Source organism: Alnus glutinosa, chromosome 3, assembly GCF_958979055.1.
Source record: "Alnus glutinosa chromosome 3, dhAlnGlut1.1, whole genome shotgun sequence".
In the NCBI taxonomy this organism is placed as follows: Eukaryota; Viridiplantae; Streptophyta; class Magnoliopsida; order Fagales; family Betulaceae; genus Alnus; species Alnus glutinosa.
Window position 1 is genome coordinate 36,231,232 of NC_084888.1, and position 139,434 is coordinate 36,370,665.

At 35.9% G+C, this 139,434-nt stretch overlaps 17 protein-coding genes and 1 non-coding gene across 37 annotated transcripts in view; 10 read left to right on the plus strand and 8 right to left on the minus strand.

Annotated features, from left to right (window-relative positions):
- Positions 1-12,324: 12,324 nt before the first annotated feature.
- Positions 12,325-15,766, minus strand: LOC133863422 (O-fucosyltransferase 28-like). The gene is made up of 8 exons (XM_062299358.1): positions 15,434-15,766; positions 14,623-14,719; positions 14,237-14,307; positions 14,074-14,162; positions 13,835-13,967; positions 13,525-13,757; positions 12,839-13,315; positions 12,325-12,574 (listed from the first exon to the last, which is right to left on the minus strand). Exons 1-8 carry the CDS (start codon positions 15,764-15,766, stop codon positions 12,325-12,327), a joined length of 1,683 nt encoding a protein of 560 aa, XP_062155342.1.
- A 2,534-nt stretch (positions 15,767-18,300) lies between these two features.
- LOC133862746 (large ribosomal subunit protein eL33w) lies at positions 18,301-20,741 on the plus strand. Its single transcript, XM_062298604.1, has 5 exons — positions 18,301-18,452; positions 18,584-18,619; positions 19,085-19,313; positions 19,402-19,444; positions 20,474-20,741. Exons 1-4 carry the CDS (start codon positions 18,421-18,423, stop codon positions 19,441-19,443), a joined length of 339 nt encoding a protein of 112 aa, XP_062154588.1. The 5' UTR covers positions 18,301-18,420; the 3' UTR covers position 19,444; positions 20,474-20,741.
- Positions 20,742-22,748: 2,007 nt separating this feature from the next.
- LOC133862743 (probable sugar phosphate/phosphate translocator At3g11320) lies at positions 22,749-29,849 on the plus strand. 2 transcript variants are annotated; one of them, XM_062298595.1, is made up of 6 exons: positions 22,758-23,069; positions 23,163-23,353; positions 26,147-26,614; positions 27,416-27,519; positions 27,642-27,870; positions 29,317-29,849. In XM_062298595.1, exons 1-6 carry the CDS (start codon positions 23,018-23,020, stop codon positions 29,461-29,463), a joined length of 1,191 nt encoding a protein of 396 aa, XP_062154579.1. In that variant the 5' UTR covers positions 22,758-23,017; the 3' UTR covers positions 29,464-29,849. The 2 variants fall into 2 exon arrangements, with proteins under 2 accessions (XP_062154578.1, XP_062154579.1); XM_062298594.1 differs by having other exon boundaries at positions 22,749-23,353.
- A 336-nt stretch (positions 29,850-30,185) lies between these two features.
- On the minus strand, positions 30,186-33,990 carry LOC133862744 (proliferating cell nuclear antigen-like). The gene is made up of 4 exons (XM_062298597.1): positions 33,479-33,990; positions 31,414-31,566; positions 31,203-31,300; positions 30,186-30,985 (listed from the first exon to the last, which is right to left on the minus strand). Exons 1-4 carry the CDS (start codon positions 33,795-33,797, stop codon positions 30,599-30,601), a joined length of 957 nt encoding a protein of 318 aa, XP_062154581.1. The 5' UTR covers positions 33,798-33,990; the 3' UTR covers positions 30,186-30,598.
- A 1,105-nt stretch (positions 33,991-35,095) lies between these two features.
- Positions 35,096-38,688, minus strand: LOC133862745 (LIM domain-containing protein WLIM2b). 6 transcript variants are annotated; one of them, XM_062298603.1, is made up of 7 exons: positions 38,535-38,688; positions 38,339-38,411; positions 37,596-37,770; positions 37,064-37,163; positions 36,932-36,966; positions 36,718-36,807; positions 35,096-35,583 (listed from the first exon to the last, which is right to left on the minus strand). In XM_062298603.1, the coding sequence occupies exons 3-7, from the start codon at positions 37,728-37,730 to the stop codon at positions 35,374-35,376; spliced, it is 570 nt and encodes a 189-aa protein (XP_062154587.1). In that variant the 5' UTR covers positions 37,731-37,770; positions 38,339-38,411; positions 38,535-38,688; the 3' UTR covers positions 35,096-35,373. The 6 variants fall into 6 exon arrangements, with proteins under 6 accessions (XP_062154587.1, XP_062154583.1, XP_062154585.1 ...); XM_062298599.1 differs by having other exon boundaries at positions 37,596-37,861; XM_062298601.1 differs by having other exon boundaries at positions 37,596-37,897.
- A 3,593-nt stretch (positions 38,689-42,281) lies between these two features.
- On the plus strand, positions 42,282-46,899 carry LOC133862352 (uncharacterized protein At2g39910). Of its 3 annotated transcripts, none has more exons than XR_009899211.1 (8): positions 42,282-42,411; positions 42,493-43,027; positions 43,140-43,226; positions 43,889-44,079; positions 44,770-44,965; positions 45,691-45,767; positions 46,088-46,189; positions 46,458-46,492. XR_009899211.1 is itself a non-coding variant. In XM_062298136.1 (8 exons), the coding sequence occupies exons 1-8, from the start codon at positions 42,371-42,373 to the stop codon at positions 46,591-46,593; spliced, it is 1,353 nt and encodes a 450-aa protein (XP_062154120.1). In that variant the 5' UTR covers positions 42,282-42,370; the 3' UTR covers positions 46,594-46,899. The 3 variants fall into 3 exon arrangements, 2 of the variants coding, with proteins under 2 accessions (XP_062154120.1, XP_062154121.1); XM_062298136.1 differs by having other exon boundaries at positions 45,691-45,755; positions 46,458-46,899; XM_062298137.1 differs by having other exon boundaries at positions 45,691-45,755; positions 46,088-46,224; positions 46,458-46,596.
- A 916-nt stretch (positions 46,900-47,815) lies between these two features.
- Positions 47,816-49,012, plus strand: LOC133863423 (glucan endo-1,3-beta-glucosidase 11). Its single transcript, XM_062299359.1, has one exon. The coding sequence runs from the start codon at positions 47,834-47,836 to the stop codon at positions 49,010-49,012; it is 1,179 nt and encodes a 392-aa protein (XP_062155343.1). The 5' UTR covers positions 47,816-47,833.
- Positions 49,013-50,692: 1,680 nt separating this feature from the next.
- LOC133862752 (L10-interacting MYB domain-containing protein) lies at positions 50,693-53,536 on the plus strand. 6 transcript variants are annotated; one of them, XM_062298610.1, is made up of 5 exons: positions 50,693-50,845; positions 51,310-51,369; positions 51,844-52,183; positions 52,286-52,882; positions 52,970-53,536. In XM_062298610.1, exons 1-5 carry the CDS (start codon positions 50,706-50,708, stop codon positions 53,438-53,440), a joined length of 1,608 nt encoding a protein of 535 aa, XP_062154594.1. In that variant the 5' UTR covers positions 50,693-50,705; the 3' UTR covers positions 53,441-53,536. The 6 variants fall into 6 exon arrangements, with proteins under 6 accessions (XP_062154594.1, XP_062154595.1, XP_062154596.1 ...); XM_062298613.1 differs by having other exon boundaries at positions 50,741-50,841; XM_062298615.1 differs by having other exon boundaries at positions 50,786-50,845; positions 51,836-52,183.
- A 1,466-nt stretch (positions 53,537-55,002) lies between these two features.
- LOC133862754 (uncharacterized protein At2g39920) lies at positions 55,003-58,967 on the minus strand. Of its 6 annotated transcripts, XM_062298621.1 has the most exons (6): positions 58,640-58,962; positions 57,885-58,020; positions 57,270-57,419; positions 56,966-57,191; positions 56,046-56,246; positions 55,003-55,401 (listed from the first exon to the last, which is right to left on the minus strand). In XM_062298621.1, the coding sequence occupies exons 2-6, from the start codon at positions 57,952-57,954 to the stop codon at positions 55,194-55,196; spliced, it is 855 nt and encodes a 284-aa protein (XP_062154605.1). In that variant the 5' UTR covers positions 57,955-58,020; positions 58,640-58,962; the 3' UTR covers positions 55,003-55,193. The 6 variants fall into 6 exon arrangements, with proteins under 6 accessions (XP_062154605.1, XP_062154603.1, XP_062154602.1 ...); XM_062298619.1 differs by having other exon boundaries at positions 56,966-57,419; positions 58,732-58,961; XM_062298618.1 differs by having other exon boundaries at positions 56,966-57,419; positions 58,651-58,961.
- A 3,832-nt stretch (positions 58,968-62,799) lies between these two features.
- On the plus strand, positions 62,800-63,986 carry LOC133862756 (uncharacterized). The gene is made up of 3 exons (XM_062298625.1): positions 62,800-62,961; positions 63,070-63,149; positions 63,333-63,986. Exons 1-3 carry the CDS (start codon positions 62,842-62,844, stop codon positions 63,919-63,921), a joined length of 789 nt encoding a protein of 262 aa, XP_062154609.1. The 5' UTR covers positions 62,800-62,841; the 3' UTR covers positions 63,922-63,986.
- A 543-nt stretch (positions 63,987-64,529) lies between these two features.
- On the minus strand, positions 64,530-69,887 carry LOC133862751 (uncharacterized). Its single transcript, XM_062298608.1, has 10 exons — positions 69,490-69,887; positions 69,191-69,334; positions 67,816-68,031; positions 67,504-67,686; positions 66,944-67,165; positions 66,413-66,529; positions 66,179-66,322; positions 65,769-65,870; positions 65,475-65,543; positions 64,530-65,058 (listed from the first exon to the last, which is right to left on the minus strand). The coding sequence occupies exons 1-10, from the start codon at positions 69,706-69,708 to the stop codon at positions 64,816-64,818; spliced, it is 1,659 nt and encodes a 552-aa protein (XP_062154592.1). The 5' UTR covers positions 69,709-69,887; the 3' UTR covers positions 64,530-64,815.
- A 3,042-nt stretch (positions 69,888-72,929) lies between these two features.
- LOC133862753 (sedoheptulose-1,7-bisphosphatase, chloroplastic) lies at positions 72,930-75,762 on the plus strand. The gene is made up of 8 exons (XM_062298616.1): positions 72,930-73,156; positions 73,290-73,409; positions 73,498-73,683; positions 74,335-74,416; positions 74,552-74,773; positions 74,973-75,073; positions 75,167-75,238; positions 75,393-75,762. Exons 1-8 carry the CDS (start codon positions 73,043-73,045, stop codon positions 75,672-75,674), a joined length of 1,179 nt encoding a protein of 392 aa, XP_062154600.1. The 5' UTR covers positions 72,930-73,042; the 3' UTR covers positions 75,675-75,762.
- A 762-nt stretch (positions 75,763-76,524) lies between these two features.
- Positions 76,525-78,253, plus strand: LOC133863424 (uncharacterized). The gene is made up of 2 exons (XM_062299360.1): positions 76,525-76,593; positions 77,765-78,253. Exons 1-2 carry the CDS (start codon positions 76,525-76,527, stop codon positions 78,251-78,253), a joined length of 558 nt encoding a protein of 185 aa, XP_062155344.1.
- Positions 78,254-81,900: 3,647 nt separating this feature from the next.
- Positions 81,901-88,172, plus strand: LOC133862750 (laccase-22-like). The gene is made up of 6 exons (XM_062298607.1): positions 81,901-82,035; positions 84,495-84,646; positions 84,797-85,041; positions 85,147-85,275; positions 85,785-86,705; positions 87,682-88,172. Exons 1-6 carry the CDS (start codon positions 81,949-81,951, stop codon positions 87,810-87,812), a joined length of 1,665 nt encoding a protein of 554 aa, XP_062154591.1. The 5' UTR covers positions 81,901-81,948; the 3' UTR covers positions 87,813-88,172.
- A 934-nt stretch (positions 88,173-89,106) lies between these two features.
- On the minus strand, positions 89,107-89,179 carry TRNAR-CCU (transfer RNA arginine (anticodon CCU)). Its single transcript has one exon. It is a non-coding gene; the product is annotated as a tRNA-Arg (tRNA).
- Positions 89,180-90,713: 1,534 nt separating this feature from the next.
- Positions 90,714-92,957, plus strand: LOC133863915 (transcription factor DIVARICATA-like). The gene is made up of 2 exons (XM_062300060.1): positions 90,714-91,920; positions 92,222-92,957. Exons 1-2 carry the CDS (start codon positions 91,529-91,531, stop codon positions 92,700-92,702), a joined length of 873 nt encoding a protein of 290 aa, XP_062156044.1. The 5' UTR covers positions 90,714-91,528; the 3' UTR covers positions 92,703-92,957.
- Positions 92,958-100,541: 7,584 nt separating this feature from the next.
- LOC133862758 (coronatine-insensitive protein 1) lies at positions 100,542-108,611 on the minus strand. Its single transcript, XM_062298626.1, has 3 exons — positions 107,712-108,611; positions 102,246-102,717; positions 100,542-101,718 (listed from the first exon to the last, which is right to left on the minus strand). Exons 1-3 carry the CDS (start codon positions 108,191-108,193, stop codon positions 100,903-100,905), a joined length of 1,770 nt encoding a protein of 589 aa, XP_062154610.1. The 5' UTR covers positions 108,194-108,611; the 3' UTR covers positions 100,542-100,902.
- Positions 108,612-135,061: 26,450 nt separating this feature from the next.
- LOC133862760 (uncharacterized) overlaps positions 135,062-139,434 on the minus strand; it is a 6,961-nt gene continuing 2,588 nt past the window's right edge. For both annotated transcript variants that reach the window (XM_062298628.1, XM_062298629.1), the window contains exons 3-4: positions 137,036-137,279; positions 135,062-136,572 (exon numbers count right to left, since the gene is read on the minus strand). In XM_062298628.1, the coding sequence (XP_062154612.1) occupies positions 135,241-136,572; positions 137,036-137,279 (1,576 nt within the window). In that variant the 3' untranslated portion in view covers positions 135,062-135,240. The remainder of the gene's footprint in view (positions 136,573-137,035; positions 137,280-139,434) is intronic.

The window sequence follows — 139,434 nt, forward strand, 5'->3', positions numbered from 1 at the left end:
AAGTAATCATGGGTATTCACATTTGTTTATAAGATATTAACACGGTACAAGAGTAATGAAAATATTTGAGAAACCTTAGAGAGGGAGAGAAAAATACGTTCCTTAGCTCAATCGTGGCTTGAGGTATTGCTGTGTATAAATATAACTCTTGTATACACATTACAAGTAATAAGTAATTAAAAAAAACAAGATTACAATATTCCAAATAAGGTAGATTTCCATTATGAGCTGCGCAATATATATTCTGATCAATAGTTGGCTGCATATTTTTCTGCATGAATATATAATCTTGCCATCTTGCCTTCCAGAAAAGGGAGTTGACCATTGCCGTGATTTTTTCTCATTAGTCATCACCATATATAACCAAATGACATATTCTTAACAAAATGAAAAATTGAAATCTGCATCCGGACATTCAATGAAAACTCAAAAACCAACGAGGAAGAGAAAAAACATTTATGGTAAATCGTAAATGCATGTATTCCTGTAGGATTAAACTTCTCTACCCATCATGTACAATAATCTGCCCAAGAATGGCATATGTACAGTTACGCACGTATGGCAGTGCTTGTATTTATAATCTTTACAAACTTATCAAAGTAAATTTGAGTTTTGAATTCAAATATCTACAACAGATTATGAGGATAAGTTTGTTCAATATACAGATGTTGGTGTATCTGATTGTTAACTGAAACACCCATGGAGGTGAGATGTCTTTGAAGTGGGAGAAATTCTCCACCAGTGTCACTTTGGACGAATGCAATTTTACATGAGAAGTAATTTTCAACCAGTTTTTGAAATTTTAGGAATACAGTGGTGACATCAGATTTTGCATTTAAAAGAAATACCCATGAGTACTTACTGAAGTCATCGACAATGCAAAAATAGTAGCGATTGTTATTTATAGAAAGCATTGGGGCCGGACCCCATACATCAAGCAATAACAATTGCAATGGATGAAAAATAAACAGACGACGAACTTGAAAAGTGTAGACGATGATTTTTGCCCATTTGACATGGAGGGCACACTGTAGTCGCTTTGGACATGAAAACTGGAAGCTTATTGGAAGCAAGAACTTTACGAACAATTGAAAAAGCTGGATGACCTAGCGGTTGTGCCATTGATCCACCGAGGCTTTCTCTCCAACAAAGGTAGTAAGATTTGACCCAGAAGAGTGGTTGGAAGGCTAAAGGATGAAATAATATGTGAAGAATGGTTTGGCAAACTTACCAATACCGCGTACTGTATTCACTTTATATAGAGTTTACAGTTGAGAGAATAAAGGAATGAGTTACAAGAATTCAAATATTCAAATATAAATCTAAGTAATCTGATCTAAGAGATATCTAAGGGATACAGTGAAATCTTTGAAGACTATATTCAAATGCTATTATCTTGAGTAAACGTAGCAGTAGGAGAGGTAGATTTCTGCATAGAGTCTTGGTTAACAAAGAATACAAGCCCCTTTTACTCGGGCCTTGGAGCAACAAACGATGTGTGAGACGGTACGTCCTTAACGTAGAAGAAACGAGGATGAAACTCAATGTAAACATTATTGTATTTTGTGAATTGATTAACAGAGAGTAGATGTTTCGTGATTTCAGGAACATGCAGTAAAGATGGTAAATAAAAGGTGCGATGAGTAGATGGAAGAGAGGCAAGACTAGTGTGGAGAATACGCAAGCCTTGTCCATTACCAACTCGGATATGCTCATTACCAGTATGCTCATTAGCCCTGATGTTGAGATTGACCAAGTCATTAGTCAAGTGACTTGCAGAGCCAGTGTCCGGATACCACTGATAATCTGAAGATTGTTGTGGAGTAGTGATGTATGTAGCCAGTTGTGAAGTATCACACTGGTATTCATGATCAAACCGATGCTAACAGGTTGAGCCGTTGGGGCTGAATGACCAGGCCACTGACAGACCTAGCATATGGTGCGCTGAGTTCCTAGAGGCACTAATGCAGAAGAGTTTGAAGAGGGACCACCTCTGCCACGATTAGAGTTCCATGAGTTATAGCTCCCAGATGAGTAATTGAATCCACGACCTTGTCGCTATGGAGCAGAACTGTTGCACTGAGCAACATTTGCAGATGCAATAGACAAATCAACAGCAGAGTGGTGATGTTCTATAGGAAGTTCATGTAAGAGCAAATGACCATAGAGATCTCCCAGAGAGATGGGTTTAGGTTTGGTAGCAATGGAGGTAACAAGTGGATCATATTCCACACTTAAACCTACTAGAATATATAAGATCAATTCTGAATCTGGAATTGGCTGTCCAATGGTAGCCAGTGTTTGGGCAAAGCTTTGTGCCTTTTGAAAATAATCAATCGTTGAAGTGGCACCTTTCTTCATGGTTGCCAACTGTAATTTTGTCTGCATAAGCCGTGCTTGCGATTGAGATGTAAAATACTGCTCCAGTGTTTGCCAGGCTTCACGAGCAATTTCGAGTCCAACAACAGGAGCTAGGGTCCCTTTAGTGAGGGAGGAGATGATGGCTGCAAGAATCAATTTGTCTTTGTGATATCAAATAGAATAAGCAGGGTTTTATTGTATTGGTACCTGTGGTTTCATCTTTAAGTATTTTTGGGGGAGAAGAAATTGACCCATCAACACGGCCAGATAACTCATGACCTTGAAGATTAGGAACAATCTAGGCTTTCCAGAAGGGATAATTCTCTCTGTTAAGCTTGATGTGAGTCTTGGAGATGATCATGGGGGAGTTGGTGTGACGACCCCTTTTTTTCTTTTTTCTTTTTTTTTTTTTTTTAAAAAAAAATGCAAACAGATCTTCACAGTGGCACGACTACATGTCGCTCAGCCAACATATGGCACATGCCCCATAACATGCACCTGATAATCAGAGTTACATCTAACAGCGGAATATAATAATCAATGTGCAGCGAAACACATATCATAAGCGGAAATACATCTAATACATAACAATTAATTACAACAAGAGCCATTTACAAGTCTATCTATTTAAGGCCTATAAAACATATTACACTGACTATATACTAAAATACAGGCTCAACAAATACCTACGTCATGTATGACACGAGCCATAAATAAAATACCCAAATGCAGACTACCCATAAGTCCGTGACGTATGACTGTCGCGATGTGCTCCAATCATAGCATCTCATACGCTAGGTGGACGAGTCAATATCTATATCCGCAAAACCTGCAACCAAAGTATCAATGTCTGCACGGTTGCGGGGGTTGCCGCATCCGTACAGGTGGAATTATGAGCACACCGCCTTAGCATAAATCAATACACTAAGACCTCAGAGGTATACTATTCACTGAGTTTTCGCAAAGAACCAACTTTTTCCTTTTTAGTCGTGAGTACACTATAACAGCCACCAATTTATAAACTTTTGTTTGAAAACCCCCATAGCTGATATAGCAAACACTGACTAATGGAAACCATTTAAAGCATACTACGCAGCTGAGCACATACGTAGAGGTTTCATTGTTGGAAACAACTACATGCATCCTCACCTACTATATTACTTTTGATTTAGTAAGACTTAGAAAACAATGACATTTAAATCATGCAACCATCCGATAGAAATATATATAAGTTCTTTTCCATTGAGACTCTTATGCATACCAATACGTCTAGCATAAAACTACTATATATCATAACATGAAAACAATTCAATTATCATGAAACAAATGCTATGCATGCTTGTCGTTCGTTTGCCTAAGAGAATTGAACCCCGGTCTTATTCGTATGCCTAAGGGAATTGAACCCCGGTCTTGTCGTATGCCTAAGGGAATTGAACCCCGGTCTTGTTCATATGCCTAAGGGAATTGAACCCCGGTCTTGTTCGTGTCGTGCTCAATGCTTATGCTCAAATACTATACATTTAATTTCATAATCGTGTCTTTAACACATACTTTCTTTATAAAACATAAACAGTCCAACATATCATATTCATACTTCAAAACATCATCATAATTTCAATATACTCAAATCATCCAAAACAGATCATAATCAACATACAGTTGGTTCAGGTTTGTAAAACATATATATTTTGCAATTCATCATATATGAAAATAATATTTCTCAGTGAGTAGAATACTCACCTTGGCTGCGCGGATATTAAGCACTAGGTCTCTTAGACACCCCCATACAATGCATTACAAAATTTCACCAAATCAAAACCCATGGTTTGGATAGCCTCAAGTAAGTTCCAAGTAATCCATTACTTCAAAATGATCGGTGAAAACGTAGATCGGGTCTCGTAGATCACGTTTCTGGAATCATATTTGAGTTTAGACGGTTGGATCTTCGTAGATCAACGTTTCTAGGTGGATAACCCAAAGAAAATCCTCCCCCCCCTTTTCCGAAATAACTGGAGGAAAGGCTCTCGGGAGCCTTTCTGCATGAAAAAAGGCACTGGCCTTCTTATTTTTTGTTTTATTTGTGAAGGGCCACTTGGCCCTTCATTTTCAGCATGTGGGGCCCACCCTTCTATATATATATATATTTTTTCTTTTTCTTTTTCTTTTTCTTTTATATTATTTTCCATTTCCTATTTTTTTTTCTATTTATTATATTTTCTAATTATTTTCTTTTTCTGTTATTCCAAATTTTCTTTTCAATTCTCTTTTATTTATTTTCATTCCTAATTTCTTTTATATTTTATTTTATTTTTATTAAAAAATATTTTTTAGCAATCTATTTTCTTGGCTACCATTTACAAGTCAATAGGATAAAAAATAAAATACTTTATTTTATTTTATCACACTAAATAAACTTATTTTTATTTAATCCTAATTAACCATTTTATAAAATTTGGTCTTTAAAAATATTCTCTTGCATTTTAAATACATCAAATTAAGTTTAATTAATTATTTACTCAAATTTCATATTTTAATTGCTACAAAATGTCTTGGACATTACATCCCTCCCTCCTTATAAAAATTTCGTCCTCGAAATTTGGATACTAATCGTTTTGTGCACATACGAGAATGCATTCTATATTTAGAAATACTCATGCAAGTATACGTTTTACACGGGATATTTACGTGAAAGTAGTATGATACAACAATCATACCCGAATTTATTCGCTAAAATGGGGAATCGCTCCCACATATAACGATCAAGCACTCGTGTGGCTTCCTCAACATCATGGTTTCACCACAAAGTTCGAACTAACGAAACAAGTTTTGTGTTTTCTTACAAACCATAGCTCGTTTTACACTTCTTTATAGGTCAATTTCTATTGAATACCAAGAAGCACATCACAAGCACAAGGTCACAAACACGTTCACAACGGAGAAATACAGGAAAATGTCATGAATGGCTGCTAAGATTAGGAGACATCACGACCGATTATGTGATGGACATACGTTTTGCACAAGGGATGACTCAACATACCTAAAATTGAGCACATCCATATTGTCCAAAGCGTTACATGTTTCGCATTGGCGACACCTTGCATTTCACAAGATCGCCAATTTGAAACACAAATTTGCGACGATGTTTATCCACATAGCTTACCATCACTATGTAGTGAATATCTACTTTGAACGAGTGCAATCTTCCCTAGAATCATGCACCACTTCAAAGGTCACTAATCGTCTCACACCAACTTCATGCCAAATGAATTGGCGTTCATCTTTGCGTCCTTACGACGTTACGTGCGATGCAACGTTAATAGTTGTAAACTACCATAACTAGTAGTCACAACCAATGGCGAGTATTGTATCCGACTTTATAAATTCCCACACGCACAACTTAGGCGTACCCTTAAGTGTCTAAATAGCCCTCTCGGATTTACTGTCCGCCCGCGGAAGGTACGTTGAACTAACACTCTTATTACACTTTGAATCAATCTTGCCATCAACGTTACCTCATGTCTCCATCTCTTAACATTGGAGTGCATCAAGACTTGGGTGATAAGTGTGAATTCCACACCTTACACCATCAAGGCATTGCCCACAAAATAGTATGGCATAGACAAGGATTACCAACTCCGAACCATGAGGAGAACGGCGCTACTCATGATCCGCGGTTGACAAGTAGCATAAGCTATATCCTTGTTATTACACAAGGATGCATCCCTGCCCAATTGCGATGTATCTGTGCAAGCCACATACCCAACAATTTTCCATGGGTAGTTCAAGCACATGTGCAATTGTGTGTTCTTCTTCTAGCGTGTTGACTACGAATCCATTTTTGTTCAATCTAAGAACCAAGGCTATTTCTTCAAATCGAAACTCACATCACATAAGCTTGGTGAAGAATTTATTTTACAAAGCATTTCCAACAATGATATCAAGTGTTTTCCATGCTCGACATGACTAGTCAAATAAACTAACGTATCAGCAGTACACTCAGCTACTCAGATAACTAAGTACCCATGAAACGCTTGATTCATCAAGTCCATAACTCGTAATGGTCATACCATATATGGATCACTGACTTTGGCACATTTCTTTTTTTTTTTTTTTTGCACCGTGTGTGTATGGAATCTCGAAAGAAAGTCAATCTCCGAGAATACTAAAGCTCCCAAGAGTTGACTGAACAAGTTGTCGGTTCTCAATAAGGAATACTCCCAATTGATGTCACTCGGTTTAGTACACGATAATTTATGCATCCTCGCATAGACTTGCGACTAAAGTGGAAACATGTGCACTATCCTAATGTTCTCAACTTGGACTCGACATAAGCTTGGCTTAGGCATAAGCTAAACACACAAGTGTATACTCTCGGGCATTCATCATTGTCGAAGAGAGATAGCAGAGTAACTCACAAAAGAGACCCACAAAGTTCGGACTCTCTATACAATGGGGTAGGAATACAACCTCCCATTCGTGATTATCTACGTTCACTTCTACTTCTTAATCGTCAATCTGTACCAAATTAACACCAAAGCCCCCAACGAGTTAACATCGTAGTTCAACATGATAAGCTTTATTGTTTAGCATGTCGAACATCGAAATCCTATATGCATGGCATTAAAACTCAACACATTACATGTTAAAGCTAAGTATGCTAACATTAGAACTCTACACACATAACACTGCTAGCTTTGCTGGCAGAGTCTTTTCTCTAATACCGATGGCACACTTGTACACACGCTCCCTATAAGCGAAGGCGTCATCAACATGAGTGGCAACGCATAAGTTCTAATCTAAGGTTCAATGCTCAATTTGCATAGCTTACAAATGCATACGAGATAAGAGTGGACAACTTAATATATCAAACTAAATGAGTTAAAGACTATAGTTCATCATGTCAAACACTAGAGCTAACAACGCCTTTACCTATACATTGCTAAGGCAACGGCTACATGTTCACTGTGGCCATATGCGTCACTAATGGAAATGGTCACGCACGTGTTTTGGTTTTAAAGACTTGGTACTCATTATGCATGGTTACATGCATAATGAGACATGAATGGATAAAACTCTAATAAGCCAAATGCACACAATGCTACAACATAAGGGTATAATACATGTGGCAGCATTTGCGGTGGTCGGACGAACTTCAACATTGCTCGGTGTGAGTGGGCATACCATACTTGAGCAAACTGTCTCGGCTTGTAGTTGCCCGCTAAAGATACTTGACTTTGGCGGCAACAAGTTGGTGACCTCTCGTGGCATGGTCTCCTAAACTATATTTACAACGTGCCCTAGATCTTCTACGACATACACCCGGGTGTAGCTCCCCGCACACTACACTGGGCAATGCTAGAGCTGCTTTGAGTCAAAGCGGCTAACGAGGGACATACATTTACAAGGTGGCCAAGTTTATCACATCGAATGCATACCCGTGATTCAACACGACACATACACCAAAGTGTGGCTTTCCACAATTGGTGCACTGCGTGACACCGAAGCGGCTCGCAAAGACATCCTCGTCTCCAAGAAACTTTGAGCCATAACCAATAAGTTGCTTTTTCGACAGTGAGGAAACATGAGCTCCCAATGGCATTGACCATTTTCTACTCAAATGATTCGTGGTCGAAGGTCCATCAATGAGGAATGCCTAAAACCACTACTAACGAATAATTTTCTCGACAGAGGGAGAGGAGGAGGTAGAGGCGCCTAAAATCACTCACTGAGGAATCCACTTCCTCATTGCGTATCGACATTGCTTGTCTATACGGCATGACTTGTTTGTACAACGAAATGCCACATAGACAATGCTGCGTAAGGAAGATTACATGCATCACAATACCCATGTAATGCGCCTAAGAAGCTTATTCTAAACCGTTCCCCGTTTAAGTGATATACTCTACACAATAACATTGAAGTTAATCTACAATGTGAAAGTGAGAGGTAAACAAACTATATGTAAATCAAATGATATGCATCACAAAATTCATGTAATCCATATGGAGTATTATATTTTAATTTCCTATCTTTGTTAAAGCTTTTAAAATTTCCTATGGCTCTTTTGTTATTATTAGACTCTGATACAACCTTAAGTTTCCGCTTTCCGCTTTTCTAACAAACCCTAGGACTAACTGCTCTGATACCATTAGCTGTGACGACCCTTTTTTTTTTTAAAAAAAAAAAAATAAAAAAATAAAAAAAACAAAAAAAAAACATGCAAACGGATCTTCACAGTGGCACGACTACATGTCGCTCAGTCAACACATGGCACATGCCCCATAACATGCACCTGATAATCAGAGTTACATCTAACAGCGGAATATAATAATCAATGTGCAGCGAAACACATATCATAAGCGAAAATATATCTAATACATAACAGTTAATTACAACAAGAGCCATTTACAAGTCTATCTATTTAAGGCTTATAAAACATATTACACTGACTATATACTAAAATACAGGCTCAACAAATACCTACGTCATGTATGACACGAGCCATAAATAAAATACCCAAATGTGGACTACCCATGAGTCCGTGACGTATGACTGTCGCGATGTGCTCCAATCATAGCATCTCATACGCTAGGTGGACGAGTCAATATCTATATCCGCAAAACCTGCAACCAAAGTATCAATGTCTGCACGGTTGCGGGGGTTGCCGCATCCGTACAGGTGGAATTATGAGCCCACCGCCTTAGCATAAATCAATACACTAAGACCTCAGAGGTATACTATTCACTGAATTTTCGCAAAGAACCAACTTTTCCCTTTTTAGTCGTGAGTACACTATAACAGTCACCAATTTATAAACTTTTGTTTGAAAACCCCCATAGCTGATATAGCAAACACCAACTAATGGAAACCATTTAAAGCATACTACGCAGCTGAGCACATACGTAGAGGTTTCATTGTTGGAAACAACTACATGCATCCTCACCTACTATATTACTTTTGATTTAGTAAGACTTAGAAAACAATGGCATTTAAATCATGCAACCATCCGATGGAAATATACATAAGTTCTTTTCCATTGAGACTCTTATGCATACCAATACGTCTAGCATAAAACTACTATATATCATAACATGAAAACAATTCAATTATCATGAAACAAATGCTATGCATGCTTGTCGTTTGTTTGCCTAAGGGAATTGAACCCCGGTCTTATTCGTCTGCCTAAGGGAATTGAACCCCGGTCTTGTTCGTATGCCTAAGGGAATTGAACCCCGGTCTTGTTCGTGTCGTGCTCAATGCTTATGCTCAAATACTATACATTTAATTTCATAATCGTGTCTTTAACACATACTTTCTTTATAAAACATAAACAGTCCAACATATCATATTCATACTTCAAAACATCATCATAATTTCAATATACTCAAATCATCCAAAACAGATCATAATCAACATACAGTTGGTTCAGGTTTGTAAAACATATATATTTTGCAATTCATCATATATGAAAATAATATTTCTCAGTGAGTAGAATACTCACCTTGGCTGCGCGGATATTAAGCACTAGGTCTCTTAGACACCCCTATACAATGCATTACAAAATTTCACCAAACCAAAACCCATGGTTTGGGTAGCCTCAAGCAAGTTCCAAGTAATCCATTACCTCAAAATGATCAGTGAAAACGTAGATCGGGTCTCGTAGATCACGTTTCCGGAATCATATTTGAGTTTAGACGGTTGGATCTTCGTAGATCAACGTTTCTAGGTGGATCCCCCCCCCCCCCCCCACCTTTCCGAAATAACTGGAGGAAAGGCTCTCAGGAGCCTTTCTGCGTGAAAAAAGGCACTGGCCTTCTTATTTTTTGTTTTATTTGTGAAGGGCCACTTGGCCCTTCATTTTTCAGCAAGTGGGGCGCACACCTGCGCCCCACCCTTCTATATATATATTTTCTTTTTCTTTTTCTTTTCTTTTTAGGATTCTTCTTTTTCTTTTTCTTTTATTTTCTATTTCTTTTATATCATTTTCCATTTTCTATTTTTTTTTTCTATTTATTATATTTTCTAATTCTTTTCTTTTTTTGTTATTCCAAATTTTCTTTTATTTATTTTCATTCCTAATTTCTTTTATATTTTATTTTATTTTTATTAAAAAATATTTTTTAGCAATCTATTTTCTTGGCTACCATTTACAAGTCAATAGGATAAAAAATAAAATACTTTATTTTATTTTATCACACTAAATAAACTTATTTTTATTTAATCACTACAAAAAAAATTATTTTTTGCCACTTACAGTTCGCCATGTGTACGGTCACTGTACACGTGGCGAACTGTTGGCCACGTGCAAGTGGCCACGTAAATACACGTGGCGAATCCGGGTGACACTAACTGCACAGTTGGCCGCGTGTATTAAAATACACGTGGCTAACAATTGGCCGCATGTATTTTAATGCACGCGGCTAAATGTATTTTTTTTTTAAAAAAAAAAAAATTATATTTTTTGGGTTTGCCGCGTGTATTTTAATACACGCGGCTAAATGTATTTTTTTTTTTTTTTTTAAAAAAATTATATTTTTTTGGGCCACGTATACTTAATATTCTGGAGTCTTCTTTTTTCTTTTTTCTTTTTTTTCTTTTTTTTTTTCTCCTTCGACGTCGAGAGTGAGAGAGATACAAAGAGTGAGAGAGAGATACAGAGAGTGAGACAGACAGAGAGTGAGAGAGACAGAGAGAGAGAGGTATTAGAGACACAGAGAGAGACGTCGACGTTGGGAAGGCCGTCGGGAAGGCCGGCCACACGGTGGTCGGGGAGCTGGCCGGTGGTGCGCGTCTGACGGAGAGAGAGAGAGAGAGAGAGAGAGAGAGAGAGAGCGAGTGAGAGGGAGAGAGAGAGAGAGAGAGAGAGAGAGAGAGAGAGAGAGAGAGAGAGAGAGAGAGAGAGAGCGAGCGAGAGGGAGAGAGAGAGAACAGAGAGAACGGAAAGAGAGAGAGAATTGAGAGCTTGAGAGAATATATATATATATATATATATATATATATATATATATATATATATATATATATATGATATATTTCAAAACTGGTGCAGGTAGGCGCGCGGGACAACTCCCGCGCACCTACCTGCACCAATTTTGGCCACGTGGCCAAATTCTTTTTTATTTACATTTTAAATATATTTTTATTTTATATATATATATATATATATATTTATTTATTTTATATTTATATTTTAAATATATTTTCAAAAACAGTTGGCCACGTGTATTTAATACACGTGGCCAATTGCAAATATAAATATAAAAAATTAAAAAAAAAATATAAATATTTTAGCCACGAGTATTTATTACACGTGGCCAAGTAGCCACGTGTATTTAATACACGTGGCTACTTGGCCACGCATATTAATACACATGGCCAATTACAAATATAAATATAAAAAATTATAAAAAAAATATAAATATTTTAGCCACGCGTATTAATTACACGTGGCTAATTGGCCACGTGGCTACAGTAACGGCTACTGTAGCCACGTGGCTAATTGCATGTTTTTTTGTAGTGAATCCTAATTAACCATTTTATAAAATTTGGTCTTTAAAAATATTTTCTTGCATTTTAAATACATCAAATTAAGTTTAATCAATTATTTACTCAAATTTCATATTTTAATTGCTACAAAATGTCTTGGACATTACAGTTGGCTTGAGTAGACATGGTGAGGATATGACGTTAGTTGATTTGAAGCTCTGATGCCATAAACAACTTGATAGTTTAATATAATGTGCTGCCTACTGAATACGTATGACAGTGCTTGTATTTATAATCTTTACAACCTTATCAAAGTACATTTGAGTTTTGAATTCAAATATCAAAAACAGAATATCTACAACAGATTGTGAGGATAAGTTTGTTCAAGAAACAGCTGCTGGTGTATCTGATTGTTGACTGAGATGTTGCCTATCTTCATGGGATTTAGTTGTTTGTGAACTGAGATGTTGCTGATCATTAGTTGATCCAATACTGTGTTAGGTCTACTTTACGGTACTTATTGTTCTCTTCTGCTTCGGACTTGTCACAAATGCAATCAGGAAAAGGATTTGCATAGAAAGTCTCCTCTTGCTTATGGGAAGCTCGGGCAAGCCTAGGATATGGTGCTCCAATCCTATTTTTATGTAAGTTCTTAACCTTGGCTGAAAAATCTTCCCAAGATATCAACCCCTTGTCCAATTTATCGATCAACTTCACAAAATGTTGTCTGCAGTAACAATATAAGAGGCATAACGTCCATTAATAAAGTCAATGTTAAATAGCTAGTTATCTTGAAAGTTTAAGTTGATCGATAGGCAACTGTGAATTTAATCATTTGATTGATATTTTAACTCTCAAGTCTCCTCGCGTGTGGACGAGTTTAAACTCAAGACCTTTATCATGTCAAATCACCAGTTATATATCTTAAAGGCTTAATCCGATAAAAAATGATAAATGTAAGTTGAGAATATGGGCCAATAGTTATACATACTTGTCAGGGCTGATGGTTTTCCGAAAACCTTCAAATCTCCTATGACCCTGGACTGCCTTAGCCATATTGCCATCGTAGGTGTAGACAAAAACATCACTTTCTAGCGCTACAATATAGTCCAAGGCAGCAAGTTGGTTCTGGCAGTGTTTAAAAGGTTTTAACTCTTCCTCTGTAGCTAAATTGAAGTGGGAGAAGATGATGGGATACTTTGCTTGCAGTGGCTTAATCCCATTTTGACCATAAATTTCCCCGGCAACTATGTAAATTTTTGTGTCAGAAGGATAACCAATTGTCTCAAGGAACACGGCAACCTCTCTCGGGGTCATAGGGCATGCTCCTTGTAATCGCCGCTCTCTGCCATCAATCTTTTTGTCCTTCCAATGCGACACGCTCCTCCTCAATTTCCAGAGGTTCTCAGACTCAGCTTTGGTAAGATTGTGATCGCAGCCTGTGAAGGCGAGCATGTCCTTTTCATATCTGCAACAATTCATGCATATTTGCTAGTTTTAGTGAAATTGGACATTGAAAGACAATATTCCTAGCTTGATGTCAATATGGGTGCGTTTCAAAACAAACCACACAATTTTAAAGGTCAAACTCCAATATTACCAAAAGCTTATAATTACGTTTCTAAATCGCACATTTTGAAATTACAAACCTAAACGGATCTATAATTCGATAAGTACCTTAAATGAAGTGCAATATATGGGTTAGTATTATTCCTAAGCCTGTTGACCAACTTTTTCCCAAGATCTTCGATTTTGGGGGTGAACCTGAGAGCCTCATACATTGCCCGGCAGCGGAGCATTTGGATGGAACCAGCAAGACCATTATTAGCAAGGCGAGAATCAGTACGGGTAAATTTGAGAACCTTATGTCGCTTTAATAATGAAACCATCTCGCCTCTATAGTAACTGGGCTGCATAAAAATATATGGTTGAATTCAAAACCTCACTACTTTGTTAGAAAATATTAATTTGAACCATATTTTCATACCTTCGACCAAGAAACCGGGGGCTTGGTGGGGGGATCAACTGCTGCAAACTGTTTTGGGAGAGACTCTACAATATCAATATCATCTTTCAAAACTTCAATGAAATTCTTCCAGTTGAAAATGTCTTGAAAGTCACTGAGAATTAACCACAAGGAGATCGATGATCAGGATCTTATTTTTTTCACCAGTCTATGTATTAATTAAACCTATTGGAACCAGTAGTCTGATCAAGAATCCACACCTTGGATCAGTCCAAAAAGAACTGTGATCTAAAGAAGGAAGAACCAGAGTGGCATTCATAATCTTTGCCACGGCAACCATGTCACTTATCTGCAATAAAGAAGACGTACACTTATATAGAAGATACTTTTAAGACTACGGAAAGTTCTACTGCAGACGCCTACCCCAGTTTTCATTTGATTCAATCCCCCGTTTGCATGTACTAGAATGTAACCGTTTGTTTCACTTCCACTCCCTGAAAGAAATATAATACTTGTAAGTTACAAAGATTGCAACAAATAAAAGTTCATTTAGCCTTGAAATTTTGTTGGACAAAAGTAAAATTTGGAACAAAATTGTGAAATATGTCGTTTAAAAGTGCGTTTTGAAAAAACTTGTGGCTTAAAAATGCAAAAAGAATCAACATTTTCAAATTGTAAGCAATGAATGCATTTTTCACAATGTACGATTTAAAATGCAAAACTGCAATTTTAAAAGTCAAAATCGTGATACTACCAAACACTAACTTAGCTTAGTTTTTATAAATGGATATGAAATTTGTTGGACATACTTCTTTCTTCGGCCGAAGGGTTGATACATTTATAGTAGTTGCCACCATCTGGCTGCATCCAAATTTCCGGAGTCGGGGCCACAAAATTAGACCTCAACTGTACGTATTATATATGAACATCACATTATATTAACAAACTAGTCAACATAATATTATCACAACAATCAAAACAATTAAGCAAAATTCCCACATGTATCAAGTTCAAAGTAATTCACTAAACTAGTATTTGTGTAAATCTGTGTAAGGTTATGTCATTTCGTGAGGTACAAAATTAAGCTAGTTGAGAAGATAACTTTTTGACATATATATCATTGAGAAACCCAACAGGATTACGAATAATATTGATTGGAATATATCTAATTATGCAGAAATATGAATACAGCAAAGGATCGATGAAGTTACTCAGCAGACATGAAATCTTCAGGTGAGATATCTTAGAAAACTAAGACAAAACTTTTAATTCTCTTATAGTTGTTAGGTTTGTCGCATTATTATATATGTTCGGTTCTCATGCCATAATAGCAAACAAGAAATCGGTATTTGGTGAAAAGCCAAAATCTCTTCGACGGGCATTCCCCCATAAAATGAAACTGAATTACTGTCATTTTTGAACGAGTAAATCTTTTCCTTTGCCTAAAATATCTAAAAGTAGATTATCTTCAACTGGTGCAGGAACACCGCATGCAGGTGATGATAACTAGCATATCAAAACCCCAAAGAGAAAGAAATTAAAAAATATATTAAGTTTTTAATTTTGACATGCAGCATTGAAGATAACTATAACGAAATCAACTTATAACAGCGAGCTGACCGGGAACTTCTCCGGCGACAATATCCTTGTACTCGTAGTACCCACTTCGACGTCTTCCTCAAACACAACATTGTTTGTAACTGCTGACACATCTTTAAGCCTGGTTCGAAAACGGTTCTCCCCCATACTCAATTCGTGAAAGGTACTTATCAAGGCAAACTTTGCAAGCAGGGAAAGAAAACCTAGAAGCATCAAACCCCCATAAAGCCGACGGCCCGGCCTGAAGAGCTCCGGAAAAGGCCGCACTTTCCTTCGAAAAAACGCATTGTTTTTCATATCAGATTGCCAAGGATGCTGTCCTTCTGTGCTTTCAAACACCCGCCTTCTTGTCATGAAGTGAAACAATCCTGGGGATGAACCGTTACGTGTGTTATGATCTGTAGCCCTTGACATAGAGAAAGAAAGAACGAGAGAAAAGAGAACATCATCAGAGAAGAAATGAAGAAAGAGACATGGTGGAAGGAAATGGCTGGCAAAGGCTTTTTTCTCTGTCGTTTGGTCAAGATTTTCACTATTATGGGAAATTATGGGAGCGAAATATAAGGAGAAGGAGACTCTAAGTCTCTAAGTATGCGAGTTTGTGATTATTTGTCTCTCTTATTCTCGTTCGTTGGTCAAAATGCATGGAAGAGTAGTTCCACGTTCAAGAAATGTATGTTTCACCGAGAAATGTTAGAACCATATTTTTCTTCTGAATTTTTATCCGTCAGCATTACGAGGAGGTAATTGTAAAATAAAAATATAATATTTAGCTCATACACGTTTTATGTAATTGGAACAAAAGGTGAAAAAAGATTAATGGTTTCGGCTTCGTTGAAATTGAGGTACGGTGTTTCCGTAGTATCCGAACACATGTTTCAGTTTTAACGGGTCCGGTTCTAATTAAAATTGGCTTGCAAAACTAACCTTAGATTAATCCATTTGTTGCTCCATCTTGATCGATCTCATTCATCTTGATTCCTTTTATTTAACCGTCCCTCCTCAAATGAAAAGATAAAAGGCTTCTATTGCCTAACATACAAAGTAATGACCCGATCCTCATTGCTCGCCATGCAATGCGACTATGGGCCTTATTTTTTCTTTTCTAGGCATGATGGAGACCAAAATGGGGTGGGTCTCCTCCAATATAGGGAAAGAAAGAAAGAGCTCATGTGTTTTTATAGTGAGTGGTGAACCAAGTTTATAGGGGTAAAATTAAAAGATTAAAAATATATATTGATTAAAAATATTACTAAAGAAAATAAATAAACATGCAATTTAGAATTATTATATTTTATAATTTTTTAACTTTTGATTTTTCTTACTATTTTATCATATATTTAATTTTTTTATGTTTTTATGTTTATTTGCACATTGAACAATGCATGGCCAATTTAATTTGCTTGCATGTTTAAAATTAATACAATTTGACTCATCTTAGAAAATTAATATGGGAATTTTCTTATTCTCGAAAGAAATTTGAAAAGTAAAATACATATAAGAAAAGTACCATTTTTTTTTTTTTTTTTTTTTGCATAGAAAGATCAGTTTGAAAAGAATAAATTAAGAGAGAGATATTTTTTTTTTTTTTTTTTTTTCCATCTATCGTGTTATTAAAAATGGAACCAACAATAACCTTAATATATATATCACATAAAATTTGAAATTTTCATTGTTTAACTTCTTAAAAGGGGAGAGCATTTCCCCAATAATGGGAAGGCTTTTATCTTAAGATATTAAAAGATAGAAGTAGAAAGATTACCCTTCTTTGCTTTACAATAGAATAGAAACTACATATTACCTACAATCAATTTTGTAAAACATTTTTATAATTAATAGACATTCAATAGGAAAATGAATATATATATATATATATATATATATATAGCATGCCATCTTTTCTTTTCTTTTTTTAAGTGAAATGATTCATTAATTTCTTTCCCGGATTATTTTACCATCTTCTTAGTTTTCAAAATCGCCATTGGATTTGTGGGCTTAGTGTATGGGATCTACATAACACCACAGATTTAATAATAATTTTAATTAAAAGTGAGATGATGGGAGAAGAATTAAGAGATGATATATAACACGCCTCTTTTCTTAATGGGCCATTGGGAACAAACCTTTCAACTTATTTATTTTCCTTCTGCATTATGTTTGGAATCCATATCTTTCTCTTGAAATGTCATTTATTTATAGAATCTCATTTATTTTTTCAATGTTTTTAGGGGCCCAAGGGGCATTTTCCATTTTGTCCCCTCTCGCCCATCCTTAGCTCCGCCTATACTTATAGTTATACATTTGAAAAGTGTTTTGTATTTTGAATTGTTTGTTAATGGTTTTAAGAAAAGTGTGTTTTTCGTTTCAACAACAGAAAATATTTTTCAAAATTGTTATCAAACGGAATTTTCTAAAATAATTTTACTTTGGAATTTTTAGAATTTTTTTAACTATTATTTTAACAAAATGTGTTAGATTTAACCACATTAAATACAAAATTAAGATCCTCAAGAAGACTAATTTCAAAGCTTAATTATGCTGTAGCAAAGTTGGTTGCTGCTCTTAGTTTTTTTGGGTCTTATATCTTGTAATTGTCCTGTTTTTGCTGTTTTGAAGCTTTGTGCTTCCCCTTCACTCTTCCTATGTATTGGTAAGGGGAAAAAAAAATTGGAAATATTTAATAAAAAATAATAATTGAGATTTAAGCCAAAGTAATTTAAAGAATCGTAATCCATCTTTTATAATAGCAAATTGGGCCTGGTAATCCAAAAATATGTTTCTCGGGAGGTAATTGGGCCTTGTGAGTTGGCCCACAAACAATGCGAGGCCCTCATCACTTAAGCTCATAGACGTAAAAGGTTTCTAGTAGACTATTTCGGTCTATAAACTCACACCTCTCTTATAAATACCTGACTCTAAAAGTGTCGTCAATTAGGGTTTTAGGTTCTTACACTACTTGGCCTCTCTCGGTTCTGCTTCCTGAAGCGAGCGCCTCCAAAGCGAAGAAAATGGTGAAAGGACGGCAGGGAGAGCGAATCAGGTCTGCGACCCTTGTTTTCCGTATATATTTTCCTCTCTCAGAACCCTAGCTTTCCAAATACTTATTTTTCACGCTATGGCTATGGATTTTTGGAGCTTAATTTTTTGCTTTAATCTTGTACTTGTTCCCAGGCTCTACATCAGAGGAACAATACTCGGCTACAAGAGGTAATAGGATCACTTTTTTGTTCTTTTTTTTGTGAATTTTTTTTGGTTCGTGTGGGTTCTGTTTAGATGCTGAGAGAAACCGAGAGAAAGTGAGTATTATTAAGATTTTAGCTGGGTTTTGGTTTTCTGGGTTCCCAAACGATTTAAACTAGAGGGTGTCGTTGTATTGATGTATTAGGTAGATCGTAGTTACTTTCTTTGTAATGTACTAGTTTGTTTTATTCAGTGTCTATTACCTGTTTGGATGCTAAGCAAATCTAGAGAATGAAAATGAGTTTTTTTTTTTTTTTTTTCTGGGTTGAGGTGTTTGTTTTGTTTCCGGAGGCTCAAATAGTGATACTATTGGATTTAGGGTTTGTATAGTTTGTTATTTATGCACACACTTTCTCAGCTGATAAATTTAGGGGGCAGAGTTTTCTAGTGATATTTGTAGTGTTTAAATGTTTGATGGCGATGATGGTTCAGGTCCAAGTCGAACCAGTACCCAAGCACCTCGCTGATCCAGATTGAGGGAGTGAACACAAAGGAGGAGGTTGCGTGGTATGCTGGCAAGCGCATGGCTTATATCTACAAGGCCAAGGTGAAGAAGAATGGTACCCACTATCGCTGCATTTGGGGGAAGGTGATTAGGCCTCATGGTAACAGTGGTATTGTTCGTGCTAAGTTCAAGTCGAATCTTCCACCAAAATCCATGGTATTGTAAAGAAGCCGTTGCTTTAATATTTATCAAATGGGTCTTAATAAAGAGGTTTCTTAGTTCATTGTGTGTGGTTTTTTTGCAGGGAGCTAGAGTTAGGGTTTTCATGTACCCCAGCAACATATGAGGTGCTTATAGCCCTTTTTTTTTTACCTCTTATCATTTGCACTTTAAATTTTAAGTTTTATTGCAAGTATGCTTGAGATTGTGGCTTAATATATGTTTAGATATCTAATGATAATTATTTCGTTTTCTTGTGTTTATTTTTCAATTCTGTATCCAAAATTAGTGTAGGGCAGCTGCTACGACATGGTTTCAGTTGTCACACAAATGTAGATTTATATTTATGTGCAAACATTTCATTGATTGTATCCTCTCAGCTATTCAATGGATTCTAGGCTTTTCAAGCTCTGTCTTTAGATGATGCTACGACATGGGCTCCATGGGGACACAAATGTAGATTTATATTTATGTGCAAACATTTCACCGATTGTATCCTATAAGCTGTTCAATCGATTCTAGGCTTTTCAACCTTTCTTTCTTTAGATGATGTTTCTATAATCTCTGTGGTTTCTTAGGATCTTTACCAGTGATCTTACTTTTCTACGGCTTTTTTCTCTTTGGTGTCCTAATTTTTTCTGCAATGGTTTATACAGTCATAATGTGTAGTTGAGCCACCTTCTCTCGCATGATGTATACTTTGGAGTTTGTTGCTGTACTCTATATCCTTTTATATGGTTTGCATCTAAAGGCATGTATAATATCAATTTTTGTCTCTCTAGTCCCTTGAATTTTGACCGTTTGGTAACAATTGTTTGAGAGAATCAGAGATCTTGGTATTATTTGTTATTTGCTGATCTGTTTGACTTAAGAATTCCTTACGGGAACTAAACTGAAGAATAACCATATGAATAACACTCATTTTCTCTTTCTACCCAGTGATTCACAACTGTTTGAAAGAATGAGGGATATTTAGTTATTCTTGATTGTTCACCAATCTGACATACAAAAACCACATTTGGACTAATTCTTAACGTTCTTGTGATCATCTGTAGTACCTACTGACTGCATGCATAATTGGCAGTTGGTTTGTTTTATAGTTGGAATCTTTTTTTTCTGGTACTTAATTGCATCTCATTTTTCCTGGCTGCTCTCAGGTTGTGTAGATGCTGGATTGAGCCGGGGGAACATGTGATAGTTCTTTTTAGGCCAAATCGAGTTATGCTGTTACTTCTTTTTAAGAGCAGTCGTGTTTTTGAGAAGAATCATTTTTCTTTATTTAGGTTGGTGGATTGAACATTGTTCGACTCTTTACTAATTTCATTTATAAGTTTCCACCTGTTTGTTTCTTGACTTGAGTATTTGGATTATCAGCATTGATAGAAATGGATATTGAGCAATATTAGTTCTAGGTATTTATGATTATGTTAGGTTTGGCAAAATCTTTATTCCCCCCTCAATCACGTGATAGTTCGTTTCATATTATGGTAGTTAATAAAAATATGGTTTTTGAAATTATATACAGCTTCGTTGGGAGAGAAATCAATAAATTATATTGTATAGTTATTTTCTGGTTTCAATGAAAAAGACCTACGCTCTCAAATTTTACCATCTAATTGATAATTGGGACAATGTTCTTTTTAAATTACCAAAAGATTGTCAGCGTGAGGCCAGCAAAAGATTAAAAAAAAAGGTTCTAAAGTTGTTTCAATAAGGCAAACTTTTACAAATTTGTTTTTAAAAATGATAAAGTCAGGGTGTGGGTAAGACCCTTTGGCCAAATAGGGGCTACCCTCTTTTGGCCGAATGGGTGGCTACCCCAAAAGAGAATAAAAGAAAATTCTTTCATGGCTCTGAGGATAGTTGGGTCACCTCTAAATGCGAGTGTTCTACCCTGCTAATTTTATAGGAATGTTTATTGAATTCCCAAATGAGAAAATAAGAAATGGGTGCCCTGCTAATTTTATAGGGAATGTTCATTGAATTCCCAAATGAGAAAAATAGAAATGGGTGATGTGTCTGGGACTATGTTGGTTCTTCTGTTAGGGCGGGTCTGAATTATGAATTACTGGATGATGAAATCTTTTTCTAAATTTTGTGAGAAAGAGTTAGTTGAGACAGTCAATTTAAGGAGAATTGATAAGGAGGGGATATTCAACCGTCCCTTCTCCTCCTTTTAATATTTAAAAAATTAATTTCAAAAGCAAAAATATACTTTTTGTTATTGTTTTTTTCTTTCTTTTTTGATTGAAATTAATTTTTTTAATATTAAAAGGAGGATTGGGGATGTTAACGTCCCCTCCCTATCAATTCTCCAATTTAAGACCTTGCGTTGTAGATTTTGCCGAAATGCTATTCTATTGTTCACTTGGAGTCTTTATGAATCCTTGCCATGCAGTTTTTGCTGAATGTTATTCTATTGCTCACTTTGAGTCTTTACGAATTGGGACCTAAGACAACTTCAAGATAATGCGGAGAATCAAAGAGAGTTCACTACGAAATCTGGGCAGAAGAAGCAAGTTGAGGTGAAGGAACTGAACACGAAATATGGAGGGGGATTTTCGATGAAGCAATAACCAAATAACAAATCACATAATCCATATTTTAAGACTAGGTTCGTATCCTTGATGCTTGTACTAGTCTTCCTGCTTCCATGGCTACCTTCATAAAAAGCCATCGACCTTAGATCCGAGAAGTTTGTGAATATATTATTCTTGAAGATTTTTGAAAAAGAAATCAAAGCTAACAGGCTGGAGTTGACGTTATGTCCGCGGCAGGGCGAAGAAGAAGAAGAAACGTGTGAGTGCCGAGTGGCGACCCTCGTGGCTGGCGCTAGTGCCTTTCGCGTGCATAATCCACGTACATAATGCTTCTTCGTGTTTAGCCGTTCTTTTAACTCCTTAGGACCCGTTAGCTTTAGAAAGAATCTATGCATGTAAAAGAAGCCAAGGTTCCTTTAAGATCAATGTGAGATGTGGAAGAAGGCATCTATGATCTATCTCACACTATGACACTATCTATGCTAATTGCTAAACTTGCGTTTCTTATCAAATGTTCTTTGATGATAATCTGATTTTGAAATAATAAAAATCCGACGCATAATAAACATTGGAATCGGTGGTACCTACCACTCCCAAAAGCCATTTTTACAATTGACCGGGCCTTGAGCCTTAGGCTTATTTTGTCGCGGGCCGGCATCACTCTAATAATTCTCTTCCTGCTGATTGTTTAAAAAAAAACCCTTATATCATCAAAGCTTCACATGTTTTCATAGAAGTAGGCCAGTTGATAATTGGGGCATGCTATGTGAGCAGCATAACTTCATGGACAACCAAACCTCCAACTTTCTATTGTTTCGGAAAATTGAAATCACCAACTATACTGTTGAGTGTTGGCATGAACTTCTTTTCTGGTTCCCAGGCGCGTTGACAGTTCTCCTTTGACTACGATCCACGTCATAGGATAGTGAAAATCCGATCCTCTACGAAAAGCATATGCCTCTGGGGAGCTAAGAAATGGGAACCACCAGCGGTGCCACGTAGGCACTAGACTCCCAAAAACACTCGATCATGCTTTTGCACTTGCCGGACCCTCGCTGAACCTAGACACGTTTCTTCGCCTTAGTTAACTTTCCCTCCTCTCTCGCTCGCTCGCGCGCGCGCGCCTACGGACTCGAGCTCGACGGGTTTCCCCCATCTTCAATGGCGCAGATCGCACTGACGGCGGCCTCGGCAACACTTGTCTCCTTCAAAGGTATGCACTCAGTACTTTCTCTCTTACAACAACATCTCATATATTCTCCGAGGTTGATTTTTATTGTACCTTTGATCGATCGGGGAATTTCAGGTGGTTCAAAACAGCGGGCTACGCTATTCTCCGATTCTCCGAGAGTATCGGCTGCCAATTTATCGTTATCTCCAAGTAGAGGGTTCGGATTTCTTGCCTCGGACGGAATAATAAGGGGAAACGAAGGCGTTGCCAAGGTATCAGACGGTCAAACTGCCCCGTTATCTTACACATGGCCGGATAATAATAAGGTTCGACTTTTATGCCAATTTCAATCTTTTTTTGCTCTTAAAGCTATCTTCTCTTCCCCAACGACTTCTTTACTTTTTATAATATCTGTTAAATTTACGCCACAACTCACATCTGTCATTAAAATGTGAATTATTGACCGTCAACATTTTTGTAAATATAGTGAATCAAAGCAAAGGAACTAGCGATACAGGAGTAATTTTAGAAATTTTTTGTGTGTTATTTTTATGTTCTTTTAAAAATGAAATGGCTATTAAAATTGGTATTTGATCAAAATTTAATTGTAATTAATTACAAATTTAATGATAATTTTAAAAATTAGAAAGAAAAAAATGACAGGAGGTGAATATTAAAATCTTAAATTGTTTGATAAACGAGGTGGGTTCTTTGGGTTTTGGGTTTTGGGCCCAAGCCCACTGCGTTCCACAAAATTTGGACTTTTTATTGTGAAACCAACGAATTCCACCTGGTGCCGCATTAACAAAACACGAGTTTTGCCTAAAATGCCAACAGACGGAACCTTTTACGCCGTCTTCTCTTGGGTTTGAGACCGTTAATTTAAAATAAAAGATTAAGATTAAATTATCTTCAAAATTAAAAAATTTAAAAAAGAAATTAACGTGTGGCCGACCACCACCTTAAGGGGAGGTACGGCAATACAATAGCCTCTTTGTTTTTTTCTCTTTTTTTTTTTTTTTCCTTTTATTATTGACGTGGCTTAATCTAAATTGTTCATTTTGAATGATTTGCCTAAAAAGAAATGATTCTTTACCTTAATCCTCTTCTCTTCTTGCTAATAAAAATACAATAAAATATGAAAACAACTCAATCCATTATTTGCTCGTGCGAATAGAGATCATGATTAATTCAAACAATAAATATCATTAATTAAAGCTCATTATAAAGACTTTCTTACATTTAGTAACGGAATTGGTAGGACTTATCAAAAAAAAAAAAAAAAAGTGACGGAATTGGTAGGAAATCAAGCTTTCTCGCATTTAGTGATTGAATTGGTAGGAGATCACAGATCGAAATTTAAGTAGTCATTTATGACTGTAGTAAACGTAACACTTAAAGGCGCAGCTTTCTAATTAAAGTTGCAAGCACTTTGGTTTAGAACGGCTAATTTCGGATTAATTATGTCAAAACTACCACCTGCCTACTTTGTGTTAACGAGTCTAGACGTCATCTAAAATTCTCAACTGAAATCTCCTGTTAAAAAACAAACGGACAAGATTGCTTCTAGGAAAAAAGAGAAGCAAGACTTTTTCTCCAATCTTTCAATCTTATCCATTCAATTTGTTTAACACGAGATGAGAATTGAAAAATTTATAGGACCTAGTCCATGAAGGACTGCTAGTTGATCCGGCCTAGGGCTGCTCCTTGGACTAATTTTTCAATATTTGTTTGAATAATACAAGTATCACATGGACCAGATCCACACAATCGCGTTGAAAAATTAGTGGCCCTACGCCTAACTCTTCTCTGAGTTTTAAGTTTCTGAGCACTTTTGACCATTCTCCGTCGATTACGCTCCAAGACATACAATACGTGTTTGCTTCCTTTTTTTCTTTTTATACCTCAAGTCAACCACAACGTGTCACGTAATGGGTGCAATTTCACAATTAAGGCTAATTAATTAATTTAAGAGTACATTTTTCACAATTTATTAAATTTTGACGTTTAGGTCAGGTAATTTACATAAACCCCCCCCCAACGAGAGAAAAGAAAAGAAAATAAATCCTCATGTATGGCATGCCCCAAATGGGGAAAAAAACTGGAATAGAAATTGAGACTGACGTGTTGATTGATGACGGTGTTTATATATATATATATATAAAATGTATTTTTGAATGGAAAATATGCCATTTATCGTAAAAGTTTGTTGTCCAGTCAAAATAGAGAAATTCTGACCATATTGGGAAGTTTTTCGTCGAGTCATTGAGTTTGGTTAATTTTGGGACTCTTGCCTTGATAAGTCTGACCGACTCTTAATCCATTCCAACCAACTTCTTCTTATGAAACTAGAAACGTGAATTACTCAAATCCTTACTTTTCTTATTTCTAATATTTTCCTTTGTATTGGGACATGTTGCACAACCGTATACCCTTACAAAAATTCTTCTTCAAATTGAGTGGGAATAATATATATATATATTTTTTTAAAATTTAGTCTATTAAAAAATTTTATATGCATTTTTAAAAATGAGATGTATTAGACTAATAGAACATGTATTTTCTAGATATATGTTAATTTAATAGACGAATTTTTTTTTTTTTTTTAAAAAAAAGAATAAAAATATGGACTAAAAAACAATTAAAAAAAAAAAAAAAGACTAGTGGCACTATAAAAGAAATAGTCGTAGAACAAAGTAGTAGCAATTAAGTACAATAAACAAAGGAAGTGCGAAAGAGAGACGAAACAAACCCCCCAGTACGCGTTTACCTCCTCCTCTGCTTTAACTCTCTCTCTCTCTCTCTCTCTCTCTCTCTCTCTCTCTGTTTCTCTTTCCTCTATTTGCAGCGGCACATTCGTCGTCGGTGGTCCTCAAAACTCGACCCCAAATCCTTAAATTTAAGACAGACCCATCTCTCTCTCTCTCTGTCTCTCTCTGCGAGAAAGAAATGAAATGAAACTCAAATTTTCATCAGATCCATGGAAGCGTTCTATATTAATCTGTCTATGCATCTGAATTCACCAATGCCCAGATCTCTTTAACGCGCCTGATTATTTTGAGATTTATCGATTTGGGTCTTTGTTTGGTTGTTGAGAAAATCTAATCTCGGAATCTCAGCCGTCGGATCGAGACCCACCTCCGGGAATGAAGGGCTCGAGCCGGTTTTTCACGATCGGCCTTGTGGCCTCCTGGTACTCCTCCAACATTGGGGTGCTCTTGCTCAACAAGTACCTGCTCAGCAACTACGGCTTCAAGTACCCGATCTTCCTCACCATGTGCCACATGACCGCTTGCTCACTGCTCAGCTACGTGGCCATCGCGTGGTTGAAGGTGGTTCCCATGCAGACCATTCGCTCTCGAGTCCAGTTCTTCAAGATCTCGGCGCTCAGTCTCGTTTTCTGTGTGTCGGTCGTGTTCGGCAACGTCTCGCTCCGCTTCTTGCCCGTCTCGTTCAACCAGGCTATTGGGGCTACGACGCCGTTTTTCACTGCGGTCTTTGCCTACCTTATGACCTTGAAAAGGGAGGCTTGGCTTACATATGTGACGCTCATTCCTGTTGTCACTGGGGTCATCATCGCAAGCGGGGTAAGATTTTTTCTTCTTCTTCTGTTTTGTGCCAATTGATCGATTTTATTTGGAATTTCTTTGAATTGTGGATATGATTTTTGGTTTTGCAATCGAATGGGAGCTAGTTTTATGTGCAATTGGGTCAGATTTATTGGGAGTTGCTGCAAATTGTGGAGATGGGTTATGAGCTATTTTTTCTATTTTGTGCCCAAGTGATCGATTTTATTGGGAATTACTTTGAATTTTGGATGTGGGTTTTGGTTTTGCAATTGAATGTGAGCTACTTTTCAATTGCAATTAGGTCACTTTTATTGGGAGTTGCTGCAAATTGTGGAGATGGGTGGGAGGGAAATGGCATAATATAGTTAAGTCCTGTTTGTTTGGCTGGAAGATTTTGGGGAAACTATATTTCAAGTCTTAAATTTTTCGCTCTACCCAGTTAATCCTAGTTTAACTATTAGGCTTGATGGGGTCAATATGTAAGATTGAAACTTTCTGGGGCTGCATGAAATTGGATAGCTTTCTTTAATTCCAGTTACTGGTCATCTAGTTTACATGTAGTCTTTGAGATTTGTGTGGTACAATCAATTTGACTTAACCTTACAAATATTTCCTATTTTTTTTGGTGGATTTATATTTGGTTCTTTGAATCATTATTGGATTTGGGTTAGAGACAGAGGCTTATTGCTTCTACCATTAATTTAATCTTTGATTTTGTCATTTGTAGACCCTTTTAACTGTTCCATTTATTCAAGTGATACCATTCGAATGAAATCTATGTTTTCTCATTTCATTGTATTTCTTTTCTTGTGGCCACAGGGTGAACCAAGTTTCCATCTGTTTGGGTTCATAATGTGCATTGCAGCTACGGCTGCAAGGGCGCTCAAATCAGTGGTACAAGGGCTTTTGCTCTCCTCTGAAGGGTAAGGAACTCTTATTTATTCATCTTATTGAAACTGAAGTTGATTCGCATAAGTTCTTTGTTCTGTATTTTAATGCTTTACAACTAGAAACTGGTACTGAGAGGCCTGTGATATTATTCAAGGGAGAAGCTGAATTCTATGAACCTCCTTCTATACATGGCTCCAATAGCTGTGGTCTTTCTGCTACCCGCAACGCTTATTATGGAGGAAAATGTGGTTGGCATCACCTTGGCTCTTGCTAGAGATGATGTCAAGATCATCTGGTATTTGTTATTCAATTCGTCGCTGGCATACTTTGTAAATCTGACCAATTTTTTGGTCACAAAACACACCAGTGCTCTCACTCTCCAGGTATGGCTCCTTGATCTAGACTATGTTCCATAACATGTTTAATGGTTGCTGTAAATTACTTGCTTGTGCGCTTGTCGTTGAGCTTTAAGATATCAATATTCTCTTTCCCTATATAACGCAGGACACTTCAGGAGGAATGATCTTGATAAAAAATGAAGTGTGGAATTATAGAAATCTAGATATTAATTAGAAAGGAGCAAAAAAAAAAGACTTTGTCTGCAATTTTTTATTGGGCCGTATAACCAGATAATACAGGTTTTTGTCAGTCAAAAATTGCAATAATTTCTCTCTATCAATTATTGGGCTCAGTCATGTTTCTCCGATTATGACATAGATGGAGCTTTAACAGTTCTTATCTAGAATTCTGTAAAAGAAACAATAAAAGGAAGTTGAGTGCCTGCCTTGCTTGCATATGTTTTCATGTTATGTCGGATGGGCTATAACTCTAATTGCACTTCTTCTGCCTACAAGTACAAGTAGATGGTGAGGATGTGGGTTCAAGACCCATTGAGCACACATCTGACTTACCAACCAAAAACATAATTTGCATGTTATCTTCAGAAAAATAATGTTAATGATACTTAACAGAGGAAGAATTAGGACAGTAAGATGTAAATGTAAACAGCCTTGAAATCTAGAATTGAGAATCCTGTTGCAGCCATAGAAAAGAGTACTTGGCTGAGCTCCTTAATCATAGATTCGTCTAGAGGTTCTTGGTGGGGGAAGTATTATAAGGTTCTGGAGGATTTTTATCTGTAGAACACAAAAAAATGTGCCAAAAATTGTTACTGGTTGGTTATAAAGGTAGTATGATTATTATGAGGGCTAATTCTATTCAATTTGGTCATTTCTCTATGTCTCAAGAAATCACTTGGGGCTTGTTATGTATATGTATATATATGAAATGCTTGCAAGTGGTTTGTAAATTTCGTCTGAGAAATAATTCCTTTCCCAATGACCAACTTTAGCTGCTCCATTTCCAATAATTACTTTGGCAAACCAAATGCATTATATGCTTGGAAATTGGAGGAAAATTTCCCAATATATGTTATATTCTCTACTTCTAGATCATCTCCTGTTGCTGCTTATGGTGGCAATGGAAGGAGTGAGCATTAGAAGATAAGCAGTTCTGTTTTATGTGGGTGCCCCTTCGTATCTTGTTGTATAGCTCTCTGTTGCATCTATCTTCTGATTTGGATATTTTTTACTAATAAATCTTACTTATGGTGAGCGGAGGGCTTGCTGATAAGAATTAAAGGTTGAGTAGTGTGTTTTTCCTTAAAAGAAAGAAAGCTATGTGTTAGCTGCTTTGTTCAGTTATAGTCAATCTTTCCTCCCTGTCTATTTGTGTTTCAAACTTTCTAAGGGTCAATGCTGCATGTATATTCATCTAAATATTTTTGGAAGTTAGAGCTTTGTAAAATAGAGTGCTTGTTGTTCCTTCAGGTACTAGGAAATGCAAAAGGAGCTGTGGCCGTGGTGGTTTCAATTTTAATTTTTAGAAATCCTGTCTCGGTTACTGGAATGCTTGGTTACTCGCTCACAGTCCTTGGAGTTATATTCTACAGTGAAGCCAAGAAACGAAGCAAATGAGATCATTCTGGAGAGCATTAAATATTTTGTTTTTCTAAAGGGTGGCAGCATCAACCCATGTGGAGGCAAGTTTGGAGCGCATGCCAGCAGTTGTGGCGTGGGTTTTGCCCTCTAAATTCTATTTTTTGCCCGGAAGCCTCACAGATTGGCTTCCACTTGTATCAGCAACTCAGGATTTTAGCCAACAAGTAGAAAAGTTCAATAAGTGACCGGATATGCCTCTATTATTCCCAGCTTGGGGTTTTGGAGGAATGTCTTTTTTTTATTATTATTATTTTTTATTCTTTCAGGAAAGGATTCTAGAATTGGTTCTCTACACAATCAGTCTGTTATTAACATTTCTTATATTGATTAATTAATGAAAAACACCCATAATCTTACCAATATGTGCTCTATACGTCTCGGCTTCTAAGGAATTAATTAAGGTCTTTTTCATGTAATCTCTCACAAAGGTATCATGTTTGCTGCAAAAGTATAATCATATATGAACAAACGACATGTTCTCAAGAAATGAGTATTTGCTTCTTCGTTTCTTAACTTTTTTCTTGCGAATGAGGGCCAATGGGAATGAAGATTTCTGTCATTAGGCAATCTAAATATTTGTGAAATTTAAACAGTCTAAGTTGTAATAATGAACCTGCTATAATTGTCTTTATTTGTAATAACATATAAAATCAACAATTCCAGAATCATTCCAAAAACATAGTAAACTCCCAAAAAGATGAAGAAAATAAGCTACCAATCAATCTTTAGCCGGATCCCTTAGCAATGCCATGATATTTTTCTGTGATACAAAGAACGCTGCTATACTTGACCACATAAGAAGCTTTTTCACAGTACCTAATCCACTTTACCCATTAGACTAACATTAGTGTAGCAAAATCTAGCAATTGAATTAGGTTCAGGCATTCAGCTTAAATTGAGGTGTCAACAGCCTTCAGCAGTAATCAACAATGGGCAACATCTAGAATTGGTTGAAATATAAGAATACTATCTAGGGATTATCTGTACAAAACCTAATTATCCCTAACATCTCAAGTCTTTAGGATCTTTCAACCCAAACAGAGGATAGCTGAATTAGAAACAAGCTAATTGATATTTGTTAGATGATAAGAGGCAATTACCACCAAATGAACTACTCATCATCCATAAGATCATCTTCAACCTTGGGTTCCTCCAGAGTCCTGCTTTCCACTTGAGGATCACTCTCCTCTTCAGGCTTGATCTCCAATTTAGGCTTGGTCTCTGCTTTAGGTTTGGCCTCCGCTTCAGGCTTGATGTCCGCCTGAGGCCTGGCTTCAACTTGAGTTTGATTCTCCTCTTCTTCTAACTTGGGAGCTAAGTAAAACCTTATGTGACCCATTTCCGCCACTTTGTACTCAACTACAACAGGCATATCCGAAGACAGGCTGATTGTCACTTGGTTTGCCAAAGGGGTTGCCTTTGTAAATGAGTTCATATACCTCAGAGCAAAGGTCAATGCGACTGGCTCCTCCATTTCTATAATGGTAGCTTCTTCTGGCTGCATATACCAACAACATGACCGTGTTAAGGACCCGTAAGTAACTCCTCTGACAGTTTCATCATCCTGGAGAAAACAGAAGCACATACATCTAGAGCACTATATTGCTATAGGTAAATGACCATTGTCTGAATTTCCACTCCCCAATGGTTCAGAGAGAGAAAATTTGAGTGCGTGTTCAATACAAAACATTCAAGACTTGAGGAAAATAACTAGCCTTGTCCACACTAGTATTCTGCCTGCAAACAATATGGGCAGTCCCAATATCACCTCTGGTGGAGAACTTCACCCCTTCCTTTGTCACAGATATCACAACTGCAAAAACCACCATTAACCCCAGAACGAGCTGTATGAATTTCTGATGCATCTATACTCTGTAAGAGAAACTATTTCTTAAAAACAATGAACATAGTGAGAAAGCAGAATACCAGTATCACCAATGGAACTAAGGTCCTTGCAAATCCTTGCAAACTCAGCCGACGACATCCTAACAATGGCTTGGAACTCTGCTTCTGGGATGCCAAGATGCTCACTGTCTATGTCCATCAGCTTCATCTCAAAGTCCGCAATCTTATCTTGAGCTTTAAGCCAAGGATAAGGAGCAAACAATCAACAAAACCCTATCAGGATCTTAAGAAATAGAAAGCATACCACATTTAGTGAAGAAATTGCCACTTGCAAGTAACAAAGTCACCCAACCTTCTATCTCTTCCATCGGATGAATATTAACTTTTATATTAAGCAAAAGGACAAACTACCCCCACGTTCACTCTTTGAAGCAACAAGAGCTAACCAAAGTAAATACTTAGGATGCGAGGTCAATTTACACCATTTTAAGTGTTTTCTCCTTTCATTCGTCCCAAGAACCAACAGATCCCAAGATAAAGTTGAAAATCTATAAAGAGCAATAAAATTCAATGAAAATTTAACAATTTGTAAAATTATATTTTAAAAAGAGTAACAAATTCACATTGGCTTTCCAAGAAATTTTGGAAAATAAAAGGAAACCGAAATCTTGAACCTAAGATATCTATTGACAAAGACCCATTAAGAGAAAAGCCTCCACTAAGTTCATCCAAATCCAACTATTTGGTTCATGCTAAGATTTCATATATATTCACCATGATGCAGGAAAAGGTCATTTACAATTCCTTTTCTCCACTCTCTCGGAAACCAACCAGGAGCCATTAAAAGAAACTTCATTTTCTTCTGTTCCCGTATGTTTTACCAACCAAAGGGTCTAATTAGCCTAACACAACCATTTGCCTCGGTTCATTAAGAACTTTGTTAGGGATAAAATCAACTCCGAAGACACGTAGATTCTATGACAGTCAGAGGTTCAAACCACAGATCCGACCCGCGGGTCAACTCGGTTTTGTCACCTTGGACATTTACCATAACCTTGTATAAAAAGATTATCTCGGTAAGATAACACCTCGGACCTACCAAACTCTGCACAGTGCGGAATAGTCCGAGATCTCCTAGTTTGGGCAGAGTGAACATGTCTAAGATATTCTCATAGCCGAGAGTTGGTCAGTGTACGGAATAATTGCCTCGGGGTTATTTTCTCAGGTGTAACAAGTGTTTGAGAGTCCTTAGAATTCTACATCCAAGATTCACGGACACTATTCCTATCAGCGATTGAATCAGAATAGTGATAAGACTCCAATCCCAGGATCTCCAAGATTGACCCTTATCCCAACACCAATGGGATAAGATCGCTAATAAGGTGGAATTAAGATCGAGAAGGGGAGAGTGTTTTCCAATCTGGACTCTACTGCCTTATTCAAATTCCCTGAAGATAAGGCTCAGACTCAAGCAAACTAGGACTTAGACTCCTAGTCCAATTGTCCTTCAAGAACTTCAGTAGGTCTGTGACTGCAAGCCTATAAATAAGACTACGACACCATGTATTAACACATCTTTTTTAAGGTCTGAGATTACAAAAATTTTCCAGAAAATTTAAACTGACTTAGGCGTCGGAGTGGGCGTAGTCGGCACCCCCGACTAGTTGTTTGTTATTTTGTAGATTACAAGGTGAACGAATTCCAAGGAAGGCGACACGTCACTATACCGGAAACATTACCAACAAACTTTCACATCATAAAAGACTAATGCATATAAGACATTCGAGATTTCACCTTCGGAACAAAACTAATTTCCATTTTCCTTCCCTACATTTTCTCAACAAGCAAATATACGCCCAATAGAACCACTTTCAACATTAAAATACCAGACAGAGAGGAAATATTTTCACTTACATTCACCAAAGACAAGATCATGACATGACAAATGGCGGTAGTTAAGTAGAATGTTCATATAAAGAAAATCCAAAACCATAAAAACGCATTTAACATTCAAGATTTCACCTTCTTCTGGCAAGAACAGAACTAATTCGCACATTTTCCTTCCCTTTCTCACATTTTCTCGGCAACCAAACAGAATGCCAAACAAAACAAAATCTAAAAAGAAGGAAAGAGAGTGGAGTTGTACTAGGGCTTTCGAACATGAAGGTAATGCTGTCGCCGCCGTCATCGGCCTTGATAGTGACGACGTCTTTGTCGCCGGCGCATTTGAGCATCTTGGCCATGTTGTTGAGGTTCATGCCCATGGAGAGGTTGCGGTCGCAGCGGTAGTGCTCGAAGCCCTCAGATCGGAGGAGGAGGGCCACCAGGGCCACGTGGCTCGAATCCATGGCCTGGAGCGAGAACCCCGCCGCCGAGCAGTCGAAGTTGGCGTCGTTGACCAGGTCCTTGGTCGCTTCCAGAACCTTCTTCAAGAGGCTGCCTTGGACCAACCTTAGCTCTAGCATTTTTCTCTTGAGATTCTGAGAATCTGAATCTTTCAGAGAAATTAGGCTTTTTGGTTTTCTGAGAGAGAGAGAGAGAGAGGGAGAGACCGTTGTTCTCGTTTTTGCTCTCTTTGGCGGGAAACGGAACCGTTCCCGCCAGAATCTAGATGAAACGACGACGCTTTGGGCTCTTTCTCTCTCTCTCAACTGCTCCTTCGAAAGAGCTTAAATTTAAAAGAGAAGAGTAATCATTCATTACACTTTTTTATATAATTTTTTACCAACTTGCATATGTGGTAAGGTGGTCATTTACCTTATTTTATTTTTAAAATTCAAAAAGTAGTAGGGGATCACCTTGCCACATAGGCAAGGTGGTGAAAAGTTGTATAAAAATTTAGTTATAAATTATTACTCTAAAGAGTAATGCTAAGGGTACTTAAAACTTTACCACGAGAACCTTACAAACTGACATGAAATCTAATGGGGCATTTGATTCTTCATGGTAAATGCTTATTTTTTAAAGTGAGGCTATCATAGATATTGATACAATATAAAAGATAAAATCAGATTAATCACACACATAAGTCATGATTATGAATTAATATCCTCTCAAATTATTTATCCAAATTTAATAGAATCTTGATCCAAATAATTATGCCAATTATAAGATTGTTATTAGCCCAGCAACTCCACTACAGCTTTACATCATTGATTTGATTAACCTTCTATTTTGCTTTTATATTTTTCATCAGGCCATATTGGTTTCATATTTGATTGGGTAAGGAAAATATTGATTTTCCAAATTTTGTTATGGAATATATTTTCTTACAAACAAACAAAATTTAATGATAAATTTTCTTTTTGTTTAAGACTCCATTTCTAAACTTTTCAGGGAAAATTTTCAAGAAATCTTAAAGACTATGCTTTTTACACTGACTAAGATAACGTATTTTAAGTAGTTTCTTATGTCAGTCACTTAATACGGACAAAAATCATCTTCATTTCATTTGAAATGAATACTATCCATTTCATAAATAGGATTTAAAGTTTGTGTATTTAACAGTATACACGATGCTATATTATCTATTTTTATTTTTATTTTTTAAAATGTCAACATTGACACCATGTACATTATTTGATGCACCAGCTTTAAATCCTGACCATAAAATAAAAATGATCTTCCTTCACTTAAAACACGTTATATTAATCAATATGAAAATGGGCATGAATTGTAACATTACTCAATCCCAAACAAAGCAAGATTAGAGAAAATCATATTTAACTGACAAATTTCAGGGTACAGAGATAAGCAGCAAGAATGGACAGCGTAAATGAACTTTTCTCACTCCATATCTTTGTTACAAGCCAAAATAAAAAGCACATGATGTTCTGCAAATGACATCCTGCAAGTCGTTTTACCATATATCAAGCAAACACAACAGTAAGCCCAAAACTGATGAGCTAAAGAGAGCAGAGAAGAACCAAGTTTTGCCAGTTCTCCACTATTGGGATTAGGGATCAGAAGAAACACACTTGGAAACCAAAAAAAAAAAAATCACCCATGTAATCAAACCATAATTAAGGATAGGAAAGGAGTTTAAGCCTCAGGAACAGAGGCTGCTGCGCGTTTCATTGATGCAGACTTGATAAGATGGTTGTAGCTCCCTTTCTCCTTGAAAAGCTGGGCGAAATGGTGTTTGCAATACAAAATGCCCTCGAGGGCTGCATAATTGGATGGGGTTATAGGACAACCACCATGAGAGCACTTGAAACATGACTTATGATAGGCCTGGCTCTCCACTGTCACCTACAAATTTTTGTCCAAAACAAACCCATGTTGTATTATCAGACGTGTCAAATATGATCTGATCTAATCCAGATCAAGAATATTTTTAATAAGAAGCATCAGATTACCCCAATCGTGATTTAAACCAATTGCATTACATTATATGAATCTACCTGCATAACTTTATGCATGTACAGCCAAAATGTATTTGCTCGGCACACGCTATGCAGAACTGACAGAAAATGTTGGGATACTTCAAGGTTTATTGATAAAAACATTCCAAGAATATTTCCTCCTTTTAAATTTTATTTTGCTATTATTGCCTCCTTTATTTATTGGAAAGTTATGCACGCACTCGATTGGACTTGAGCCCATGACCTCACCCTCCATCTTGATACAAAGGAAATACCTCATTGGTACTATTATTGGCTTTTAAAATTAGCAACTTAGGGACAGGCTTCAATCATTGCCAAAGGAAAACTTGACTGAGCCAAGCTTGTCTCCAAATTAACCATTCGCCTATCTTAGTCTCAGACTTAGCCCAGCTTTGGTCCTATATGGCTTTAATCTGTTCTGTTTGTTCTCCGCTCGATAACTGACAATCAAAATCCCCAAGCACCAACACAATTGTCTTTTCTCAGTTCACTTAGCTTAACAACTTTGATATAAAAGCTTACAGAAACTACCCAATCAACATTAGAACCAACAAATTCACATTCATACATTTGCGCATTGGAGATTCACTACAAACATTAATCCTACTATAGCACATATAACATGGCAACAAAGAAACAAGCATGCTATACCCATCTGCTATATCCGTGATACATATGCAATCACTCATCTTCAAAATTAATCTCTATGCATAACTATTGCGGATGAACTCATTATCACCAACATCGTGTGAGATCCACATACTCCCATACATAAGATTATGATTAAAAATAGATGTGCATAGTTCATGCACTTATCTATTAGAAATAACACTAAAACGTGCATCTCAAACCCATAACTACCAGGGTTGGAAGAGGAAAAGAGGAAAAAATATAAGGTGGAAAAAGGACAGCAGAGAGTCTGCAACTGGATAAAATTTCAATGCATACTTCGATGCAGAATATCGCAACAAATTGATTTCTGGGGATCTTAGAATTTTACCTTTTCCAGTGGATAAGCAGTTTTACCACAAGTAGCACATTTTTCTTGCGTCCCAGAAAACATGCTGGCAGCTTTGCTAGGTGACCTAGTCTGAAACCAACTCAAGCTTTTGAGAATCAGTGACAACACCAAGTAACACATTAGACTCCTTACGATAAATTTCTCAACTCATAATCAAATTTTGAATACATGCAATGCAGTAGAGAAAATTTACCAGCTCGGGGGTTAACTTCTCAGCCGACTTTGCAGCTGTTGAAAATGAAATTCATGGCAAATTAAATAGGTAGAAAAGAAACTGCAAACAGAAATCAAATATAGAACTTATCCAGCGAATGAAAAGACATACGTGACTGAAAATTTTTGTTGAAACTACCCGTCTCCTTGAAGAGCTGCTCAAAGTGAGGTTTACAGTACAGAACACCTTCCATTGAGGAATAGTTGCTAAGCTGAAAACATAAAAGATACACACATCAATAACCTGCATAGAATTTCAATCCACAAACAGAGAAGCTGTTGATATTTACTAAACCTAATCTGGGTTGATGCAAATAATTCTTGCTATGTCACATTATGAACCCATATAATAGCTATATGAATAGGATAAATAATTCTCTCAAAGTTGATTCATACTTGGCAGTTGATTTAACATCGATTCATACTGGCAGTTGATTTAACATTCTATTATTCTAAATACTAATATTTGCACATTGTACATGCAGTAAACCCAAATAATTTCAGCGAAAAGATAACAAAAAAGCGACGAATATAGTGGATTCGTCTTACTTCCTACCTAGTTCTGAAAACGAAGCTAATTACGACACTATTATATTAACCAAAAAAAGAACAAAAAAATGTGCCGGCAAAGATGATAGATGTACCTTTAGCGTCCCTTTGCAATGCGAGCACTTGAAGCAATACTTGTGGTAAACAACCCCATCAGCAGAGAGCTGCTCTACCGGATATACTGTCTTCTCACAAACCTTGCATTTTTGTTGGGTGCCAGTGAAAGACATAGCTATTGCTTCGGATCTGACTCTTCTCTAAGTACTAATACTACACCAAATCCAATGCGATAGATCGGTTTTCTAAAATAACTTCCTGCTCAGATTTGCCTTTTCAACAACAACCTTTTCTCCTCCAAGAACTTAAACAAAGAAAAAGGATCGAGAATGCACGCAGACTGTGTCAAATCAAGGAAAATAACTCTCATTCATTCTGTTTGGTTTTTGAGAAAACGAAGGAAACGAAAACAAACAAACAAACAAACAAAAAACAACCCAAATTTTTGAAACTTTAATTGATTTATTCACATGGGTTTTTTTTTTTCCTTCAGAAAACTGAAATCCCAACTAAGCCGTATACGTATATTGGAGTCGGATCAAGTAAATTGTTTACACCCATTATGTGAAAAAACAGACTCAAAATAAAGTTTCTTTCCATTTTCCTCGGGTTTCTCATAGACCCATCAGACAACTCATAGAAACACATAATCTAAAAGGCAACCCCGAGAAAATTGATCAAATGTGAACATATACTCAAGCACAAAGAGATTGAACGAGATCTGGTTCCTTAGCTGATTAAACGCACCTAAAAATTCGAATGGTCAATCAAAGATGTTTACCTCGAGAAAGAGAGAAATGGTGGATCTGAAAGCTTCGCTGGGTTCCACTCGATCTCTCAGAACCTACTTGTGGCTGAAATGGATTGAATGCGAAGGGTCAGAGACTCAGAGTGGTTTTACGCAGCGAAATGAAAAGTATAGATAAAGTAGTACAACCCGCAGAGAGAGAGAGAGAGAGAGAGAGAGAGATTGTTACAATTAAAAAGACGCAAAATAATCTTTGCTGGAAACACTTTGGCACCACTTTGTCTCGTTCAACGACTCAAATACGCGGCTTTCTATCTGGGGGACTTTGTTGAGGGCGAAGACACGCTGACCTCTTTCTGCCTCTGTGGGGGCAGCGTCGCAGCGACAACTTTTCTTTTGTTTGAACTTTTACCTCGTAGAACATCGTTAATGCGGTTCGAATACTAACCCACTTCCCCTCCCCTCCCCTCTCCTTCAATCATTCTTTTCTGTTTGTGTCATTACGGCTGATAGACTACTGATTGGTTGGATTCTCAACATTTTACTTTATTCCCATTTTACCCCCAATATTTCAGTTTATTCCCTTGTTTTCGTTCTTCACATTATTAAAATGTTGAGGGTAAAATAGGAATAAGATAAAATGTTGACTTCTTGAAAAAGCAACATTTATTTCTATTCCTATTTTACCCCAACCTTTCAGTTTTTTTCTTCTTTTTTTTTCCCTTTTTTATATTCAAAGACAGGGGTAAAATGGGAATATAAAATAAATGTTAAATTTTTTTGCAGACTTCTCACTTTTCGGAACTGACACAAACAGAAAAGAATGATTAAAGGAGAGGGGAGGGGAGGGGAAGTGGGTTAGTAAACAGGGCCAAAGTTTTTACTCCTTTTTTTTTTTTTTTTTTTTTAATATTTCAATTCATGCTATGATTGATTGAATGTTACATTGAAACGGTTATTTTTTTAATAATATGAACGACTATTATTAGAAATGGAAGAATGCTAAAATATATATAATGATAATTCATATTCTTTTCTTTTGCGACCACTCCCGGCGATACCTCCTGCTGGCCACCCATGGGACAGGGATGAAGTTTTATTTTAATATTTCTCTAATTTTTTAGAGGAATGATTATTCTCAGAGTAACAATGCACAATCAAATAACGAAATAGTTATTCTATTCTTGAGTCCGTTCTTGTCTATCAACATATGTTAGTGTAATAGATATGCCGGTGGTAATTTTGTGTCATTCTATACATTGAATTAATTAAGCATATTATGTGCTTTTTTACCTTTAAAATTTATCCATGTTTCATACAACATGTTCATTTGGCCTAATGAATTGGTGAGGATCAATAATTGTTGCCCTTAGTGGCATTTTCCTTTGAGCAACAATAATGGAATGGAAATAAGTAGTATTCTCTTGTTTGGGAGAATCTTTAAAGGAAATGAGATAATGAAAATATGGTATTTTCCCCAATTAAGTAAAATTTAAGTTTCATTATGTCGAAAATCGATCTTATGGTATATACACTTATGACCTCGTACCTCCTTTATCCGGTAATAATTTTTCTGGAATAACGACCTTTACTACAATAATGCTGGACGTAAAGGTGAAAATAGTATGTGCTTTTATGAGTATTTTCTGTTTTGAGTTATTTGTTAATGTTTTTTATTTAATAACATAAAACAAAGGACAACAAAGCAAAAGTATTAACAAACAACTCACAATGTCTTCAAGGGGTACCTCAATTGGCTGGGGACCACGCCTCATGAAGCGAAGGTCACTAGTTCAAATCTCCCCTCTCCTCCCCTCCCTTCCCCTCTCCTCGTATTGTGTGGACATGCCAAATAAACTCTCCTTAACAAACATAAGAGAGCACTCTCCTTATCAAAATAGTGAAATACCTTTTTAACCCTCAAACTAATAAAAGACAAAAATAAATATATAATAACCAAAACACAAATTATATATATTGTTTTTTTATGTAATCATTCAAATAAAATTGAAAAGGAAAGACTATATTTACCTCTCTTAGTCTATCACTCATGACTCAACCAGTAATGTCTTCTCAATCTTTCGATTTAATTAATGTATTGTACTGATCTACCATTGAGATTAATACCCCTTCCATGATCTAAATAATAAAAATACATAGCATATCAGCAAAACAATTTGCATTGAACTCGTTTGCTATGCTGCTGGTTGAATCGGGTCAATGGAGGAATATTATTCATTTTCTTTTTCTCTCTCTCTCACACTCTTATTAACATTTTTTTACACGACATGTAAATTTAATATAAAATTATTGAATTAGAATAAAATATTCTCATCCGATTAATTAAATTGATTAAATTATAATTAACCTATATAATTTTATATCAATTAATTAACAGGCTCCAAACATAACATCCTGCTAGGCATGTTGGAAGGAGTGTTGATTGTTGAATGTTGTTGGGACTTGGGACATTTTGGGTGCGTCAGGGCACGCGCTTGTAATTCTATGATTGACCTAGACGATGATGACCTTTTATTACCCGAAAGCACGTAAAGTAAGCCTGGTTGGTGTGTCAATACTCAGTGCATGGGATTCCCTTGTATATGTCCACACAGAATTGTGACCCATTATCTATAATCCTCAAAACATTCCAATTGCCAAGGATTCTCAAGGAAAGTAGGAAACCACGTTTGTTCGGGCGTGTCAACGATTTCCTCTAAATTGAATTGAATTAAATTATTAAATTAATATGTGTTTGAAATACATATAATATTTGAACATTATAGGTAATTGTTAAGTGTTCTATTGCATAATCTAATATATATGATTACTAGAGTGGATAATTCACATTTATTTATCCTCCTTTTGTTTCGGCGTAAAATATTTTTCGTCGAAAAATATTTTCAAAAAACTTAATTTTCAAAAAAATGTTTTCAGCATAAAATATTTTACAGCGTTTGGCGCGTATGAAAAATCATACATATTTTTTATATTTTTCATTCAATCATATTAACTTAAAAATCAATCATATTTTCTAAATGCATAATCTATAAAAATCAATTTGTATTCGCTGCATAAAAATATTAATATAAAATAATTGCTTGATGGTGGTCCGACAGTAGTTCGGTGGTGGTTTAGAGGTAGTTCGATGATGGTTCGGGGGTGGCTCAGTTATGGTCTAGGGTGGCTCGGTAGTGGTTTGGGGGTAGCTCGATGATGGTTCAGTGATGGTCTAAGGGTGACTTGGTGTTGGTCCGGGAGTGGCTCGGTGGTGGTTCAAGGGTGGGTTGGCGATGGTCTTACTTATTTGTATGGAATCCTCTCTACCTGTTAGTAGGAGTGGCATTTTATGTTTGCATGTTGGGTTCGGGTCGTATAAATGCATGAGTTGTGGTCAGCCCCAATACGACTTTTTTAATTAAACGAGTCAGACCCTTCAATCATAACCTATTAATTTTGTGTTGGGTTTGCAATTCATGTAAAAAGATTGCCAACTCTAAGGGTGGGGCGGTGATGGTCTTACTTATTTGTATGGAATCCTCTCTACATATTAGTAGGAGTGCATTTTATGTTTGCATGTTCAGTTCGGGTTGTACAAAGGCATAAGTTGTGGTCAGCCATAATACGACTTCTTTAATTAAACGAGTCAGATCATTCAATCATAACCTGTTAATTTCGTGTTGGATTCGCAAATCATATAAAAAGATTGTAAACTCTAAATGTCATGTATCATATTCGAGCCGTGTCAAAGCGTTGACATAATACTATATAGGTCAACAATAATCTGATCTATTTAATTAAACGAGTCAAACCCTCAACTCGACTCAAAATTTTTTTATGTTAAATTCATATCAAATTTATGGGTTGTGTGAAAAATTATAAGCCCTCCCTATTAGGTCTAGAAAGTAGAAAATAATGGAGTATTCCTTATTATTTTCATAACATCTACGACGGCTTTAAGGACTGTCGTTTTGTAGTACCTTCAGAAGCAAAAGGATCTTTTTCCGCCAAACCAAAGTTCCCGAGTCTTAACCGAAGTGAGTGAGGACCTGAACTGAGTCAAAAATGTCGAACTCGTTCTCCCACCTCCACGACCTTCTCATTCAGTAAGCTCTCTCTCTCTCTCTCTCTCTCTCTGTGTGTCACAAAATTCTCTCGCTAACAATTTATCTGTAATTGTTTTCAAGGTTATCGGAGCCAATAACGGAGTTTCTCTCCAAAACCCACTACACGCCACCAGAGGGCTCCAACATTTCCGTCAAAGCCCTAATCGAACCCCTTTTCCCACAAAAAACCTCGCCAGCAAACCCTAGCATTTCCGAAGCCCAAATCCGCGCTTCAATCAGAGACTTCACCCTAGCTTGCGCCTGGATATCCTCCTCCCAGTCCTCGACCCACGAGCTCCTCTTATGGATCCCCCAACACCTCTCTATCTCAGCAGACTTGGCCTTTGGCGAGCTCTCAAAAGCTTATTGCGGCGTTTTCAGGGAGGAAAATGCGAAGAGGATTGGAGAATTGGGTGTGGATTGTGTTTCGGTGCCTGAGGAGAAGAGGCTAGTGGTAGAGTTGATGCCCGAGGTGCTACCATTGTTGAAGGAGAGGATTAAGGAGAGCTCGATCGATAATTCGGACGAAGGCCACGAGGTCTCGGCAGCGTCGGCTAGGGTCCCGGTAGGGTTCGCCGTCGTGGCAGCTTATCAGTTCAGATGGGTTGTCACTCAGGTTTGTGCATTGGGTGTTCTTTTTGAATTTCAAAGATTTGAGGTGTAATATTACATGTTGGTGTTTCGTGGTCATGTGGGCTTAGTTACAATTCATGGTTTTTTTTTGGTAGGTTGGTTATCCTTATTTGGGAAAGTTGTGCGCTATGGTGATTCCTTGTGCATTGACTGCGATTGATCACTGGTCGCCGGAGGTGAAAGTATGTGCAATTTCATTGGTTACAAACTCTTCTGTTTGGATTATAGACTTCATTATTTTCTCCTCCTACCTAGGTGTTTATCCTGTATACTCCCTTTGTACTTATGTAGCGCCTTTTGCTTTTAATGAAATTTTGATTACTTGTAAAAAAAAATATTTATAGACTTCATTATTTGAAGCTTCAAGTTTGTTTCAATTGTGTTTTAAATGGGAAGCAAGAGCTGTTGTTAGAGTGAAAAATGTCCTCATGTTGGTTTTCTTATGAAGTAGGGAAGAGGGTTACCCAATCAAAAGCGTGGTGTGATTTCTTTGTTTTATTTTATTTTTCCCTGTCAATGAGCTCTGGCTTAAATGACACTTCCTCTGCCTCTTAAGAATGGAGCAGAGGGCGAGATTGGGGTTTTAAAACCTACTGGAGGTGTGTATATAACCTCTGCCCCAATTTTTGTTTTTTGTTTTTATTTTTGAGCCATTTAAAATTCTATAGTTATTTGTATTATATTTGTGTCCTTGTGGACAACAGTATTAAGCAATTGAAATTCTTGCTTCGTCTTAGTTAGGAGACTGATAAGCCGTAAGTGGAAGAACTTGTTGGAAGGAATGCAAAATAAGTAAATTGATGTGTCATAGTGGGTGGATAATCCCTTCTTCTCCTGTTTTCAGGGGCAGGGCATGGTTAGCCTTACACATCTTGCAAAAAATGTTGATGCTGCTGAGCTTAGTTGTTATGGGGATGTGCTTCTTGATGCATGCTGCCAGAATATTGCTTCTAGTGATGAGATATGGCCCCATGTAATTGAGATGTCAACACTTCTTGTGACATGTACTCAGAAGGGAAATCCTCGTAGCCCATGGTATACTTAATTATCTATATTCTTTTACTTTGCAGGTGTTGTTTTGAAACTGAAGGAACATAGACAAGGTTGATAGTTATTATAATAATGGATGGTGATGTCTTCACGGGGAACATTATTTATGAAACTGAAATCATGGCTATGGTTCTGACAAAGAATTTGGATAAGATTTGCAAAAGAAGACTCTCTTTGGTATAATTCTAGCTAATAATCAATTAGAATGGCAATAATGTCTTATTCACCCCCCCCCCCCCCCCCACACACACACACTCTTTCTAAATTGACCAGCCATAGTGGATCGTTTACATTTTTTGCTTATGAAATCTCCTGGACCTCCATAGTCAAACAGTAACTGTGTAGACTTTCTAGCACCCTTTCTGGATACACTGCATTAGAGATAGAAATTCTTAGTTTGCGTCTTGTTGATTTGTTTTTACTTTTAATCTTAGATCAATTATTGTAAGTTGAGTTTGTAGAGTTAAATAGGGGTTACAAATAGATTACACTATGCTGCTGTATGATGCAGGTTTAGAGATCTTGTCAACCAGCCCTCCATATATGTAAAACATATTTATGTTGAGATTGCTCATGATATTAATATAAATACAATTTTATGTATAGACATGTATATTATTGTCCAATTTTTTATAGAACCTAGTGTTTGCTTATTATCATATACTTGTTCTTTAGGTTTGAAAGGATGTTAAATGAGATGTTAAGTCACTTGGAGCGGCAACCAAGGAACAAGGAGCGCCGTATTGTATGGCTCAAATATGTCGAGCCACTTTTGACTGGTGTTGGTCTTGTGTTAGTAGCGCATTTTAGTCGTATTTTTCCCCTTTTCCTTAAGTGGATGCACGCTGATGATGACGAGACTATCAAACTGGTGAGAAATCGTTTAATCTTCTTTTGACATTTAGCACAATATTTCAGAAGTTTACTGATGAATTTTTCTTTTCGTGGGATTTTTTTTATTTATTTATTTTGTTGGGGGGGGGGGGGGGGGGTGTTGGTCACTGTCATTTTGTATTATTGTTAGCGTGAAGACGGGTTTGGGATCCCCGTCTTCCGGTAACACAATAATGAAGTTTTACCACCTTGGCTAGGTGGCATTTTCAATGTCTACATTTCAATTATAAATTATGATGACAGATCTTCTTGGGTCCTTGTTTCATGCTCAGTCTAACTGTAGGCAGGAATAGCATCGTATTCAAGAACAAAATACTGGACTTTGCTATGGAAGAGTGGTGAACTACCTTGCAAAAGCTATTTGTCTGTTTTCTCAATGTGCAGTCGTCATCTGGCCTTTTGCATCTTGTATTGTCTATGCATGGCATCAGTACTTGTCTTTGATAAGATAAATATTTTTCAAGAAACAATTCTTCAAGAGATCCTTGTTAGTCCAAAGTTCCTTCTTAGGTTCTTATTGACTCAACCAGTAAAAGTCCAGGCATTTCATTCCTAACATAATGAACATGTAATTGTCCATTACCCTCTTTTGTGCTTTTCTCATTGACAAATTAGTCTAGGGCAAACCTAGCTTAATTTTCTGGAGCTGATGTTGGATATAGTAAGAGATGCACTATTTCTCGATTCTTTAATTGTTTGCAGGTTTTGGAACGGATCCAGACTATTTTAAGGTTAACGTGGATAAGGAACACACCATATATTGGAAGGTAAACTACTAGGTAATTATGCTTCATCATCCAAAGAATGTGTCTTGCTTGCAGTCTGAATATTAGTGCACAACATCACAGTATGAGGAAAGAATATGGGGTTTAATCACTGATTTTTTTCATAAGGATGTTTAGAAAGTACTCCAGTTCATCAATCGCTTCTAGATAGGCAGCTAGTGATTGTTTAAGTGACAATTAGAAGTCAGTTCTCAGTGAACGTTCTTCCAAACACGGGCTTGATTGCTTTAACCTTGAATAGGAAGTATTTTTTTTAGTCTCATACATCATGCTTCAAAACCTATCTAATGTAGAACAGAAACTTTTGGTTTCAGGTTGGTCGATGAACTCGCTATATTGTATAAAGAGGCAGCATTGAAAAAGGCTCGCGAAGAAATCAGAACACGCATTCTTCAGATATTGCTCTTACTCCAGCAGTAAGGATTCTGTTATGATTTTCATGACAATAGAGGTTGAACTGAATTTCTTCCTAGATCGTTTTTTTTTTTTTTTTTATGAATAAAAATTTATAGTTAATTAGTTATATATAGTAAATACTAGACTTACTACTTGCTCACATTATACATATACTATGGTTTCTACTCTCTAGTTATATATAATAACATATTGTTAATTTGTTACCTATATTTTCTTCCTTCCTTGATCTTTGACTTGTTCTGTTGATACTTTTCCTGTAATCCGAAGATGCAAAGGAGTGCAATTCGAAGCAGCCTGGGGCAAGCACAAAGATGATCCAAACTTGACAAATCTCGTGTCATCTTTAAGTGGAAGAGAGACAACAACGGTAAACATAATGCCCTTTGTTGCTGCACATGAATGACAATCGCAGTGCAATTGTCACAGCAGGGTTTAAACTTCAAAGCCATTGAGAGGTTATGTGGGAAGAAACAGTTTGCCGAAGATATCAATAAGCTGCATTTCCTTCAATCTTTCTGATACTCTTTTTTAGACTGCCCTTTAGTTCGTATTTTGGGAGCCATGTACATGTAGTTATGAGGGCTAATTTAATTTGCGACATTTTATGGTGCTAACATATTTCAAGCACAAGCCCATGTACATTTTGCTGACGTGCATTAGGATATCATATAATACTCCGGCCTACTGAACTTATATTTCTTTGAGCAAAGATTAAAATACCATTGACATATTTCAGGCATGGCATTTCGTCTCGTGATGGCTCACATGTTCCGATCCACCTCTATTGCCATGTGACCCCAATTAACATCCATCCAACAATCCCAAACATTTGATTAATGATATATATATATATCGTATTTTTATTTTACAATGCTAATATGGCAGTTCTAACTAACAATTGAATTATTTTTTGTTATAAAAAAATAATAATTAATGATTGGATTGCACGACAACATTGTAAGATGAAAATATACATTTTGCAGGAGCGGTTTTTGGAAGGAAAGGATAAGAATAAGGGGAGTCCCTATTTGGGTGACGTTCGAGCTGTCATGATTATTTTTAGAAACGGAGTGGTAGAGGGCCTAAACAACATTATTTTTTAAGGAAATTTGCTTATTGTCTCCAATTTTTGCAATCTGGATCTCCAATAAGATAAACAATTGGTGCTTTTCATTTTTTAGGCTCGTTGACGATTTCAGTCTTTTTAAAAAGTTTATTGCGTGTCAATTAACTTACGCACAATTTAGCCAAATGGACCGTTTCTGCGAAATCATTTATACGGTGACTCTTCACTATGATGGTTGTCCTTATTAGCAATTTTAATATCTTTTTTTTGAAAAAAAAAAAATTATGGTTTTTGTGTTTCTTTTTTGGTCCTCGTTGAAGTTCATTTGCTCAGGACGAAAAAAAAATAAAACACACAGAAAAAGAAAAGGAAGGAGGGAAACAATTTCCTCGTTGGAAGATTAACGAGGAGGGACAGCAGAATATTTGGAGGGAGTGACGGAGCCTAACGGAACTCATAACCGCCTTCACAAAAAGAAAAAAACGACCTCGATGGCTTTAACCTCCTCCTTTTTGAAAACCCCATCAAATCCCTCCAAAACTCTCTCGAGTCTCAACAGCCAACTAACCACATCCACATGGCTCCTTCTCTCTCCTCCTCCTTCTTCTTCTTCTTCAGTCTCGCACTCTCCTTCCACTTCCTCTCCCTCCTCCCAACCACCACCTCGCTCACCACCCTGGGCGTCACCTACTTCACCCCCGTCACCAAGCCCAAGCCTCCGCCACCTGACCACATCCCCACCGCTGTCTCCTACCTCGGCCTCACCGCCATCCGCATCCTCAGCCCCAACCCAGCCATCACCCGCGCCTTCACCTACACCAACACCACCCTCATCCTCACCATCCCCAACCCCCTCGTCCCACCCATCGCCGCCAACCGCTCTAACGCCCTCCGCTGGCTCTACGTCCACGTCGTCCCCTTCTACCCGCGCGCCAAGATCGCCGCCATCTCCGTTGGCAATGACTTCCTGTCCGCCTCCCCACCTGGCGCCCTCTCCTCCGCATCCGTCCTCCTCTCCGCCATTCGAAACATCCACCTGGCGCTCCGCGACCTCGGCATCCGTAGGATCTCCGTCTCCACCTCCTTCTCCTTCATCAGCCTCCTCACGACTTCGTTTCCCCCCTCCGCCGCCGAGTTCCGCCCCCCGGTCTCCGAGACACTCATCAAGCCGTTGCTTCAGTTCCTCAGGGACACCAACTCCTCCTTCTTGATCAACATCTTCCCGTACAACGTCTACCGTTTGAACTCCGAGATTCCCATTGGCTTCGCTCTGTTCCAGGAGCACTCGTTCAATTTCCGCGACGATTTGGTCACCGGCGTTCGCTATCGGAATCTTTTTGATATGATGGTCGATGCGGCTATTAGCGCCATGGCTGTGGCGGGATATGAGAACATCCCGTTGGTTGTGGCGGAGACCGGGTGGCCGAGCTCCGGCGGGGAAGCCAGTGAGGTCGATGCCAACCCGGCCTACGCGGAGATGTACCTTAAGGGCCTGGTGGCGCATTTGAGATCGGGAGTTGGAACGCCGTTGAGGAAGGAAGGGGTGGCGGAGGCTTACATATACGAGCTGTTCGACGATGAGGAGGTGAGGCAGGGGACGACTCTGCCTAAGCGCAACTGGGGGATTCTCTACCCCAATATGACTAAGAAATACAAGATTGACTTCTCTGGGTCACTCAGCACCGGTGAGGGGTGTGCTTTGGTGAGAGTTGGGATTCTCTTGGTCTTTGCTCTCTTGCATTTGCTCAGCTTTTGATACTCTGTTTCTTCGACGACCTGCATTTCAGAGCTCCTTTGAATAATAGGATTTTGGTGTGGGTTGTTGATGTTGATCTCTTTGTTGTAAAGACGACACATTCTTTGTCTCTGTAGTTAAGTATGCGATTCAAGGCTCAAGTTTTCAGTTTCTTTCTGGAAGCTGGTGGAGTTAGGCTCAGATTTTAGTGAAATGCAGGTTCTTTCTCATGCAGAGATGGCTTTTTACTGTCTTAAAACTCTTATCTCTCTTCAAGTTGGTGATGTACATCAAAGTGTTTGATAAAAAGAATTGAATTGAAATGTGGTTTAAGCATGAGTTACTAGTGTTAAAGCATACTGTAAATCATAGAGTTTTGGCACTATGTGAGTTAGACCCTCCTTCAACTCTGCAATGGCTGCAGTATTTACACATGGTCAGCTGGTTGAGTTTGGGCACCCAAAGATATGATTCTGTTCAATGGGTTCCTGGGATATTTGTTCAAAACCCCTTATATATCTAGGGTTCAATCATTTCTTGTCTAGTCGGGGAGTCCTAAATCCTAAAGATCAGATTGAAATGAAAGCTTTGACATGCCACTATACCATATTCCAAAAGATATAACAGGTAGAAAAATGACATAAAATAAATACGATCTTTATAAAAGAAATAAAATTAAGTGAAATAGAGAAATAATAGATAATTAGATGTAGGGTGCGTTTAAAGTCACTCACTAAAAAGAAAAAAAAAAGAAAAAAAAAAAGAAGCTTTTGGTTAAATATTTTAGATAGAAATGTACATAAACCATTGTGAAATGTTGATGTTCTAAGGGATCCTTCCCATTTGCTATTTTCTTCACATCTTGCAAATCTTAGGTCCTTCTCACACGAGGCCAAATCTTAGACCCTCACAACTTGAGGCTTATTTTAAATGTGAGTAATGCTATACACTTCATCATTATCTCATTACTATCTAACTATGCCAACATGGTACTGCTAATTTACTCATAGATCAACTTTTGTTGAATATATATATATATATTCAATGGTGGATTTGATAGTGTTATGTTAGGCTATCAGCATGGTGGGGTAATAGTAGGGTATTAATGTAGTATATATCATTACTCTTTAAATATAGTTAGGGTAGATTTTTCAGATTTTTAATTTTAACACGCTATCACCTTTTCCTTATTATTGTTACACGATGTTGACGTGACATTTTAGATGTGGCCTTTTGAATGACATGTTATTGACGTGGCGATCCATCGAAATACGCATCTAACGTGGTGAAATTGATTGTGCAATATATACATATGTCGCAAAATTATTGGATATGAAGTGACATTTTATTAGAAAAGTTAATGAAAGTGAGATAGAATGATTGATTTGATAATGAATTAAACCTTAATGACCACTTGATTGGTTTTGAATTCCAAAGATTGATCTTCTTTTTTTTTCTTTTTTCTTTTTTATATAAAAAAAAAATAAAGATTGATTTGATATATTGATATAAGGTCATACCAATATACCATGAACTGATACCTTATTTTTTTTTCCCCCCCAAAAAAAAAAAAAAATGATTCCACGTCACAGGCCTTTTACGGTTTTACCTCCAAAATCACTTTAGGCCGTGTCCTTGTCTTTGGGCCTTTCCTTTTTTCATTTATGCCCTCTAAAGCCCAAAAAGTAAGAAAGGAAATGGCTTAAAGTAGTTCATGTCCCCGGAAAATCTTCCGTCTCAGGCGTTTTTCTTTGTTTCACTCCCTGCTTTCGCGTTTGAGGAACGCTCAGGAACTGTCATCACCTTTCTTCTCAAAGCTCGGCCCGTGCAAAGACGCGGTTCTTTTGAATGCAGGTGTTTTCTTCTCTCTGCAAAAATCTGCGAAAGGGTTTCTTTCTGATTGCTTATCTAATTCATATAGCTTACTTTGAGGACTGGCGCAAAGGCTCTTTTTTTTTTTTTTTTTTTTTCCACACTATTGATTCATACAATGATACAATTTGTCAATTTATAAGATCACTCCATTCGAGATTCTTGGAGATTGTTTCACACATATAAACACACATAGAGACATTTATGTATATATGTGAAAACAAATGGGAAATTGTGAAAAATTGTGTGTAGGAGTCCCATAATCTCTCTCTTTAGGCTTTGCTTTGGGTTAAGCATATTCCTCCACCTGGGTATTGAAGTCTTCAATCTTTTATTGCATGGGTCCAAAAATGTTGTTGAACTGAACCCAAATTCTTACATTACTTCTAGTCCTTTTTTTATGTTTCAATTCATTGTAACTATAATGAAAAATAAAATTTTATCAGGAGTTCCAGTTGTATCTATGAACCCCACATCGGAGAACATAAATACAGTCGTTTGCTAAGGTAGCCGTTATTTATCCAAGTCTAAATTATTCTAATTGTTTCAATTTTTTTTTTTTTTTGAAATCTTTTCCTCCTAGTCCTCAATATATATTGGAAATTTGGCTGGTTTTGTGGTAGACTATTAACTGGACATGGTAAGAAATTCCCAGGTTTCCAACTTTTAGTTACTCTTTCTATTTGTCAATACTTCAGCAATGGTAGTCTTTTGGGTTCTTAGCTGTTGAAATCTGATAGTTCTTGCAAAGAATGGTACAATTCTTGTTTATAAGTTCTTATTAGTTTCAAAATTATTTTCACATTCTTTTAATTTTCGCTAATGATTAAATACGTTGTGGATGTGGTTTGAATTCGCCCGGGGGGGGGGGGGGGGGACATAATGATATCTCAGATTGTGGATCACAGTGATAGTGAATTGGTTAGGGTTTTTGAGTATAACTGATATTTTAGTTCTATCATGCATGTGGAGTCTACCAGAAGAATTGCAATTGAAGAAAGTATGTCTCACTTACCAACTGGAAAAGCCACATGGACGCCTGCCTTCCACAAAATATTTCTTGATCTATGTATTGAACAAACGTTAAAAGGGAATAAGCCTGGGACGCATTTTACTAAGGAGGGTTGGAGGAATATCGTCGAATCATTTTATGAAAAGACTGGTTCTAGTTATGATAAGAAACAAATGAAGAATCACTGGTCATTAACCAAGGAACAATGGAAAGTGTGGGTTAAGCTAATTGGTGATAGTAGTATGAAATGGGATCCAGAAACCAAGCTATTGGGTGCTAGCAGGGAAGACTGGGCTAACTATATAAAGGTAGGATAACTCACTTCACAGTATGTAATGGTATATTAGTACATACTTCTGAATGTTCTTGACGTATTCCAGATTTGTGATAACATGATGATTTTGTCATAGGCAAACCCAGAAGCTGCACAATTTCGATTCAAGGAACTCCAGTTTACTGACAAATTGGAAATTGTTTTTGATGGAACAATAAATGCTGGAGACATGAAAGCTTCGACTAGGCGTAAGAGGAAGAATGGTAGTTTGACCTCCTCCCTTTTGCGCAGTAAAGAGCAAAGAATAATGTCACCGGATACGAAGACTGAGCATCTATGTGATGATGAAACGAGAAGTGCTCTTATGGTTCAGTCTACTCAGGGCGCAACAATTGCAAGTGAACAAAGTATGTCTAGCTCATCCCCTCGAAAGGCAAAAGCCATTTGGATGCCTGACTCCCACAAAATATTCATTGATCTATGTCTAGAACAGACATTAAAGGGGAATAAACCTGGAACACATTTTACTAAGCAGGGTTGGAGGAGCATTGTTGAATCATTTCAGAAAAAGACTGGTCTGGATTATGAGAGATTACAACTAAAGAATCATTGGGATATTACTAAGGAACACTGGAAAGTCTGGTCTAAGCTAATTGGCACTACTAGTATGAAGTGGGATCCAAACACCAATAATTTTGGTGCAAGTGAAGAAGATTGGGCAAATTATTTACAGGTTTGCTTAATGAATGAACAATTGCTGTTTCTATTTAATTTAAAAACTTAGGGAGGATCTGCATGAATTTTGGATTGATTGTTACAGGCAAACCCAGAAGCTGCGCAATTCCGCTTTAGGGAACTTGAGCTTGCTGACAAACTGGAGACCATCTTTGATGCAATGACAATTACTGGAGAGTCCGAACCTGCTAGTCAGCGTAGGAAGTATAACGATGCTTTGACAACATATTGGTTACATAACAAAGAATCAGTTGTACTGAAGCCAGATGAGAAACCTGAGCCTCTCTGTGATGCTGTTGAATCAAGAGATGCTGTAATGATTCAGAGAAGTGCTCAAAGAGTTCCATCTACACAAGGCAAACTCAGTTACAGTATTGGGGAGTGCATCGACTGTCTTGATGGGATGGAGGAAGTAGAACAAGGAAGTGACCTCTACTTGTTTGCCTTGGACATATTCCTGAAGAAGGAATACAGGGAAGTTTTTCTTCAACTTAAGAAACCTAGTGTAAGGATTGCATGGTTGCAGCGCTTACAATCACTTGGTCCACCTTTGTAAGACGGTGCTTGTCATGTATCTATTTCTCTTTTACTTTGGTACGGATAATAGGTAGTTTTTGGATATGACCAACAATTATAAAGTGGTTGTTCTGTACAGTCTAGTGGTTGGAAATTTGTATTTTATGTGCTTATACATTGAATTATTTAGTAGTCTTTCTATACCAGTATTTAATTTTTTATCTACATAGTCTGAAAGCTAGCACTATCTGTACTTTTCACTTCGAGATATGATTTTCTGTCAACTTTTCACATAACTAAAAAAAACAACTATCCTATGTAGCAGGGAATCGTAGGCTATGATTCTCTACCATATAAGACAGTTGTGTTTTTAATTGTGTGAGAAGTTGGCAGAGAATCATATATATTTCAATTCATAATAGCTGCATGGTATACAAATTCCTAAGACTTCTTGGACAAAAGAGTACGATAATTTCTCTGTTCAAGCCGAAAATGGAAGATCGAATGCCTAGTCAATGAGGGATTACTAGTGGGATTGATGTCCATTTGTCTCGATGAGTACTAGTCTTTAATTGTACGTTGTTTTATATTTGAAGTCTTTTGAGTCTTCAAGAGTAGGAGTCTTTGAGTTTAAGGTGTCTTTTGAGTTGTTTTGCAACACGAGTCGAGACATGTTACATACAAATTTTTTGTACATTTTTTTTTTTTTAAAATTAACCATTGGATATGTAAGACTTACATGTGAGTTTTTGTAAGTCATACAAATTCAATGATTGATTTAGAAAAAATATGTACAATAGATGTTCAAATGATGTACATATATCATTTATCTTGTAGTTATTTCAGTGATGTTTTAGTTTGGTTTGGGTCTACTGTTGGAGAGCTTACCCATTTTTCATTTATAGGATCATCCACTTATTCCTTTTGGATCAGAAGCGGGAATGATCCTCCCTTGTAATCATTTTCCTTATTTAATTAAAAAAATAAATAAAGTTTATGAAAAAGAATTATTTTTAAATCCAATTCAAGTTTCCTTTAAAAACCTACCCTAAATAACCTTATTACAGACTTGATATTTAGGATTACAATAAAAGCTATATGAGATTTAGGGTCCATTTGGATTTGCGATTTTAAAAAGTACGATTTAAAATAACGATTTTAAAATGTACGATTTTAAAAAGTGATTTTTAGAAATGCAGTTAAGCACTTGGTAAAATCGCTGTTTATTCTTTAAAATTGCAAATTAACCTTTAAAATTTTACGTTCTTAAAAAAACACCATCTTGCCAGCGATTTAAAAAATTAGATTTTCTGCGTTTTTAAATCGCAATTTTTAAAAACGTAGTTCCCAAACGAATTATGTTTTGTGATTTGGCTTAAAAATGCATAAGCAAATCACGTGTCTTAAAAATAAATATTAATTTAATAGACTGAGTTGAAAAAATTTCTTTCAAACACACTTTGAACGAATCTTTATCCCTTCGGAATGCCAATGCCCTCTTCCTCTTCCCCTCCGTTCTTTCATGCACAAACCCCTCCCCAACTAGATAGCCCTGCCATTAATTCTCATTCTCACATACTGATAATTGTTGCAAGCAGCAGCAGCAGCAATATTTTGGTTCAATTCTTCATTAATTTTTAAGCGAATTCACATAAGACATAAGCTTAATGAACAGCAATAATCATCAATCTAAGCCAAGGCCTCTGATGTGGCTGAACTGAGTTTACAATCTAAGGCTCTCAAAGAATTAATACAAAGAACAAAAATCCAACAGTTCCACGTTTGAACATGATCTACTCTGGAACAGATTTCCCAATTTGACGGTCCAAATTGTAATATACAGCATTCGGAAGCTTAAAAATACGCTTTCCTAAATATGGGCCTGTCAAAGCATCCATGCGGCTGCTTATCACACCTGCTATAATGAAGCCATCTTTCTGCATTCCAGCCCTTCGTCTGGAAAAGTATTCACAGCTATCCACATGCACTTCATCATCCGATCTGCATCAGCGCTGACTAGTTAAACCGACAAGCATTGGTGGCATCAAAGATGAGACACAGTTTCAAGCTACCATACACTCAACTAAGCAAAAATAAAAAGATAGTCATCTAAGCAGACTTCAAAGATATTTTATTGGCATGCTTCATTTGGAGATTTACTTTTAGCTACTACTAAGTCATGGGCTCAGATTTTCTCTTGTATCATAGATAATTTGATATCATTGAAAAATTCAACCAATAGTTTCTAGAAATGTTTCATATGAGAGAAAAATATGCAAAAATGCTCGCTGGAAGTGGGTAATCTCAAAAGCTTTCTCCATTACAACAGTCCTGATGAAATGGATTTCCCACCTGGAAAATTTCTATTACCTACATATTGAAACGTTCAAAGCCCTTCCCCCTTCCCCCTCTCTTTTGCAACATCAACTCCTCAAAATTATTCATAATGTACCAGAGCACTGTGTGGAAATAAATAGCCTTGCATGTAGTCTATGGCATCAATTTGCATATGGAAGACAACAACTGCAATTACCAGATTATAATAAAAACTAAAGACAGAGAAGCCTTGAACGTTTTCTGCTAAAAAGACGACAATTAGCAATTTCACCTACAGGTTTTAAAAGAAAGGAACATAATAGCAATACCTCATAATCAATGAAGTCCAACCACTATATCCTGCAGAAATAAGGTGCCCTACAGTGGCATTCTGTTGTCTCCAAGACTTTCTTGATAACAAAATTAAAGGCCACCCACTAGCTTGAAGTTTCATGTATAATCTAAAGATAAGCAGGTGCTTCAAATGCTTAGCCTCTTCAATACAACCACTACAATCGAACTGACCAAATCTGTACCAAACAGAATCATTTTTGTCTCAAGTTAGATCGAGATTGGAAAGACATTATATATGAATTTGCTAAAATAGGGGTTAATCAAGATCGGACATAACAAAATTTCTGAATTTACACAATGGAGTAACATTTCTATGTTAAGAGACCCATAGATGCACAATAACCATATCTTCCTGCCTTATGCCGGAGGGCTGATTTGCAGATTTTAATTTTAAGATATAAACAGGGGTTGCAAAAGGAGCTAGTAGCACATGTAAATTTAAAACAAGGTAAGTTGCTTTACTATTTCCATTTTCCAGAGTATATGTTCCCCCTTAAAAACATTAGCAATAGCACAAAGAACCATTGCAATCAAGGGGAAAAGACAAAGAGGGGCACTTATAAGAAATATATATATATATAAAAGAAAAGAAAAAAGAGGGTATTAAATGAGAATAAGTGAGGGAAAATAAGCAAAGAAAGGGCAGAACTTCGGTTTCAAATGTTCAGTAATTGCAATAGACAAAAGATGTGCATTTTCTTTAGGAGACTTACGACTGACTTGAATGGGCACTTTAAGACAACCAACTTGACCGTACATGAGGACAATAACATGTTAAAGAATTCTGAGTGGAGTCAAAGATCTAACATGTGAACACCAATCAAAACCTGACATGAAATGGAGAAAATACACAAAACAGAAGATGTGATTTTTTTTTTTTAAAAAAAAAAATTACCTGTGCATTAATAGATTGGTATGGTGAGGATTTGAGGAAAGAATGTCATCTATGTCAATTAATACAACATCCAGACCATTCTTTAGCGGCATAATGCTACTGAAATAGTTCTCAACTACCTGCATAGTAGCATTTAAATCTCTCGCATATTGACCTACTCTAATATACTGAATAGCAAAAGCCCTGCAAATTGAAGGGAATTCATCTGCTTCCAAGCCGTTGAGCTCTGCATACAGAGCAAACATCTTGCAATCATTGTAATCATCACTTGCTTTCTGAATTTCAACAACTCCTGAACTCTTACTTTGGCAAGATTGCAACATTACTGTTAATGCAATCAGCAAAGTGATTAATAAAACCCCAACAGTTACAAGTCCAGCAATGAAGATCGTTGCAGCAAAAGATGTCATGTAGAACCCTGACTCCATCACATAACGGCTTCCCATCTCTGTGCCTAAGGAAAATGAATGGGATTAGAAGTTTATCAAAAGTAAGCCCAAAATATTATTAAAAACATAATCTAGCCTCAATTATAACATGTCAAATAGTCTAACAATTGCAGGACACTTTTGAATCAGCACAAGAAGTTCGTTATCCAACTTTACATTGATGGTTCACCAGTTTCATACAAATTTCAACTTTGCAAACAAATTTAAAGAGAGCTTAAGGTCTTAGGTCTATGGTGAGAACACTCTGAAAACAGAACATTTGACAATAACAATAACAATAACCCAACTCCAATAGAATAGACAAAGATATCTATGGATGGGAAATTGAGAAAGTTTATAGGTGCTCCAAATGAGTCGATAGCTATTCATATACTTTCCTTTCCTAATGACCACCAAATGGCGTAAACTAATTCTTCTACCAAGAAAGAAAAGTAGGAAATGACAAGCAAGTGAAGGTATCTATCACATACCAGAATTTTCTCTATTGGAGAGACTCCGCGCGGAGTACTCCCGCTCCATTTGATGGGCATATGCTGACATGGTCTCTAACTTAATCCACAATCCTTTGCACAATTAGTATGCACACAAAATTCTCTAGATCCCTTCCTGTAATCACAAAAATAAAACTCAGTCAAGCACCAGCCTCATTTGAGCCATACAACCATAATAACGGAGGAATAAGTACTCCTATAACTAAAACATTTACATCTGAATGAAGAGATAGAGATAACTTACGAGCAGCTTCATTTGCCATGCTAAGAGCTATTATTACCACATCTCAATTTCTTTGGCTATCACACTTATACCAGAAATAAAAAGAATTTTTTTCCATCTCAAAATAGATGACATGGTTTCAAATGACACAATTATTAAAATAAATTAAAAAATATAATGATCATCCTAAAAACAAAAACAAAAAAAAATCTAAAAAAATTATACTTTCTCAGATCTCTACCTTATTCAATATATGCCCAGCAGTCTAAATTCCCCAACCAAAGAAAATACGTCGAAATTTTCAATTTTTAACCATCTAATGAGCCATCACAATGCAAATAACATAAAATCATGAACTGGGTCCCTAAGACGCTGAGCTGATCATGTCGTCGCATTGATCAAAAGGAAACAAAACACTGTTCTTTTCTTTTCCAGCAAAGTTTGTCACTAAGTAAAACAAACACTAATAGTAGAAGCTAACCAATCAATCAAATCTAAAGCGACAGAGTACCAGAGAGAGACATTGATGAAGAGGTGATTTCGGGAAGGAGGCAGAGGATAAGAAGAAGTAAGCACTAGAAAAACCCAGGACAGATATTTCACCATTATTGTCTCTCCCTCTGTCGGTCTCTCTCAGGAACGAAGCTTCCTTTTCGTTTTCACTATTAATTGAGAGGCGCCTGAAGTGCAAATTCTTTTCAATCTGGTCGATGATGCGGACATGAACGGTCCAGATTAAAACTATTGCATAATTTGCATCCTATGAAATATACAGGATCACGATCCCGATCCTATCACGAATCTTCACGATGACTCTAGTGGGGACTCCTAAACGAAAATAACGTATATGGTTATCCGAGATTCCGGGATCCGGCTTGGGTGCTGTTGTTTAAACTACAGCACCGTGCTGTAAAATAAATGGGTGGCTGAGATTTAATCAAGCCCTTCTTTAAAAGCAAACGTTGAAGTCTAACTCTCTCTTAGCTTTTAACAAAAAAAAAAAAAAAAAAAAAAAAAACTCTTCAGCTTTCACTCTCTTGGGCTATAAAGCACAATGGGCGCATTGCGCACCACTCCCCTCTGAACAAAAAGATCACACCCCTGTTTGGTTGCCAGGAAAATGAAGGAAAGTGAAAGTAATTAAGTAAGATATATTCATTGGATATTTTTTTTACCAACCCTCTCTCTCTCTCGTCTCCCTCTAAAAAAAAAAAGAAACAGATACAACTCCATTTCTTGGTTCAGTTCCTTGTGTGGTTGCCAGGAAAACGGAGGAAAGTGAAAGTAATTAAGACAGATACACTCATTGGATTTTTTTTCACCAACTCTCTCTCTCTCTCTCTCTCCAAAAAAAAAAAAAAAAAGACAGACACACTCAGTTTTGAGTCTTACGTTTTATGTTGTTTTGGTTTGGACAAATGAAAAGCTTGATGGAAGGTTTAAGCTGAATTGAGTGAGTGTGTTGTTTTTTTTGTTTACTGGGGTCTAAAGTAATGAAATAAGAGTCCTCTTTCTCTCTGTTTGGTATCTGAGAATTGAAAGGAAATGGAGAGAAACGAAAGTTTCTAACTTTTTATGTTCTGCATTCTTTCTTTCTTTTTTTTAATCCAGAAAAGAAACGGAGAGTTAAATTGCTTCACAAAAAAACAAAAAAAAGGCTCGATTAAATCTCAACCATCCATTTGTTTTACAGCACGGTGCTCCGATATTGTCAAATTTCCCGATCCTATTGCCTTTTCTTTTCTTTTTTCATTCTTTTTCTTTGATAGTTTTTTAGGTGTATAATTAAAACTTATATTCAGAAATTGACGAAAAATTGATGGAATTTTTTTTTTTTTTTTTTAAAAAAGAAGCTAAATTCCATGGAGTTGATTATAAAAATTAAGAATCTAAAAAAATGATTTGATATTGTCTTAAAACTTAGATAGTAATTTGTCATTTTTCCTAAATAGAAAAGGCAAAAGCATGTGCTATCCAGATGACCGTATATTGCTTATAATTAACTGCTCGAATTGCACCTAGTTTAGATAGTGAGAGAGTTGCGACCTACCTTAAACAAATTGTTTTTTACAAACCTTCTCAATAAGATTGTCCGAATTATAAACAATTTAAATGGTCAATTATATAGGATCCTCAATCTGTACTATCCTAAAACTCTAGATACCAAGGGTTTTTAAGTTTGCTAAAACTTTAATGGCACTTGGTAATATAAAGAAATGATTGTTGTACAACTCTTGTACAATTCCAACAATTTTTTTTCAACAAATTTATTGGTTAGTTTGAAAAAAAAATTGTTGGAATTGTACAGAAGTTGTAAACGTATCGTATCTCGGTAATATAAGATAAATTTAATGATTCCTTTTGCTTTTGAACAATTGACCCATCCACAAATTTTGTGAAGTAGTTCATGTTATTTTTTCAAATTGTAGTCATTCCCGGACTAAAATTCGAAGACTTTACCACATCTTCGCAAGAAATTCCAAGCTGGGCGAGAGCATAAGCGAGCTTGGTGCACAATTCACGCGTTTCTCTCCCGATGTACTGCAAATCACTGTACACAACAGAGACTTTGTCATCGTAGACCACCGTCGGGCACCTCATCCCACCCTCCAATGATTTCAAGAACTTGTCGGTTGCTGGTGATACATTATGAACTTTTCTGACCAATTTCTTAAATTCTATATGTATTTCTGCGCTGTTTTATTTTGTGATGGGTTTGTTATTGGGAAGCCCACATCTTTTTCGGTTTTAGGATCATTTTCTCTTTCTTATTTTCGGTTAGGGTAAAAATGATTCTCCCTTCTAACCCAATTTCTTATTCAATTAGAGAAATGACAAAAATTTCCTACAAACCGGTTTGTAAGAAATTTTGTATAATCCACATATAAAAGTGACATGTGTTCTTTAAATGAGTAATGCTACATATCATCCATTTGTCATCCTTTTATCCTCCCAAAATTGATGTGACTCTTGAAATCACCATTTTAATTTATGATAGATCATTATTGGATTTTGATCCAATAGTGATTTTAAGAGCCACATCAATTTTGGGAAGATAAAAGGAGGACGAAATGATGATATGTAGCATTACTGTCTTTAAATATGTGAGAAGCACATGTTTTTCTCACATCCCAAATGACACATATCAATTTTATGAGTAATGCTACACATCATCCTCTTGTCCACCTTTCATCATCCCAAAATTGATATGGCTCTTAAAAACACCATTGGATCAAAATTCAATAATGATCTATCATAAATTCAATGGTGATTTTAAGAGCTACATCAAATTTGGGAGGACAAGGGGATGATGTGTAGCATTACTCTAATTTTATATGTGGATTGTATGAAATTTCCTATAAATCAATTTGTAGAAAATTTACATCCATTAGAAAAAGAAAAAGGAAAAAAATCTTACCTTGTAACCTATTTTCTTATTCAATTAGAAAAATAAAGAGGAAAAGAATAATATGCATAAGATATTAGAGGAGCTATATCGGCAATTGTGAGTAATTACATAATAAAGCGAAACCGAATTATTGACAAATTGTAATTTTAATATATTTTGGTATATATCAAAGTCGAAAAGAATGTCAAACAACTTACCGGCCATTTGAACAAAAAATCATAATTAGGATCAGCTTGTACTTTTGATACCTTTAAGGATGAGTTTAGCCACTAAAAAATAAAGAATTTTTGAGAGAAATTCAAAAAGAAAAAAGAAAACTAAGTTTGGTATGAACACAAGACTATATTTGAACCAAGTCGAGTTGAGTATCGAATCTTCAAGTTTGGCTCATTTAATTTTATTCGAACACGAGTCGAGCTTGTACTTATCACCAAATTAGATATTTTGTTCAAGTTTAGCTAATTTAATTTTATTTCGAACACGAGTCGAGTTCGATCTTATCACGAACTGCTTAATTAACTTATTCATTTCTTATATAAAGTAAATATTATAATTGTTTACATTTTTCGTAAATCCATGCTAATCATTAATTAATTAAGTATTGTTAAAATTTAATTATTTGAATTTATTAAATAAATTAACTTGAATCATAAATATATAATATAACTCTCAAGTTTATAAATATGTATGTAAATTCATTATACACATACACAAATTACATGCATGCATGCACACACATATAACCACACATACTCAGAACACACTCACGTAGGCACAAATCTATAAAATTAAATTCACAACAATAATTCAAGTTATATCTATCATATTATGAAGATAATTCATTTTTACTTAAGATGTTTTTATTACAAAAATTAAAATAATATGATTTTTTTTTTTTTTTTTTTTATAAAAAGGAAGTTATACGAGTTTATACAAACTATATGAGTCGAAACGAGTTTATACGAGTATGTCTCGTTTAATATTCGAACATATTATTGTATTTATCAACGACTCATTTATTATTCGAACTGAGACCGAACCGAATTTAACCGAACCGAATTGAATTCACAAGCGGCTGAGAGCTCATCTTACACCCATGTAGGAACATGATTCTTTTCTTGATATATAATTCGAAGTTTCATTCCTTGGCAAGAGCATCTTTAAATGGGCAAAGCATCCAGCTTTGCATAAGAATATATATATATTCACTCGCTGAATGACCTCCGCACACAAAAAAGGAATAAAATGCATATAAAATATGGTAATTAAAGACCAAAACCAGTAGTTGGTAGGACGAGGAAATCATGGACAATTTCAGACCCACGCTTAGGAATTGGCATTTTGAAAGGGACACGGCCGGTGCCCGTACTGATCAACCAAACATGTTCGCCCGCTCCCGTTCCGTCCAAGTCGCCGCTACTCCCGTAAGTTAAATATTCTCTCTCTACATTTTGTTAATCTCTTTCCCTAAGAAGAGAAGAAGATGAGATCGATCAGAATATACAGTCAGTTTCTTTTGTGTACGTGAACAGGATTTCAGGGCAGGCGCGCTGATTCCATGGCGACCGTCTGAGGAGAGATCGAGAACAGGGCCCTCTGGCTTGGCCGGCCGGTAATCAATTGCTTCTGACCCACCCGAATTGAGAATTCCATTTTTGAAAAAGTTTTCTTGATAATTAACTTGTTGAAAAAGTTTCTATCTTCAAACCCCAAATAAGATAGAACGTTAGATGACGTGGAGATCTTTTTGAGTATTTTTCTTGATTAGAATTCAATAACCCAAGAAGTTTTGCAGCTTTTCTGGACAAGCTCTATCGGAAGCGTATCCCGGGGCCAGACAAATGAGCCAGGTTTCCCCTCCAACTCCAGGATTCACAGGCCAAGGACGGAATCTGGAGCAGAACTCCGGATTGACACGTAATGATCATGATAAGGGGTCGTCGAAGAAGTTTAGGAAAGAAATATACAATCCTTCCCCGAAGAGGATATCGAGGAGGCTTAGCTTGTATTACAGGGACAATAGGAAGAATATTTTGAATGGAACGGAGAAAGATAGGGGGGAAGATGATGATGATAAAAGGTGTCCCATTTGCTGGGAGGATTTTGAGGCGAGAGAGGAGGTGATGCTAACCCCATGCAATCACATGTTCCATGAGAACTGCATCATGCCTTGGGTTAAGACCCAGGCTCACTGCCCCGTCTGTCGCTTTGCATTTGCCGACGAAATGCTCCAAATCAGAGAAACTACTACTACTGCTACAACATCAAACCTCCTCGTAAACAATAATAACCATGTTGCATACGTGGCACCCACTCATAGTATTGCAGTAGAAGACTTTTTTGCGATATTAAGGGCAATGGACGAAGCTCTTCAATGGGGCTAATTTACATTTATTTTTATATTCAGTGATTTCCTCTTTGCTTTTATATAATAATTCCTTTTGAGCCAGGGAATATGTTTTGTGTTTGATCTGCAAAACTTTCACAACAATCAGGCCTCTTTTGTCCCTAATTAGTAGTTATAGAGCATGCTCAATTATACCCAATTTAGATGGTCAATTATACAGGATCCTTAAATCTCTACTATCCTAAAACTCCACATACCAAGGGTTTTGTAAGGAAGCTAGCTAAAACTTTAATGGCACTTTTAAACGAATTTGGTTTTTTGCTATTTTTTATTTTTTTCACCACCACCATTAAATTACTTAGCCGGTCCTCTCTCCATTTAAAATAAAACGAAGACGAATCATTTCAAAATTTAGTATCAAATTTTACAACATTTAACGATATATATATATATATATATATATATATATATATGGTGACACGCTATTTAAAAATTTTAAATGAAGTGACAATATAAACAACATATACATCGTTAAATGCTGTGAGATTTAATGTGACCATTTCAACTTGAAGTGGTGAGGATGTTATTCCTGGCTGGCTCAGTTGGGCATGAGACTTTTTTTTGGGGAGGGGGGACTAAATATCATCAGAGTAAGAAAGATTATGATTATATTTGGATCAAAATTGCCTACAAAATTTCGACCCACTTGGCCATTCAAATACATGAGAAACAATCAATTCAGTTACAGTTGCCCATTCTTTTATCAGGTGACAAATTGTTCTTTCTCTCTTTTCCAACAAAATTAACATTTCCAACAAATCACGTTTTACCTGATCATTGATTGATTAAGGGGCACTGAAGATTATTAATCCAGTGGTGCAACAATGCCCAGTAAGTGGTAACCATTAAATACCTTGTTGAGCTCATTCAACTATAAGCTTTCGAAGACCTTCATCCCATTCACCAAATCCACAGCTATATCGACATTCCTGGCCAATTCAACAGCTGCCCCAACATAGCTATGTGGTGTTAATTTCAACAGATTGGTCTTTGCTTCTTCAGGTAAATCCAAGCCTTTGATAAATTCTGTTATACTTTCTTTAGTAACTGCTCTTCCTCTTGTTAGCTCCTTTAGCTTCTCATATGGTTCAGGAACACCATATCTTCGCATAACCTATATTCAAGTTAGCAAATGGTGTGTAATTAAGTACCATATTTGGGAGGAAGCGGAGAAAAGAAGAACAGTAACTGAGAGAATGGGAGAAACATCAGAACTAGGTAGATAACTAAATGAATATAGCCAAATATATTATCCATGAAAGAGAAAGATATCTTCTTTCCTGAGGAGAAATTCAACCCCACATGATTGCTAACATATAAACTTATTTAAATGCCAATACAAAGGGACTCAAATCAGCTATAAAAATAAATAAATAACTAAATGCCACAGCATATCGAAATGCACCCGTGTTTCTGGCATTAGTTAATATGGATGATGTAAGCAGCAAGTACAACTCAAATCATAAAAAATGGATGAATCAATATATATATATATATATATATGATTAAAAAGGCATAAACAATACATACAGTCTGTATTGGTTCAGCAAGCACCTCCCATGACTGGTTCAAGTCCTCACTCAAGTGAGCTTCATTGACCTAGAGCTCAAAACAAACTCCGTCAGGAAAAAATAAAAAAGAAACGCCTATTGAGTTTGATAAATGTACTACTATCAGAGATAAACAACAATGAGTTAATGCATGAAAATAATATTTTGATAGATAAGCAACCTCTATTTATCACTAAATTACTTCTGCATTGTGTAAGCATAATCATGCACCTTCCAGAAGACACGCAGCATAATTCTTTATTATATTGCATACCTGAAGCTTTGCTATCCCCTGTAGTGTGCTTTTGTAGGCAAGAATTGAATGCCCTAATCCCACACCCATGTTCCTCAGAACAGTCGAATCAGTCAAGTCACGCTGCAACAACACGTGACAAGAAATCTATTTACCAGACTGCCGCACTCTATAATCCATACAAGAGTAAACTAAATTGCAACAGCTAGCTAAAAACTGCTTCTCGAGGCTTAGTTGAATTACTGAGCACAGCCAATTTTAACAGCAACTGGTAATACACAGGCAATATCTATGGGTGCTTGTACTACACATCCTCTCAATGTTACTCGGAGACTTAAAATACCATAGGGACTAGGAAACATACCTAGAGCATGGATAATGATGCAAGGAATAAAGGAAAAGTTAAATTAGAAACTGGAGTAGGGTCTTACCTGCCAACGTGAAATAGGTAACTTCGTGCTTAGATGAGATAAACCTCCATTAGCCACACCAAGATTACCTTCACTATTTTCAAAATCAATAGGATTCACTTTGTGAGGCATAGTTGAAGACCCAATCTCACCAGCCCTAGTTATCTGCACAAGATTTCCAAAATGAAATAAGTCAGTATTCTTGTATAAGGGGTGAGCTTATATTCAATATTACTATTCATTACAGCTGCTCACCTGCTTAAAGTAACCTAAAGATATGTAGCCCCATAAATCCCTATCAAAGTCAATCAATATATTGTTGAACTGAATGATTGCATGAAAAAGTTTTGCCATATAGTCATGGGTTTCTATCTGCAAAACAGGCAGTGTAATTCAATCAGAAGAATAAAAAAAGCATTACTAAACATTCATGAATATGTCCCTTCCATTTAATGCCCATTCAAAAGCTTTTCTATATAGTAATGGTCCACAGGATATCCCATTCACTGTGAGAAGAGAAGTTTTCTATAAGCAGTTAGAAGGTTTATATTATGAATCCATAGGTTTATGTTATTCTCTATGAACTTTCATATTTGAGGACTAATGCTGACATAATATATGAGCCAATGTAAACATGTTTACTGGAGGATTTAAAATGCAACAATCATTCTTCTACTAAGCAATTTTTATTCATGAATTGATTATATTGCTCAAGAAAGTAAAATGTATAGAATTAGCCCAAAAAAAGTATTTACTTTGAAGAAAAAACAAGTGCAAGAAAGATACCTGAGTAACATAGGGATTAAAACTCAGTCCAAGTGATTGTACAAAATCTTCAGCAATTTGAGGCCACTTAACATCAGGATATGCAACAAGATGTGCATTGTAATTACCAACTGCACCAGCAAACTTCCCCATTATCTCAACCTGAGAAATTTCTCGCCTTTCTCTGCTTAACCTGATGGCAAAGACTGCCATTTCCTTCCCCAAAGTCGTAGGTGAAGCTGGCTAAGGAAGACACAGATAATAGATTATCTATCTGTGAGTGTTTAAGAGTTAATTTTAGACAATATGAGATATAAATGATTTAAAATAAAAACTTCAGGTTCAAACATCAAGATGCTGACTCTATCACATCATGTTCAAACAAAACTTCAATCGCCATCTTTAACATAGCAAGAGTGGAAGTCTCTGAAAGATTTTGAGAAATGATAATACAGAGACATACATTTTAAATAAACTTCAGAGATCAAACATCCAGGCATGGGTCAATGTTGCAGACTCTCGGAGATTAATAACATGGTAATGCATAAATGACTAATTATATGCAAGACATAGCATATCACCTGCCCATGAGTGCGAGAAAGCATTGGAATGTGAGCGTTATCTTTAGCAATGTTACATATTGCCTTAATCAGTTCATCCATGACAGGGAATATGGCAGAGTTCATTGCTTCTTTAAGCATCAATCCATGGGCAAGATTATTGATGTCTTCAGATGTGCAAGCAAAATGAAAAAACTCAAGCACCTGCAATGAGAAAGAGAATGGTCAGTTGGTCCTAAAGCTTCAAAACGAAATCTATAAAAATGGATGATTCCATATAGAAAGAAGCAGGTAATCTCAGTATCTGAAGGAACCATCAAAGTGAGTCCCAACCTTAGCTATCTCCGGATGCGATTGGCATTTGTTTTTCAAGAAGTATTCCACTGCTTTTACATCATGATTTGTCACTTTTTCAATATTCTTAACTTCCAAAGCATCATTCATGCTAAAGCCATCAACCAATCCTTGCAAATATGACTGAGCTTCTTCGCTGAAGCTTGGAACCTCTGTGACTTCAGGAATTTGTGAAAGCTTTAGCAACCATTTGATCTGACAGAGAGCGTCTAAATTAAAGATAAACTCTTTAAAGTATTAAAATAATCCCACAAAAAATAAAATAATAATAATAAAGATTAACCCTTTACAGTAATAAAAGAATCCCACAAAGAAATAATAATAATAATAATAATGTAAATGATTGGCAAACCATGAGAGTGCACATAGATAAACCAAACTCGAAAGATTTAATGATTATTTATTTGGCGACAAGGAGTAAAACTTCAAAATTCAGCACTGGTAGGTATTAGGGAAATTACCAATAACAGAAAGAGGTGATCAAGCTAGATGCCATGACTTGGGTAACTTACTAATCTTTCACCCCAGAATCTTGATCACAAGCTAGCAAACCCAATACACAATAGCCTTAAGGAGTCGTCTCCATTTTTTGGCAGCATGCCATCACCTTCATAGTTCATAGACCAATAGACATGGCATCGCATTTACTCAAGCAGTTTATGACAGGTCAGTTCCTTGTACACAAGGTAGATTTTCTTTTAGTAGTAGAAAAGTAAGTAATAATATACAAGGGAGATATTAGTATTGTTAAGCCCTGCATAAGGCACAGCACTTTGATTCTTCAACAGCAAAGAAGCACTTTCAAAGCTTACTACTTTAATCTCCACCCATGAGCCAAGTCCCAGCTTAGCGACAGAAGTAAAGACTAGTAGAAGAGCCAAAGAGGGAAAATACATTAAAACTTACCAATGATGCTGCCTAATGCCCTGGACCTTCCTCAGAGGAAAAGGAACAGCCTAATCTTTGAAAAGCAGGCACATGTAGTTTCTAGTGTCTCAATGCCCAACTGAACTACAACTTACTAACCCGCATGATAAACCATGCCAGTCAGCTCTAAACTCAATTTAGTTCATGAAACTCCCTCTAGTTTTTGGTTCAATTGAACCCTTTAACCAAGTTATAAGCAAGACAGAAGCATATTTTTAATCCATTACTCTTAGAATGTTGTTGAGCATTAACACAACTGTTTTCCTTTCGTTTAAAATATATTGAGCAAAACTTTCCATCAATAATGGCAGATCAGTTTCCGCAATACTTATCATTCCACTTGATTATTCACACACAAAAATAAATAATTTATTGTCATTTCCAACAAAATGATGCGACCCATAAGAGTTTTAGATTAGAAGAGCACCTCAACTAAGACGCGGAAGTAGATTAGACCGTACTCGCTCATATAAGGAGCCAAGTCCTTAACTTTACCCCAATAACGACCATCCAACGGTGACAAAGCCGTTAAACTTGAAAGCTCAAATTCATTTCCAGACATCTTCTTCACCTGAAACACCAAATTCAACCAATCCCCAAACCAAAAAGAGAAAACAAAAAAAATATTATTATTCTTCCTAAATAAAATCATGACCAATTATCTAATTGTCAAAATACAGAATTCGAATTAGAGAAAAAAAAAAATACTTGGAAAACAAAACGAACCTTCGCCGGGGCGGTATTGGCCTGTTTTAGAGTCGCTTTGCAAGTGCAATCTCTGCGAGAAAATGCAGTGGAAATGCGAAACGAAGCATTTGAAGGACGACGATAAAGCAAGCTCGAGAGGTCCGTCAACGTTTGAGATTTTCTCGGGAAGGCGCTCTGGCAAGAGAACTGTCTCCCGTTGAAAACCCTAGAAGAAGAAGAAGCTCCTCCAAACTCCATGAGTTGTAAGGAGACTAAGAGCGAAGAGAGGGGGTTAGGCACAGAGAGCTCCAGCTCGAGGGTTTTCTTCGCGGTCTTTTTGGCCTTTTTGGGTGGGTTCTGACTCGGAGTGTGTAACCCTAGTTCGGGTTGGGAGGGAGGTGGGTCGGACTCTTCTTCTCAAGTCCGACTCGAATCTCGATGCAATAGTTCTATCTATCGAATACGATTAAGGTCGAGCTTATTACAAAATTAAATAATTTGTTCAAGTCTTAATCATTTATCTTTCGAAGGAGCTCAAGCTTGTTCACCTATTCAATTAACTTATTTATTATATATATAAAATAATTTTCATGATAATTTGCTTGTTGTTGTAAATTCATACAAATTATTTATTATTTAATTATGGTTAAAATTTATTATTTGAGTAATTAAATAAATTAACTCAAATATTAAACAATTTAATATTGAGTTTATATTTGTATCTTAGAGTGTGTACATACATTCATTACATACACATATACATACATACTCATAACACACACAAATACTCATATATTTATATCCAGGCCCATAATTACAATAATTCAAGTTATATCTATTACATTATGAATAAAATTATTTTCTATATTTTTAAATACATAATATGTTCTCATTAAAAAGATCAAAATAATATTATAAATAATAATAATAATAATAAGTTATACGAGCTTATACGAGTCAATATGAGCTTATATGAGTTCGGCTAATTTAATAAATGAGCATATATTTTGTTCATGATTAGTTCGTTTAATAAATAAATAGAGTCTGAGCCTATTCACAAGCGACTTTGTTCATTTACACCTCTAAACCTAACCAATCTCATCACATGCTTTAATTAAAATGAGATTTTTATTTGAAGAAAATCATATTTTTAGTTCATAAGCTTTCATTTGATTTGAATTTCAAATTTTAAGACTACAGCTCTTAAGTTTTGTTCAAAAATAAAATAGGTTTTTCTGTTACTTAATTTACCGTTAAAATTAACGGTTTATCATTCGCCACATATTTCTCATTTAACACGTCGGCATGCATCTACGTCAGTACTCAATACAATGCCACGTTAACAAATGCCAAGTTATTTATAAAAAGACCCAAAAAAAAAAAAAAAAAAAACCCATAAACACCAATCAATCTGATGTGTGAAATTAAGAGAAACACAAAATTAACATGAGAACCTAAAAATTGATTGAAAATAGTTTTTTATGCATGAAGGGTCGCGTGGCTATTGATTTCTTGAAAATTTATTGAAAACCTTCTTTTATACACACGAAGAGTTGCATGGCTATTGGTTTTCTTGAAAATTTATTGTAAATACAAAGGAAAGAATGACAATGATATATGGTCTTCAAATATCTTAGGTGGCTTCGTTTCCACCTTGACTAGGCTTTTGAAATTTGCTTCTTTGTGTTACGTTTGCAACTTGCAAGTAGAAGAAATTGACAATAAGATATACAGACATTACAAATAGGGTTTTTTTTATTTTTATTTTTATTTTTTATTTTTCATTTAATGAATACTTGGCACTTGCTGACGTGATATTGTATTGGAGTGTTGACATAGACACTAGCGTGTCAAATGAGACTAACGTGGCAAATAAAAAACTGTTAATTTTGACTGTAAAGTGATAGAATAATCTATTTTAGATATGTGCAAAACTTAAGGATTTTATTTTTTATATTGAAAATTCAATGACTAAATTCAAATCAAATAAAAATCTATGGGTTAAATATGATTTTTCTCCTTTTATTAATATGTAATATTTTTTTTTGGGCAAATAGAAACAACAAAACGGGTAAAAAAAGGGGCAAGAAGACGGAAGGATGAGCTTAGGGAATGCTTTTGGACTAGTTAGTGTAAGTGGCTTGTTTAGTTTAATATGCATTGACCCGTGATTTTACATGCCAAATGTGCGTTTTTAAACGAAATTGTGAAAAGTGTTCCGTTTGAGAATACATTTGAAAAAATAGCAATTAGAAAACGTGATTTTGTTTTTCACGTTTTTTGTGTTGGATGCTATGAGATGCATTTTTAAAATGTATGATTTTAAAAGTAGCTTAAGGCTCTATTTTTTTTTTTTTAAATCTTAAATTTTACCAAAAATTTAATTGCATTTTTAACAATCACATTGTCAATAATTGTGTTTTGAAATTGCTACATGAATTTTGGTTGTGTGATACAATATTATATAAGAGCGGGAAGTATTGAATAATTGCTCATAGAATAAAGAGGAGGAGCTCACAGGAGTTTACTGTAATGACTAATGAGAGTTAATTATAATTTTTTTAAATCTCTTTTATGCAATCTAACCAAAAAAAAAAAAAAAAAGAAAAAAAAAAAAGAAGAAGAAAATAATTGTTTGTGCACCTTGGTCTTCATGCACGCGGAGAATGGTTCCAAAAATAAGATGGGTATCCAATTGTCCATCTTTATTATTGTTTTGTCTTTTCATGTAACTACTCTCTCTCTCTCTCTATCTCTCTCTCTCTCTATCTCTTTTCATGCATACAAATTACACAATTAGCCATCCAGGATTTTTTTTTTCTTTTTTTTTTTAAAAAAAAATTCGAAAAATCTATTACAGACCTTATTTGACGTTAAATTATTGCTTATTCTAAAAGTATCAGAGAATATGTAATTAGTTCGAAGTCTCTGACTCTACAACTTACATTCAATTGTAATTAAATATTTGACGTGTTGGTTCTCACACGTGAAGAAAAGTATTACAACATTCATTTAAAATTTAAAATTTTAAAATAAATAGTAATTTAACACGTGCGTTCTTGCTTCATGCGAGGGATTGGTCGAATTAGCCTTGCACATACCAATTCAAGTAATATGACAAACATCAATCGAAAATCTTGATCAATATTTCAGATGTTAGAAGAAGTGATTAACCCAAAATTAGGAAAAAAAATTGTGCATCTTATATGGTTCTGGATAAAATCAGAAAACACAGTGGCATGCTTACCAAAAAGAAAATGTATCAGGAGGCCTATCCTGTGCTACTAACAAACTAAATAGCAATTACGTATGCAGAAAGTGGGGCTATCTGCTACCATATCTCTTCAAAGGACCAGAGCAGAGCCACATAAATCTGAGCGATGCTGATTAAACCTTAGCTCACGCTACTCTATCAGCTCTCTATTGGGCAGATGCCACGTGGCAGGCCACAATTAACCGCTTATCTGCTATCCCACCACAGCTACTCCCAGTTGCAATGCCAAAGACAATGCAATAACACACTGAAAGGCATACGTTCAAGAAAGCAAAGGTCTTTGCACATTGTTTGGTCTTTTTGTGTGTTTTGACAGGCATGGAGACCGGCATGGCGTGTTACACGCGTGGAGCATTCTTGCCTAGTGTTGCTTCTAAGCATTCAAATGGGATAGTCTCTCCACCATCCCTTTCTCCATCTTTCAGTTCCAAGGTATGAAAAATTAGAGCTCCAATACAGCATATGCGTGCACATATTCATGTCATCCTTTCTGGGTTTACTTTATTTTGAATGAAATGATTGAATGTTTGTAAAAGGGTGTGTCCGTGTATGATATGCATGACAGAGTTTGAAATCAAGCTCACTATTTGGGGAGTCATTAAGAGTGGTGCCAAAATCATCACTGAAAGCTTCAAAGACAAAGAACTCTTCCCTTGTAACAAGATGTGAGATTGGCGATAGCTTGGTAAGTTGCATGGAAGCTAGTTTTATTTCATGAGCCTAATTTGTGAAGAGCTTGGATGAATAAGATCTTGATGACTTTGTGCTTGTAGGAAGAGTTCCTTTCAAAGGCCACCCCTGATAAGGGATTAATCAGATTGATGGTGTGTATGGGAGAAGCATTGAGGACCATATCATTCAAAGTGAGGACAGCTTCTTGTGGAGGAACAGCATGTGTGAATTCTTTTGGAGACGAGCAGCTTGCTGTGGATATGCTAGCCGACAAGCTTCTTTTTGAGGTTAGACTGAATTTCCCCAACTAATGTGTTGTCACTTGTTCTTTTTGCTACCTTAATCCTGTTTGATTTCTGTCGACAGAAGCTTTGATGACAAATGGTCATTAGAATGAATTTTAGATAGGTTCTTCTTCATGCCATTTTCTCTTTGATGTGGAAAAAGTAGTGCAGGTGAAATACAGATAAAGACTACAATTTTCACACTTGAAAATTTCCCTTTTCGATATCCATTTAAACCAAGTGCTACATGTTTGTTCTCCAAATGACCCTCTGTTCATCATTGGCTTGAAGGTGTCAAATAACTCAAAACTCAATGGTTAATTCATTGAAAAGTAAAGATGACATTTCAAGTGGTATCTATAGCTATCTATGATGCAGGGGAACTTACAGTAAGATGTGGTGCTTAGAGCCTTAGACATGCTTATTTGAAAGAAGTTTCTATTTCAAGTACAAAGAAATTAACATTTCTAACCTTCCCTGCTGTCAACTCTCTTTGACGCTAATGAACTGTGACATAATCTGAAAATTGCTTGATAAGTTGCACATACTGTTCAATCAGAAGTCATTTTTCCCCAAATTTATTCATAGTTCCTGAATAAACTCGGAATTTAAGAATCAGCTATAAAGCTAATGTTGCTGACTTTTGTTGTGTAGGCCTTAACTTACTCACACTTCTGCAAGTATGCTTGCTCTGAAGAAGTTCCTGAACTCCAAGACATGGGAGGCCCGGTTGAAGGTCTGCAAGTCTTCTCACTTATTCACTTGTGTAACAATTCATATATTGATATTAGCAATCAAGATTTAAGTTTTTTAATAATTAATTAAGAAGGACGTGTGAAAATTCACCTTTGAGACTTCACCATATGAACAGGTGGATTTAGTGTTGCTTTCGATCCACTTGATGGCTCCAGCATTGTCGACACAAATTTCACAGTAGGCACCATCTTTGGGGTGTGGCCTGGAGACAAGTTAACTGGTGTGAAAGGAAGAGATCAAGTTGCTGCAGCCATGGGGATTTATGGTCCCCGAACTACATATGTTCTTGCTCTTAAAGACGTCCCTGGCACTCATGAGTTCCTTCTTCTTGATGAAGGTTTGCTTTCAATCATATGATCAAATTCAAAAGTTTTAATGGAAGATATCCGGCACTTCTTTTTCTTTATAAACTGGAGCCTGGAAGCTCCTGTTGGTGGAAAAGTTTTTCCTTTATAAACCGTGTTTCTCTTAAAGGATTTTAAGGGGTTCCCTGTCTCCACTTTCTCTCACTCTCTTCGCATGGTGCATTGTGTCAGGAAAATGGCAACATGTCAAGGACACAACAGAAATTGGCGAAGGGAAACTCTTCTCCCCAGGAAATCTGAGAGCCACATTTGACAACCCTGAATACAACAAGGTCTCACTAATTTCCAGGCTTTAACATTGTTGATATTTTGGGGATCCTCTTATGGCAGAATACTTATAAGCCTTTTCATTTGTCACCCAACAGCTGATCAACTATTATGTAAGTGAGAAGTACACATTGAGATACACTGGAGGAATGGTGCCAGACGTTAACCAGGTGCTCCCTTTGCTTTCATACATCCGGCCCCATGTTTTAACTTTTGTTATCTTCAGAAAATCTGAAATGGCACTCAATTCAAATTGGCTGCAATGACAGATACTATGAATGTTTTCAAGAATTCTGAAGAGATTCATTATTTCTTTGGCTGCAGATTATTGTGAAAGAAAAAGGTATCTTCACTAATGTGATTTCCCCAACTTCCAAAGCCAAGCTGAGGTTATTATTTGAGGTAGCTCCTTTGGGACTATTGGTTGAGCAAGCCGGAGGTTACAGCAGTGATGGCCATCAGTCTGTACTAGACAAGGTGATTAATAATCTTGATGACAGAACTCAAGTTGCTTATGGATCCAAGAACGAGATTATCCGATTTGAAAAAACTCTATATGGATCCTCCAGGCTCGAGGCTGGGGTGCCTGTTGGAGCTGCTGCTTAAGTGAAAAAAAAAAATTATTTTTGTTTGTTTGTAACAGAATTTAAACTGTTTCCTATAAATGTTGGTCTAAAAGTGAGTATTCAAGTTATGGTGTCTTATGATCCTAAGTGTCCCACATAGTTAAAGTGAAATCTTAACTATGTGTATATAAGCTTTTGGGCACCTTTCCATTGCAAGCCGATTTTCAAGGGCGATTTGTACTTTAGGTTTGTATCATTTGGTATCAGAACCAGGCACAATGTCATGGGTTCGAGTCACGGAGGAGGCAACCTATAAGATAGAGTGGCCTGCCGTGAATGTCGGATTCGGAAGCGTGGTAGTATGTTATGATCCTAAGTGTTCTACATGGCTTAATTGCAATCTTAACCATGTGTTATAAGCTCTTAGGCATCATTTTCTTACAAGCCGGTTTTCAAGAATAACTTTTACTTAGGTTTGTATCATGGTGAAGCTTGGAAATTGAAGGTTGAATTTAAAACCAGCAAAAGATTATTGCTAATCTATTCCGCATGTATTCTCTTAAGAATTGTCCTTTTGACATAAAATCAGGTTCAAAGATCAGTAGTGCAAATGTTGTATTGTGTATATATGAGTGTACCACCTTGCAATCATTATCAATGACAGATAGGTGTATCCCCTGGCTAAGATAAAATGAGCCGTTCAATTACAAGGAGCATCTAAATCGCTGGCCTAAATTAATTGCAGCTAGTCTTGGCTGGGTGTTACTTCATCTTCTCCTAAATATAATGTGCCCATTTACATCAAGAATGTTTCTGATTGCCGGTCCAGCACAACTGGGATCGGACTTGTTGGAATTGAGACATTTGTCCCATAACAAGACACACGGAACATGCATGGGGATTCCCAAAGAGTTAAGTTCCAGTTGAAACTGGACAGGAACGGAGCTAGGGGATGGCTGGTAAGGGCCATGGCCCCCTAGTTCATTTGAAAAAATAAAAAATAAAAAAATTAACAAGTATAATTTGAATTTCAGTCTATTTGGCCCTTACCCATTAAAATTTTTGCCCTACCCCTTAGAAATTTTGGCCCATTTTTGCTATTAAAGTGTGAAAGAATAAACCTTTTAGAGCTTATCTGTGTCGATTAATTCTTTGTGAAACGGTTTATAATTTGTGGAGAAATAGAAATGAATTAAACTATGAGTGCATGCCGAAAACAGAGGAGCAAATTTCTCAGTATATTTTTTTGAAGGTTCGTTCTTGAGTGCTGGGAACTTGGAAAGAGGAAGATTTTTAAAAAAAATCTTGAGAATATTGATCTTTGCAGGAGTTGGAATCTTAGTGAACAAATCTTGGGTTAATAGTGGTTCAGTCTCGCCGTGAAAAGCTCCACTCTACCATATTGTGACTGATATTACGTGTTGAATGAAATGGAATATTGGTTTGAGTTGTAGATGATGTAGTGTAGAGTTGAGAAAAAAGAAAGAAGAAATGTACTATAAAAAATATGCGTTTTTTTTTTTTTTTTTTCCAAGTACAGAAAAGACTCAAGAAAGCGTTGAAAACTTGAAGATGAAGAGATATCAAACCCATCCAGTATATTTTGTATTTATACTTTGACCACATATTTTAATTTATTTTTTATTTGACCCCCTCCCAACGAAATGTCTGGCTCCGTTCGTGACTGGACTCAAGCCAAACAAAAAGATCAACCCAGAACAAGTAAAGATTATTCACTGCATTTTCCAAGAGAAGATGGTAATTTATTAGATTAAAGAACAAAAACATAGAAACAACCCAAGATTCTAATTTAAATATTTGTAAATCACTAAGAAGATAAGCCTTGAAGTTGTCCCCCGGTAAGCTCATACTATTTGTCTTCTATAAAGGAACATAAACCTTGCCTCGGTTGATTCGCTTCCTTGGATTCCTTGAGAGATGTCGTCTCCCTGCTGATCTCTTCTTATAAGCAAGCATTCTGAATTTCTGATGCATAGTGCATATAAGCATGGGATGCATTCCAAAGTTCTGCAATTTTTTTTTTTAGCAGTTGAATGCTATATATTTTAGCATCGTTAACATAGAATTACGAGCACTTAATTACCAATTAGAATTCTAACTTCGCTGCAGGAATTGGAAGTCGAAAATGGGAAATGGCATGGATCAGTTGGTGGCATCGTGGGTGCACCCATAGACAAAGTGTGGAACATAGTTGCTCAAAGTAAAAAGCTTTCAGAATGGATGCCAATGGTTGAACAATGCACTGACTTGGCCGGGGAAGAAGGCATACCAGGCTATGTTCGGCTAGTCTCTGGTTTCATGTTCCCTCAGCAGGATGGAGAAAGGTCGTGGGTCAAGGAGAAGCTGGTTTCCATGGACTCAACATCACGTAGCTATGTGTACAGAATGGAAGCAAGCAATGTGGGCTTAGACGGGTCTGTAAACTCATTAAAACTAGTAGATTATGGGGATAATTCGACACTAGTTGACTGGTCATTTGAGATTAACCCTCTGGAAGGCGCATGTGAAGACAGCCTTATTGATTATATAGGATATCTCTATAAATCTTGCATTAATAGAATTGAGGGTGCTATTGAAGTAGCATCCAAGAAAGTTTGAGAAGCATCCAAGCACGTTTTTGTGATATACTTGGATATATGTTGCAGAAAATGTCAAGAACGTCATCAAATGTATTGTCTACTCCACATAAACTGATTTCTAACCAAGGTTTCTATTCCCCTGGGCAAGGACTAATTTGTGCAACTTCAAACAGTAACTTTTGTATTTGGCTCTTCCAAAAGATGGATTTGATTTTCTCAATATGTCATGCTCTTAATTTGCTCTTGGCAACAATAACATGCTATATCATAAGAACTCCTTCCCCAGCTAAGTGTAGCTGCAAAAGCTGGACAAAGAAGGCTTTAGAGGCTTGCTGGTGTGAACCGACTAGAATACCTCTGATGCTTTAAGCATCAATAAAAAATTCAAAGAGAACTCCCCCGTTAAGGAAGAATTGTGCTGGATTGTATTGTCGAACGAATGTAGATACTTACCGTCCCTTTTATACTTTTGCTTTTCCCAATGGAAGGCCATATCTTCCTCGTACTGACTCAACACGTGTCATCTATTGGCTGGATGGTGTGTAGTGAATTCGTAGGGGTAGTTCACCGACTCTGTCAAAAGGGTGTCCGAATAAGGGTTAGACGACATTTAATGTCCAATTGCCCCACGCCGGTGGAGGGGAGAGCATTTAATGCTCAATTGCTCTTTGTGACGGGGGAGATGGGTGATACACATCTTTACTACAAATTTTGTGCAGCCATTGGGATAGGTTGAGGAGCCCGCTTAGGCATGGACAATCCGTCCCTTTGGAAGGGCCCAATTGTCAAAATCCAAGCGTATCATCATAGGATCTGGCTTCCATGCTGTAAAACTACCGCATGGGTGCTGTAGTGGAAAACGGTACCGTTTTTCACTTAAAAAAATTTGCAAAACTTTTAATAAATTTAAAAATTATAAAAATAATAATAATTAAAAACCAAAAAATATTAAAACCCAAAAAAACATAAGGGGTGACCGGCTTGCCCATTTTGGCCAAGGGGGTGGCTCTTGGCCTTTGGGGGTGGTCCGGCCACCCCCCAAACCCATAACTTTTTTTTGTTTTGTTTTTTGGCCTTTTGGGGGTGGCCGGACCACCCCCCAAAGCCGACTGGGGTGGCTCCAGCCACCCCATTGGCCAATAATGGGGTGGCCGGCCACCCCCTTCGGCAAGCCGGCCACCCCTTATGTTTTTTTTTTGTTTTAATATTTTTTGATTTTTAATTATTATTATTTTTATAATTTTTAAATTTATTAAAAGTTTTGGAAATTTTTTAAAGTGGAAAACGGTACCGTTTTTCACTACAACACCCATACGGTAGTTTAAAACTACCGCATGGAAGCCGGATCCGTCATCATATATGCTTGGTAGTTGGTTCAATAATACTTGATAAATCACTAAGAAAAGGACCATTTGATTCGGGGATGTTATATACAACACTGATTAATACAGAATTAATTAGTTGCTAATTTGGGTTGTTAAAACTTAGAAGTCATGACTTTAGGATGACATATCACAAGGCAAATCGACCACTAATTAAGGTGGGGGGAACGTGCGTATACTGCAAACGATCAGGTGATGGGCACAGGCGGCTTTTAATCCACCCCCATGACATCAAAATTCACTATAAACCTTTTCTCTAGCTAGTTTATTTAATTTACCTTTTTGTATTTTTGTTCCTCGGATCTTCGTCTTCTTCTTCTTTTTTCTTTTGACCTTTTTTTTGGTTTATGTGACCGGCTTGTAAATTCTTGGGATTTTCTATTTAATGTGAACGAGACAGAATTAAAGCATAATAAGAAAAAGATGTGGGCTTTGAAAATTTTATCTTATTTCATACATGAAGAAAGGCATGACGAAAAAAGCATGATCTGGGGTTTGAATATCGTAGTGAAAAAGATGTTGGGTTTTGAAATTTGCAGGGGAGTTGAGCTGTTACTAGACAGCAAATTAGGCCATTCCAGTCGATGATCTGAAAACTATTGCTCAGCAATAAAATTTTCTTTTGAAAAACATGTCAAACAGTACTTATGGATAGGAGTTACCCACCGCCACCATCGATCCCATCGATCTCCTTTGCTAGCAATACCCTTCTGGAAGAGTATTTTAATTATTAGCTCCTCAGTACATATTACGTACGTTTTAAGGATAATTTGACAGGACCCACCTCATCCTTCTTCTTCTTAATTGGTCAAGTGATGGGCCCCCTCTCTTAATTGCAGTCGAGCAAACTGTAATTCAGGCAGGCGAGACCAGCCAATCCCAATGGTTGATGAGCTTAATTTATGGCCCTAAAAATGTTGAATAGTTAGTAAGAATTAATTAAGACACGTACATATAGATATTATACATTAATGCTTTATTTGCAAAATGATTTCTGAAAAATAATTTTGACATTTTTCAGTGTTAGGTGGGAGCGAAAATAATAGTCAACTGGAAAATGATTTCCGTTTGACCAAAAATATTTAGTAAATTTCAGAAAATGATTTACGTTTTTTAAAAGCGTAAATTATTTTCTTTAAACGGCAGATGCATTCGACCCTCTTTTAAACGACGTAGTCGATCTTCATGTTCAAGCAGTCGACCACCATCGAAATCTGTTCGGTAATGAAATCCGACAGTTCGGTCATTGTCGCCGAATTCTAGCCATCTTGGTAGAATCTTTCCAGAACGGCCAGATTCAAGCCACTTTCAAAGGAATCTGGTCAATCCAGATTCTGACGAAACTGTCCGAATTCCTGCAACAATAACCGGAATCCTACTGGCCAGTAACGGAATCTCGTCACCGGTGATTTTTATATTATTTTACATTAATATTTATATATTGTGAATAAAAATTGATTTTTATAAGTTACTATGATTGAATAAAAATATAAAAAATATTTGTAATTTTTCGTACACACCAAACACCTGAAAATGCTATCGGCGAAAAATATTTTCCTAAAAAATGACTTTTTTGAAGCCATTTTACGACAGAAACTATTTTACGTTGAAACAAACAGAACATAAATCGATCGCCACTAATAAATGAGATCTAAAACATAAAATATTTAATTAAAATATAGAAGGTGAATAACGGAGAACTTAATACTTTTGTTTTGATATCATATTAAATCTTCAATTATCTAACACTATAACCGATTTGCTGATTTGAATCATGAAATGATACTTCGGATATTTTTTATATATACACATCAGGATGTTATATGAGACTTTGTCTGCTTTTTTTAAACTGTTATCATCATGTAGGAGTACGTACGTACTTTAAATCTGACTAAACACACACAAAGGAATATAATAATTAAGATATTAGCAGAGTGCAAACAATGTTTCTATTAATAGAAAAAATAAGAAAATGTGATTATGAATGCTCTTCGATAATATTCCTAATGAAGAGAGAGAAACAGTCGTGTAGTTGGGCGGTATGTTTCAACTCTTACGCGGGTTTCAGTCATTTGAAAATGGCAGCAAGATGGTTTTTTTGCTTACACATACAAATGGACAGACTACTTTGTGTAATATGGAAGAAAACTAGGTCATATTATATAGCTGGGACTCTTCCTTCACCTACCGATTTACAACGACATGACATCGAAGACCTAGCTTGTCCTTTTTAAGGTGGTCTGTCGCTTCAAGCTAAGTCAGACATAAAGCTCGGAGCCAGAGAGAGCTAGAGAGAGAGAGAGAGAGAGAGAGAGAGAGCTAGAGAGAGAGAATGGATCGTTGGTTTCGGACAGTGTTACTGGGAGCTTTCTTTTTTCCGGCATTGGTTGAGTCCCTGGTTCGTCACTACAATTTCAGTGTAAGTACATTTTTCAGTACTTTGTTGCATTTCTTCGTCGGCAGGCCGGCATGCAATAGACAACGTAAGAAAGCTTGCAATGGCATCATCGTCATTACCGTACCTGTGATGGGTGAAAAAGCCATGCTTTTTTCGCATTTACTAGTAAAAATATCAAAGACCCAATTTAGAACTTACATTTGTTTTTTTGGCCATATAGAACTTACGAGCTCGTTTGGGTGTGTAAAATTTTTGTATTATATTTTATTATTTTATATTATATTTAAAATTATAAATATCGAAAGAATTTGATTTTCGAAATTACGTTTAGATAGTTTAAAAAACTTGAGACAAAATTAAAAAAAATTAGATCAAAATTGATTAGAATTTGAATTCAAAAAAAAAAAATCAAACATTTTTTTGAAAAATAATAAAATATAATAAAAAATAAGTGTTATCCAACACATGCCCTAATTAATTACATTGTTAATTGGTTCGTTTTTATTGCTTTTGCGACCTGGTTTTCATGCAAGTATATGGAGAAACTAGCATAGGGTGGCTGCAATCACTCAAAAGAACTTGTTAGGAAGTGGAAATGTAAAAGTGTTAATTGAATGATTTTTTTTTTTTTAATAAATAGTGATTTAGTATGATATTAAAGTTTTTTATTTTTATTTTTAATTAAATATTCTATGTGGTGAATTTGACTTAGCTTGTTGATGGAGAGTTTGAATCCACCGATGATCGATAAGAGTGCTAAAGTATTATTTAAATATTGAAATTAATTTTTTCTTATCATAATGGGTCAAGTTTATATCAATTTCAAATTTATAATGTTTTTTTGCTTGAATTCGGTAATGGTCAGCTTTGTTATCTAGAGTAATTAGCTACAATAATTTTACAGAACGTCTTTTGCATGTTTTTGTAATAAAGTATTTTCCCAACTTTATATTTATAATGAAAATTTAATAAGAAGCCCAATTAGCCAAATATTCCGAGACCTTCATATTTATAAAAAGGTTGCACTTCTAATTAAGGTCCGTCTGGAATTGTGTTAAGGAGGTTTTTATTTTTATTTTTTTTATTTTATTTTTTAAAAAAGATTAGTACAAAAAAAGATGTACGTAAGAATTGGTTTGCTCGGTAAAAAACTTAATAATAATAATAATAATAAAACATTTTTTTTTTTACTTTTTTGCTCTAAAAATGTCAAAAACTACATTTTGAAAGAAACTTTGAAATGCAGCTTTTCCTTTAAAAAACTTTTCCTGACTTTTCTATCGTTAAAAGTTCTATTTTTCAACGCAATGCAAACCAGGCTCCAAGACTTCCTTCCCCTTCATTTTTCACCGGGATAACCAGTTTGAGTCCAAATTTCGGTGCTCAATTTAATTTTATGAAAATGATAAAATGAGTTCTTATTTTTAGGATAGAAAACCACGGGAAGTAACTCCCTATATATATTCTACAACTTTGATGATGCCTCACCCCTTTTGACACTTATTTCTAGATTTATTTTATTTTATTTTTGGATTAAATACGTCTTATCCCATATGGTTAAACGCTTTTATTTTTTGCTCTCTATAGTTCATTTCGCATCGTAGATCATACATCCATTATAGTTAAAGACAGATACGGTATCTCCGTCTAAAAATTGATAGAAGTTCATATTACATGTTTTAAAAAATTAAGCGACACGTATCCCCATGTATAATTAAAAATTATACATTTTTACCCTTTCGGGTAAAATGGAGCCACCCCATTTTATTCTTTGGGGGTGGCTGAACTACCCCCAAAGGCCATGGGGGCGGTTTAGCCACCCCTAGACTGGTCATGAGAGTGGCTCCAACCACCCCTCTTTCTTTTCCATTTTTTTTTTTTTGCTTTTTTGAATTTATGCATATGGACATGTGTTGGTTTTTTAAGGCATATGATATGGACTTCCGTCAATTTTTTGACGGAAGTTGGACGGATGTACAATATTTGTCTTTAATCATAATCGAGGTACTATCTACGATACGAAATGAATCATAAGAAGCAAAAAATGAAGTCGTTAAACCACAGGGAGTAAAAAAGTCTTTAAATCAGTTTGTAAGAAATTTCGTACAACCCACATATAAGGGTGACATATATCTTTTAAACATGTGAGAAGCATGTGTTTTTATATTAATGCAGCACGTGAGAAACACGTTCTATTAAAACAACATGTGATTCTCACATGTCAATGAACACATGCTAATCTTATATTTGGGTTGTATGAAATTTCTTACAAATCAATTTGTAAGAAATTTTAGTTCATTTTTTTTTTTAAACAACTAGACTTTAGGTAATGAACATTGTTTGAATATTAATTGAATAATTAAATTTAGAAATTCTTATCTCGATTTATTTGAACGATATAGATCTGTAAAATATCTTGACATCAAATATGAAAAATGGGTGAGATCGATCGATCTTTTATCAAACACCTGTGCATGTAGGTGGTCTTGAAGAACACTACAAAGCTCTGTGCAACAAAACCCCTTCTCACAGTCAACGGGCAGTTCCCGGGGCCGACACTCTACGCAAGGGAAGATGATACCGTCACCGTGAGGGTCACCAACCACGTTACACATAATGTCACAGTCCACTGGTGAGAAAATGTCTTCAGCTTCTTCTCCTTACAAATTGACGTGGCAATTTATATGATATCGTTAATAGTTGATGTGATACACGTTTTGTGAATTATCACGTCAATTTATAAAAAAATAATTATATTGCCGCTAACATTTTGTAACGGCAGGCATGGAGTAAGGCAGCTTCGAACCGGTTGGGCGGATGGGCCAGCATATATCACTCAGTGCCCTATACAGACGGGGCAGAACTATATCTACAACTTCACCCTCACTGGCCAAAGAGGCACGCTTCTTTGGCATGCGCATATCTCCTGGCTAAGGGCTTCAATACATGGCGCCATTGTTATCTTGCCCAAGCGAGGCATTCCTTACCCATTTCCCACACCAGATAAAGAAAAAATCATCATTTTAGGTGAGCTCTGATTATATTTTAGTATTTTGTAATTCGATCTTAAATATCCCTAATTAGTTCAATATTCATAGTAATTATGATGTGATTTTCTACTCTTAATTGTAGCCGAATGGTGGAAAGTGGATGTTGAAGCTGTTGTCAATCAAGCTGCGCAATCTGGTTTCCCACCAAATGTATCAGATGCGCACACCATTAATGGCCATCCTGGACCTGTTCCTGGTTGCTCTTCTCAGGGTACTGAAATGGGAATATCTTCTCAATTCATTTTTGTTTTCACTAAGAAACACATGAAATAAAAAAAGAAAAGAAAAAAAAAAAGAACAGTATTTTAATGCAAACATGTCCTCAGAGTACGCAATTCTCACATGCATTTTTAAAAATTATATATCAGTTTAATAGACTGAATTTGAAGAATTTAATTATTCCAACCCAATTTGAAGGAATTATAAATTTTTTCAGTAATCTAGATTTTAGCAGACCACCCATCAGCGTTTTAAACCTTAATGTAAAAAGGACAAAAGCAAAATACATTATCAGCATATAATTGATTCAATTAAACTTTAATCTTGTCTCTTTATTTTCTTTGGTGAATTTAATCCTTCCTTATCATCTGCTAGCATTGCGGTTTGGAATTGATATTTTATCAATGCCTTACCCTTTCTTTGAACCTTGTCAATGATCGAACTTTAAGACAAAGGAACTGAAGACTTTACAAACATAGTTTTGCTTTTGTACAAATGCAGGGGGTTACACTTTACATGTTGAAAGTGGCAAGACCTATTTACTACGCATCATCAATGCAGCGCTGAATGATGAGCTCTTCTTCAAGATTGCCGGGCATAATCTGACAATTGTTGAAGTTGATGCCTCCTACACAAAGCCCTTCCAAACTGACGTAATATTCATCAGCCCTGGCCAAACCACAAACGCCCTTCTGACGGCAAATCAGGGTATTGGCAAGTACTTGATAGCAGTCTCTCCTTTCATGGATGCTCCCATTGGCCTTGACAACAAGACTAATTATGCTACATTGCGCTATAAAGGCACCCCTGCTAATCCCCCAACCATCTTAACCAGTGTTCCTCCTCTAAACGCAACTCCATTGACAGATGCCTTCTTGGACTCACTTCGAAGCCTTAATTCAGAAAAATACCCTGCAAAAGTTCCTTTATCCATTGACCATTCTCTTTTTTTCACCTTCGCCGTTGGGGTTAACCCTTGTGCTACATGTGTTAATGGCAGTCAGCTCGTGGCGGCTATTAATAACGTTAGCTTTGTGTTGCCAACTATGGCTCTCCTTCAAGCACATTACTATAACATACCAGGAGTTTTCACAGATGATTTTCCAGGAAACCCACCAATAACTTTTAATTATACTGGAACCCCGCCATCTAATATCCAGACCACGAATGGCACAAGGCTATATAGGGTGGCTTATAACTCAGCAATCCAAATTGTGTTGCAAGGCACTGCTATAATAGCACCAGAGAACCATCCAACCCATCTGCATGGGTTTAATTTCTTTGTGGTTGGGAAGGGACGAGGGAATTTTGATCCAGAAAAGGATCCACAGAAATTTAATCTTGTTGATCCTGTCGAGAGGAACACAGTTTCAGTACCAACTGCTGGATGGACTGCAATCAGATTCAAGGCAGATAACCCAGGTAAATTTTCAGCCTTATCTTGTTTTTTGTTAGGAGAATGTTGTTTTTTTGTTTTTGTTTTTAATTATATTTTTGAGGTTTGGCATCAATTCCAGTAAAAGAGACACTAATGTAGAAATGAATTCCATATTGATAAGTAGTCTTTTTCCTTGATAATGAGGTTGCACCTTGCCACCTTCTAGCGTGTCTTGGCGTGGCAGAAACCCAAAAAGGTTCCTTCATTTCTCTTTGAAATCACACTACATGATGCGACTCCTGAAAATAGTGGACTTTTTTCTTTTGTTTTTTTGTTTTTGTTTTTTTTTTTTTTTTGTTTTTAAGTTAACTAGTGCCATCCAAAGAAATGGCATAACCAAGCACAACTTTTCTCATATGGAGCTTTATTATCATTTTAATTGTCCCACATGGTTTAAGTGTAATCTTAACTATGTGTATATAAGTTTTTGAGTACCCTCTCCTTGTAAGCCGGTTTTCAAATATGAGTTTTACCCAAATTTTATATTATTTGGTATCAAAGTCAACCACCACGTCGAGTATAGGATTGGACACATATTAAAATGTCTTGGTATTATGTATGAGCATAAGGTTAAGTCATTGAATATTAATAAAATAGTGAAATCACCAAAAGAGAAAGAGCTATCATCGGGTTAATGTTGATAGAGTGGGCCGTCGTAGACGTCGACTGCGGAGTGTGGTGGTATGTTATGATCTTAAATGTCACACATGACTTAGTGCAATTTTAACCATGTGTATATAAGCTTTTGGATACCCTCTCATTTTAAGCAGGTTTTCAAGCGTGACTTCTACCCAAAGTTAGTATCAAGCTTCTTCTTTTTCCTGTAAAATAAAGACAAAAAGATCTACAGATTTAACCTTCTGTGAAATTTCTTTCTCATGAATCCTTGAAGTTGCTCAAATTATTCTCAACAATTATGTATCCTAAAGCTGTTCCAATATGCTACTTTGGTGACTGTAGGTGTTTGGTTCCTGCATTGCCATTTGGAAGTACACACAACGTGGGGGCTTAAGATGGCGTTCCTGGTAGACAATGGTAAGGGCCCGAACGAGTCTCTGCTACCGCTTCCTAACGACCTTCCCAAGTGCTAGAATGCCCAATAAACTGTTTTTTCGCATCAATGCTTGAAACCAGGCATCAGAATAGATCTACTAAAATATAAGACACCAAAAGATGCACAAAAACTTTGACATGGTTAATAAACAACAACGAAGTGGTTGGTTCTTTTTGGGAGAGGGAGGGGAATAAGAAAATGGGCAAGTTAGTTATACTGTACAACTCAATTTCTTTTCTTTTTCCTTTTTGGTTGTCCTTTTCCTTGTGGGTTGAAGTTGAAGTTGTACTTTAGAGTGCATATAAGGGTATATGTGGTTGGTAGAGCTTAGAAGGATCTTTCATGGTGATAATCTCATGTTTGGAATTGAAACTTTTGAAGCATTCATTTATTATCATTATTATTTTAAGGAGTGTGCTACTATAAGTCATTTACAAATTAACTCAGATTCTGTTACTTAAGTTTATAACGAAATTATAGTAAAAACTGTAATACTTTAGATATTTTTTTATCTTAAAAAGTGAATAATTAGTTGATTGGACACCGTACTCTAAGCCAACAAAACTTGCAATAAGAAGAAACAAACAAGGATGACTTGTCGGGCAGGCCAACGGGAGAACATTTTGATCCTTAAGTCAAAAATCTCTTAGGAAAGAAGCTTGGTAATACTTATAAGGTTGTTGTGTGGTGATAGAATGAATGAAATATTTTCATACCTCTCAATAGCTTGTTTTCTTTACGCCGTGGGCTCTCTTTCCTCTGCATGGGTCTTACCAGGTGCTCCTTATTACTGGGCAGTGCTCTGATTGAGTATGGTGTTTAGTCACTGACTCTGACGAATTATGTCTTATGCCGTGTCTTGCTTTCCATCGTGATGCGATTCTGGCGAGGCAATGACTTCGAATTAAATGCCACCTGCTACTGTTGTAGGGAGGTAAGGGCATGACGATGACAGACGGCCATGACATGCTTTGTGGTTTCGTGTTAAGGAAGCAAATTAACTCTCACATAATTAACTAATCGTTGGGGCCTGAATGGGCCTAAATTTGGTGGCAATGTTTCCTTGTCGGATAAGTCTTGTTGGCTCTATTTCAGGCCAGGGAGCCATTATCAAGAGGGAGTTTTTTTTTTTTTTTCATGAATATTACCAACACTAGTTATCCCTCCTCCTCACGGTAAAAATTTGGTCAAATGTTAATTAGGCCTGGCTGGTGGGCCTCATCAATCCTATTTCGGGCCTGGGAGGCCCATCACATGGGGAGCGCCGACTGGTATACCAAGAAGGAAGGAATGGGGTGCAAAAAATATAGGCAATCAACTTTAATTAGCAACGCGCCAGGTAGGGATCGAACCTACGACTTTCTGCTTAGGAAACAGACGCTCTATCCACTGAGCTACAGGCGCATTTTGCTTCCCTGCAATTTTCTTTTATTAAAAACGAAGTATCTGATCTAATTTAGAATTGCCAGCAGAAAATATTCCAATAGTGACAAAAATAGGTGGATTGAATTCGAACGTATAAAACCTCGCATTAACAAGAAAGAAAGAAAAGAAAAGAAAAGAACGAATAAAACCTGGTCAAGAAAATATAAACTAAGATTCGAAATGTCAACTATTGAATGAATCTTTGACCAAAAAGAGTTTTCGACACAAGGATTTCGTACCAATCCTAATGATGGTTTTTCATTTGGAAACTATTTATCACCAAACTTTCGTTCAACCAACCATAAGGGACTCTTTGAGGCAAGTTTCACATTTTAATTACCAAAAACAAAAATAAAATCCACATTATAAAACATGACACTTCTTTGTAATTTCTTTCTTTCTTTCTTTCTTTTTTTTCTTTTTTTTTTTTTTTTTGTTTTTTTTTTTTATATATATATGATTTTGGGTTGAATGACATAACTTACAACACCTCAATAAGAATCAGACTATAATATAAACTAAATGATTCGTGTTGGGCTCGAGATGGTTTCATAATAAGCTAGTTTGGGTAGAACTTCTTGAGAACCACTGTCGAATATCAGTCGATATCAGTTCGACCGAAGTGACTTTCTGAAAGGGGTGGGCAAATTATCCGACTACCGCCTATCAACTCTATCGACAAAGTTGACTTAACCGAACCGACTTAACCGAACCAACTTAACCGACTTAACTGCTTATCGAACCAACGCCCACCCCTACTTTCTGAGAGGCTTCATCAAATAGATAACAACCGACTTTCGACTGAGTGTTGCATATACAACAATCTTAGATGTTTGGTAGCTCGACTGAGGGCTTCATCACAATGTTTCATTTGAACGGGACTACTAAGAGTGCATTTGACACTGTGATTTTGCAGGTCAAGAGAGTATTTTTAAACAAAATTGTGAAAAGTGTCCCGTTTGCGAATCACATTTTCAAACACTTAACCTCATTTTTAAAAATCACATTTTAAAATAAAATCATTATTTTTGGTACACTAAAACAACTACCCTATTTGGTCATAAATTGTTACTTCTGAATTAAAAAACGATTAAAAAGGTGAGACCTCATTCTCCTTGAGATTTGATTAAAAAGGCACAAGCCGACACAAGTTTAAACCTCAAACTGCCTCAACCTTGGTTCATTAACCTTAAAGTAATCAAACCTTGGGAGGTTAATTTGAATAAGGAAGTGATTGTTACACTTCAAGTGTACAACACCTTCACTCCCTCAAGACACATGAAGTGGGGTCGTGGTGTTGTGTAGCTGAAGTGTTTTTATCATTTTCAATTTGAATAATTATAAAAATGCCATTAATAAGCAAAATTTCCAGATGATTTCCGAAAATTTTGCTACACTCAAGTATTACCTAATTTGAAAGCATAATTTGGTCCATTGAAAAGGAAAAGAAAGCAAAGAGAAATACATGAGAAAATCCGTGAAGAAACACACTATTATAAGAGGGAACTTTGTCACTAGGCCAGTAGTAGTAGGCCTTAGACTGCCACACTCCACACTCCACACTCAACTTGCCACATTTCAAGCCTCCTTTTCTCTGTCCGACTCTCCTCTACTTTGAAACCATCCACAGCCAACCGAAAAATCTCAACTGGTTCTGATTCATATCTTGGATTCTCGCTTGCTCGCTTTGGCTCTCCTTTTACCGATTGTATATTTATAGATTTGGGTTTCTCTTTCTTCTCCTCAAAGAAACGAAGAGAAATAAAAATGGCTTCCCGCTTTTTCTTTCCGGATTCTGAAGAATCAATCTCTTTTATCAACTGGGTCATGGTTTGTCCACCTTGTTCCACCATCTTGTTCTCGGGTTCGTCATATTTTTCTCTCTTTTCCTGATCTTCTAGAGCTTCTTTCGCTCTGTAGTGGCAATCTGAATAGCATAAAACTTCTCACTTTTGAGCTTAATTACTTCAAAAGTTTTCAACTTCTCTGCTTCAAATTCCATCTGGGTTTGGGTTCTCTCTCTCTCTCTCTCTCTAGGGGTTTATACCAAAGCAACACAATCAGAATTCACATGTTTTTCCATGATTCCCTTCGATTCTTAAAAGGTGGGTCTTTTTAAGATTCTTTAATTGATGCTATTAAGAAAAGGAGATTCTTGATTCCCAGTAAAAGATTCTGAATTCAATGCCTTCTAAATCATTGTAAAGATTACATTCTCTCTGCCTTCTGTCTCTGTTTCTCTCCTATATCTCTCACTTTAAAAGCTTGATTTCAATCCTTCTTACATGAATTATCCAGCTATTGTTGTATGTTAGTGCGCTAGTAATTATGGAAACTCTATATCCGGCTTCATATATGTCAAGCTCTCCTTGGCTTGCCCCAGTAAGCCAAAGCACAGAATGGACTAGAGAAGAGAATAAGAAGTTTGAGAGTGCTCTGGCTATATTCGATGAGAAAACGCCTGACCGATGGATGAAAGTGGCGTCAATGATCCCAGGGAAGACGGTGTGGGATGTGATTAAGCAGTACCAGGACTTGGAAGAAGATGTTTGTGACATAGAAGCAGGGCGGGTTCCAATTCCCGGCTACCTTACCTCTTCTTTCACATTGGAGTTGGTGGATAATTGCAGCTTCGATGCCTATCGAAGAAAGTCTTCAACTGCTCGGGTTCCTGATCAGGAAAGGAGGAAAGGGGTCCCGTGGACAGAAGAAGAGCACAGGTGAATTCCCTTCAAAATTCTGTTTCTGAGTGTGAGAGAATTTGCATGAAGTTTTCATCACTCTTTTACACTTTCTTCTGTTTCTGATAGTAAAAATGAAATGAATTTCCAATAATCTGTATTCATTTATTGTGGGAACTAAGGAAAAGAAACTATCGGCTTAAACGCATGTTTCAACTTTTCTTTTCTTTGCTTTTCAATCGGTTAGTCATTAACCAAATAATTTTTCCACTATGCCACATTGTTACTTGAGTCACACTTCAGGAAATTCTAATAGGGTTGTTTGGTTAATGAATTGCAGGCGGTTTCTGATGGGGCTCCTAAAGTACGGTAAGGGGGATTGGAGAAATATCTCCCGGAATTTTGTAATCTCTAAGACTCCAACTCAAGTGGCAAGTCATGCTCAGAAGTACTTTCAAAGGCAGCATTCTGGAGGGAAAGATAGGAGGAGGCCAAGCATCCATGATATCACAACTGTCAATCTCACAGAAACTGCATCAGAAAATAATAAGCCTCACTCATATGATCAGTCTTCTGTGCTGCCACCACAGCAAAAGCCCACAAGCACACCAAGAATTTCACTCGACTGGAATCAACCTAATGATGAAGCAGTCATGGTTTTCAACCCGACTCATGGAATTGGAAACCTTTTAATGTCACCTCCATATGACTTCAAAGTGCAAGGGCACAATCTGTTTGGCAGTGCTTATTATGGAGCTCATACCAAACCGCACAACTCAGTGTTTCAAATCCAATGCTCAAGACATCAACAACGTGGATAAGGCAGCCATTTTCTTTTTTCTGTACTCATTGATTAAAAAGTGCCGAGTCCGATCATGTTCAGTATAATTTCAATGTCAGAGCCTTTGTCATGGTTTTCTGTGTGATTACATAAATGGGGGATCGAGTTACATGATTTCGAAGAATACAGAAAGAAAAACTCTTATACTGGTGTCAATCTTTGAACTGGAAAGCCCTTCAATTTATCTGTATATTTCCCTTCTCTTGAATAATTAATTCTTTTTCTGGTGTCAGCATTACTTGCTTAAACCAATGGCAGGCAGTTTGAAGAAGCATTAAAAATAACCATATCAATAAGATTTGCTTCTCAGTGTACAAAGTGAATATACTTCTTTATCTTGGAGTTTGTGCTTCTTAGCTTATTTTCAGCCCTTCTTTATTCTCAACTGAATAATGCTTATTTAGTAGACTGTTACACAACTGCCATACAATTAGAATGACGTGGCAGTAAAAATCAGTCTTTAGATCAGCAATGACTTGTAAAAAAGAAAAATCAATGGCTAATTTTCGCTAGCACGTCATCTCCATCGTATACTAGTCTATTAAATAGGATTTCTCTTGTCAATGTCAACACATATCTAAATTAAATATGTTGGTTGCCAGTTCTGCAAATACATGGTTTGATTGATCTGAGGCTAGAAATCGGTGGATCCATTATGCTTTCATATGTAGAATAGTTTTTGTGAAAGTTGCATTAGCGCAGCCATGGGTTTGGGTGATGTGGCCAAACTGGCTGACTCACTTGTCACTTTTTCTGATATTCCACAGTATCTGATTGCTTCTTTTTCTCTTGGTACGCTTTCCGCCAGTCTCACCTTTATGGTATAATATGGCCAAGTTGACCAAGCTTCATCACCATCACTTAGTCGAAGCTGAGTTTGCATTCCACTTAACAAGCATCCCATGCTTCAATCCACGTAAGAAAGCCATTGTGGTTTTCATTTTTCTAATCATCTTTCTATGGACCTATCCAATGTTGCCTTCTATTTGATATTTCTGTTTGGGCCAACCCAGTTGTCGATCGTGGCAAGACTGTTGCATCAGCATATTTTCTCCTTTTACCAGTCTCTGGAAGCATCATACTTTATAGTGATTCTGTATTTTACTTGAAAAATCCATAAAAGGGGTTGTAGACTTAAATTTGTATTCAGATTTTATGCACGTTGGAACCCTGATCATTGGAGTAGAGAACATAGCTTTGAAATCATGCAGCATCAGGGATTGATTGTTCCCTGACCATGGAAGATTATAACTGAGTTTTACATCTAGAATGACTTCAAATTTCCCTCTTGTGGTTTGGTACAATGGTCAATAATATTTCCTTGGTGCCAAGGTGCAAGAGAATAAACAGATGGGAGTCTTAGAGTGCATTTAACCCCGCGATTTCACAGTATTTTAAAACCAAATCACATGAAATGTTCTGTTTGAAAATGTGTTTTAAGAAAATTAAATGCTAGTTTAAAAATGTAAAAGAAGTCATATTTTCAGACCACGCGTTTTGAAAACGTTGAGTTGATTATACCTTGATCAATTCAAGTTGATAAGATGAAGAGATAAAAGTAGAGATTCACAGTTCAATTTTATCCGAGGAATGTTCTCATCACATATGGGTAGGTGCGCAGAAAGAAAAATCACATCAATATTACAGGAAAAAAAAAAAAAAAAAAACATTAGAATACTAGAATCATCTATATTCTCTGAAAATAAAAAAAATTATTTTAACTTTTTCATGTAAATCCCCCACCACCCCTCCCCTAAAAAAAGAAAAAGAGACTATTGGGGGTACTTCATCGGGCCCTCATGACATGGATGATGATGGATGATGGATCACTATCTCTATCTCAAAGATAGGCATTCCACAAATGTCAAGTGAATAAAAAAATCATGTTTCCTATATGCTGTTACTGTTTTTGTTTTCTTTTTAGTTGCCATCGTGGGTTCTACTACCATTAATGTTGCTGCTGCAACTATTATCAAAAAGCTTAGTGCCCACCCAAGTCACTTTGCGTATATCAATCTCTAAACCACACATTGAGCATTAAAATTTCCAGAGCAGCATTAGCAATATGGTTATTAATGTGAACCCTTTTCTTTTGGTTTGCTAAATGACAAAACTATCAACTTCATAGTATATTTTAAGAAAAGCAGCCTTTCTGCAAGTTGCATAAGAAAGCACTCTGCCCACTTTATTCTAATTTTGATCAAACCTTTGAGAAGGTTAAAAATCTTGCCCTTTTACCCCATCTTTTCTTATTTAAAAGTCTTGCCCTTCTAGCAATTTTTTGTTTGCTCTTCAAATCCTTTTGAAGAACCATGCAGAGGCCATATTCCATGTCCAAACACAAACTTCCACTATTTATAAAGATATGTTCGAGGCTCTATGATGCATTTTCATTGGCCCACATGGCTTTGGAGATGATCTTTCAGGAAGCTTTTTGTCATCAGCTTTGATATAATTAATAGAATTGGTGGACAAATTATGACTAAGTTAACAATATGTTTAGGATTTGGCTTAGGTGTTGTAAGAAAACTAAAACTTAGGTGCTGTAGTTTTTTTTTTTTTTTACAGCATCTAAGCCAAATATGAAATGAAATTCCTTAATGGTGAACGTCCGCGATATAACACCCGAAAATCCTTTGTCTTCATTTTCTCTCTTTGTTCCGTTTTCTCTTTAATGTTCCATTTCATTATAAAATTCTTCAAAGTTCACAAATTTCATTAGCCATTATAGAAGTGAAAGTAAGTGTCCAAGGTGAAAGAAACAGAGCAGTTCAGAAACCAAGTGAGACTACAACATCCCTACTGTTGGGCAAAATCATGCCTATTAGTGCAGCACACTGTGCTATGGCACGATGCTGTTGGGCTTCTAGGTGAAAAGGACCTAAAAAGATAATAATAATAATAATAATATACTATGCAGATTATCATTGTAAAAAAAAATAAAAAAAAATAAATACAAAAGGAAATCTGCATTTCTCCACTGGCCTTTTACACCCATAATTGGACATCACAAAATGGTGAAAGGAAGTACCTTTGAAGAATAAGGACAAAACCATTGCCAGCAGGTTATCTTAGGGAAGAAGAACTTGTTCTATTCATAATTGGAATTGACTTCATCTCCATGGAGTCGCCCACTAGAGCAATTTCATTTTTGCCTTGAAAATAAAAAAAAGTCCAATGATGTTTTCTATTTTCTGTTTAATGATTGAAGTATTGAAATTTATATATGTAGCCATTTCTTGTCAAAGCATTCACATTCGGTTCATAAAATTTTAGCTAAAACAACTTCTTCGTTTTTCTTTTTTTATTTTTTATTTTAGCTACAAACTTTTTCATACCGCTTATATTTTATTCTTTATTTTAGTTATCTACTTTTACTATTCAATTAAAATATGGCTAACACTATACCGGCTAGCCATCTTTTTGGCTAAATTGGCTAGCTGGACTTAGATAAATTTTTGCCAATTTTCACAACATGACTATCCAAAATAACCTTTGGATAGCCCCATGAGAATGCCCTCAGTGCCCAATAAATTCAAATTTCTAATAGAGCTGATGACTTTTTTAATATATTTGCTTATTTTAAATACCCAATTTCACTTTTGTCACTTCTCTTCCTTTACAGCAATTTTTTTTTTTTTTTTTTTAATTCCTGAGCATCTTCCTTTACAGCATTGCATTTGCTTTAAAATAACTATTGGATGACTCTTCTTCTATCATCTACATATGCCAATAGCAAATAGTGGTTCCATAACCCGCGAAAACAATAATCACCTTAAGTTATATCACTTTTCATATGTTAAATCATCAATTATCATAAAAAGTTTAGACAGCAAGATAAAAACACGTGGAATAATGTCATTTTAAATAACTAATTATTCAAAAAATTTGAAGATAATAGAAGAAAGAAAGTAAATTTATTTATCTAATTAATATGTTAACAGCACACAACAGTTCCTACAAACTTTTTAGTCATGGTTGAGCTTTCGGGGAGGTACTAGTCCCCAATTCTTTCAAAATTAACATGTTACCTTCTAAATTTTTATTTTATTTTATTTTTTTTGTGCCCCCTACACCTAAAATTTTATTTTTGCCTTGACCACCGATCTAATATAAGAAAACCTAATATCGCTTCTGCCAACATGAATCATGTAAACTCCATGTCAATCAAAACTATAAAATCAGGAAATTAGGGAATAAGGAGAAATGATACTTGGGGGACGTTTTACCGTCCCCCAGCAAACTTTTATAATAAAAAATAATTTTTTTAATAAAAACAGTTTCTAATGTCATCAGAAACTGTTTTTGAATAAAAAAAATTCTATTTAAATGAAAAGTGACGGGCAGGGGCCGGCTGTTTTGCCCCTGCCTATCACTACTCAGGGAATAAGTCTCTTAGAAAGTAGAATAACAAATAGTTTGAAAAGTATTTGAAACCAAATTATCCCTCTAGTTACAAGTTGGAGGAGATCATGTATAACTCTAAAAGCTAAAATCCTAAAGGAACAGAGGATCATACACTTCTGAAACAGGTTATTGGGAGTAGGATCATAATTCATTACAATTTAAAGAAATTGTAAAATTATGTGAATTAATGCCTTTTTTGCATTGAATGGTTTGAAAAATGATACTTATTAAAAATGTGGCATGTTATGGAGCATCTAAAAAAAAAAAAAGTTTTTTCTTCACTTTTGAATAAAAAAATATAAGTTTTTGCTCAAAGCTTTTTTAGGACATAAAGCGCAAAAACTTCATGAAAATATACTCAATTCTAATTGGAAACACGTCACATTTTTAATAGGTAGAACTTTTCAAGCCGTTCATTTCAAGAAACAGCCTACATTCACATAATTTCAGAATCTACAATTTTTAAAAATGATAGGAAATCCTTATCCCGGAAGCAACCCATAGAATTCATAGTTTTCAAATATTATAACTTCTGGCTATTCCTCCTACTTCACTGCCAGCCAATGAAGCAGGATAAAAACGGTGAAAAGGGTTGTAGGCAGTGAATACCCTTGAATCCACTAAGAAGGAACCTTGAATCCACACAGTGAATCCCTATGGGTGGCAATTTATTTTCGTGTATCGGTTCGAATCGTGTCAAGATATAACTATAAAATTAAATGGGTCAACCTTAACCTGACATATCTAATTAAACAGATCATACCTCTCAATTCTAATCCGTTAATTTTGTGTTACGCTTGTGTTGGGTTTGCTGATTGTATAAAAAATTGTCGGTCACAAATGTCGCATATCGGGTTCGAATTATATTGAGATATGGGTATAAGACTATATAAGTCAACCATAACCCAGCTAACTTTATGTCAATTTTGCAAATCCTGTGAAAAATTGTCAGCCATAATTAGAATCATTCTTTTTTAGACAGACTATACAAGGAAATCTAACCAAATCAAATAGTAGCTCACTCAAATTACTCTCACCTAACCAAATCAAATAAAAACTCATAATTCAAAAGAAAAATGCTTGGTTACTACTACTTTTAGTATAATTTTCATGCAAACTAATGTGACAGTATATAATTTGTAAATTAATTGAGAGTGTATAGTTGACAAATCAGTCAATAATAAATTGAAATAACAAATTAATTTTCTTACTTAATTATTTCACTAATTATCATATGTGACGTCAAATTGTAAAACAACTTGTAATAAAAGCGGTAGCAACCCTAATCCTACTCAATTCAAAAGAATAAAGTCAAACACCTACTAAAATCATAAAGAAAATAGTGATTAATTGTTTGGCCTTCTGTATATCAAGCTTTTTAAGAAGTTCAGTCCCATGAGTCCTGTCAAGCAACCATGCAAAAATAAGAAAAAAAAATTCGCCAATTGGCGGATCATATCATTTATCGCCAATTGGAGGGATTAAAACTAAAAGTGCGAGGGACAAATTATTATTCTTACTCTTTTTTTTTAAAAAAAAAAAAAAAAAAAAAAGAAAAGAAAAAAAAAAAGGAGAAAGTAAATAAAATTTTGAAGATCCACCTCATAAAAATATATATTTTAGGATTTCATTGAATTTTTAGAAAACTAGCTTATGGCTTGAGGGGACTAAGTAGTCACAATGGACTCTTCATATTTAGTTTTTTTTTTTTTTTTTTTTTTTTTTTTTTTTTTTTTTATAAATTTTTAATTTTAATTCTTAACAAAAATTGCATCTTTGTTATAGGTCAGCTTTCTTGTTTTCAATTCTCCAAAATATGTTAGAGGTGCTTCTTGTTTTTGCATCTTTGTTTATATCTTCTTCTTTTTTCTTTTTTTCTTTTTTAAATTGTCATATAGCCATTGAGTTTTCGGCAAATAATAGATAACTATCTAAATTTTTAATTTTGACAATTAAAGATATGAGTTTTGACTATTTAACAAGAGTAACATTAGATTCAGTATTTTTATCTTACAATTGTCCAACATGTTAACATAACACTTCAAATCAACCATTAAATCTTTTATTTATTTATTATTTTTCAACAAGGATTAATTAAAGGTTAGTTGAGAGTGCTATATTAACCTTATTGGATAGAATTATAGTACCTAGCATTTCTCATTTAGCAAATGAATAATGTTAAAAATCACAGTTTTATCTCACCACTATTTCACAATGCTGATCTACTAGTTTCAACCAATCATTGGACCAGTTATAGTTATAAAAGAATACAAAATTACGGATTAGTTCAAGCTATCACGTTAATATTGTAAGATAAAAATGTAATTTCTAATATCACCCCTTATCAAATAGGTCATTCCATCTTATTTTCTTTACAAATTTTAATGAAAGAAGAGTGAGGTTCTTTTCCATGTAAAATCAATAAAAATTTACCATGTGAGAACCCCCGTCCAAATCACCATGTCATATATAGACATTATGCCCAATTTTTTTTTTTAATTATTATATTAAAGAAAAAACTGAAGGGAAAGGGAGGCGGTGGTGGGGTAAGGCTCCACCCCCACAAAAAGGGGCGGTTAGGGGGTGGAGTTCCATCCCACCCTCCTCTATGACGACTATGAGGGTGGAGATCCACCCCAGCACCAATAGTCTGCCACCTATAGGCGAAGGGGCAAAAGCTCGACGAAGGTCTTTGCTAAAATAAGAAAGAAATCCCCTTCAAGGCTAGTAACTAAACATCACAACCAGTCCAAGCACTGCCCAATATTATTAACGATTGCCCTCGCTCATCTTCATCTAGTTACTTGAGTTCCATTCTTCGGTGGCTGGGACTGAGCAGTGAGTAAGCCCCTCCCGTCAAGGTTGATGTACAAATACCATAAGAGTGACAAAGCGCTGACCTAGTTACTCAAAGCCCAACATTACGTGGCAATATAAACATTCCACTGACAATATAAAGCACCAGACACAGATAATTGTAATAGCCAGTGTTGCTTTCTGCTCAGTATCTACAATCTTGGCCCAATCTGCTGCTGTACGAGGTGGGGGTAACTACTCTTGGGGTCACTGTAAAGGTAGATACAGTGAGTGAGGACCATCCGCTTTGCTCATTTGTGTGAATTGGTAGAGCCCTCCTGTGTTCGTCCCACTTGCACCAAAGCTTAAAACTCCTCCAATACCAATACTTTATATAATACCCAGGATAATGTATATGTGTTATAATAAAACTAAATATTTCTATGCCACTTAATAATATGAGAACTTAAAATGTTAAATTAAATGTGAAATTTCACGGCCAACATCATCCGTTATCCGACATCGGGGGAACCTGTTATGTAATATTTCATTAGACCCTTCTGGCTCAGGGCTTCATTCCAGTCGGTTGTCACAATAATATGGCAGCACAAAATCATGGCAAGTCAAATCACTCTTCATTTTTATTCACAAACTTGAAATGGCCCAACATTGCACCCAATGAAACAATACTTTCCAATAAGATTGACTCAGCATATTAAGACCAAGTGACCAAAGGGTTGAAGAGTTCAGGCCAACTTCCCCAAACAGGGAAGAGAGATGGCAGCACCAAAGACGCAAGTGCTTCCAAATTACATAAGAAAACCCCAAACTTATTACAGGACTAATGTCTAGAACTAGGAAAGAAAAATGAAATGAAATTGAAAACCTCTTACCAAATGGGGAAAAGCTACCTGAATTTATGAACAAGACGCAACAGGAAAAGGACCTCCTTTGCAGAAGGGGTGCTATATACAGCTCTACGCAGCAACAAAGGCTTCTGGATACAGAGGGGTAACAGTATCTGGAAAATCTGTTCTTGGTCCTGCAAGGGAGTAATATGCAAGTATATGGGCTGGATGCTCGACTACTACGTTCTCCTCAACCGGATTAACAAACTCAACTTGTCTGGGAGGAATCAATTCAATATTCCAGAATGGGCGAGCCATTGCTAAAAGGTCACGACTTCCAGATGCTCTATATCCTTGCACCCATAAGTACCTCAGCGAAGTCAGTTGCATCACAGCAGCAGCCAGTGCACGCTCACTGAAGCAGCAGCACCTCATTTCTAGTTTTTGTAAGCTGGGACAGCCCCTAGAGAATTCCAGAAGCCCGGCATCAGACTCCCCAACAGAACCCAGAAGCATCCATCTTATATTTTGGCTGTACTGCCCAACATAACCAAGACCCACATCAGTCAAGGCCCCAGGTCGGAGATACAATGCAAACCTTCTAAGCTTTTCACAACCCCTCAAAAGAGCTCGGACTCCATGGTCAAGTGGCAAATCCGTTATCCTCTCTTCTTGGTCAAGCAAGACCAGGCGGAAATCATTGAGTTTTTTTGAGTTAGTGCCAATACATTCCAGAGAAGTATTTGTTATATCAGACACATACACAGCCAAGTATTCCAGTTCTAGGCAGCCCTGAGCCAAAGCAATTAAACCTCTTTGTGAAACTACACCACCTTCATCATCCATTCCCTGCTCATCAGCACCTCGCTCAATCCTAAGCCTCTTTAGTTTCTTACAATTCCGAGCAAGATCTTCTAATCCTCTGTCTCCAATAACATTCCTCGTCTGTCCATATGAAAAACAAATTTAGAAATATATGCAATTTTCAGATACAGTTCCTAGTCCTAAGAAGAGCACTTAATACCTACTCACTCCCTTAGGTAGTACCAATTTCTAGAATATGCACCTGTATTTGGCATTTTGCATTGTCCTTTAGTTTCTAAATCTTATATTCCAATTAACATGACATTCAATTTGCTGTTACCTGAGTCAAATGGCAAATTTAAAATAGAAGTAAACAAGGTAAAATTCCGGGAATATAATCTTTTAAAACCCAGAATCCAAGGTCAAATTATGAGAATTAAGTAACCGCAGATTCTTATGGAAGAAAAAAGTTCAATAAATAGTTGAATGACAAACGGCAAAGAATCTGGGTAAGAAAACAAGAAACAAAAGCCGGTTTAAGAATGTACATATATGGTGCCTCAGAATTTCAGAAATAAGATAAAATCCATAATTCAGACCAAAAGAAAATATAAAATAATATATATATATAAAGGAGAAAAATAAAAGATATGGTTTTGTGATTCTACCTCAAGAACTTCTAAGTTGGGGCACCTCTGGATTAACAGACAATGGTCATCTGTGTCAAGCAGTGTATAGAGGAGATCCAACTTTTTGAGTAGGGATGCAAAAGGGAATACAACTGCCATTTCATTCTTCCCCATGTATGATAGACCCAAACGGCATAAGTTTGGGGGTAATGCTACAACTGAGTACCCGAGTGGTTGCTCATTGAAAGAACCCCCACAAAATTCTTCTAAAGCAGTTGCAGCACGAAAGAAACCTTGGAGTTCCAAGATTTCATAATCACTAACTTTAACAGAGACTAAGGAGCGACAATTTCTGGCTATGAGTTCAAGGTCTTCAAATCTGACTTTTTCAAGATAAGTCATGTAAAAATTTAAAGTTTCAAGAACTGTATTGTTCAAAGCAAGCTCATGTAGCCATTCGCCATCTTTCTCCACAATTGTGCTCTCCTCCAAAAACAATGTTCTTAAATTCCTGAGGAAGCATATAAAATTAACACCTCAGTCAATAATGACTACAGATCAGGGTCACGGGCAGCAGAACCAATAGCTTAATTCAGTTGACAGCAGATTGTGCTCACACTTCCACAAGACCATAGTTGCATAGAAATGAAAAAGAAAAATGATGTCTTATACAACTTTAACAAATATGTTCTATCACAATATGCTTAAAAATTTGTTATAATTTCATGTTTCAAGCAACAAGAATCTTGAAAACTGCATCAATTAATATACCTTACATACTCATACTCTCACAGACAAAACTCAGAAACGTAATAGCAATGGCCTGAATAACTCTCACCAAATACAGTTACCGACCAAAATTTAATATTAACGTCGGTATCACATGATCAATTAAAATATGCACATAATTCTCAACTAATTTGCATCCACCACACAAGTCCTGTTTCTCCAACTCCAGTACATGTTCATTAATAGGTCAACATTTCTCTTCCACCATCTCAACACTTTCTTGTTCTTTTTCTTTTGGGGGACGAGCTTACAGTCCTAACTCACACAACAAGGAAAACAGGGATTTTTTTTCTATAAGATTAAAATAAATATGGGAAACTTCCTAAATGCATGTAAAAATTAGAAGCAAAGAGAAGAATCAAAGCACAGAGAGAACTTTAAAAAGTATGCAAAATTTTGTGCGTAGAACACAGTTCTAGCCATTGTTTAAGCTGCATTGCAAGTACAGGAAAGATATAATTCATTTTGTGCATCTTTTTTATTTTTATTTTTTATTTTTTTTAATTAGTTGATATATCATTAAAAACATAGGGTGCCCCCATGTACAGAGTAAGCTAAGGGTTTTTCTTTTTTGAAAAGAGGGAGACAAGAGAGTCTGGAGAGAGAAAAAAGAATTCTGAATAGGGCTCCTGCCCCCATGTAAATAAGAAGTATACAAGCCTTCCTAAGTAGTAGGGGTAAAAAGAACAAGAAAATCTTGATAACCAATCAATAAATGAGCAACATAAGCAGCTGTCCAAAGATAATTGGTGATAAAGAATAAATGAATAGTGTATTTCTACACGTGAGGACTAAAACTTGACAAACATATCAAAATGACCCAAAGCATCTCTCTAGAGATTCAAGTTCTAATTTCTAATATCACGCATACTGCAATCAATTCACTTTATACATATAAAAAAGAAAGAGAAAAGACAGGAGGCATTGCTTATTCCTAGATCTCCTTTGATTGCTCTCATACTCAATTGCTCCATTGTTCATGGTATTGCTATTCTTTCCAAAGTCCCCGAGTCCCACAACCTAGATGATTATCCCACACTTCTCAAATCTTCACCTTGTGTTGTATTCCAACTCGAAATCACAACTAGTTGTTCACTAAAATGTAATTCATAAATTCAATAAGGATGAGCATATTCACACATTTTGGAATAAATCTTGCAATTCTAACAAGTAGTCACAAGTTTCAAGATATAGAATCAATGCAGTTTACTTTTAAAGCAAAACCAAATATATCATTCCCTTTCTTCATTCAAGAAAGATAGCTAGATGCAGTAATAAAAAAGGAAAAGCTTTGTATCATTGCACGAGCTACCTTTCAATCTCACTCCAAAATCTTCATGTATGTACGGTTCACAAGCATTTGCTTGTCAAAAGTATAAATATTTAAGTTTTTCAGTCTCAGTCCTAGATCTGATGCATTTGAAGTAGTAATTAACCTCTTGACTCATACGCCTTCTTTTTTTAAAAAAATAAAATAAAATAAAGATTCATGATCAAATCTTCCCTATTTAAAATTAGGAAAAATGCAAAATCACTCCTTGTGATTGGCCTAAATTACAAATCGCTCATTGCGATATAAAAAATAATTCAGAGGTCCTCGAGATAGGCCAAACTAACAATTTAGTCCCTATAGTCAAATTCCGCCAAAACACTTCACATATTTTGTTAGTGTGCCATGTCATCACCAATAGAATGACGACACATGTCACTTTTAATAAAAAATATTAATATATAAAACCTAAAAATTAAAAAATTCCTTTTTTTTTTTTTAAAGAAAAAAAGGAAAAAAGAAAGGGGTCGGGAGTGGTGTGTAAGCCACCCAGAGGTGGCCAGCGCCACTTCATGGGGTGGCCCGTAAGCCACCTTAGATGGGGTCGGGGGTGGCGCGTGACCTTTTTTAAAAAAAAAAAAAAAAAGTGACATGTGTCGTCATTCTCTGTTGGTGATGACGTGTCACACTAATAGAATATGTCAAGTGTTTTGACAGAATTTGACTGTAGAGACTAAATTGTTATTTTGGCCAACTCCGAGGGTCTCTAAATTGTTTTTTATATCACAAGGAGTGTTTTGTAATTTAAGCCAACCACAATGACTGATTTTGCATTTATCCCTTTAAAATTTGTTATGACGGTATTGTTAGTTCTACTTCATCCTTAGAATGTTTATACAGAATGTGCAAGTGTTCCTATATATTTTGGAATATTATTTGTGTTATCTAATAATTCAACTTTTCCAAGATGTTTATTATTTCTAGACAAATGATAATGTTTTTGATAAGAATTTTTTTTTTAATAAGACAAATGATAATGTTTCTATTCTCTAAATCTTGATTCAGTGCTGAACCTACATAGAATCTAATCCTGACAAGCTTGAGTCTTTCATTACACATTATATCATCTCGAGTACTTGTGAGGAAACCTTTCCATCAGTCACTCAAGTGAAATAACTGGTTTTCACAATTGATCTCCATACCATAAAGAGTAAATATTCATCTCCCTTTCCAAAACTGATCGGCCCCAAAGCTGCTCACTCATTCCCCCAAAAGTTTCACAACATAACCCATAAGCTTGATGTAACAATAATTCATACAACTTCTTTTCAATAAAATTATTACTTATAAAAAAACAATACTTAGTACAACTTCCTCTGGTAAGTTATTAATCTATTCATCACCATGTTTTCCCTCCATTCATCTAGTGATTTCCCCATTTCAAGAAGCTTTGTGTAGCCCATTGTCATACTCATACACAACCCATAATTACTAAAATCTTGTGGAAATTTAGTTAGATGATTTTCCGGATTACGAATTCTAACCTAAGCATGAGATGTGCCAATCCCAGCTACCTAAGCAATCCTCAATGTGATCAATATGAATTGACAAGGCAAGGAATCAAATTAATGTTGAGTATGGACACAACCAGAATATATATATATATATCCAACTATTGTCTAAAAAATATGTTATAGGATTAAGAAATCATTCAAGTATATTCTGACTTTACGTTTGTACTCAACCCGTCTGTCAGTGGTAAATTCGGTTAGAATATTAATTAATGATTAAAGTCACTTTTTTCTATCAGACTATCAGCTTAAGCTTTTGAGATAAGCGGTCATTTAACATGGTATCAAAGACCATGTCTTGAGTTCAAACCTTGTGTCCACCATTCACCCCCATTTCAATTAAACATTCTACGTGTTCAACCTCACTTATTGAGAGTGAGTTTGAGCCCACACGTGAAGGAAAGTGTTAGAATATTAATTAATGATTAAACACACTATTTCTTATATGATTGCCAACGTCCTTTCATTTATAAAACCCGCCATAATTAAAAATAGAATATTAATAATTTCACAAACCATTGAGAAATTGTACAGAACTTTAATCCTCCTAAATGAGAAGGCTATCAATTCACAAGTGTCAATGTGTTTTTTTCAAAACTTTCCAAAGTACAAAAGAATAACTTCAATAAGGACCTTGTATAAACTAGGTCCTTTACACCCTCCAATGGAGAGTTATCACATCAGCTTGGAACACAACACCGAAAATGAAAGTCCACACCAGATCAAGTTTGCCCCATTAAGAGAAACCCACTGTTTTTGGCAGGGGTGGCTGTGCCACCACCCTACTATTCTGGCAAGGGGTGGCCGCCCCACAGATCTGGAAGGAAGTGGTCACACGGCCACCCACTATTTTGGCATCGGGTGGCTGCACGACCACCCCATTGTTATGGGGAGGAGGGTGGTCGTGGCCACCCCACAGATTTGGAAGGGGGGGCCGCACAACCACCCCCTGTTCTGTAAATGGGCAGACACTATTTGATGTGGCCGAGTGCTTTTGGTATTGTGTTCCAAACTGACGTGGCAGTTCTCTGTTGGAGGGTGTAAAGGACCTTATTTACACTATGTCCTTGTTGAAGTTATTCTCTATATCTAATAACCTTAATTTTCGCTCATCATTGAAGATAACAACAAAGAGTTTGCGGGACATTCAAAAATAAATTAAAATTAGCATGTCAACCATTAAAAATGCAACTCCTTAACAACAATTAGAAGCACTGAACTGTATCGGTAACAAATTATTGAAAAGGAAGTAGAAACTAACTAAAGATAAAGGAAAACTATACAAGTCAAGCTCAAAGAAATTTAAGGCTTGCAAACCATATTTAACCAATCCAAAAGCAATAAAAACAAAATTAAAAAAATATATATATATATATATCTAATAGGATTCGGGGAAAATAAATAAAAGAGAGAGAAAGCTCAGTAAGTCACACAATCTATGACCAATCCAACAGCACGAAAATAGAAATAATTCTATATATATTTTTTTTAATAAAAAAGTATTAGAAAACAAAAGAGAATGCTCACTAAGTCACACAATCCAAAGAAAAAGTTAGACTATTACCATGTATTCACGCAACTATTTTTCATAAAAGAAACCTCGGCCAGGTAATAAACTGGAAGAAACAGTTAAGCAAGCAGATTCAACACACAAAGAAGATTTTTTTCCTTTTCGTTACACCTAATAAGGCACAAAATTCTGTTAGATTCATCTTCAAATTAATAATAATCTTTCCTAATTACCTAAAATTTAATACAATCCCGAAACTATAGCAAAACAAGTATTAAATGCGAATCCAGAAGAGTACAACACCTACAGACGAAAACAACAAACTTGAATTATCACTAACAAAAAGAACACAAAAGAAAAATAACCTGCAGGAACGACCGATATGTAAAAGGCCATCGGTGGAAAAGCCAGAGCACTTGTCGAGCTTGAGCGCGTGTAGCACGCGCCCGCGGGACCGAGCGAGAAGCTCCAGATCCAAGTCACTGACGATCATTCGCCGGAAGTGAAGCGACTTAAGGCAGTTGAACGACTCGGCGATCTCGTTCACCCAGGGCGTGACGTAGCCTCCCCAATCCTCCGGTATCAGATTGAACATCGCGGCCCTGGGCTTTCCCTTCAGCTTCAGCGACTCCAGGTGCCGAAACCTCCGGCGCAGCCGATCGGGGCTCGTCGTGTAGCAGAGCGCGATCGTCACGTGCTTCCGCGTCTGCGCGTCGAGCTCATACCACTGCCGGCACACCAGCGACGCAGCGTCACGGTCCTTCGAGTCGTGGATGTACGGCATCACGCAGCCGAGAACCACGTCCGACATTCCGGTATTCATTCTGATCACGTTCCGATCCTCCATCGCCACCAGAACTCCCCAAACCACCGTCCGAAACACAAAACCTCAACAAAGTAACAAAAGATCAGCTCAGAAGCTCCGAGTGAGCTTCAAATCTCCAAAAACAAGCCCGAAATCAGTTCCAGGAATCAATTAAAGTAACAAAACCGTAAACTCGCAACCGAGCTCACTCTTCAACGGTTAGGAGCGAAACGAACCGGACTGTGAACTAGGGAGCGAGAGTGAAACGAACGATGGGCGGACGAGATCCACATGGTGCGAGGAAGATCGGAGGGCGGAGATCGTCGGAATATGAATCCTACGGCGACGGTTGGAAACAGTTGAAAGGTGGGGATTGGATCAGACCCTAGCGAGGGGTCGATTATGCGCCTCTAGAATACACATGGGAGGGGTTTGGGTGTAAAAGAAAAGGAGGAGAGGAGGAGTGGGAAAAATAAAAATAAATAAATAAATAAATAAAGATAAAGAGGAAACGACAAAACTACATTGGCGCAACTAATCACACGTCATTGTTTAGAAAGTGAAACCCGATATCTGTTATTTTCGCTCCGCTCTCTGTTTTGCTTATCAGCAGTTCTAGTGCGGAATTATTGGGAATTCTGGTGAGTGGTGGCAACGTGGTGGGATGTAATAGGGTGGATCGGATACAAAGGCGTTGGCGATCGCGTTGCTGCACCGGGTACTGTCGATGGGTGGTTTTGGTTTTGGTTTTGGGAGTTCTAACGGTAAAAATATTAAAAACGGAAAGTTGGGACCGTAACGTTGCTTTCCTGGGGTTGGAAATGATTGAACCTACAAATATATGGCAAACTTCACAGAACTACCGACTACGCATGGTTTATTCTAAGGATTTTTTTTTTTTTTTTTTTTTTTTTTTTTTTTAACATGTCCATACATATAAGAGGAGAGAAAAATTGGAACTAGTGATCTCCACATAATGAGGCATGGTCTTCGGCCGATTAAACTATCTCTTAGAGACTGGTTTATTCAAGGATTGCGAAACAAAGACTTTTTTTTTTTTTTTTTTTTTTTTTTTACCACTTCTAATGAAAATACCAAAAAAAAAAAAAAACAAAACCACTATTTCCATAACATTTGAGAAAGAGTAATAAACTGTGATACGCTACTGAAGCTCATGCCGCCTTAATGCCTTATTACTATTGCAAAATATCTGAATCTCTTTCAAATCTCAATCATTGATTTGAAATCCAGTGTTTGATAATTTTACATATATACCAACGATTATCAGCCGTAATCTTCTCACTTTCAGTTACTATATTTATCTATATTTTGAAATTGATAAATTTAAATCTCAACCATTGAATTCCAAACAAATGGATAAAATCTGAAGAAATCTACTCGATAAAATACTCTAAATATTCTTAAAAAAAAAAAAAAAAAAAAAAAAAAAAAAAAAAAACCCTAATCCATTTCTATTTGAGCCAAAGTTCAAGGTTTAACAAATTAAACCTTATGTACATATAAAAGTCCCAAGTCCTATCTTACAAACAATACAATTTGAAAAATGGGGTATTGACAATAAAAAAAATACTTTAGACTTTTGATAAATATAAAAACTTCCCTTAGTAAAAGCCCAAAAGATAACAAATTAAAACTAAAGGTCTATAATTTTTTTTAATTGGATTTGAAGAATTTCATACAATCCAATAAATTGTTATGGGTCTATTAGCATGTGATAAGCACATAATTTCTTAATTGAGTAATGCTACATACTTACCTCGTCCCACCTCCATCTCAATGGGTTGATATGGTGGTGCCTATCAACTCTTGTATTTTTTTTTATTTTTTTTAACAATAGTTGCTCCAGGGGCTGATGGGCGCAGCCTAGTGGAACATTTATTTATATTTTAAATGAAATTGATAATATCCATTTTATGGTTATAATTTAAAATTTATTTATCTAATGGTGTACATGATTTCACATTATTTAAATTTTTTTTAAAAGACAAGCTAATATTGAGTTTATATACATTGTTAGATACACTAACTTTAAATCATGACTATAAAATAGAGATAATCCTATTCTCTAGGGTGAAAGTGTGATGATGATATAATATATATGATTACTCTTTCTTCTTTTTTTTTTTCTTTTTTTGAACGGAATCAATTATTATTGCAACTCTGAAAAGAATACATCAATATTGATCCTATGAAAATAGGATCTTAAGGACAAGGTTGTTCCCTAAAAACAATGTTACTAACACTCAAAGGAGTGTCTTCCAGCCAATAAAGATCTATATTATTATGAGAGGCCTCCTTAGCTAGACTATGAGCAGCCATATTACAATCACGTGGAATAGCTTGAAAACTGACTGATCGAAAATGGTGCATTTTCTGTTGAATGCTTTCAATAAAATGTCCCACCTTTGATAAAAAAAGGAGGATCCGACTTTATTTTCTTGACCACTTAAGATGTGTCTCCTTCGAAAATCACCTCCCAAAAATCAGCTTCTTTGCTGAATTGCATAGCTTGCAAAGCTGCCATTATCTCCGTCGTTTTTGGGTCAGTCTTAACATGTGAGAAGTACTTACATACTTACAAGACAAATGGTAATTTTATAAACTAGTTAGAAAGAAATTTCACCACCCAACTTAGAGTAAATTTCTGTCCAATTAAACCCAAGAAAGTACACAATCAATTAGGATGTACCGAAGAAACTAGAAATACTTGTTTGGGTTGACATATCCAACAACCAACCTAAAAATGGTTTCATTCGCAACAACCATTCCCGAAGAAAAAGATAAAACGTGCTTGTAAGGGAAATTTATTTCACAAGTGTTTGACTTTCCAAAAACTACTGGCGCCATTGTGCTTTTAATATTTTGCTTTTCAAATACACTTCCCGAAACAAATAAAGATAACAAATTATCCGTTTGATATTTTGGAGGTTTTTTTCTTTTTTCTTTTTAATTCTTTTCCGGTGTAACGTAAAGGTAAAAATTTGTTTTAATTATTTTGTGTTTTTAGATTATTCGTTAATATTTTTGTTTTAAAAAAGGAAGAAAAAAAAATATTGGCGCAGTGAAACCATGTTTTGACGGTTGTAAGGCGTAGGATGGTTGCGTTGAAATAAAAAAGTCAGAACTGGAAGATATCGGACGTACAGCTACGGTCCACGGATTAAAAAATAATATATATATTCCAAAGAACAAATTATATGTAATTTAAACACTGATATTTAATAGGTTGGATTAAATAAATTTCTTCCTTTAATTTAGACAAAAACACATTTGTTATAATGTTTTTTTATGGGTGTTTGTTATAATGTGTTTTTTGGAGAGTTTTTTATAATGTGATATAAATATGAAAATTCTTTTTGAGGATCTAAAAGTGTTTTGTATTTTAAGTTGTTCGTTAATATTTTTGTTTAGAAAAAAAAAACAAAATATATATATAACAAAAATAGTCATGATACCCTCACGCCATCATTTACATTCAGTTCTATAATTTTTTGCTTTATTTTAGTTAAAAAATAATATTTTTTTTTATTTTATTTACCAACTTTTTGAAAGCAAATATACTCCGCTCTCTATTTTAGGTATACACTATTCATTTCATTTAAATATTATTTTATTTTTAAACATCTACATTTCAAAATCATTTGCATGTCTTACTAATAGCAATTCACCAATTTTTAAGCTAAAATAGCTAACTGAATAGAACTATATTTTTATCCAAATTTACATTCATATTCGCTAAAATAACCTAGCCAGGTCTGAATGCTCTCACACCCTAAGATCATTCACATCCAGATCAATAAATGTTTAGTTAAAATTTAATTAAATAATACATTTTTTTTTTATTTTAGCTATTATTTTTTCAAAACATTTACATCCAGTTCAGCATTTTAGCTATTAACTTTCACTATTTTATTTACAATATTATTTCTTTATCTATTTTCACTATTTCTAAAAATTAGAGTAAATCAAATAGATTTTTCTATTATATTTTTTTTATGCATTATTGAATTATCGTGCTCAACCAATTTGTTAAGCACCCCTTAAAAAAAAAAAAACCAATTCGTTGAGCACGGTAGCAACTAGTTTTTTTCAGAAGACCAGTCAAAATTAGCCCTAAGAGCATCTTTAACCGTCGGAGGTAGGGTTTTTACCTAGTCAAAAATACCTTTTTTAAAAAAAATAAAAAAAAATTTACCTATTCATTTTTCATACAAACTCAAATATTCTTTATTTCATTCTTTACTTTTTTTAAAAAAATATTATTTTCCAATATTATTTCTATTATATTTTCTTTTCCAATTTCTCTCCCTCACTCTGACTCAAAACCCAAACCCCATGGCCGGCCTCTACAACTCTCCTCCCTCCCCTCCCGTCCTCACCACCATAACCACACACAAATTCCCCATGGTGAGGACTCCTATTCCACTCGCCCAATAGACTTAGAGCTCACTGGTCCGAGCGGTCACTGAAATCAGAAGCTAGGCAGGAGGCGATGGCAGAGTGGTACAAGGCGTCATGAAACAATTCTGTTTCCATGGTCTTCATCCTGAGCTGTCTCGCCTTCTCCTCCGTGAAGCAACCCGTGGCGTACCAGGGACACATCGAATTCTGGTCAAGATCCGGGTCCCATTTTTTCTCCGGCTTCTCGGAGCCGCAGCGTGTCTTCCCTTTCTTTCGGAATCAATGTAGTCGGGCTCCGACGACCACCGGAAGGGCAGTTCAACTACCTGAAGCTACTCTGCTGGAGGTGAAAAAGAGACAATAAATCAATAATATGTAAATTTAGGTAATATTTCCCCTATAGCTAATCTGCTTGACAGGACATGTGGTGTGGGACACGTATGAGGTATTACATGGCTTGGAATGGCCTGAGCCTTAATTGTTTTTTTTGTCTTTTTCGTTTTTTCTTTTTTCTTTTTTCTCTTCTGGGTGACGTGATTGGAAAATGTCAAAGGTTACAAATGTGTCTTATTACGTTTAACGAATTTGACACATACATGGAACTTTGAAGGTGAAATATCTTGTATCATGATCATATAATGTGTATAGCTTTCTAAATAGTAATAGACGTGATATTTCTCGTCTTGAATTACTCTAGCTAAAGGTTATAAATGTATAGCTATATTAATCATCACATATTCCAGGTTTTGTGATTGACAAATATGTTTATCTTTTCAAGTTTTTCTCACATTAAATATCAAATACATGGCTCTGGCCATTATATATATATATATATATATATATATATATATATATATATATATATATATATATATACACTTCTTTTTTTTTCCACTTCTTACATCTACCTCAATAGGTGTAAAAAAATAGTAATTTCAAAATACAGTTAATGAAATGCGAATTTTAAACGTAGTTACGCGTCTGATAAAATTACAGTTTGGCTAATATAAATTGTGCATTTTTAAAAATACATTATCTTGTATGTTCTGCGAAAACATGATTTTTTTGACGTATTCAAACTGTCATTTTTTTTTTCTAAGACTTATTACTCTTTTATAACTTGTTGACATGTGTCGGCCAACATGTAATCGAAGGGTATTAAAATTTTCTTTTTAAGTCTGACATGGCTATAATCACATGTTGACATGTGTAAACAAGTTGTAAATTAGTTTTATATAGGTGTAGCATTACTATTTTTTCAAAAATTAAGATCCAGCCTATAAAATTATGCATTTTTTTTAAAAAAAAAAAATTGTACATCTTTGTATACCACAAAAAAATGTTTTTTTTTTTTTTTCACGTTTTTAAACTGTTATTTGTTTCAAGAAAAATGCTAGACTTACAACGCCATTACAACTTGTTGACAGATGTCAACGTGTGATTGAAGGTGGTAATTTTTTTTTTTAAACAGTTGACGTGGCTCCATTCACATTATAACACCTGTAAATAAATTATAAAAAAGTTAATGGTGTAGCAATACTATTTTTTTCAAATCCACTTCCAGACAGGTCCCTTTTACAATTTTATTTAAAAACGAACCTTTTTTTTTTTTTTTTTTTTTGTAAATACCACTTTCATTCAACAAGAGCAGGTTACAAGCAATGAAAACAGAGGGGTGGGATACCCCAACAATATATATATATATATATATATATAAAATGCTAATTAATGATCAGTACGTGCCATCGCAGTATCGCACTGTAATTCTGTACGTGTGATAGATAGTACTGGTCAGCGTAGATTTAAAGCTCTTATTACACTGGAGAATGGAGATGATCGACCAACGCCGGAAACTTTTGCTTCACATGCGATGAACGCCGAGAGTGACCCCATAAATGGACCGTACGTGCATGCAGAGATCGAAGCCTCGTGCATTCACGAGTTGGAAGAAGACATGCAATATATTTCTATTAAATATATATGGTCGTTGCGAGGTCACATAATATATATATACATCACCTCAGTGAATTTGAATAAACTTAGTGTTTCACTTACTTCAAACGAGAGGTCATTTTTTTCTCTAGCTATATTCATCATATATAGTATCATACATGCAATATAATTAATGTTGTTGATCGTCGTTCAAATATAAACAAAGATTTCAATTATTCATTAATAGATTAAAAATAAATAAAGAATAAAAAAGTAACTCATATATGATTCAAAATATTTTGACTGCTTAATTATTTATAAATCATGCATTTGAATAGTTTTAAACAATAAATCTATTTATCAAAATATATTAAAAAAAAAATTAAAAAAAATTAAAAAAAAAAAAAAAAAAACTGATGGTTGTTTGGTAATAGGAAAAAAAAACAATTGACATTTTTTTTTTAAGAGAAATGAAAAAAAAAAAAAAAGAGGGAGTGTTTTGCCATGAGTAATGCTACATATATATTATCTTTGTGTCCTTCATTTTTTCTCACAAAATTATGTGACTCTTAAAATCATCATTGGATCAAAATTATTTTATAATATTATTATTGAATAGTAGATAGCGAATAATGCTATACGTATGACTTATATTCTTTTTTTATCTTTCAAGAGTGGTATGGCTGTTTTTTTTTTTTTTTTTGAACGTAAAAACCTTCTCCATTACTGGAAAAGCAGACCCCAAAGGGTTACAAAGACTAGATAGCCAAATACACAATCCAGAGCATCGAAGGCAATTACAACGCTCGTAAGCAAAACTAATAATGCCCGAAGGCTAAGGTAGTGACTAGAGGTAAAGAACCTCTACCCACTAAGCCAGGAAAATCATAGCTTAAAGCAGCTACCAAAATGGTAGGATGTGAAACAAAATAAGAATATACATCAAATAACTAGAAAACCCAGGAATACAAGCACCCGAAAAAAAAAAAAAAAAAAAAAAAAAAAAAAAAAAAAAAAAAAAAAAAAAAAAAAAAAAAAAAAAGCTGAAAAACAGCGCGTGTAGAACACACGCCTTCTCCAGGAACCCCCCCCCCCCCCCCAACGTTAGACGATCTTCAGAAGTCCAGATCGGCACCTTTCGAAGCTGGAAAAGCAAGCCGTAACCCACACGCGCAAGGGTAGAAGGAAGACCCCCAGCATGTGCTGGTCACGCGCCGAAAGGAGCACGGTCTCGCTGAGTGACCATCATGACCGGAGAGGGCAGAAAACCACAACAGAAAGGTTCTTATCGAAGAAAAACCAACCAAGGTTGATAGATCTAACTTTAAACAACATCTCCACCGGCAATCCTCCAACACCCGCCTTTCTCCACGAGCCAGAACCTAAAGTCCTCTGTTTGCACCAATAAAGACAAAGCAAAACAAATAAAAGGAAAACAACAGCCTCCACCAGTGCTAACACTGGGAGGAAAAACTCCAACAGCCCTAGAGGCTTGGAGAAAACAACCACCACTGGAAACTAGCCAGGGGGAACAAAATACCCTAGCCCTAACGGCCAAGGGGAACAAAAAACTAAACCAAAGCCAGGAGAAGGAGGCGTGAGGCCTCCCCCCGGCAAACAAGTTTCACCCTTTCCCCCCTCTCTCTCTAGAAAACTCTCGGACGTTCTCTCTCCTCTGGGCCCTCCCAATGAGTCATTTTAAGAGTGGTATGGCTGTTAAAATCATAATTGGATTAAAATTCAATATTAATATATCCAAAATTCAATGATAATTTTAAAATTTACATCACATTTTTATTATAAAAATGTGGATAGAAGTCCTACGTATAGCATTACTTAATAGATATATAGCTAGTACCATTGATCCTACTTCATAGTTGTTGAGAAATGAGAATGATTAAGGGAAAATCCAAATTTAGTCCTTATGTTTTAATACGATTTTAATTTCGATAATTAGACCGATCCTTAAGGTTAATTTTTCTCGTGGTTGCAAAATAATTTAGGTTTTAAACCCTAAAAAAGGCTTAAATATGTATGATATATGTACATATTATTTCTTTGAAATTGTAGCTCAATTGATCAATCCCAATAACGTCCTATGTACATACCAAATGATCAAATTATTTTATTTTATTTTTTTAAAAAAAAAACACATTATAGCTATTCTCTTATATATCCTGAAGAGAACTTTTGTGGAATGATCTAATATTGAGCATCATCCTAATTAATTTTATTCTAAAATTATATAAACTTCTCAGTTGGCGGTTTGGGAAACTAATTAACGATGATTCACTTCCTTCTAGAAACGATACTCTACCCTTTGAAGAGAAAGAAGCAAAGACGGGAAGGACTTTATTCGAGCTACTGGTCAATCACAGTGTCTATTCCCAAATTTGACTAAAAATGGAATTAAATTAATGTGGATCACAAATTGTAAATATTATAATTCAAGCTAGTGGCGAATATCTTTATATTCTATGAGACATCCCATCATCATAAAACCTTTTTTTGTCAAATTGTGCCTGAGTCTCAAATCACATCTCTCTTTTGACATTAGTGAGCTCCACTTTATGCTTAATAATTCACATAAAATAAGCTAGGCCCCATTTTAGACTATTTCTCTTTTAGTTGCTGTAATTATGGACATAATAATTCTAAAGGGTTTCTAAAAAAAAATAATAGTTCTAAAGAGGTAGTTCAATCGACCGAAAATCACATCTCATGAAGCGGAAGTCACTAGTTTAAATCTCCTCTTCTCTCTCTTGTATGGACATGTCAAAAAAAAAAAAAAAAATTATAGATTTAATAGTTTATATGGTCCACCAGAACCTAATAGGGCCGGGGTTTAATTATTATTATATATATCTAATTTAGGGGGGTACATATATATATATATATATATATATATATATCAGAAGTTTGTAATTGAAGTTACAATAATTGCTAGTCTCAATGTGCCAGTTCATAACTAAACCCTACTTAGTCCTGGGGTCTTGGCTTCTACAGTAACGGGGTTGCAAGAGGGTTTAGGTAGATCTAAATTTCAGATTTTTTATTTTATTTTAAATGAGAATTTAATCTCCACTTGATATTAATTTGTATTTGTTTATCTTATATTTTATCTTATCTATTTTTTTATTCCACGCTTTCTACTATTTGCTCTTGTATCATGATCAGAAGTTCTGGAAGGGACGTGAAATCCATATTTATAACATTATGATTAAGCTGGTCCAGTTTTAGCTGAAAGTGCATTCATTGAGATTGGAACATGTATTATTTGTGTCCTGTTATGAGACATGCGGTTCAATCTTAATGGGTTCAGTTCCAACTGAAAATATTGGATCCATGCCAAATCCGTCTCAATATGGCACACTTAATTATTTAGCGATCGGTATTTATGTCTCCCTTATTTATTTAGTGGTTGTTGTTTGAGGCCTTATTATTTTTTTAGTTATAGACTTGTATTTTTCTTGGTGCAAGAAGAGAATAAGAATAACTATTGACTTTGCCACCCAAAGACAACTGTATTTTGCCACCAAAGACAAATATTGACTCTTTTTTTTATTTCTTTTTAATTATTTTAAAAAAAAAAACATAAAATCATACCCCAATTTATTTACATGGTTTTGTGATTTTTTGTTTGATTAAAAAAAAGAAAAAAAAAAAGAAAGATAATAGTTGTGTCAATAATTGTGTCATGAGGTGGCAACACATCATATCTCTTTCGGGTGTTTTTTAATTATGGTATGTTTCTTAATGTGTTTTGAGGGGTGTTTTTTTTTTTTTTTTTTTAGCATTACTATATGTTTTTGTTAGGTAGCAATGTAATGGGTGTATTGATTTCCTGATTAATTAGAATTTGGACCATCTTCCTTTCAAGGACCAATTGGAAAGGGGGGACCAATTGGAAAGGGGTGAAATTAGAAATTCTTATGGAGGTCAAAGAATAAATGAAAAATGTATCGAAAAATGCTTGAGTTTTATTTTTGATTTTTTTTTTCACCATCATTAAAGTATTGTTGTGGATAAAACTTGTTTATCAACCACAAACATTATCGACTGTGCATGGTGTAAATTTAGAACAAATAAATTGATATAAAGCATATATATTTATATGGAAGATTTCAAAAAAATGAGAAAAAGACATATATGCATGCGTACGTATGTTGGTCCCCTTTTGTCCGACTATGAAACTAGGCATTGTTTAATTATTACACAATTAAAGAGCGCTGGTTTCCAATCCCTCTCTATCGATGGAACACTACTGGCTAACGATGATCAATGCAAACGTAAGGCTATTGGGGAATTCTGCGGTTTAACCCCACCCCAAATTGGCCAGTACTCCCGGCCCGTCTCAATTTATGGTTTAGGTTAACCCAAAACCTATCCACTGCCAAGATTTATAATATTGAAATGTACGTAATCTATTCCTTACATTCTTATGACTATTTAATAAAGTCCTTCGTTTAATTTGCCTTAAAAAATCCGATACCTTGGTTGTTCCTGTTAAGAAACAAACCCATCTCCCGTGGTTTGAACCTCTCACTGCCTGTTCCATTGTTCTTGGTACCTACGAGGAAGTTAATTAAATGGAAAACCACTACTAACTTCCCAGATTTAATAAGGCTGCAAATCTATGGTTCTACAGTGTCTGGAGGATATATATATGTGTGTGTTAGTTCAATCTGCGATAGAATTTCCTGTCCGTTTAGTACAATTCAGACACCTAGCTTAATTGCAAAGAATCTTCATTCCCGAAGAACAATAATGGTGTTTTTTGAGATTCGAATTTTCAGTAATTTGCTGCCAGGATTTTCAATCAATATGAAAGTATTCATGTAGTCACAAATGCCTGAACAGGTGAGTGAACTATCCAAAACCTACTCAGGCAAATGAACCTCATTAAAGCTTTATCACATTTACAATCTAAATTATTAACCATTCAAACAAAATAATTATGGAAAATTTCTGTACTTCTTGGACAAAGAGGTCACAATAAGTAGGTGGTCCGGTGGTCCTCAGCAATGTATACACTTAGGTCCCTCGAGTAGGCACAAATTAACTCTCTTTGCTTTTGAGGAGACCTAGACATTTTGCTCTTTAGCTTCCGGCAACCTTATAATTCATTTGGAATATCTTATCTAAGTAATGCTTAGTTGTCCGATGTCTATTTGAAGCTAGTCGTATAGTCACTTTCTTTTGTTTATGCAAAATCATTTACTTGGAGAAATGTCGTGTAAAAATAGTGGATGAAGACTGGCAGCTGCTGATAACTGAGGTTCTTGTCTTGTCGTACCCGCGACAGTGCAAAACTCATGCTCTTAAGCTAGCTTGTCGTTTAGAGATCTACAAACAAAGGCCTTGTCTTTTGTTGTAACAAAATGCGAATAATTAATTAGAGAAAAGGTTTTTGCTTTGTCAGGGACAGGTAGCGTTTATTAGTTTTATCTTTCACTTTACCCTTAGAGTAGAATTTGAATAGGTAATTGTGAGAGACCATTTATAAAATTTACCTAATAAAAAAAAATAATTAAATTGTCCAACCGCTTATCTGATTAGATGAGTCTCATAAGTAGTCTCTCACAATCACTTATTTGAATTCTCTCAAATTTAGATAAATAATTTAAAATGATCATAATCCATTAGTTATCAATTTCTCTTGTAATCGCCTTAAAAATTGTCATTTACGATGGCCCATTTCTTGGATAGTGAAATAATGTTACTCTTGACATTTATTTAACATTTATTTAAAATATGTTACATTAATCAGTGTGAAATGAGTGTGAAAAGTAACATTATTATGAATTGTGTGCCTAAAAATTATTGAACCGAATAATTTATTTAGTTCTTTTTTCAAATATTGTTAGGTTTTTTCTTGCGCCAGAAGTTTTATATTGGGGTTTTTGTTGATGTGTCTCTATATTGGTGAAATTTTAGGGAATTGAAGGTGTACATGAAAGAATAATTTATTGGAGTTAGAAACACATGTTGGTAGCTAGAGTATATTCAGAGGAGTAAAGAGAAAGTTGTTGCAACTTTTTCTTTGAAGAGCGGCTAACAATTGAGAGTCAGGGGCCTAATCGCCGAAAGCTGCAGGACTAAGAGAAAGAATCCCATTATGCAGTAACACTAATGGGAGATGATGACAATAATTTACTTTTTGCAGCAACTTCCATAATTGCAAAGTTCCACCAAATTACTTTTTAGTGGCTTAAAATCAAAATGTGACGGTCGTACACGTAATAAATATCAATTGCATTGACTTGAAATAAAGAAAAAGAAAAAGTAATTACATGAGGATGGAAGTAATTAAATTGGCAGTTGTGGGATGATTTGCTATGGAGAAAGAGAAAAATTATTAAAACACCGTTTATTTCAAAAGTTTGAGTAGATTGATAAAAGCTTTAAGTATATAACTTATTCTTGAAAATGGACTTATAAAAAAAAGGTGTTTGAACTTGTATACACATGATTAATATTACATTTAAACTATATAAGATATTTAAGATCATAATATACCACCATACATTTAAATCTAGTCCCCTCTTAGCTAACCAATGACATGAAACTTGACTCTCATATATATGAAGAGTATCAACTAGTAGTAGTTATTTTAGCTACTTCAAATACACATTTTTTTTTTTTTCTATTTTAGCTATTAGTTTTTCAATACAAATTCTAATAAATTATCTATCACACTCTTTACTTTCTTTAAATATTATTTTTTATTATTGGCGTGCTGTCGCAAGCACCCAAAAATAAAAACCTTACTTCTAAAATATATGTAGTAGTGCAAGTAAGGGTCGATCCCACGGAGAATAATTAGCCGATTTTATGCTACGTGAACAAGGATGGGGGGTTTTGAGTATGAAAATAATTTTAAGAAAAATAACAAAGAAACAATTTAAAATATCAATCAAGTAAGAAAATATTGGTCTAATTCAACTTCCACCATCGAAATTTTACAACTGATTGTCGATGCAAATATATATTAATTCATGTTTTGAATATTCATCGTTGGAACTGTTTTCCTATCTCTCCGTAGTAGTAATTAATTAGAGTTAGACGCGCTCTAATTAACCCTAACTACTAAACAACCCAGGACACGCGCTATAGATTTAATCTAGTAGCAGCCTTAAGAATTAGAGAGATCGATGAAGCGAAACAACACAAGCCACGCGGTTGCATTTAATTTCGTCGGATGTTCTTCCTAAGATTTATTAATTGCTTAGACACGGCAAATCATTAAATCTTAGTTGCTTCACAGATTGGAGGGATCAAACAATTACGGGTTTGATATCCAACCTAGCAATAGATTGTAACGAATAATAAACTAGTAGTACTCCTAGCAATTAAACGAGACAATCATGAAAATAAGTATAGAAGAACATCTGATACTCAAAGCATAAATCAAACAATAAAAACAAATTAGATCTCACAGTTTTATTGATTCCGAGGCTTCCGTTTCTTTCGACCAATTATGAAAGTTTAGCTACGCAGGGCCATGACTAAAACTTAGAGAAGAGGGGAGGAGATAGAAGATAGAAGATGTGTGTTGTAAGATAGAAGGTTCCCCCCTTTTATACACGTTTCATCCCATATGCTAGAAGCCTAGGAAATCTTCTAATGAAAGATATTCCAAATACTATCCTAAAATAACACTACCCAAATCTTGACTAATTAAGGAAAATATTAAACATAAAATAAATGCTAGGATAATTAGGAAGGTGATGATTTCAATGGGGACTTTTGTTGCCATATGCTTTCTCGATTCTTTCTTGTATAAGTCCCCACAAATCTGCCAAGTATGGAGAGAAAGTCATTTTCCTTTGTCATGGAAAGAGATGCTCTTTTCATGTTGTCTTCTTCCACGTGGTCCCCACGAATATCTTCTTTACTTTCTTGGTCCTCTACGCATCTTTTCCTTCATTTTCTTTCTTTTGCTTGACTTTGTATTTATTGTTTGGCTTGGCTGGAATTGATTGGATGATTATGAAAAGGCTCAAAGTAAAGAAATTTCCATATCTAAAAACTTCCTAAAATAAATCGCATCAGATCCACATCAGAACGTCAACTTCAAGCCCGATTTCGACTTTGATTCATCCTGTATCTCTCAAAACGTAAAACATAAAAGTTGTAGATCTTTTTCTTGGCGTTTCACAGCATCTTGAATCATCTCAATCGGAGCTTTTATGAGAGAGTTATGCCCAGATTACGAACTGATGTCAAAACTGTCCAAAATCGCCCAATTAGCTTTGTTTTACATTTAATGCCTCAATTTGTATCCTAAATCAAAATATAAGAAAAATGAGTGTATTTAGGCATTAAATAAGTATAAGAGATTAAATATAAAGGGGAAAAATATAACATTTTACATTCTCATCAATTATGAAAGTCGAGAGAAAGGGAGAGAAAAGAATTAAAAAAAAAAAAAAATAGTATATGAAAAGTTCACTGCAACAAAATGATGGAGATGATCAATTTTGAAGCATCTGCTGGAATGTCGACAAAGTGGCTCATAATAGCTATATTATGGGTCATATGAAGGGTCCGTTGGAGATGCTCTAAGAACATATATACACATAATTAAGATTGCACTTAAGTCATGTGAGACACTTAAAATTGTAGCAACATATGCTCTAATATTATGTTAAAATTAAAATTTACTCTCAAAACTTAATCGGATAGAAAATAATGATTAGTTTTGTTCTGATGTAGCCCTTGAGGGTAGATTGTTCCAGGATTTCCTGGTGTGTATTGTTGCTGTGTTTAATTGGTCTATAATAGTTTATTTCATAAAAATAAAAATAAAAATAATAATGAATTTAATCCTTAAAATAATACTTTATTCACGAGAGAGGCTGGTTCAACTAGATCGGTATATAGTTGATATCAAACACAAATATATAGCTCGATCGTATTGTAAATTATGACTCAAAATCTCCCAAAAAAAAAAAAAAAAAATCCAATCCGGATTCTTTTAACCCACTAATACCTTATTCAGCTTATTAACATGACAAACACCAAAGATGTAGGATCATTTTTATTCATAGAATCTAGTGCTCAAGCTGCCGAATATGTTCTTTCTTTTCCTTGGCTTCTTTTAAAGACATCGGCTGGAGGTGGGGGTTTACAGGAGAATAATTCAGGCACTTCTTTTTCTTTGGGAACCTTTACTAGAGACACCAGGCAGGAATGCCAAAAGTTGACAAATTGGGAGGGGGCCGAGAGGGAGAGACTTTTGGAGTCCAGAAGGGGCGGGGCGATGTCCCATTCAAAATCAAAATTAAATTATGCTTAAATAAACTGTTCCTGGAGTCCAGCTTTTTTTATGTTGTGGGCCGAAAGTCGTCGTAAAATTATTGCTTCCTTTGTCAACCTATAAAGTTGAGTGGCTTGCCTAGCTAGCTAGGTTATTGTCATTCACATGGAGATGCTAATCTGTTGAATTCTGATGGTCTGCTATTCTGTTAATTTTGCCCACTGGATTGTATTTTTGTTTATAAAGATGTTTCACTATGGAATTTAATAATTTGGTGCCATCTAAGACCAAATGTTGGCCAATCTAGCATCATTATTCAGAGGCCCCCCAACCAGTTTTCATTTAATAAACTTCGCTGTCCTTTCCCATTTGTTTACATTATTTTTTGGTCAGGGCCCAATGGCTTTGGTATCTCGATCTTACCTGCTAATTCAAATCCATTTCTCACCAATTGGTTTATACTATGTTGTGCTGCTGACCCCATATCCCCAAAAGATATATATATATATATATATATATATTAAGAGAAACCCACCACCCCCCCCCCCTCTCTCTCTCTCTCTCTCTCTACCTAAGAATAATTTTTCATGCTAGTGGATCCAGGCTTATAGAACCAACAATATTAAATCACCAATTGTTCGGAAAGTTTAAGCTAATAAGGAGTAAATTTAATCATTTAATCAATACTTTAACAAACAAGACTCATTAAGCAGGCAACACTTCGACGAAGCTCAAGCCCAATCAGGATCCTTAGGAGTCCAACGACTAGATGCCTGTTAATTCCATGATAGTTGATTCACTTTCTTAACAAGGAATCTGTATAGCATGGCATAACCGTCTAACAATCCCACGTCAGTCACTTCACACATTCTCGGCACAATATCAATCAGCGTCACACTTCAAAACATGTGCCACGCCCTTACCTCCATGAAAGAGTAGCATGTGTATGGCATTTAAAGCAACGTCATTGTCTCACCAAAATCGTATAATGATGGAAAACAACACACGGCATTAGATGTGATTTGTTAAATCGAGTTAGTGATCAAACACTACATCTAATCGGAGTACTTTCTACTAATAGGGAGACTCGTGGCAAGATCCATTCAAAGGAAAGAGATCGAGCCCATGATATGAATAATGTTAAAATATTAATTAAATGATTAAATTTATATATTCCTATTAGTTTAAACTTTTGAAATAAGTGATGATTTAACATGATATCAAAGCCAAAAGTTTTGAGTTCGAACCTTGTTTCAGTTATTCACCTGATTTCAATTAAATGAGGAGAAGTATTAAAGTATTGATTAAAGAGAGCTGCTACAGGTACAAAGGGAAGCTTACAAAAAAATTTACAAATTGACGTGGAATGTGACGTGGCATTCCACATCAGAGTTTACAAACTTAAAGCCTCTTTTATATACTTGATGTCAGAGTTTACTGGCAAGAGAAAGAAAGATCCGGCAGGTTCACCGAAAGAGAGAGATCCGGCAGTTTCACGGGGTGGCTGGAAACCACGCACACCGACGACCTTGCCATATCCAGCCGAGAACCCAGATCCGGCCTGAAACCACGAACATCGACGACCTCGCCATATCCGACTGAGAACCTAGATCCGGCCGGAAACCCATGCACATCGGTGTGGGTTTAAGAAATTCAGCCTAAACCCCGACTACCTCGCCAGATCCGACCAGAGATCCGGCCGAGCGTCGAGCGTCCATCCCCAACCCAGATCCATCCTCGTCGTCGTCGTTGTTCTTGTTGTCTTTGACATTGTCAAAGACCGGTTCAGTGGTGGGTAACGTGGGTTGAGCCGGAAACTAGTGAGAGAGACGAGGTGGTTGGCCAAAGAGGGTGCAGTCTCGGAGCAGTGAGTGAGGTAATGGAAATAGAAATGGTTTTGGTTGGTTTGGCCGGCCGATGAGGGGAGAGAGAGAGAGTACCGGAGAGGATCTGATTTTTTTTTTTTTTTAAATAAGTTTAAACGTTGTTTTTCAATTAATAAAATGACACATCAGATGCCAAGTCAGTTTGTAAATCTTTCTTTGTAAAAGTCTGTAAGTACTTTTAGCATTTTCCTTGATTAAATGATTAAGTTTACATTTTTCTATGGGAAAGCTTAAACTTTTTAGATAAATGGTGACTTAACAAAAAAAAAAAAAAAAAAAGAAGCTATCGAGAGGTATGAAACTATTCCTTTAATTTCATTCTATCATCACATAAGAATCTTCTAAATTTTACCAATTTTGGGCCCTCAGAGATTATTAACCTAAGTATAAGAGTGTTTTCCTATCTGCCCATCCTACGAGGTCACCCGTATATGTTTCTTCTTCTTATTGCGTGTATATATATATATATATAGAGAGAGAGAGAGAGAGAGAGAGAGAGAGAGAGAGGAGGAGGAGTTACAAGGGAATCCTTCCCACTATAAACAAGAAAATTCAATAAAAGAAAAATAGAGGAATTCCTTTTTCAAAAAATCTAAATAAATTAAAGGGCCGGGGTTCATTTTGCTAAATTATGAGGACAAAACTTAACGCTCCTCTAGACCGGTAGACCCCGGAAGCCGACCAGCTGATGAGGGAGGCCATCAATCCAACCTATCCTATGTACTCGTTTGCTCTGAAAATGTCGAATTACATTCCGACAAGAGACAACCACATGCCTCGTACCGTCCTTTTTTCTTTCTTTTTTTTCTTCCGTAAATTCAAGAGCAATTTTTGAACCATGTGATTGGAATTTTCGGTTGCGGTTGCACGAATAACAATGTTTTGCAATGTTTGCTCTGAAAAACATGCAAAACGTTCTGATTCCTGTACTTCAACTGCAATCAAAAACTGTGTACGTTCCAATTGATTTTTTTTTTTTACATATGTGATTTGGAATTTTCGCTGGCCGTTGCAGGAATCAGAATGTTTTGCATGTTACGTTTGCTCGATCTGAAGAACATACAAAACATTCTGACATATTCCTGCACTGCAACTGCAAGCTAAAACTGTACGTTCCAATCACATATGTCAAAAAATGCCCTCCAGTTTTACTCAAAAATAAAAAAGGAAGGCACGATCGAGCCATGTGGTTATCTCTTGGCACTGACATTTTGTTGTGTACATGTGTTTTTAAGCTCAAACCTATTTCATGTTTATGGTCGCATGCATTTGAAGCCTTGCATGCAGTTGAAGAAGGGAAGAGAGTTTCACGCAGTGAAACCCAAAAGCAATTATGTCTTTATGTGCTTAGTGCTTCTGACTTCTGTTAATAAGACCTTATTTATTCATATAACCCAGACCAGATCTACATTTCTCTGGCTTTACACATGCAACTAGTTTGTATAATTTGGTGCTGTTTGGCAAAGTTGGTTTCTCTAGATTCTCTCTCTCCCAGACCCCCAACAAAACTTCAATTAACTTCTGTTTTCAGGTAAATAAAACATTAACCGAGTTAGGTAATTAATTTTATTAAACGCTTTTAATTGCATTTTTAATAGTTGCATTTTCATTAAATGTATTTCGAAATCTTGAAACCATTAAATCAAACGGACCCATTACCCTAAAACCAATCTTCCAAAATGAATATATATATATATATATAAAAGCAGAGAGAAAGTATTTAGATAGCTAGGATACATGCATGTGGCATGCATAGCAATGGTTCATCTCCTTTGAAGTTTGAAGGAGCATTAATTGCACGTTAATGTAAAAGCAAAAACCCTTGTTGGTTGTTGCCGTGTTGGGCAGCTTCTTTCTTTAAATGAATATGACAATGAATCCAACAGGCCTCATTAATGGCCATTGGGAATGGTTTCATATGGCCCCTTTGATTGAACCATTTATGTTGTCGTATTTCAATATTCTTTAGAAATCCCACGACATGGGGTTTTGGTTTTCTTCAAAATTGCTTCTGTGGTGTGGATGCAAGTTGAAAAATAAAGATGACTAATATTTGTGTGATCATAACCAAACATGCAATTAAAATATATAAAATAGTAAAAAGATAGACACATATATTTTGGTTATGAAATAAAAACTTTTTAAACAAAGAGAAAAATCACTTCAGAACAATCAAACTCATAAAATCTACTATTCAAAAGAAATAGTTAGTTACAAAACAGTCGTACTTACAAATTCCATTGCAATAGTCGTACATTAAACTTTAACACATACCTATACATGAACGCCTCCCAACAAGACCGCATGTCTGAAGGGTTCTTCAATAGACTCATTTAGCTTAGGGCTCCTCTATAAGCTAGACTTCAATGGTTGATCAAATTACATGCAAACTTTAAGAGAGCTAGCGCATCTAACAATATCTACCTAATTAAACACCCTCTTTTAGTACACTCATAATTCTACACTGAATTTCTTACAAATAAGCAACCTAGAAGCCCCTTTAAATAGGCTTCAGAAAACCTAGTTCTACTCAAACTTGAATTTCATAGGCTGCGTCTGGACCTAGCCTTTGGTGTCCGGGCCTGCAACTTAAATCTTCAAGTAATCACTGAAGCGCGTCCGGGCTTGCAACCCTAGTGTCCAGACGGTTGCATTAAGTACTTCCAACGTCCGCAGTCAACACATTTGCATCAAGACCTTCATGCAGATAGGTGCTCTCTGTGGCTCGCATCTGCTAGGCCGTCCGGACTCCTTTCGGACTTTTGCTCTCGGACTTCGGCGTCTGCTGAACCATTTGGACCTTCATAGGACTTTTGCTCTCGGTGTTGAGCATCCGGAAGGGCTGTACGAAAAACCGATTTTCTAAGTTGTAAAGTCTCCAAAATATTTCCTTCAACAGGAAATTGTCTTATTAGGGATATTCTGTGCAGATATCATTTATTGATTAGTCCATTTCATATTTGGAATTAATATTCTGCAATATTCTTCTGGAAGACTCTGAATTACGGTGTCCCTATTATAGTAGTCCCTGAAATGAAAGTCCTTGATTATGGAAGCAGAATATAGGCAATAATAAAGGCTAATTAAGAAACAATTAATTATGCAGAATATTTTCCAAATCACATATCTTTCCGTTCTTGATTAATATTCTGCAACACTCCCATTACTCAGCTCTTTCATTTTCTAGAAGAATATTTTGCAATATTCTTTTTTACTTAGCTCTTTCCTTTTTTTGAATAAATCAAATAAGTTTTGACACCTAATTTTGCGCGCCAATATTAAAAACCCAACGCAGGTAACCGTGTAACACAACCAGTAGTCCAGCACGTCTGGGTGGCTCAGCCTTAATATTGATCGAGATAAGACATCACTTATGGCTGGTGTGTTTTGCCCGATGATTGGGATTGTGGCCTTCATCAAGGACCACGACATTCTCAAACAGTGTCGACTTGTGTATGCCTGGCCCAAAATTAAAACAGGATAGATAAAGACAGAGACAGAGCATTTTCTCGCCTTGTAATTATCATGAGAGGAGAGTCGGGAGACTTTTCTTGCCAACTGCCGAGTAATGACCAATTATGAGGGGAGAGATGAGATAACGGGGTCCATAGTGAGTTGCAAAGGATAAGGATTGGGGTACTGCAATTTGGAGACCTCAATTGTAGAAGATTTTAATTCGAATTGCAATACTCACTTCAAAATTAAGGAATACTCTCAAGTAATTCCAATACGTCCAAATTATCATATGATCTAATCAGGGACGAAGCCAGAAGTTTTTATGGGCAGGGGTCAATGGCCAAAATTTTTTTTTTGGTAGGGGTCAAATAAACTAAATTTATTTTTACCTTATATTTTTTAAATTTTTAGAAAATAAAAATAAAAATTTCTACCTTCCCTCCGTCCCTGGATCTAACTATATTTAATATTTTGAGAAAACGGGTGCTTCATTTTTCAGGTGTAGGGGTTAACTTATTACTTAATAATAATAATAATAATAATTATTATTATTATTATTTTGACGTGGTTTAAAAACTTTATTTTTTAGTACTTCAATTTCAAGGGGTGGTTGAGCCTCCCCTCGGCCCTTTTTTTTTATAATTTTTTTTTCAAGTTTTTAATATTTTTATTTTTTAAAGTTCTATTAATTTTAATTTTTTAATTAATTTCGTATTGAAACTGAGGTATCAAAAAATAAAATTTTTAAACCACATGTACTAAATATGTCTTTAACCCTTCAAAAAAATATGTTAGAGAAGGGATTGCACGATCACCTCTTGTAGAGTTAGAGGCGGAGTTAGCTGGGGGCAAGAAGGAGCAAATGCCCCCACTGGCCTGCCCAAATTTAGTCAAGCATGTATAGTAATTGTCTTATTTCTTATTGTGCCCACCCAAAATACACTTCACCCCTTTTTTATAACATCAAAACACTTTCTTAAACTACAACCAAAAAAATACTTTTTAAAATGATTATCAAACATAAAAATAATATTTTTCTTTTTCGAATAGAGAGTTGTTTCCAATGCTAATTGGTAAGTAAAAGCCCATAGTGAAGTAACATTTAAAGCTCACATTTTATAAATTTGTGATGGTAATTATTCCTGATTTGGAATGCAGTTACCATCGTATTTTTGGATTTTGGTAGGTAGAGATATTGATAGGGATAAAGGGATAAGATAAGGGTTAGATAGGTTTAATAGTTGAGTTGGAATGAAATTTTTAACTTGTTAGGATTAGATTAGGATAAGATTATTTAATATTAGGATTATAACTTATTTGAATTTGAATATTCGAACTTTAAGTATTATCACTTTAGGTATTATATACTTGTATTTTTATTTAAAGACCATTTGGCCGTTAATGAGAAGAGAGAATGAATTAAATAATTTATATACACTTTTGTCTTGTGGCTTGATTCCTGCTTTAATTGGATTCATTTGGGCCTCGTTTGGTTTGCGGAATAGACCCCTGGAATGGAGAAATAATCATTCTTTTGTTTGGTAGAGGTCTATTCCTTGGAATAATTATTCCCATGAGAATACCTATTCCTTTACGAAGAGGAATACCTATTCCTCTCAAAAATGAAAAGAATAGATATTCCTTGGCAGTGGCGGGCCCAGGCTTGTAAAAAGGGAGGGGCCAAATTGAAAACAAAAAATTTTAAGGAGGCAAAACTAAAAAAATTAAAAAATTAGGGAGTAAAATTTTAATTTTTTTTTCCTTTTTTTGAAAAAAAAAAAATTAAAGGAAAATTTTGGGGCTTGGGGGGGGGGGGGCCAAGGCTCCCCCTGGCCCCTATGCAGTTCCGCCCTTGTTCCTTGAGGTAAATGCAATATTTTTCAGAAAAAAAAAAAAAAAAAAAAAAAAAATCATTTATTTTATATTTTATTTAAAAAAAAAAAAAAAAACCAAACTCTTCACTGGCTGGCCAGCCAATTAGTATATGGAGTCGAGGGTGGCCTGTGCCACCCCCAATTCTCATCGGCCACGCCGAGTTTGCTTCGGGGGTGGCCGACGAATATTTTGGGAGTGGCCAGGCCACCCCCAATTCTCTTCGAGGGTGGCCAGAGACCACTTCGGGGATGGTTGCGGCCGTCGGGCACCCATAGGTTTTTCTTTTCTTTTCTTTTTTTTGTTTTTTTTAATAATTTGATTTTCTTTTTAATTTTGTTTTAAAAAAAATGTGGGGTTTTTTTAGTAATTTTAATTGAATTCCAATTAAAATATATGAGTTCTTACCAAACTAACGATTAGGAATAACCATTTAATTCCGCCACCTTCTATTCCTAGGAATAGTTATTCATTTTCCTAATGAAATAGCCATTCCGCAAACCAAACGAAGCATTAGGGTCTGTCTCTGGCCATTAATTAAAGTTCATCATTAATTCCATTTCCATTCGTTTTTCACATTCCTCCATTGCTCATCCATCTCATCAGAAAGTATACATCATATTTGTAAAACCTCATATTTCAATAAAATATACGGTGCGTTAAAATTGGAAAAAAAAATGTGTAAAATATAATAGTTAGGGATATTTCTTTTTCTCTTTTGTAGATTCCACATATAATACTTTTTTTCAAACGTGACACCACCAAATCAGTTGTTTGGTGATTCCACAAACGTACACACACATATATATCTTTCTCAGCCAATTTGAAAATTTTTAGCATATAATGAAGAGGCCCATCTCCATGCAATGGTTGAAGCCCCATAGGACTTATATAATTACACACCATTTTACAAGTCATAATGTAAATGAATCTTAATAAACTCAAAGGACATTATTCGTGTCAAAATGGTTGGGTAATTACTTGGAGATTTCGCAATTAACAAAGTTTTATTTTCAAACGACATTGGAGGAAAACTTTGTCGGCTGAAAATCTACAAACTGAAAAGTAAAAGAAGAGAATGAAAAAAAAAAGAAAAAAAAAAAAAAGAAAAAAAAAAAGACTTTTTTCTTTGAACCAAAGGAAACCAACCAGCAGATTTATCACAGCCCGGACAAGGCATAAGACATTAAAAAAAGCTTCTCGATGCGTGAATGGTCATGATTCCTGTTTACGATTTTATTTTTTATTTTATTTTTTTTCGCATAGGCCCTATTTCTTTCTACGTAAAATATTTTTTATTGAAATATATTTTTAGCATTTTGTCTTATATGAGAAATCAATTATGATGGACAATGTTGGCGACTTCCAATGGTGGCGAAAAACACTCGGCAAGCTTTGGGGGCCAACGGTGGACTCCGACAGGAGATTTCGGCGACCTCTGGCAGTGGCAGGAAGCGGATTCTGGCAAACTCCATTGGTAGCTGAAGAATGAACTGCGAGAGAGTGTGTGTGCAAGGAGAAGCTCAAACTCGAAAAATAATTTATGGTTTTAACGAAAAAAAAAAAAAAAAAAATCATTTTACGAAAATTAAATAAAGTTTTCTTAGTCAACTAAAAATATTTTCAGTTTGATTATGATTTTCAATTGTACTAAACACCAAAAAATAGGAAAAACGTTTTTTTAAAAAAAATATTTACGTTAAAGCAAACGTAGCCTAAATTTTCGATTGATGACACTTAATTGCAATACCAATACATAGGTCAAGGATCCTCTTCATTCAAGTGAGACGATTCGTCTATACTGTTGGTGACACTTCATTGTAATACCAACACAGGACCAGAATCATCTTCCTTCAAGAAGAGTTGTTTCATGGTCAAAATTTAATGTTCTTCCACCTAATAGTGTTGGCGTGCTGTCGCGAGCACCCAAAAATAAAAACCTTACTTCTAAAATATATGTAGTAGTGCAAGTAAGGGTCGATCCCACGAAGAGTGATTAGTCGAGTTTTATGCTAAGTGATCAAGGATGGGGGGTTTGAGTATGACAATAAAAATAATAAGTAAAATAAAAATATAAAGGAAAAGAACAAACATTGGTCTTAGTCAACTTCCACCGTCGGAATCTGGCAACTGATCATCGATGCAAATAAATATCAATTCATACTTGAATATTCACCGTTGGAACTGTTTTCCTATCTCTCCTTAGTCGTAGTTAATTAGAAGACAAGCGCTCTAATTAACCCTAACTACTAAACAACCTAAGACAAGCGCTATAGGTTTAATCTAGTAGCAGCCTTAAGAATTAAAGAGATCGATGAAGCGAAACAACACAACACAAGCGGTTGCATTTAATTTCGTCAGATGTTCTTCCTAAGATTTAATAATCACTGAGAAGCAGCAAATCATTAAATTTTAGTTGCTTCATAGATTGAAGAGATCAAACAATTACGGATTTGATATCCAACCCAGCAATAGATTGCAACGAATAACAAACTAGTAGACTTCCTAGGATTTAATGATCGCTAGCGCAGAAACTCAGTCAAATCATTAAATAAACTAGTTGGCTACTAGTGGGCTTCCTAGGATTTAATGATCGCCAGTGCAGAAACTCAGCCAAATCATTAAATAAACTAGTTGGCCTCCTAAGATTTAATGATCGCCAGCGCAGAAATTCAGTCAAATCATTAAATCTTAGTTGTTAAACGAGACAATCATAAAAATAAGTATAGAAGAACATCTGATACTCAAAGCATAAATCGAACAATAAAAACAAATTAGATCTCACAGTTTTATTGATTCCGAGGCTTCCGTTTCCTTCGACCAAAGTTTAGAGAAGAGGGGAGAAGATGGAAGATAGAAGATGAAAGAAGATAGAAGATGTAAGGTAGAAGGTGTGTGGTGTGTGTCATGGTTCCCCCCTTTTATACATGTTTCATCCCATATGCTAGAATCCTAGGAAATCTCCTAAAGAAAGATATTGTAAATACTATCCTAAAATAACAATACACAAATCTACTAATTAAGGAAAATATTAAACATAAAATAAAGGCTAAGATAACTAGGAAGGTGATGATTTCGATGGGGACTTTTGTTGCCATATGCTTTATCGATTCTTTCCTTGTTTAAGTCCCCACAAATCAGTCAAGTATGGAGAGAAAATCAATTTGCCTTGTTATGGAAAGAGATGCTCCTTTCATGTTGTCTTCTTCCGCGTGGTCCCCACAAATCTCTTCTTTATTTCCATGGTCCTCCACGCATCTTTTCTCTCATTTTCTTCATTTTGCTTTAACTTTTTATTTATTGCTTGGCTTGGCTGGAATTGATTGGATGATTATGAAAAGGCTCAAAGTAAAGAAATTTCCACATCTGAAAACTTCATAAAATAAATCGCATCAGATCCACATCAGAACGTCAACTTCAAACCCGATTTCGACCTTGATTCATTCGGTATCTCTCAAAACGCAAAACATAAAAGTTGTAGATTTTTTTCTTGGAGTTCCACAGCATCTTGAATCATCTCAATCGGAGCTTTTATGAGAGAGTTATGCCCAGATTACGAACTGATGTCAAATCTGTTCAAAATCGCCCAATTAGCTTTGTTTTGCATTTAGTGCCTCAATTTGCATCCTAAATCAAAATATAAGAATAATGAGTACATTTAGGCATTAAATAAGTATAAGAGATTAAATATTAAGAGAAAAAAATACGACATTTTACATTCTCATCAAGTGTAAATAATGTCATATTATTTAAATCTTTTGAATAGGGTGTCAATATATTTTTCGCATAACACCATCTACACCATTAAATATAATAACTTTAAATCATCTACAGCGTTGGGTGACACTTTATTTCAATACCAATACAAGCGAGGAGTCGTTTCATGATCAGACTATTACAACTAACAGTATCAATGATGCCATATCATTTAAATTTTTTGAATAGAGTAGCGGAGGGGAAGAGTAGCAAGAGAGACCATAAATATAGTTGTTCATTTGCCAAACATCAGCACTCAAAAACTTGTGGTAGTCCTAGATTAGTAGTAAGGTCCGAATTCAGAACAAGAGCGAAGCCTTACCGGAGGAAAAACAAAATCCAAATTTCATTCAATTGGGGGCACATTCGAGAAAAACAAATGGTGGAATTTTCCATTAGTTATAAATTCAAAAAGGCAAAGCTACAGCCACATATCTACATCTTGGGTAAACAAAAACAGGATCTACAAAGAAAAATAAAATGAGCCCATGAGAAGCATTGTCTCAATCAGTTTCTTCCCTCCAATCCGAACAAGAGGCGGTTCCTTTACCATCTGAACAAGATCCCTTTGGCTGAGAATCTGTATTATCATGGCCGTCTCCATCAGATCTCCCAGACAGTGAAACAAAACCCATGGCAGCAATGCTGTTTGCAATAACATCAACGTCTCTGGTTCCACTGTAGAGACCCCTGCTCCCACCAACAAATATACTTTGATTCTGATCTGCATTTGTTAGAACAGCAGGGAAACCCATCAACGGTGGGTTAGTCTGGGTTGATCCACTGATGAGCAGACGCAGAGTCTCTCTTGCACCCTTTTCCACCATTGAGTCGGTTTCAGGAATCAATGGGTTCACAAGGTTTGGGTGCAAGGGAGGAATGCCCGTTGAAATTGCGGGACCAGCACTAACCAGATAGCCTTGACCTGAAGAGCATACATCAATAAGTGGAATGTGAACAATTGGGTCACACATTAAAGGTGTGAAGATTGGTATCTGCTTAGAAGTTTGAATTGGCAACCGGACCATCGAGTCCGGCAGCAAAGCTGGGAATTTCACCGAAGAAACTTCATCCAGATTGAGAGGCAGGGTGGAAGTCAACACGGTGGATGACATATTAGCAGGTAATAAAGAAGAGAGTGGGGGAAGAAATGGTGATTCACTCAATGATGCAGGAATTTGTTCAGGTGCTGCTGAAAATTGCAGAGTTGATGCACCAGGAGGGCACCAACAATAGTAAGGGGAGAAGAGAGGTGAACCTACGTAACCGACTTGAGTTGTGGGGCTTAGAGCTGGTGGAACAGCCAATTTCCCTAGTGATTCTAGAAAACTTGAAGGGGAAAACGACACGCTTCTGGTGATTTCTGGGAGCTTGTCATCTTCAGAATTATTTGAAGAGGATGCATCAACTGGAATTGACAAAGTCATTGTCAGACTGTCAACCGCTGAAAATTGGCTGTCCCCTCGCCGTCGCAGCTTTTCCCTAGAAGCACTCCTTAGAGAAGACAAGCTTCTGGGCAGGCCCTCTTTAAAGGAACTTGATCTGGGACTGAGGCTACCCTGATAAAATGAGTTTGCTTTTATGGCTTGACTGCCGGTGTGTCGGGAACGCAGAGATTTAAATGATGTTGATAAGGACTGTCCATTCTGAGATGTACTGGACTGTTCAGGGGTGGCATCAAGAGGAGGAATGGATGAGCCTGGAGAACTAGCTCGTGAGCTATCCACTGTTGCCACAAGATAGGCACGAAGCTGAGTTGCAAAACAGGTGAGACGTGACTCGCTTATTCCAGTTAATTCAGCAACAGAAGGTTTCCTCTGGACTAAATCCTTCATCTGTTAGAAGAAAAAAGAAAACATAATTAGCAACCACTTTACCAGAGAAAGCAGAATAATGATAGTTGTACACCAAGTGTACAACAAATGTACAACACCCCTTCACAAGGGGTGGACCCCACACACTATGGGGCCCACCCCTTGTGAAGGGGTGTTGTGCATTTGTTGTATACTTGATGTACAACTATCACTCCCCGAGAAAGCAATGGATATAATAACTTTGAGAAAAAAGATTTTTTTTTGGAGAAACCACCATCTTCACCTCAAATCAAATCAAAACTCGCAATAAGTAAATTTCAGGGTCAACCTTAGTTGAACCAAACAGAAAATGTTAGGACATGAACTTGTTCATTTTCGTACTCTTGGCAACAGAATTCTGGGCAACCTCAAGTGGATGAAGGCCCACTCAAATTATCATGACACAAGTATGTACACGAATGCACATTATTGAAATCATGCATACCTTAACAAGCAATTCAATTCCCAGAAGCCTCGACTTCTCTGAGCACCAAAAGTAGAAAACCTGGCCATCTGGAATCTTTATAAGGAAGGATCGGCCAGAATTATCTGCTGGGATCTCATCCACTGCTACAGCAGCGCACTGGGATTTACTACCTAAGGTAAACAATCTCTCTGTCCGACCATCATCCCCAATGAATGATAGGCGCAAATCAGATGTTGGCAAAATTGTAAGATTCAGATTTCCCCTGCAACAATGTGGAGTAAAGTTCGATTTAGGAGCATTGAACAGTGAAATAACAACAAAACAAAACAACATCCAAACGAAGTAAATACAGTCAATACAATGTATTCTCCAGATAACATATAAAGAACCAATAAAATCATCATAAAAAAAGTCCAATCAAATATATATTTCACTTCTACTTCAGTTTAAATATAAACTTAATGCAATCTAATAAATAAACAAAAATATTGTTTGCCTCATTCTTTCTATTTGCCTTCTAAGATACTGACAGACCTAGAGGATTGTCTGCATACTAATTAGAAATAAATATAATCCCTACATCACTAAAAAGATCCTAAAGCATGTAATCCTCTATCTGTTTTTGCTGTGAAAATAACACTACAAATAAATCATGAACATGCTTCTTCAGTGGAGATAATAGCAGCTCCAGTCCAGCAAGAGAAATAAGTTGTTCCTAGTGGTTTGACTATCTCCAAACTATGTTCAAATGTATAAAGGCCCCAGCCTAACTTCGAATATAGCTCCCCATTGACCACCACCTTTATTATTATTATTTTTTTGGTGGGGGGGGGGGGGGGGGGGGGGGGGGGGGGGCTTAAGTATTGACTAGCTCAACCATAATGAAAAATTCTTAATTATACTAAAAATGCCACAGAGGCAGACATGGTACAGATACTAAAGAAATCATTAACATTGAATTCCAAAGAAGACATCAATAGTATATATCTGACAATTAGTTCCCAGTCTATCTCCAAACTTTGTTCTAATGTATAAGGGCCCCAAACCTAACTTCGAATATAGCTCCTCATTGACCAGCTTCTCCTTTATTTAATTTTATTTTTGGGGGGAGGGGGGGTGGTCAAGTATTGACTAGCTTCAACCATAATGAAAAATTATTAATTATAATCTAAGTGCCACAGAGGCAGACATGGTACAGATACTAATGACATCATTGACAGAGAATTCCAAATAAGACAAGAATGGCATATATCTGATAATTACTTATGTCCTTAAACCATGTAATCAAATTAATAAGAGAGAAACAAAAGATTCCCCCCACAGTGAAAGAGCTTGTCAGATGGGAAAAAGAACTAAATGTTAACATTAATAATGCAGAAAGTAAACAATTCAAAATATGAAATAAACATTCAGACAGTGACATTAATTTAGATCACAAGCATCTACGACGAGGCCTTTGACACTCAAATTCAATACCAATTAAAATGTCAACCCTATATATTCAAAAAGCAGCAGCAAGCTATATAATATAGGAGCGTGAAACTACCTTTACTTCCTCTTAATTCAGAGATCATAATAGAATACGCCCACTTTACCTACAAGTCAAAAGATATACTTATTTGGAATAATGAACATTTTCATCATCAATAAGTTAAAATATAGATTCCTGTAATTTCTACGTATCAGCAACAACCACAGGATACACTTCCCAGCAATATTGTATTTGTATGAAACTTAATACTAGAGGAATATTTCCAACACTCTTAATCAAGCCTCCATCCCCCTCCGCCCAGAAAAGCAAACACCATGAATAAGACACCATAAAAGAAAATAAGAGAGAAGAAAGGCTACAATCTGTGAGATAATTGACATACAAAAATCTAATGAGTAAATAGGAGTAACAAAATAAACTGTGGATTCACAAGTAAGAAAATAAACAGGATTCACAAGCCAAAGTTAAGATAAATTTTTAACATTGAACAGACTTCTTCTATATGAAAATTTTCAGCTCTCATTTTTCTTTTCCCTCTTTTTGGGGCAAGATGGGATGGGGAGGACACAAGAATTTACAGCACTGTTATTTTTGTAACCAAAATAACAAGGTATAATCATTACACTAACCTCCACGGTGTCGCCTCATGTCAAATATGCAACCACAGCTATGCAGTGTCATATCAAGATGCAGCAGTCTATCAAACAAGCAAATAAAATCTAGCACACGCAGGCATTACAAGGATTAAATAAAGGGGCATTTCTAGACATTGTAAACATGCAACCTGAACATGTTTTATGAGTCGAAAGATAAGATAAAGTACGGGTCCTCTAAAGTTGAGAAATAACATATGGATATTGGATGCAATAGTATATGAAAGGAATAAGGGTTTGGTAGCGCCATCATTATTGGGAATAGCTATTTT

What these genes read in the sequence shown, in the direction of transcription:
- LOC133863422 (XM_062299358.1), bottom strand. Translation starts at nt 15,766, where the DNA reads ATGACAAGAAGGCGGGTGTTTGAAAGCACAGAAGGACAGCATCCTTGG. An exon ending in CCCTTCGGCCGAAGAAAGAA is followed by an intron (nt 14,308 to 14,622) that starts GTATGTCCAACA and finishes TATTTCTTTCAG; the next exon opens with GGAGTGGAAGTGAAACAAAC. An exon ending in TATATTGCACTTCATTTAAG is followed by an intron (nt 13,316 to 13,524) that starts GTACTTATCGAA and finishes GAATTGTTGCAG; the next exon opens with ATATGAAAAGGACATGCTCG.
- LOC133862746 (XM_062298604.1), top strand. Translation starts at nt 18,421, where the DNA reads ATGGTGAAAGGACGGCAGGGAGAGCGAATCAG. An exon ending in CGGCAGGGAGAGCGAATCAG is followed by an intron (nt 18,453 to 18,583) that starts GTCTGCGACCCT and finishes ACTTGTTCCCAG; the next exon opens with GCTCTACATCAGAGGAACAA. An exon ending in ATCTTCCACCAAAATCCATG is followed by an intron (nt 19,314 to 19,401) that starts GTATTGTAAAGA and finishes GTTTTTTTGCAG; the next exon opens with GGAGCTAGAGTTAGGGTTTT.
- LOC133862743 (XM_062298594.1), top strand. Translation starts at nt 23,018, where the DNA reads ATGGCGCAGATCGCACTGACGGCGGCCTCGGCAACACTTGTCTCCTTC. An exon ending in GGGTCATCATCGCAAGCGGG is followed by an intron (nt 26,615 to 27,415) that starts GTAAGATTTTTT and finishes TTGTGGCCACAG; the next exon opens with GGTGAACCAAGTTTCCATCT. An exon ending in CCAGTGCTCTCACTCTCCAG is followed by an intron (nt 27,871 to 29,316) that starts GTATGGCTCCTT and finishes TTGTTCCTTCAG; the next exon opens with GTACTAGGAAATGCAAAAGG.
- LOC133862744 (XM_062298597.1), bottom strand. Translation starts at nt 33,797, where the DNA reads ATGCTAGAGCTAAGGTTGGTCCAAGGCAGCCTCTTGAAGAAGGTTCTG. An exon ending in CTTCATGTTCGAAAGCCCTA is followed by an intron (nt 31,567 to 33,478) that starts GTACAACTCCAC and finishes CTTGGCTTAAAG; the next exon opens with CTCAAGATAAGATTGCGGAC. An exon ending in AGAATACTAGTGTGGACAAG is followed by an intron (nt 30,986 to 31,202) that starts GCTAGTTATTTT and finishes TGGTATATGCAG; the next exon opens with CCAGAAGAAGCTACCATTAT.
- LOC133862745 (XM_062298603.1), bottom strand. Translation starts at nt 37,730, where the DNA reads ATGTCTTTCACTGGCACCCAACAAAAATGCAAGGTTTGTGAGAAGACA. An exon ending in CAACAAAAATTTTCAGTCAC is followed by an intron (nt 36,967 to 37,063) that starts GTATGTCTTTTC and finishes CATTTTCAACAG; the next exon opens with CTGCAAAGTCGGCTGAGAAG. An exon ending in AGAAGTTAACCCCCGAGCTG is followed by an intron (nt 36,808 to 36,931) that starts GTAAATTTTCTC and finishes AGTTGGTTTCAG; the next exon opens with ACTAGGTCACCTAGCAAAGC.
- LOC133862352 (XM_062298136.1), top strand. Translation starts at nt 42,371, where the DNA reads ATGTCGAACTCGTTCTCCCACCTCCACGACCTTCTCATTCA. An exon ending in ACTGGTCGCCGGAGGTGAAA is followed by an intron (nt 43,227 to 43,888) that starts GTATGTGCAATT and finishes TCCTGTTTTCAG; the next exon opens with GGGCAGGGCATGGTTAGCCT. An exon ending in ATATTGCTCTTACTCCAGCA is followed by an intron (nt 46,190 to 46,457) that starts GTAAGGATTCTG and finishes TGTAATCCGAAG; the next exon opens with ATGCAAAGGAGTGCAATTCG.
- LOC133863423 (XM_062299359.1), top strand. Translation starts at nt 47,834, where the DNA reads ATGGCTCCTTCTCTCTCCTCCTCCTTCTTCTTCTTCTTCAGTCTCGCA.
- LOC133862752 (XM_062298610.1), top strand. Translation starts at nt 50,706, where the DNA reads ATGTCCCCGGAAAATCTTCCGTCTCAGGCGTTTTTCTTTGTTTCACTC. An exon ending in CGCGGTTCTTTTGAATGCAG is followed by an intron (nt 50,846 to 51,309) that starts GTGTTTTCTTCT and finishes AAATTTTATCAG; the next exon opens with GAGTTCCAGTTGTATCTATG. An exon ending in ACTGGGCTAACTATATAAAG is followed by an intron (nt 52,184 to 52,285) that starts GTAGGATAACTC and finishes ATTTTGTCATAG; the next exon opens with GCAAACCCAGAAGCTGCACA.
- LOC133862754 (XM_062298619.1), bottom strand. Translation starts at nt 57,954, where the DNA reads ATGTCAGCATATGCCCATCAAATGGAGCGGGAGTACTCCGCGCGGAGT. An exon ending in CTCCAATAGAGAAAATTCTG is followed by an intron (nt 57,420 to 57,884) that starts GTATGTGATAGA and finishes CATTTTCCTTAG; the next exon opens with GCACAGAGATGGGAAGCCGT. An exon ending in TGGACTTCATTGATTATGAG is followed by an intron (nt 55,402 to 56,045) that starts GTATTGCTATTA and finishes GCGCTGATGCAG; the next exon opens with ATCGGATGATGAAGTGCATG.
- LOC133862756 (XM_062298625.1), top strand. Translation starts at nt 62,842, where the DNA reads ATGGACAATTTCAGACCCACGCTTAGGAATTGGCATTTTGAAAGGGAC. An exon ending in TCCAAGTCGCCGCTACTCCC is followed by an intron (nt 62,962 to 63,069) that starts GTAAGTTAAATA and finishes GTACGTGAACAG; the next exon opens with GATTTCAGGGCAGGCGCGCT. An exon ending in CCCTCTGGCTTGGCCGGCCG is followed by an intron (nt 63,150 to 63,332) that starts GTAATCAATTGC and finishes GAAGTTTTGCAG; the next exon opens with CTTTTCTGGACAAGCTCTAT.
- LOC133862751 (XM_062298608.1), bottom strand. Translation starts at nt 69,708, where the DNA reads ATGGAGTTTGGAGGAGCTTCTTCTTCTTCTAGGGTTTTCAACGGGAGA. An exon ending in CTTTAGGTTACTTTAAGCAG is followed by an intron (nt 66,323 to 66,412) that starts GTGAGCAGCTGT and finishes AATCTTGTGCAG; the next exon opens with ATAACTAGGGCTGGTGAGAT. An exon ending in AGGGGATAGCAAAGCTTCAG is followed by an intron (nt 65,544 to 65,768) that starts GTATGCAATATA and finishes TTTGAGCTCTAG; the next exon opens with GTCAATGAAGCTCACTTGAG.
- LOC133862753 (XM_062298616.1), top strand. Translation starts at nt 73,043, where the DNA reads ATGGAGACCGGCATGGCGTGTTACACGCGTGGAGCATTCTTGCCTAGT. An exon ending in GTGAGATTGGCGATAGCTTG is followed by an intron (nt 73,410 to 73,497) that starts GTAAGTTGCATG and finishes TTGTGCTTGTAG; the next exon opens with GAAGAGTTCCTTTCAAAGGC. An exon ending in CCGACAAGCTTCTTTTTGAG is followed by an intron (nt 73,684 to 74,334) that starts GTTAGACTGAAT and finishes TTTGTTGTGTAG; the next exon opens with GCCTTAACTTACTCACACTT.
- LOC133863424 (XM_062299360.1), top strand. Translation starts at nt 76,525, where the DNA reads ATGCATGGGGATTCCCAAAGAGTTAAGTTCCAGTTGAAACTGGACAGG. An exon ending in ACGGAGCTAGGGGATGGCTG is followed by an intron (nt 76,594 to 77,764) that starts GTAAGGGCCATG and finishes ACTTCGCTGCAG; the next exon opens with GAATTGGAAGTCGAAAATGG.
- LOC133862750 (XM_062298607.1), top strand. Translation starts at nt 81,949, where the DNA reads ATGGATCGTTGGTTTCGGACAGTGTTACTGGGAGCTTTCTTTTTTCCG. An exon ending in AGAAAAAATCATCATTTTAG is followed by an intron (nt 85,042 to 85,146) that starts GTGAGCTCTGAT and finishes TCTTAATTGTAG; the next exon opens with CCGAATGGTGGAAAGTGGAT. An exon ending in ATTCAAGGCAGATAACCCAG is followed by an intron (nt 86,706 to 87,681) that starts GTAAATTTTCAG and finishes TGGTGACTGTAG; the next exon opens with GTGTTTGGTTCCTGCATTGC.
- LOC133863915 (XM_062300060.1), top strand. Translation starts at nt 91,529, where the DNA reads ATGGAAACTCTATATCCGGCTTCATATATGTCAAGCTCTCCTTGGCTT. An exon ending in TGGACAGAAGAAGAGCACAG is followed by an intron (nt 91,921 to 92,221) that starts GTGAATTCCCTT and finishes AATGAATTGCAG; the next exon opens with GCGGTTTCTGATGGGGCTCC.
- LOC133862758 (XM_062298626.1), bottom strand. Translation starts at nt 108,193, where the DNA reads ATGGAGGATCGGAACGTGATCAGAATGAATACCGGAATGTCGGACGTG. An exon ending in CATATCGGTCGTTCCTGCAG is followed by an intron (nt 102,718 to 107,711) that starts GTTATTTTTCTT and finishes ATGCTTCCTCAG; the next exon opens with GAATTTAAGAACATTGTTTT. An exon ending in CCAACTTAGAAGTTCTTGAG is followed by an intron (nt 101,719 to 102,245) that starts GTAGAATCACAA and finishes TCATATGGACAG; the next exon opens with ACGAGGAATGTTATTGGAGA.